The 144179-nt window shown below is 35.8% G+C and overlaps 7 protein-coding genes and 1 long non-coding RNA gene across 11 annotated transcripts; 1 reads left to right on the top strand and 7 right to left on the bottom strand.

Annotated features, from left to right (window-relative positions):
- Nucleotides 1–1848: 1848 nt before the first annotated feature.
- LOC146742759 (uncharacterized) lies at nucleotides 1849–3009 on the bottom strand. Its single transcript, XM_085500695.1, has one exon. It carries the CDS (start codon nucleotides 3007–3009, stop codon nucleotides 1849–1851), a length of 1161 nt encoding a protein of 386 aa, XP_085356821.1.
- A 49794-nt stretch (nucleotides 3010–52803) lies between these two features.
- On the top strand, nucleotides 52804–83027 carry LOC100313662 (naked cuticle-like protein). 4 transcript variants are annotated; one of them, XM_085499883.1, is made up of 9 exons: nucleotides 52804–53415; nucleotides 53622–55520; nucleotides 55747–55779; nucleotides 55939–56060; nucleotides 75389–75461; nucleotides 76582–76697; nucleotides 78586–78681; nucleotides 78852–79252; nucleotides 79633–83027. In XM_085499883.1, the coding sequence occupies exons 2-9, from the start codon at nucleotides 55496–55498 to the stop codon at nucleotides 80342–80344; spliced, it is 1578 nt and encodes a 525-aa protein (XP_085356009.1). In that variant the 5' UTR covers nucleotides 52804–53415; nucleotides 53622–55495; the 3' UTR covers nucleotides 80345–83027.
- A 10500-nt stretch (nucleotides 83028–93527) lies between these two features.
- LOC146742758 (uncharacterized) lies at nucleotides 93528–94753 on the bottom strand. The gene is made up of 2 exons (XM_085500694.1): nucleotides 94121–94753; nucleotides 93528–93989 (listed from the first exon to the last, which is right to left on the bottom strand). Exons 1-2 carry the CDS (start codon nucleotides 94751–94753, stop codon nucleotides 93528–93530), a joined length of 1095 nt encoding a protein of 364 aa, XP_085356820.1.
- A 3398-nt stretch (nucleotides 94754–98151) lies between these two features.
- On the bottom strand, nucleotides 98152–98413 carry LOC146742757 (uncharacterized). Its single transcript, XR_014929732.1, has 2 exons — nucleotides 98361–98413; nucleotides 98152–98231 (listed from the first exon to the last, which is right to left on the bottom strand). It is a non-coding gene; the product is annotated as an uncharacterized LOC146742757 (long non-coding RNA).
- A 194-nt stretch (nucleotides 98414–98607) lies between these two features.
- Nucleotides 98608–112692, bottom strand: LOC102801913 (dehydrogenase/reductase SDR family member 4-like). Its single transcript, XM_085500693.1, has 5 exons — nucleotides 112440–112692; nucleotides 110759–110939; nucleotides 109692–109769; nucleotides 108913–108936; nucleotides 98608–98682 (listed from the first exon to the last, which is right to left on the bottom strand). Exons 1-5 carry the CDS (start codon nucleotides 112499–112501, stop codon nucleotides 98608–98610), a joined length of 420 nt encoding a protein of 139 aa, XP_085356819.1. The 5' UTR covers nucleotides 112502–112692.
- A 2752-nt stretch (nucleotides 112693–115444) lies between these two features.
- LOC102802030 (dehydrogenase/reductase SDR family member 4-like) lies at nucleotides 115445–128354 on the bottom strand. Its single transcript, XM_006821786.3, has 9 exons — nucleotides 128209–128354; nucleotides 126313–126493; nucleotides 126117–126194; nucleotides 125730–125753; nucleotides 125031–125101; nucleotides 123867–123918; nucleotides 121311–121457; nucleotides 116730–116785; nucleotides 115445–116149 (listed from the first exon to the last, which is right to left on the bottom strand). The coding sequence occupies exons 1-9, from the start codon at nucleotides 128271–128273 to the stop codon at nucleotides 116035–116037; spliced, it is 789 nt and encodes a 262-aa protein (XP_006821849.2). The 5' UTR covers nucleotides 128274–128354; the 3' UTR covers nucleotides 115445–116034.
- A 3972-nt stretch (nucleotides 128355–132326) lies between these two features.
- LOC146742756 (dehydrogenase/reductase SDR family member 4-like) lies at nucleotides 132327–136142 on the bottom strand. The gene is made up of 9 exons (XM_085500489.1): nucleotides 136040–136142; nucleotides 135140–135320; nucleotides 134973–135050; nucleotides 134476–134499; nucleotides 134228–134298; nucleotides 134026–134077; nucleotides 133548–133682; nucleotides 132848–132903; nucleotides 132327–132727 (listed from the first exon to the last, which is right to left on the bottom strand). Exons 1-9 carry the CDS (start codon nucleotides 136105–136107, stop codon nucleotides 132613–132615), a joined length of 780 nt encoding a protein of 259 aa, XP_085356615.1. The 5' UTR covers nucleotides 136108–136142; the 3' UTR covers nucleotides 132327–132612.
- An 874-nt stretch (nucleotides 136143–137016) lies between these two features.
- Nucleotides 137017–140951, bottom strand: LOC102802162 (dehydrogenase/reductase SDR family member 4-like). Its single transcript, XM_085500875.1, has 9 exons — nucleotides 140827–140951; nucleotides 139834–140014; nucleotides 139670–139747; nucleotides 139177–139200; nucleotides 138929–138999; nucleotides 138727–138778; nucleotides 138249–138383; nucleotides 137539–137594; nucleotides 137017–137418 (listed from the first exon to the last, which is right to left on the bottom strand). The coding sequence occupies exons 1-9, from the start codon at nucleotides 140892–140894 to the stop codon at nucleotides 137304–137306; spliced, it is 780 nt and encodes a 259-aa protein (XP_085357001.1). The 5' UTR covers nucleotides 140895–140951; the 3' UTR covers nucleotides 137017–137303.
- Between the last annotated feature and the right edge of the window lie 3228 nt (nucleotides 140952–144179).

Below are 144179 nucleotides of genomic sequence, written 5' to 3'. Positions count from 1 at the left end.
AGAATACTATTCTACTGATTCAAGCATCATAAGAATACTATTCTACTGATTCAAGCATCATAAGAATACTATTCTGCTGATTCAAGCATCATAAGAATACTATTCTGCTGATTCAAGCATCATAAGAATACTATTCTACTGATTCAAGCATCATAAGAATACTATTCTACTGATTCAAGCATCATAAGAATACTATTCTACTGATTCAAGCATCATAAGAATACTATTCTACTGATTCAAGCATCATAAGAATACTATTCTACTGATTCAAGCATCATAAGAATACTATTCTGCTGATTCAAGCATCATAAGAATACTATTCTGCTGATTCAAGCATCATAAGAATACTATTCTACTGATTTTCAAGCATCATAAGAATAATATTCTACTGATTCAAGCATCATAAGAATACTATTCTACTGATTCAAGCATCATAAGAATACTATTCTGCTGATTCAAGCATCATAAGAATACTATTCTGCTGATTCAAGCATCATAAGAATACTATTCTACTGATTCAAGCATCATAAGAATACTATTCTACTAATTCAAGCATCATAAGAATACTATTCTACTGATTCAAGCATCATAAGAATACTATTCTGCTGATTCAAGCATCATAAGAATAATATTCTACTGATTCAAGCATCATAAGAATAATATTCTACTGATTCAAGCATCATAAGAATACTATTCTGCTGATTCAAGCATCATAAGAATACTATTCTACTGATTCAAGCATCATAAGAATAATATTCTACTGATTCAAGCATCATAAGAATACTATTCTGCTGATTCAAGCATCATAAGAATACTATTCTACTGATTCAAGCATCATAAGAATAATATTCTACTGATTCAAGCATCATAAGAATACTATTCTACTGATTCAAGCATCATAAGAATACTATTCTACTGATTCAAGCATCATAAGAATACTATTCTGCTGATTCAAGCATCATAAGAATACTATTCTACTGATTCAAGCATCATAAGAATACTATTCTACTGATTCAAGAATCATAAGAATACTATTCTACTGATTCAAGCATCATAAGAATACTATTCTACTGATTCAAGCATCATAAGAATACTATTCTGCTGATTCAAGCATCATATGAATACTATTCTGCTGATTCAAGCATCATAAGAATACTATTCTGCCGATTCAAGCATCATAAGAATACTATTCTGCTGATTCAAGCATCATAAGAATACTATTCTGCTGATTCAAGCATCATAAGAATACTATTCTGCTGATTCAAGCATCATAAGAATACTATTCTGCTGATTCAAGCATCATAAGAATACTATATGTGGGCGAGTATAGGGATAGTTGGTACAAGATGATGCTTACAGTATGATGGTTAACACACAACTGGTTTATTCAGAAAGACACTAAGCTATTAAATATACAATACACAGGATGTAGTAATTAAAGTCAAACATGATCCAGATGTCAGGCGACAGTTTAGCTTTGTATTTGATCTAGCTATTAAACTTGGTATATGGGTTGTTACGTAATCGTAACGTAGACATCATGTCTGTTCCCGACATTCTCCGGGCGGCCGAAAGTAAACAAATTAATTTCGACAGTAAGGGTTGATATTGCGTTGTGTAAATTATTAAAATGATGACGAATAACAATCGGTAAATTATAACGATAGATAACGATAAAATAATATACTTAGTCTAGTAAACAATACTAAGTCGGGTAATAAGTCGGGTATGTTAACATACTAAAAGTTCACGAAATAACGAAATTATTTCTAACGAATAACGATAACAAAAATCTAAGCTAATTGTTCACGGCATTCTACGTTATATATAGAGTAAAAATTAAAAGTCTTAATTGTCACATAAATCACTATGAAAGGTGTCCTGAATCTTCAACTTCGCAATAGCGGCAGCGTTGCGTTGAGGACGTTGTAAAACGGGTGGTATTTGTTTTCCCCTAGTTTCGTTGTCGGCATTCCCGTCATCAGATGTATTTTCAACAGCACTAAGTTCAAGCGGATAAAGTTTACATATTGGACGGCTGGTTTTTCCCGTTTTCGTTCGAATGTCTGCCGCTCTCACAAGTCCATCATTTTCAACATGTAGTTTTTCAACTTTAGCGAGCGGCCAGAGTAACCGTTTTTGAGTGTCACTGTGGACTAACACGATATCTCCGATTTTATGTGTACGGAATCGAAGCAGCATTTTGACTAGGTCATTATTGATTGACGGTCCGGTTTCCAGGCATTCATTTAAACTCGGTTGGTCTCGGTATTTCGCACTGCAGTTATATACTACTCTAATCGGTGTAGTAGACGATTGCTTTTCTACGGGATGATGTGGGATATAATGTCCACGTTTTGGGTCATCATCGACGATTTTTTCAATGAAGTCTCGATTTAATTGTTCTTGGATAATAGAGTTGTAAACTTCACGCATTTCTGGAGTTAAACGTTGAGCCATTGATCTGGTTCTGGATTTGGCAAGCGTGTAGTTTGTTGGAAGGGGTGCATGACTTTCTTTCCATGGTAATTCAGCGATGTACTTGTTGCCTTCTCGCTTGATTTTCGTGTCACGGTATTGTTCAAATGTTTGTTTAACATTTGTTTCCTCGTCGCCTTTGTTCGATATGCCGATGGACTCTAAGTCCCAATACTTGGTCACTAACTGTTCTTCCGATTCGGTATTGGTTAGAATTTTCATCACTGTTGTATTCATCACAGAAATAGTATCTAATTTAGATGGTCCGGACAACAAGTAACCCAGTTTAGAAGCGACGGCGGTAGGTCCATTTCCCCTGACGACGCGATCTTCTACTATGGACCAATAGTAATCGGCCCCTATTAACAGATCGATTTCCATCTCTTCCGATTTTACTTGTGGAGCAAGTCTTAGTCCGTGTAAGTAAACATGCTTCTGTACGGTTGCTTCGATGTAGTTATGTACCGGAGAACTAATCTTCGGTACAATAAGTGAACGTAAAGTAATGTTGCCAGAATTGGTCTTCAGCATTAGATCTACACATTTGATCGCACGCACTCCGGTGTTATCTTTGCCAAAAGTACCTAAGCTTAGGTGTTCGATTTCACAGTCCGCGTTTTCAATCCCTAAACGTCTAGCTGTCGACTCAGTAATGAATGTTCGCTGAGCGCCTTCAGTCAAACATAATATTACATTCTGTAGTCACGCGTTTACGGGAGATATTTCCAATCGCTGTTTTCAATAATGTTGGTCCAGACGTTGGAGTTAATTTCACATGTGTAGTATTTGGTGTTTCCGTGGTAGTGCGGGTATTCTCTCCGTGTTTTTGACTGGCATCGCAGATCGATGTGTGATGTCTTTTTCCACACTTACGGCACGAGAATTTACTCCAACATTCAGTCGATCTGTGTTTTCCACCAAAGCAATTAAAACATATCTTGTTTTTCACCAGTATTTCCATACGGGTCTTACCGTCTGACACGACTTGACATCTTCCCGATAGGTGAGATCCCCGGCAGAACACACACGGTTTCGGTTTGGCTCTGGTCCCCACATGTAGAGTAGCGGCAGTAGGAATTGGATTATCGTATTGTTCATTTCCGATGTTGATTGCGGCCTGGTTTGCTTGTATCTCTTTATAAAGAGCATCCTTCAGTTCTGTTATGGTCCACGCCTTATCGCCATGTTCACGTGAAATCTGTATTTTCACACTTTGGGGCAGTTTATCGAGAACAATAGGAACTAGTAGTTCGCCGTAACTTTCTTCAGTTTTCCCCAGAGATTTAAGGCCTCTTATATGTGTTTCTAACGAATCATAAAAGGAGCGAATACTCACAATAGTAGTGTTCGGTTTTGGTAGTTGCCACAACGCTGTCATGTGACATGAAATCAGTTTGTGTGGCTGCCCATAGCGGTCTTTCAATAGTTGTAACGCTTCCTTGTAGTTTGCGCTGCTCAGTTGTAGTCCCTCTATTGTTTTTGCGGCTTCACCTTCTACTTGTGCCATTAGGTATTGATATTTCTGTATATCTTCTAAGGAACTATCTTGATCTACTGCTGCATTGAAAGTGTCAATGAATGCGTTCCATTTCATGAAATCACCATCGAATTTCGGCAATTCCAGTTTTGGTAGGTTGACTTTCCGACTTGACTGGTATAGTGACGATGACGAGCCGTTGGTTAAGGTGTCCGGTAAAGTAGGTATAGGTGTTACAGGAGACTTAGTTCTAAGATAGTGCTTGATAGTTGCAACACTCTCATTGTTGGAAATATGGTAGTCATCGATCTCTTCGAATAGCTTGCTGTACGCACCTTCATCAGTTGTATTTGCAAGGATTATATCATCCAGGCTTTCTATGGTCTGCATTCGTTGTTCGATGTTGACCACCGTTGTATCTAGAAGAACTAGGTCGGACTGACTTGGGTTTTCTTTGGCGAGGATCTGCTCAGCTTTCTTGAGTTGTTTAGTCATCTGACATCGATGACCGCGTCTTTTCATGGTGGTTTCTTGTACTACATCCCTTCTCACGGTCTGTTCGGGTTCTTCGTCGGACATGGTTTTCTGTTTTCGACGACAATCCTGGTCTCGGCACCAAATGTGGGCGAGTATAGGGATAGTTGGTACAAGATGATGCTTACAGTATGATGGTTAACACACAACTGGTTTATTCAGAAAGACACTAAGCTATTAAATATACAATACACAGGATGTAGTAATTAAAGTCAAACATGATCCAGATGTCAGGCGACAGTTTAGCTTTGTATTTGATCTAGCTATTAAACTTGGTATATGGGTTGTTACGTAATCGTAACGTAGACATCATGTCTGTTCCCGACACTATTCTACTGATTCAAGCATCATAAGAATACTATTCTGCTGATTCAAGCATCATAAGAATACTATTCTACTGATTCAAGCATCATAAGAATACTATTCTACTGATTCAAGCATCATAAGAATACTATTCTGCTGATTCATGCATCATAAGAATACTATTCTGCTGATTCAAGCATCATATGAATACTATTCTGCTGATTCAGGCATCATAAGAATACTATTCTGCTGATTCAAGCATCATAAGAATACTATTCTGCTGATTCAAGCATCATAAGAATACTATTCTACTGATTCAAGCATCATAAGAATACTATTCTACTGATTCAAGCATCATAAGAATATTATTCTACTGATTCAAGCATCATAAGAATACTATTCTGCTGATTCAAGCATCATAAGAATACTATTCTACTGATTCAAGCATCATAAGAATACTATTCTGCTGATTCAAGCATCATAAGAATACTATTCTGCTGATTCAAGCATCATAAGAATACTATTCTACTGATTCAAGCATCATAAGAATACTATTCTACTGATTCAAGCATCATAAGAATACTATTCTGCTGATTCAAGCATCATAAGAATACTATTCTGCTGATTCAAGCATCATATGAATACTATTCTGCTGATTCAAGCATCATAAGAATACTATTCTGCTGATTCAAGCATCATAAGAATACTATTCTACTGATTCAAGCATCATAAGAATACTATTCTGCTGATTCAAGCATCATAAGAATACTATTCTACTGATTCAAGCATCATAAGAATACTATTCTACTGATTCAAGCATCATAAGAATACTACTCTGCTGATTCAAGCATCATAAGAATACTATTCTACTGATTCAAGCATCATAAGAATACTATTCTGCTGATTCAAGCATCATAAGAATACTATTCTACTGATTCAAGCATCATATGAATACTATTCTGCTGATTCAAGCATCATAAGAATACTATTCTGCTGATTCAAGCATCATAAGAATACTATTCTGCTGATTCAAGCATCATAAGAATACTATTCTGCTGATTCAAGCATCATAAGAATACTATTCTACTGATTCAAGCATCATAAGAATACTATTCTGCTGATTCAAGCATCATAAGAATACTATTCTGCTGATTCAAGCATCATAAGAATACTATTCTACTGATTCAAGCATCATAAGAATACTATTCTGCTGATTCAAGCATCATAAGAATACTATTCTGCTGATTCAAGCATCATAAGAATACTATTCTGCTGATTCAAGCATCATAAGAATACTATTCTACTGATTCAAGCATCATAAGAATACTATTCTACTGATTCAAGCATCATAAGAATATTATTCTACTGATTCAAGCATCATAAGAATACTATTCTGCTGATTCATGCATCATAAGAATACTATTCTGCTGATTCAAGCATCATATGAATACTATTCTGCTGATTCAAGCATCATAAGAATACTATTCTGCTGATTCAAGCATCATAAGAATACTATTCTGCTGATTCAAGCATCATAAGAATACTATTCTGCTGATTCAAGCATCATAAGAATACTATTCTGCTGATTCAAGCATCATAAGAATACTATTCTGCTGATTCAAGCATCATATGAATACTATTCTGCTGATTCAAGCATCATAAGAATACTATTCTGCTGATTCAAGCATCATAAGAATACTATTCTGCTGATTCAAGCATCATAAGAATACTATTGTACTGATTCAAGCATCATAAGAATACTATTCTGCTGATTCAAGCATCATAAGAATACTATTCTACTGATTCAAGCATCATAAGAATACTATTCTGCTGATTCAAGCTTCATAAGAATACTATTCTACTGATTCAAACATCATAAGAATACTATTCTGCTGATTCAAGCATCATAAGAATACTATTCTACTGATTCAAGCATCATAAGAATACTATTCTGCTGATTCAAGCATCATAAGAATACTATTCTGCTGATTCAAGCATCATAAGAATACTATTCTGCTGATTCAAGCATCATAAGAATACTATTCTGCTGATTCAAGCATCATTAGAATACTATTCTGCTGATTCAAGCATCATAAGAATACTATTCTGCTGATTCAAGCATCATAAGAATACTATTCTACTGATTCAAGCATCATAAGAATACTATTCTACTGATTCAAGCATCATAAGAATACTATTCTGCTGATTCAAGCATCATAAGAATACTATTCTGCTGATTCAAGCATCATAAGAATACTATTCTACTGATTCAAGCATCATAAGAATACTATTCTACTGATTCAAGCATCATAAGAATACTATTCTACTGATTCAAGCATCATAAGAATACTATTCTGCTGATTCAAGCAACATAAGAATACTATTCTGCTGATTCAAGCATCATAAGAATACTATTCTACTGATTCAAGCATCATAAGAATACTACTCTGCTGATTCAAGCATCATAAGAATACTATTCTACTGATTCAAGCATCATAAGAATACTATTCTGCTGATTCAAGCATCATAAGAATACTATTCTACTGATTCAAGCATCATATGAATACTATTCTGCTGATTCAAGCATCATAAGAATACTATTCTGCTGATTCAAGCATCATAAGAATACTATTCTGCTGATTCAAGCATCATAAGAATACTATTCTGCTGATTCAAGCATCATAAGAATACTATTCTACTGATTCAAGCATCATAAGAATACTATTCTGTTGATTCAAGCATCATAAGAATACTATTCTGCTGATTCAAGCATCATATGAATACTATTCTGCTGATTCAAGCATCATAAGAATACTATTCTACTGATTCAAGCAACATAAGAATACTATTCTGTTGATTCAAGCATCATAAGAATACTATTCTGCTGATTCAAGCATCATACGAATACTACTCTGCTGATTAATGCACCAAATAAATATTACTCTATTGATTCAAGAACCATGAGATTACTAATCTATAAAAATACTACTCCACTTCCAGCAGCAAAGCTATTACTACTCTACTACCCTGCATCAAGGATTACCTGGTAGATAAAAACGTGACACGCCAAGGTCACCCTGTCAGGCTTTTTGCATATCTAACTAAACATATACAGCCTAGGTTTTAGCAATAAACAAGCCATACATGGCACATTTACCGTTAGTTAACAAATTTGAAATATATAATTTTGTTTATAGTAATATAGTTGGAACATAAACATGTCAGAAGTATGGATCCAGAAGATGATGCTTGATTATGATGATTTTTTAACATTAAAATGATTGACATTTTGTATCTGATCGTCAAATGAGTATTAGTCCACATTGAAAAATATTGGTTTGGAACAGCATTAATTAAGTCGACCATTTTGAATACATCTATATATCTATAACATGTTGTAAAACGAATATATAAAATTTGAACATAATCAATCAAAGCATATCATAGATATGGCTGTACAAGCACATTTATTTAAAGAAAATGGCCGCCAGTCAGCCATTTTGAATCCGATCTGAAAAATACAATGGCGTGCACCAGGAACCCATAATCTCTAATGTATGTACCAAGTTTGAACAAAATCTATCCATAAACGCCAAGACTCAGTTCTAGAATGTCAAAAATGCTTGATTTTTAATGTTTTTCGCACAAAAATGGCTGCCATTTGTCCTTTTTGAATCATACAGTAAAACCAATATATCTATGTATAATGAATATATAAAATTTGAACATAATCAGTCAAAGCATGGGAGAGATATGTCACTAGGACTGCTGCTGCTGTAAACTGTGCAGACAACTCTATGTAAATCGTTGGCTCATTTTCCGTAAATTGAACCAGTTGTGACCAGATATATTGTGTTGCATGCAAACATTAACTTGATTGGTGGTCGTCGTGCCGCGTCCTGTTCGATGTGGGACTCATAGCGACGTACACAACGCGTGTAAAATACATTGTTTTCTTACATGAAATTCGAACCTTTAAAGAAGCGTAAGTTTGTGGGTAAACGGTATGGAACCCCTAGATTATTATTATTGCTTCATTCAAACAAGACCATCAGGAAGACTTGGCACTTGAAACGTTCTGCTGTGATAAAAACGGCGTTCATCGTATACTCAGCCATGCTCAGCGCCCATGAATACGGGTATTAAATGTAACTCAGTAAATGGAACTGTTAAAGGTTGGCACATATTGCACCAAATGTTAATTCAATAATTCAATTTAATCTCCTCTTCACGTTTGCGTGAGTGATTTTATTTTAAAGGTAGTCGACGTATTTTTTTTATAGTTTCAACAAGTGCTAACTAGGTATGATTACACCAACACTATCTGTAGACAATTCAGGATAATGATAGTCTCGAAATCCTATTAGCAATTATCATATTTTCGACTAGGTCAGAGCTGAGAGGCAATTTACCACTATTTCTATTAAATTAGCGATTCTTTTGATGCGCGCGACCCGCCTCCAAATACATGACGCGGTTTAGTCCGATATCCCACGGGGTCGGCGCTGAAGAAAGCAAACGCCTAAACATAGATAGATGTGAAATCCTACAAGGGGCATCGGCTTGACTTTGATGGCTACGTTGAAATGGAACTAAATGATCTACTTCGAGTTGCTTTTAAGCAAGCTAAGCAATTTAAATGTTGATTTCAACGGCTTCACGAAAATTGCAACCGGCGATACGTGTTTTCTCTAAACGCCATCCAGTGCCCATGGCTCTCTTATATGATAAAGGACAGCAGTCAGAAAATTTTTTAACTTTTTTGTGGCGCACCCGAAAATGATGGCGGCGATCAATGAAAGTAGAGTTTAACAAGACTTACAAAAAATTCCGACGCTCGAGGGTGCTCAATATTGAGTAAATTTCATGACGAAATGAACAGTTCTTCCGAGTAATGGGGCGCAGTAGAATAGAGGTGGATTTTAATATCGCTCTGGATATATAATTTAAAATGCCCAGCGCTAGTGATTATCCTGTTAATGGCTTCTTTTCATGCTTCTCTGAACTCCAATCCCCTGTTACGCGCGCTTTCCCCGTGAGCGGCAGAAATCAGAGGGAAAGCGGGCACGCCACTGGCGTCCGCACCCCGAGAAATACAAGGATGAAATTTATCACGTTTCATTAGACAATATTATCTTGTTTCTTATCATATTGTCGATTCCAAGTGATCAATTTTATCCGTATGTCGAATTGCTACCTGAAGGTACGTGGGAAATGTGGCAAATCAGGAGAGGTGGTTTCTCTGATTAGTTACGGTCAGCTGACTTAATGAGGGTTGAGATGAGATGAGCCCTCTTCAAGCAGACCGCTCACGACGACATCGTATCACTAGATCGCTAAGCCGCTTTGGTGGGTGGGCATTAGAGAGCGAAATACGGTGATCGTAGCAGGGATCCAAGTTGTAATCACATTCGGTGAGTCGTCGAATCAATAGGATTTTGTGTTATTGGGAGTCCGTTCATGTAAAAACTGAAACCCCGTTGCACGTGTTCTTCCTCCCAGCAAGCTTAAAAAGCGATTTGTTTTTGAAAACAAAACAAAAACAATACAAGATAATCGCTAAATAACCTACACACACATAGAAAAGAAATAAACAACTTGTAAATGTAAATAAACACGGCAATGTCCAATTGAAATTAATGACAATTGATCTTTACACTAAAATTGCATCCCGACTGTTTTTTGATTTGTGATTAAACAAAACTTCAGCGCACATGATCTTCAAGTTAAGTGTTAAGTTCAAGCTTTCACGACGAAGACTTTTGACATTTGTAAAGGTTAAAAAATGCAAGGATCCTTAAATTTAAATGTATTTAAAATATACAATAACGCAAATAACAAACAAGATACTGAAAATATGCACACGCTGCAGAAATGTACACAACACCTAACAGTCAAACCAATATTTTTTTTCGCATGGAACGTAAAGACATAAATTTGCCCAGACCTTCTTGGATTGTGACTGTAAACAGATCAAATAACTACAAGGAGACACTCGTTGCATTACTTGTCATACCTAGCTATTTGCCAACACGATGTAAATCGTATAAAATACGACTAGTTCATGTAGTTATTCATAAAACAGAATCTGGTGAATATGCCACTGCAAATAACTCTGTTCTACATCTTTGCAGACCTTAGCGTTTTCTCGTTGGCATATAGGACTTGACTCGTGTTGCGTTTTGCAGGTTAACATTTGAATCGATGTGTTGGTTTTGTTCCGACGTTTGCTTCTTTACAAAGTCGCGCATGGAAAAGATTTCCCCACTTCTGATTTTGTGTATATGCCTATGTCTATGTAAGTTATATTTTCTTAAGATTTGTGCTATAAGCCTCTGATTTATTTAACGAAATCATAATGTTGTTGTCTTTAGCGGAACCAAATAAGGTTGCGAATGTTTAGTTAAATGTATGATAAAAGTCAGCTTTCCGTGGAAGAGATGCCTTGAAAGAAGACAAATGCTCTTATATCGATATACAACTTTGTATGAAAGATACACCCAAAGCAAAGTTGGTGACCTTTCTTTTAATTTGCTATTAGATGTTGCTATGGATATCATGGCCTAATATCGCGGTATTACGCGAGTAGCCATGGTTACACACATAATTAAATGTATATAGAGGTTTGAGATGAGATTATAGAGATGATAGCATTGGTCGTCAGCAGGGGGAAGTCAAACGCGACAGTGTGTTAGACACGTGTATGTTTCCGAGCGACATCTAATACTGTGTTGATTTCGATTGCATGTATCAGTTGTTGTGGATTACATTCTTTAGCGCAACTACACTTCGTTACCCAGTATTCGCCAATGAAAACACGCCGCCATCAGCTAATGAGCGATGGCCAGCCCAAATTAGAGGAAATGGAAAAACACACGAACATGCACTATGAAAAATCAGCCGACTGAGCGGCTTTTGACGAAGCCGTTTGAAGCCTAGAAATCGATTGCGTCGGGGCTCTCTGTCCGTGTTCATCGGAGAGCCTTAGTATTTATCCAAGCTCATAAATAAAAATTGACACGGATTCTCGTGTTGTAGGCCCACTAGGGACTCAATCCACAGTGGCCTTCGTCGTTTGTGGAGCGCCCAGGACGGTATCTTTTGAAATTGAAATGAAATCGTGTAAGCGTCCTGACAGCTATATCCAAAGCCTATTTCTAACCGTATTAGAAGCTAATAAACAAACCTCGGAGCGCAAGCCAAGCGGTGTCTTTTTTCCTTTGCTCAGTGCAATCATACAAAAAGGCCGTGTGTTTTTACTGTGTTTTATGTCACCCCATCTTCAGTCATTGACGATTCACCGCAATCGGCGGCACTTTTTTTTGAAATTCACACGTAAACAAATTGAGAGGAATTACCGGTAGCTAGCTAGGAAATTGGCAAGACTACCTTAATGTTTGATCAATTTCTGAGAACAATATTGTTGCGTGTCAGCCAACAATGCCGCCTCATAGGTGATCCCTTGTAACAAACGTAAGACGGAAATGGATCTGTCTTCGGCATTTTGAAATCCTTGGCGACTGGGTCAATATGTTTATTCTATGTTCCAAACGATCATATTGATGCAAATAAATGATCGCTACATGTTTGCTATTATTCTGGATGTATAGGAATAAAGCGTGCCGGAAGTGTGTTTTTGATCTCGGATCAGGTATCATGTAATATACCCAGCCTTGTCATGTATTTGTAATTTGTGAATTCTCAGAGGAGAACTGAATGAAGATATCTCCATCACATTCACAGCTCCATGCAAATGAGAACTTGATATGGAAATACACTGTATGCATGAAAACGAGTCCCATGCCACAAAAAACATGAGTATTCACTCTTATTTTCTTTCCACCTCGTTACTATGTACACTTAATCAAGAAAATAAGTTAATAAATGTCGGTTCCCCACCATGCATTACGATACAGATCACGCGAGACAAGCAGTTCGATAGAAAAATCACGTGATATGCACACATCTCGGTGTCGACCATGTAACTAAATGCGGGGCTAACTGTACTGTCGTAAATTGTATTACAATAGCTCAAGAGTTTTCAGTAAATTAAATTATCAATAAGATTAACTTTTGGAAACTCGAGATTGTTTTTCCCATTTGGGTACTGCCATGAAAACGTGATGGGTTGTGTATATTACCATGTGCGTAATTCTTATCTCTGGTAAAATTGTGTGAGTACTTTCATGTAGGGCACGTATTACACAATTTATATTACAGGTCGTTCCATTATTAGCACTTGGGGCATTTCCCACCTACCCGGGGGATCGACTCAAGTAATAATTGGTTTTTCATGAAGTTGTTGTAATTGCGTTTTTTTTTCAAGTTGAACAAAACACACATCATAGTGCATGGCGTCATTGGCTGGTTATAGATGACGTGTATTACATGTTTAAAGCAATTGAATTAATCAACGTGCCCCTTAATTTAATACTACTTATGTACATACACCCTGCGTTCATGTAAGTGTATATACTTCAGCTCAATTTTGGTGAAGTGCGATGCTGCCAATTACCGCAATGTGAAGTTTCAGCGGGAGTTACTCCACCCCTATTGTCAAGTCATCGCGCCTGCAAATATGAGCCAATGACGACAGCGTATTGTTCGGTAATTACACTTATGTATAAACAATGACAAAAGCGATTTTCCTGTCACAATATTTCAACTAGCTTTGATGTATGGCCTGATAAAGTTTGTAATTTAGGATTTATTTTACCCGGACAAATTTGCATGGATAGCAAAGTGTTGGTGATTAAAGACAATGTCCTGCATGATAATACCATGAACAAACAAACAAGTCATTTATTGCCAGGTCAGTGAGCTGCACACAAGGATCTCCATGCTAGGGGTGCCCAATAACTTACTTAACCAGCCAACACCGTTCTGCACACATGCAGTAGTGGGGGAATATGTTCGCACAGATATTATACATTAAATTAAAAAATAATCGCATTATAGCTTTAATGATAGAGACAATCTCAAAATATTAAATGAAACAGATCGTCATGCGTATTCTCTAATTAACTGTACGCAAATTTTAAAATGACATCATATATTATAATCCCATAATGCAAAGTACATACTTTCATTCACAATTCTCATTAAGTATTTCAATAAAAAATGTTATAGTTTGGATGTATTTGAAGACAGAATTTTAGTTTTCTGTCACTACACAAAAAAAACAAAAACAAAAAAAGACATGCAAAGTGACATGTCAAAGCGAATACACATATACAGAAAAAGCAACAATGAAAAATGAAAATGAAAATGTCAGCAAATCCAAGAATTTTGAAGGCCATTAGATAACGTCCATGTCTAGAATGTGTTGCTGTCTAGATTCAAAACAGATTCGCAAATATTAGCCTAAGGAAATTGACAGGGATTCATTGCTCAAGATAAATCTGAATTTGTCGTCGTAGTTGATTTTATTGAAATTTGGGGATATTTTCTTTGCTTCCGTAAATAAAGTGTTTCTGTATTGGGCATAGACAGGGCAATACATCACAAAATGTTTTTTATCTTCGATCTGATTTGTGTTACAGAGAAGACATGCCCTTTCATTTGCTATCAACTGGGTATGGCGCCATGTTTCAATTCTCAATGAATAATTACTTAGGCGAAACTTACTAATTAATTCCCGTTTAATATGTTTAATGTCAAATGATCCTCTAAACTTCGGTAGGTTCCGTTACCCTTTCTTCTATTGTCATCACATACTTCATTTTTCCAGTGTACTGAAAATATATATTTTAGTTGTATATCAAGGCTTATTAATTTTGTTATTTGATCATAAGAATATAATAGTTCATAGTAGTTTGCACTATTAAGAATAGATTTCATTTCAAGTATCGTTTGCTCTTCGTGTTTCCGTTAACCAAGAATGCCACATATAAGAGTGTGTTACTGGAGTTGGGTATTATGTTCATATATCTAATTGCCTGTTTTTGTATGAAGCAATGAATTGGATATCTTCCCAATTCTCCGTAGATAGCCATTTTAGGCGTACTTTTGGAGATATTCACAAAATGTGAGGTTTACATATTCGATTGAGGAATCAATTAAACTTTCATCACTCCATACGTCACAGTAATATTGTAGACAATGATTGGTTGATTGAGTTTCTCAAAGAGTGACAAGTGTAGCTGAATACTCAATTTTTTATTTGAGCATATTTTTTTCTTTTAACGAAAACATTGTCTTAAAGCCTTTTTTTTCAGTGATTTTAGACCTTCATTGAATTTTCCATTTGGAGGCCGAGATAGTTAAATTGTCTCACGGTACTAATTTCTTTGCCTTTGTAGAAAGAAAATGTTGTTAATTAGAATGTTATTTGATTTATTAAAAATTACAATTAGGTCTCTAGCCGATATACAAACATTAGATTATCTTAAAACAGAAATTGTGGCACTAAATAATACATTGCAATCTGTCATGGCACCCTCCTGGAGCTGAAATATACAAGATGGGGTGATCAATAGCAGTGATTGAAATCTATCGAGTTTATCCTGGACATCGTTTTTATCATAATGGTTCCATAACCCTAATTTCAGCAGCTTCGGCCAAAAGTAAAATTAAACAGCGCCGCCTTTGCGCCCGGGCGTTTGGGGGATTTATTGCAACGAATTGTATATTTTAATTTAACGTTCCATCATTTTAATCTATTTTTATTACTCAAGGAATGTATCAAAGCTAAGTTATGTGCTTGGTCACGAGAACCTACACGAGAGTGTGAAAATAAATTTTGGTATTTTTAATGTTTTTGTGCTAGGAAACAGTTCAGGAAATTGAATGTAACTGTTATCTCTTACGAGTTCTTTAATTAGAAAATTGCGAGTGCGAGTGCTGACACATTTTGACGTCTTAATATTTCGGAAATCCTTGTCACAGCAGCTGTGCAATCATCTCTATTGGAGTGGACATTGGTATAATGATATCTATTAAAGTCAATGTTCATTTTCCATTTACATGAAATAAATAATGATTAGATCAGAGAATGCATGCATAATGCGCGATTGTTGGAATTGCTGCATGAACAATCACTTCATCTTCACCGTTCCATCTATTATACAAATGTCATCTATTTAACAGATAATGATAGATGTACACGTCTTTCGTAGAATGTGCATGCAAAAACTCAGGGACACCTTGATCCATTACTCGATCATATACCTCCCATAGCAGCATATGAACGGTATCCCAGCAACAAGCTCATCCCACATTTCTCATCGTATTGTCTATCTAGTCTGAACAATAAAGCGCGCTTCACACTTCTCACATACTTACAAAGTGGTCACATTTCACTAACTTCAATATATCGACTACACAAGATACATATCCTCTGTCATAATCTCAACTCAGGATAAATCTAAGGTAGTATCACGACTAACGACACTGTGCTAGCATGTCTGTTGGTTGTTTGATAATTATACATGCATAAATCAATGAATGCCAGCATATCATCGCAGGATTACCGAGTTTTGTGATTGAGAAATTAATGCGCATCTCCTAAATGAAAACATATTTTATACATTGCTGATAAAAAAACATTGTTCAAAATCTCAAGCCATTTGAATAGTTACTTATGAAAATGATTACTATTTATCACATACTATAAAACATACCAAACAGCTGTCATATGTTCACAATAAGAGTGGCGTGAGAGAAGGTGACTGGCATCATGAAGCCATGTCGAAAATAATGAGATTTTTCTGTCTGAGCAAGGTTCCTAAAATATGCAATGCTACCCTAAGAAATGTATCATTTAACCCACTAAAGGGAACTAGAGGAAGACATATATATGACACTGTGGAAGATTTGTAAATTGCATCATGATGTTAGACAGGTTAGACACTGAGATAAAAAAAAATATGTTCACCTGGCACATTCAAGACAAATAAGAATGTTCAGACAAGAAGACACCATGGGAAATGTGCACTGTTCACATTCTTCATGCCACCCCATTGGTTGCTAATGTTTGAACCCTAGGGGACAATGGAATATATGCTCTTCGAGTCATAGTTAACTCGTGACAGGTCAGGTGAACCAATGATGTGGATAACGTAGAAGAAGAGACCATGATTGCTGTTGGAAGGGGAGATATCATAAGGTATAATGTCTAAACCACATTATGTTCAATGTTGTAAAAGTTTGAAAACAATTTACATGATACAATCAGGTCTTAGCTATAATGTCTGAAAGACCCAGACAGAACCACAGCTACAAAAATCGAATGATTGGATTTCGATCTTGAATTCCCTTGATGTCGAAATGTTTTTTTCAGATGATAATGTAACCTTGAGATATCCTTACGTCATCATAATTGACCAGCATTAAATGTTTTCCATTCGATTTCATGCATAACGCTGGATCCCACAGTCAACGACAATGTAATCACACATACAATTTTGACTTTCAGGAACAATGCTTATTCAGAGGCGGCGACAGCTTTTTTGACTGTGGGGGCGAAGATTTTGCATTTCTACCGACATTTGCAGTGAACAAATATAGATGAGTGTTTCACCTTATTTTATCGTGGGGGCGATCGCCCCCACTGCTCCACAGTATTAAGTGCAGAACAAACAGCCCACACAGAACAGTTTATTGATAACATGTTCCACAGTAAAAACGTATGAATGCCGTCATGAGGGCAAAATCCCCTTTTTGTGTACCATAGTTGTGTTGTTAAACTGTGGGGTTTACTAGTTATTAGGTTAGTTTATATTCATGTTTGAAGATTCTGTATAACTCAACACACACTAACCATAACCTTATTAGTTATTGTAAATTTCAATATTGTATACAATTTAATACAACAAGCAGTCTCTCGGCTAAGATGACAAAAATATTCATCAAAATTAGATAATTGAAGGTATCATCACGAAATACACGAGAGGTCCACATGTAATACATATATATATATATATACATAATTGAAGATATCAGCCAGATTCAAACACTCTTACACCATTTACTTCTATTATGAACAGGCTCAAACCCTCTAACATCATCTGCTCGCATTCCAGACATGGATTCAACCCTTTTACACAATTTACCCCATTACAGGCAAACTCAACCCTTCATACACCATTTACTCTCTTTACAGACAGACTCACCCTCTTACACCATCTACTCGCATTACAGACATGGACTCAACCTCTCTTACAACTTCTACTCTCATTACAGAGAGACTCAAATCTTCTTACACCATCTAATCTCATTACGGACAGACTCACCCTCTCACACCGTCTGTCTGCATTGCAGACATGGACTCAAACCCTATCACACCTTCTACTCTCTTTACAGACAGATTCAAACTCTCTCACACCATCTTTTCCCAATACGGACAGACTTAAACCCTCTCATATTATTTAATCTCATTACTGAAAGACTCAATCCCTCTTACACCATCTATCCCATTACAGACCGACTCAAACTCTCTCGCACCATCTACTCCCAATAAAGAGAGACTCGAACCCTCTTACACCATCTACTCTCTTAACGGACAGACTCACCTTCTTACACCATCTACTCCCAATACGGACAGACTCACCCTCTTATACCATCTACTCTCATTACGGACAGACTAAAACTCTCTCACACCATCTTTTCCCAATACGGATAATACAGACTTAAATCCTCTCATATTATCTACTCTCATTACTGAAAGACTCAATCCCTCTTACACCATCTAGCCCATTACAGACCGACTCAAACTCTCTTACACCATCTACTCCCAATAAAGAGAGACTCGAACCCTCTTACACCATCTACTCCCAATATAGACAGACTTAAACCCTCTAATATTATCTACTTTCATTACGGAAAGACTCGAACCCAATTACACTTTTTACTCTAATTATTGACGGACTCAGTCATTTAGATTTACAGTGTGGGCTAAGTACTGTTATACAATGGAACGCATAGATGACCAGTCGTGTAGAATTACAGCGTGAATCAAGTACTGTTATACAATGGAACGCATAGATGACCAGTCGTGTAGATTTACTGCGTGAATCAAGTACTGTTATACAATGGAACGCATAGATGACCAGTCGTGTATATTTACAGAGTGAATCAAGTACTGTTATACAATTGAACGCATAGATGACCAGTCGTGTATATTTACAGCGTGAATCAAGTACTGTTATACAATGTAACGCATAGATGACCAGTCGTGTAGACTTACAGCGTGAATCAAGTACTGTTATACAATGGAACGCATAGATGACCAGTCGTGTATATTTACAGAGTGAATCAAGTACTGTTATACAATGGAACGCATAGATGACCAGTCGTGTATATTTACAGCGTGAGTCAAGTACTGTTATACAATGGAACGCATAGATGACCAGTCGTGTATATTTACAGCGTGAGTCAAGTACTGTTATACAATGTAACGCATAGATGACCAGTCGTGTACATTTACAGCGTGAGTCAAGTACTGTTATACAATGGAACGCATAGATGACCAGTCGTGTATATTTACAGCGTGAATCAAGTACTGTTATACAATGGAACGCATAGATGACCAGTCGTGTAGACTTACAGCGTGAGTCAAGTACTGTTATACAATGGAACGCATAGATGACCAGTCGTGTAGATTTACAGCGTGAGTCAAGTACTGTTATACAATGGAACGCATAGATGACCAGTCGTGTAGATTTACAGCGTGAGTCAAGTACTGTTATACAATGGAACGCATAGATGACCAGTCGTGTAGACTTACAGCGTGAGTCAAGTACTGTTATACAATGGAACGCATAGATGACCAGTCGTGTAGATTTACAGCGTGAGTCAAGTACTGTTATACAATGGAATGCATATGCACACATGAAAAGTGTATATGTAAGAACAATTACACATTTTTCAATTATTGTCGCGCCACATTCTGCCACAAATCAAAAACACATAAAACAAAACTCTGCTGAATAACCAAAAAAAAAAAAACAATAAATAAAGTGGCAAACACATAATTAACTGTTATAAATATAAAAGGAGGCGAGATAATTACACAGAAATCAGCTGATACAAAATACGATAATCATAGACGTATTTAATCGTATTTATTTATTTTTCTTAGTACAGTGTAGCCTGAGTAATTTAATTCAGAACCACGGATACAATATTTACAGTCAGTCATGTGTGTATTCAATGAATGACATTGGTGTATCTTAGAATTTGATCCAATATGGTTGGCCAACATTATTCAGAATTGTTATAATATTAATCAATGATATCATCAAAGGGTAACCAACCTAATATATGACAGTGGCTATGTGGACATTTGTATCAGTGTGGAACGAATAACTCTTCCATTCAATTCTGAGCAAAGTGTGATGACATTTGAATAGGGATATAATTGCTCCGTATTGTCAAGGGGAACTGAGCAATAGCTCTGATTTGCCATTGAGAGGAAACATACGTGCATTTTGTTTTCATTGATAGATATTGTATTTTCATTAATATTTAGGAATGCGTACTGTATCTTCATTTAATTTGTTATTTAGCGTCAACCCATTTCCCGCTGAAATAAACCGTGTTTGATCGTCTGCAAACATATGCAAATTAGGGTTGCTCATAGTCATTGGGAGATCATTTATGAAAATCAAAAACAACCAAAATAAAACCATGGGACACGCTGTACTTGATCGATATCTTATCCGAGTCTGTGTCCATATAACGAAAAAAAAATCATTACGAATGCCTAGGTGAGAGTGAAATCATAATAAATTATACTCCGTCAACAATATTGTCAATGTTCGGAACCTGTTTCGCCGTAAACACTTTTGTTTACGTTCGAGTAGATTCTGGAACCGAAGTTCCTGGCCACACATTTAGAACTATATAATAAGTGTATCTGGACCTGTACTTTATTGTCATCTTTCGTGTACGAATGCCTACCACGCAGGCAGCCTAACATCATTGTGTTTATTGTACACGCACTGCGTTCACTAGTACCGAGAGATCGTGCAAAGCGGCGAGATCGTCGTTCGAACTGATAGCCAAAACGAAACTATCCCATCTTCATTTGTATTACTAGCATATTGTACGTGTATAAAGTATTGTATGTTTCAAACATCGGAAGTAATTAGCGAACGAACATACTAATCTGAAAAAAAAAATATCGCAGCGTTTAAAAAAAGTGGCTTGTTCTGAGCGTTTCCGCACATTTTATCGAAATCATAAGTTCCCGTTTTTTATTACAAACATCTTTAATTATATTTGCTCATTGTTTCCAAGAGAGTGTGATTTGCCGAAACACGTGTGATTTGCCGAAACACGTGTGATTTGCCGAAATACGTGTGATTTGCCGAAACACGTGTGATTTGCCGAAACACGTACACTACTGGTTTGTTTTCCCGCTATGAATGTTGATGATTATTTTCCTCCCGTTATTTTGTCAATTGCCAATTGTTTACGTCTTAGGTGAAAACAAGGCCGTTAAATAGCTAAACCGTAATTATGAGTAGCACTCGTAGAAATCATGACGTCGCAAGTATTAAATTATTTTGCAGCATTGCCATCAAGAGTTCGTTCATCTTTACACATGAGTTACTGGTCTTTATATTCTTGCATGTACTTGATTTGCTGTAATGATTGCATATTTATGAACATATGGTTTAGACAGTATGCTTCCATTTAAGCTCGACTGAATGATAATTGTTAAACTCTATGCGCAAAAAGAAAACGATGTTTTACGTTTTCAAATGGACAAAATGACACTGTTGTTGTTATCATTTTCTCTTGGTGACATATGACGCGTAACACCCGGGGAAAATCGATGCGACAAGATTTTAGCGGAATACTCCCCACTGTGGTTGCCATGGAAACACTAGCGTCAGGGATGAGATTAGCTAAATCGTAGACAGACTCAGTATCGTCAATTGATCTCCCAAGAGGGCGTAATAGCCGAGGGCAATACGTAAAGCTCCACGGCGCTGACAGACCTTTCGTAAAGCCTTCTCCGACCATAGGCAGCGATAAACACAGAATGACATTCAATTAATTTAATATATTCCATACATCCGTTTCGTTGGCTGATCAGTTTTCTTGTTGTCAGGCGGGATGAAACCTCTCCCACGCGTTTGGTCCTGTGAGACCCGTGTTTTAGGAGAATAATAGTATTGGATTCGAAATGATGAAGGGAGTGATCAAATAAAAAGTAACATCATACATCGCTCAAGAGTCACCAGATCGTAGTATTCTTCATATATTTAACCACAAATCATAATTCCTTCTCGAATAGATGTTTTAAATATTCGTGAATGCGTTTAACAACGTGAACATATATGTTCCTTTTCCGTAAATGTTAACCTTTGAACTTAAAAAAAAATGGTTCCGGGATTTTGATTTGAGGCGCAGTGATATAATATGCTATAATAATGTAGTATATTTTAATGCAAGGGCTGGAAAATTACAATCAATTTATTAACCATTGTTCAGATATGTTTTATTTGACGAAAACAGAATGAAGACAGAAGCAAATCTTAATCGCAGATTGATATATAACAGTACAATATTTGATGGTTCAACCTGCACTTAAAGGCAACTTCGCAGTTACATGTGATGAGGTGGAGTAGACGTATTGCAAACGGGAATTTCAACATGATATCTTGAAAGAAAAACAAGTCGCACAAAATGTATATATATTTTGCGAATAATGTCTCTGGCACGACATTTATTCCTGTTCACATCATTTTGTTTTATCTTCATGGTTACCCATGTTCTTGGCCACCTCCCCGGCACACTGAGTCGATGTCCCGCCACTTAAGACATAGCGCCGGTTCTTGTGGCGCCCACCTTCGCTCTTTCCTAGAAGAGCCTTTTACCTATAGGTTATTAGTCGCAAGCCGCTTTGGTCGGCGACATAAGAGAGAGCCTACTTATCAATTTTTTACCAGATGCTATCGGCAAGTTTGTATTTGTAAATTCACTATCTTGTCCGTGATTTGGTAAGGCTAGGCAGATTTGATCGGGGTCGAACGCTAACAATCGCACTCACTCAAACAAACATTGCCAACCATTTACAAGAGATTCGACTCCCAAGCACCAGTTCGCTGCCCCACCACTAATGGATTTAATGTAATTGCTTTGTTTTCAATACGTGTGTGAAAGATAACATGTAAGGTTTAATTATTAACATACTATATATTCGCGGGAATTATTAGTACCCAGAATATGCACATATCATTTCTACTCTCATATTCAAGTATCATCTTTTAACATTACATCTCGGTGAGATTATCATTTCTTTATCAGCCGCGGCGTTTTTCAATATTTGATACGGCGGGGGAATGAGCATTCGCGGATGCCATCCAGTTGAAGTGCCAAACGTAATCCTCGTCGATACTCTATCATTAGGCAATTCAGATACCACCAATTTATAATTAATTACCCCTGTTTTTGTCATCCTATGTTTGTAGATGGTCAGACGTTAATATGAGCTATTGCGCATTTTACTTGTTTTTAATATGCCAAATATAAAAGGCCCTGAAAGATTGCACATTACGCGGTCGCGCATGCGCATAACAATATTCATCGGCGCGTTTCTCAAAGCGATGCAGCTAGTCAGCCGAAACGATATGTGCATCCATACATGGTTGAGAGAACTTGATGTTCATTTCGGCAATATGAAGTTCATGAGTGATTCGCGGGGGGTTAGTCGGCGACTTCAAAGGACCAATCTCATTTTAACCAGTAAGAAATTCCCTTGATAATTTGACGTTCAGACTCAACAATTGGGCAAATTTGGGACGACATGCAATAACTCCGGAATTTATCGTTCATTTGTTGCCGATGTTTAAGTTGAAATTACATGCGCGTATCCCCAATCCAATTACGGAGACATAGTGTTCTGTCCTTTCCGTGAACCTGTGTAGAATAAAAGAACCCGTAAACCCTTTTCCCCTCTACCGAATCGATTCACTTGTAACTGTGTATTAGAAATTCAACACTCATTTAATACTATCTACCTCGGGGTATTGCATTTATTTTTTTTTAATTGAAAATATATTCAGTCTCTACTGATATTTTTAAACAACATGCGTTATGCAGACCATTTGCAATTCAATCTGTAAAAATTACCAGTGGACTAAATATATTGCCGGATGTGACGACATACACGGATCATAAATAATTTCTTTTTCGGTGTGACCATGATCACCGCTTTTTCGTGCCAAGGGTTAATGGATGGGATGTCGCATACGGTGCATGTTATTTTCACATAGTGTCATTGATTGACGATCAAATAAATATTCGAGTCGTTATTTTATTCACCCAACAGGGAAAAGTTATTAGTCGTGTATGTCACATGACTATGACGTAAATTTCGCTTTATGTTCGAGTAAACCCGTCGGCAAAACTATGATAACTAAGATATATAACACAGAGAGATAACATGATTACTAATCGTGTTGGAAGATTTCCTTCCGAGAAGCTGTAATGGCGCCGTCACGGGGGTGGAAAACATGCGACTAGCTTCTGCGCGTGCGCGGAAGTTTTGGTTACAAGGATTAGCTTATTTGTTTGGCTTCACATTTTAATTAAAATATCATTTAAGATGGTATCAGTTTCTGGCGATCATAATCGTCTCCCTTAACAAGATTTAGAATGAAATAATGGAAAGCTAGTCTTGGATAAATGGGAAGCTTTAAAAAGTCGCATGTGCAATTGTCAGCGAACGACTTGGAGTGTGAGGTGAATTTTAAAAACAACGTAATTTCCGCCAATGCGCAATAACGTTTTCTCTCCCACCGCGGTTAATACGTACATGTTCAGCACGTGTTTGGTATTATCATGTTTTGAACATTTTTTTCATTCATTATTCTGAGTAGCATGGGAAGGTCAGATGATGATGGATGACTTTGATCTATGCCGCTATAATCCGACGATCAATTTTCGTTGACCAGGCTCCCAGGGAAGCCGCGTTACAATTTCCCAGAAATCACGGGAACCTCGTGCGTGGAATGAACATAGACATTTTCGTTAAACGTTGCGGGTTTCATTGCGCGTAACACCCGAAAAATGTCACGTGAAAACGAAATTTGAATATCCGCGCGTGCGTGTGTGTAGCCATACGCAGGTATTCCAAAGCATTCCGCCAAAGGAGCTTTAGAGTCCCCGACTTTCAGTGATGTGCACGCTCTAAAACAGCAAAATCTCGGCAAATCAAACGTTAGTTCCGTACTTTTAATGAAAGATAACTTTTTTTAACAGTGGCACTAAAATCTGCAGGTGTCATTGTGGCAATCGATAAATATTCACTCGTCGCTGAGATCAATGGTTTTATTTTATACATACTAGTACACGACACGAAGCAAAACCCCACTCTCCGGGTTGTCTGGTGATACACGATAGACAGCTGATCCTTCTGCCAAATAAAAGACATATACCCATTTTGCTGATTGAGCATTTTCACGAAGTAAGAACAGTGTTATTATTGTTTTAATAGTTACTCGTTTCTTCTAAAAAATCCAATTGCTACTAATTGGAAAAGATACCACATCCGTCCTACCCAGCGCAAACGTATTTAAAGGGCTGTGGTCGTCTCACCGCGTCCTGTTCGATATGGGACTCATAGCGACGTATACAACGCGCTTAAAATACATTGTTTATTCACATGAAATTCGAACACGCGCTGCGCGACGACCACCGCCCTTCAACGACCAAACAATTGTTTTAAAAAATATAAACACATGGAATTTAAAACCTCACTCTAGTTACTTTAACCTATACTCATATTTGTAACAAATAAGAGAGACGCCGCTTCCGTTTTCCTTACGCTCTATCCTTCTGAATACATTGTGCGTAAATGGACTTCAAACAGTCGATTCATTTGATCCGTGTAAAGTGGTACTGCGTATGTATACAAGCAATGATGCCGTGGGGTTTGGCGACGCCAGCCTGTCTGGTACCGGTATACCGCAACCGAGAGCTGGAAACGGTGGGCGGCCGCTGCGATGATGATAATGATGATGATGATGTTGATGGTGTCGCACTACCGTGTTTCGCGAAGGTTAGAGGTTACACAGACTGATGGCACAAAACGATAAACTGATAAGCATCGCTATTATTAACGACCAAATTTATTACCGGAAACGAGTTCATTTATTGAAAGATGTTTACGTTAGCGTTTTCTTCCGTCACGAAATGTACATTCTATAAAATTGAATGACAATAATTGGCAAATGACGCATAATAACTCGTGTATTCGAAGCCGTTAATGTTGGAAGAATTTTGTTATTGTTCGCTGTGAACAGTTACGTCGTCATATGAGAGGGGAAGATTTACATCATTTGACGTAAGATGCGTATCTTTTCTAAATTTATACTGCGAACTATAATGCATGATTCTACACAATGTCATTTAAATTATAGACTTCTTTGATTGTGGAACTGGTTGTCATAGCGACAGTGTCGAGAAATGACAGAGAAACATGTTTTTCGTATAAAATGTTAAATACTGTATTGATTATGTAAGCACTGAAACATAAACCGACATGTATGTTTTCAATTGAACCAATACATTCACTTTCATTGGAAATAAAAATGCTTCCTCTGAGAAGCACTTGTACAAATATACAGAACATGCAATCATAGTTGTGATAAAATAGTTCTAATATTCCGGTGACCATTTATTACGAAAATAATATAAGCGAGTTCGGTCGACAGGTGGATTTGGCGAGCGTTAGATTATGGATTAACGTAGTTACCCCGCTGTTAATAATCGTATCAAAAACTTGTACTGGAAAATAAAAAAACACAGGTTAGACTCGTGATTAAGAGGGTATTGCGGAGTTAATTAAATATCGAAGCTAGGTCGCTGACTGTTCTGAAATGCCGATAGATTATAACATCAATACGGGTTTGCTACTCCAGAATAGTGTTGATATCATTATGGTATTGTAACTATGCTTGTTTTCCAGTTATAACTGGAAATTGGATTGAAATGAACAGGGCGAGGTCAAGTTGGAAAGCTTAGGGGAAATATATCACACCGTAAAGTTTCATTTCGGCGTGTCAAAACGTAGTGTGATTCCAATCAAAATGTGAGTAATAAGTGTAATAACCATGGGAACCTCAAAGCAGTGACATCATATTTGCAGTTTTCGCGCGCTTTTCTTTCGTTGCACTGGGCTGCCTTTCAAGAGAAAGTGGCAATGACGCAAGGAAATGACGTTGACAACCGAGAGTATTTTTCATTCCGAGGTTGATATATGTTGCAGGGAAGAACCGAGGACTATCATGCCTCACATTAACAGACCTTCTATCACAAATATATACATCATACCAAGTTTATGTGATTTCGAGTCAGCTACCCATTGCAACAATTCTCGCGTGGCTTCATCTACGGTTTTCGTAAGAGCATGATATTTAACTCGCTATTTTCTTCACTAGATAACGAAAAAGTAGTATTTGTATCCGTCTAATTGTCTGTGAGTCTCTCAACTCTTTAACAGATCCGACCCCGGAGAATTCTTTCTTCCCCGGGTAATGCTTACGGGATTATGAGGAAGTCGGCAAAGTCGCCCGACAAAGAAGACTTCTAATGCGACCGGTTTACTGCGATGACGCCCTGAGCTCACTCGATTGCACTATAGTGTCTAGGTACTTCTGGTGTGACGACAAATGCACACAGATACGAGATGAACAACACCAAACCACAGAAAAATTACCACGACAAATTAATGTATAGGACTGTGTGAACTCCAAGCCCAGTTTGGGCAGGACCACAGCGACCCAAGAAGTGTTTGTATTTTATTATATCTCAAACCGTATCCACTTGGTTTTGACGGGATATGATGGATATTTCAACAAGCCACATCAACAAACCATGTGGCAATAACGATTACTTAACATAAATGAATGCATACTATAAATAAACGGGAGCATAATAACCATATTTTTTTACCGCACACCCTGCGAATATTGTATTAAACCGCGTAATGCCTAGAATGTCTATAACATGTTGCATATAAGGGTTTTGTGTACACATTACAATTATTATAATTATGTATTATGACACTCGATGTATTGTGATAGCTCTGGTGCATTGTGCGGCAATGTGGACATTGTATTTGAATGACTCTAGTGCCTGTCTTACCGGTAAGAACATTACAATGGAATGGCCCAGGTGCATCATGGTACTGCTGTGACATTGTATTGTGGTAGCTCTGGTGCATTGTGCGGCAATGTGGACATTGTATTTGAATGACTCTTGTGCCTGTCTTACCGGTAAGAACATTACAATGGGATGGCCCAGGTGCATCATGGTACTGCTGTGACATTGTATTGTGATAGCTCTGGTGCATTGTGCGGCAATGTGAATATTGTATTTGAATGACTCTAGTGCCTGTCTTACCGGTAAGAACATTACAATGGAATGGCCCAGGTGCATCATGGTACTGCTGTGACATTTTATTGTGATAGCTCTGGTGCATTGTGCGGCAATGTGGACATTGTATTTGAATGACTCTAGTGCCTGTCTTACCGGTAAGAACATTACAATGGAATGGCCCAGGTGCATCATGGTACTGCTGTGACATTGTATTGTGATAGCTCTGGTGCATTGTGCGGCAATGTGGACATTGTATTTGAATGACTCTAGTGCCTGTCTTACCGGTAAGAACATTACAATGGGATGGCCCAGGTGCATCATGGTACTGCTGTGGCATTGTATTGTGATAGCTCTGGTGCTTTGTGCGGCAATGTGAATATTGTATTCGAACGACTCTAGTGCCTGTCTTACCGGTAAGAACATTACAATGGGATGGCCCAGTGCATCATGGTACTGCTGTGACATTGTATTGTGATAGCTCTGGTGCATTGTGCGGCAATGTGAATATTGTATTTGAATGACTCTAGTGCCTGTCTTACCGGTAAGAACATTACAATGGAATGGCCCAGGTGCATCATGGTACTGCTGTGACATTTTATTGTGATAGCTCTGGTGCTATGTGCGGCAATGTGGACATTGTATTTGAATGACTCTAGTGCCTGTCTTACCGGTAAGAACATTACAATGGAATGGCCCAGGTGCATCATGGTACTGCTGTGACATTGTATTGTGATAGCTCTGGTGCATTGTGCGGCAATGTGGACATTGTATTTGAATGACTCTAGTGCCTGTCTTACCGGTAAGAACATTACAATGGGATGGCCCAGGTGCATCATGGTACTGCTGTGACATTGTATTGTGATAGCTCTGGTGCTTTGTGCGGCAATGTGAATATTGTATTTGAACGACTCTAGTGCCTGTCTTACCGGTAAGAACATTACAATGGAATGGCCCAGGTGCATCATGGTACTGCTGTGACATTGTATTGTGATAGCTCTGGTGCATTGTGCGGCAATGTGGACATTGTATTTGAATGACTCTAGTGCCTGTCTTACCGGTAAGAACATTACAATGGAATGGCCCAGGTGCATCATGGTACTGCTGTGACATTGTATTGTGGTAGCTCTGGTGCATTGTGCGGCAATGTGGACATTGTATTTGAATGACTCTTGTGCCTGTCTTACCGGTAAGAACATTACAATGGGATGGCCCAGGTGCATCTTGGTACTGCTGTGACATTGTATTGTGATAGCTCTGGTGCATTGTGCGGCAATGTGAATATTGTATTTGAATGACTCTAGTGCCTGTCTTACCGGTAAGAACATGTCACACGCAACGTAATATTACCGTAATTGGTATAGTACAGGTGTGATGGTTCAAATACCAAAATGGCAACAGTAACAGAAAGACTTCCCTGGCGGCGATGATAACATACGAACACGGAGCCAACAGATGAGGTTTCAACTGGTACTGGTATTATTATACTCTGCAAACATCAAGTACAATAATGCGGTAAAACTCCACTACTCCAATAACTAGATACTTAAACTCCAATACAATTCAACGAGATCTCCGGTCTGATCTCAGTTCTGAACAACTCCCCTATATATACCCACACTGTCTATAAATAGACCATTACATCAGCATACATAATGAGTCTGGAACTTACTACAAATTTCTAGAATGTTCCATTACCTTCTATTGCCTCCTACAGTGTTCTATTACCTATTCAACCAGTTTATAAAAATTCCACCCAGACACAGTACGGTTCTAGAACATTCTCAGTCACACGGAAGTGGTAAACAAGTCGTATGCGACAGAACATTACAATGGGATGGCCCAGGTGCATCATGGTACTGCTGTGACATTGTATTGTGATAGCTCTGGTGCATTGTGCGGCAATTTGAATATTGTATTTGAATGACTCTAGTGCCTGTCTTACCGGTAAGAACATTACAATGGGATGGCCCAGGTGCATCATGGTACTACTGTGACATTAGATTGTGATAGCTCTGGTGCATTGTGTGGCAATGTGAATATTGTATTTGAATGACTCTAGTGCCTGTCTTACCGGTAAGAACATTACAATGGGATGGCCCAGGTGCATCATGGTACTGCTGTGACATTGTATTGTGATAGCTCTGGTGCATTGTGCGGCAATTTGAATATTGTATTTGAATGACTCTAGTGCCTGTCTTACCGGTAAGAACATTACAATGGGATGGCCCAGGTGCATCATGGTACTGCTGTGACATTGTATTGCGATAGCTCTGGTGCATTGTGTGGCAATGTAGACATATGTATTTGAATGACTCTTGTGCCTGTCTTACCGGTAAGAACATTACAATGGGATAGCACAGGTACATCATGGTACTGCTGTGACATTGTATTGTGATAGCTCTGGTGCATTGTGTGGCAATGTGGACATATGTATTTGAATGACTCTTGTGCCTGTCTTACCGGTAAGAACATTACAATGGGATAGCACAGGTGCATCATGGTACTGCTGTGACATTGTATTGTGATAGCTCTGGTGCATTGTGCGGCAATGTGGACATTGTATTTGAATGAGTCTAGTACCTGTGTTACCGGTAAGAACATTACAACGGGATGGCCCAGGTGCATCATGGTACTGCTGTGACATAGTATTGTGATAGCTCTGTTGCATTGTGCGACAATGTGGACATTGTATTGAATGACTCTAGTGTCTGTGTTACCGGTAAGAACATTACAATGGGATGGCCCAGGTGCATCATGGTACTGCTGTGACATTGTATTGTGATAGCTCTGGTGCATTGTGTGGCAATGTGAATATTGTATTTGAATGACTCTAGTGCCTGTGTTACCGGTAAGAACATTACAATGGGATGGCCCAGGTGCATCATGGTACTGCTGTGACATTGTATTGTGATAGCTCTGGTGCATTGTGCGGCAATGTGAATATTGTATTTGAATGACTCTAGTGCCTGTCTTACCGGTAAGAACATTACAATGGGATGGCCCAGGTGCATCATGGTACTGCTGTGACATTGTATTGTGATAGCTCTGGTGCATTGTGTGGCAATGTGGACATATGTATTTGAATGACTCTAGTGCCTGTCTTACCGGTAAGAACGTTACAATGGGATGGCCCAGGTGCATCATGGTACTGCTATGACATTGTATTGTGATAGCTCTGGTACATTGTGGCAGCGATGTAGGCATTTCATTGGCACTGAGGTTGACATTTAGGTGGGATTTGGGATGGATTGCATTATATAATGCAAATATCATTACTTATAGTATTGAAATGTTGTAACATATAAAGTAATGTATTGGACGTATCACATTATATAACATAGTGATCACATTATATAACAGAGTGTTCACATTATATAACAAAGTGATCACATTATATAACGAAGTGATCACATTATATAACGGAATGATCCCATTATATAACGAAGTGATCACATTATATAACGGAGTGATCACATTATAAAACGAAGTGTTCACATTACACAACGAAGTGATCACATTATATAACGGAGTGATCACATTATATAACGAAGTGATCACATTGTATAACGAAGTGGTCACATTATATAACGAAGTGGTCACATTATATAACGGAGTGATCACATTATATAACAGAGTGATCACATTATATAACGAAGTGATCACATTGTATAACGGAGTGGTCACATTATATAACGGAGTGATCACATTATATAACGGAATGATCACATTATATAACGGAGTGATCACATTATATAACGAAGTGGTCACATTATATAACGAAGTGATCACATTATATAACGGAGTGATAACATTATATAACGAAGTGATCACATTATATAACGAAATGATCACATTATATAATGGAGTGAACACATTATATAACAAAATGATCACATCATATAACGAAGTGATTACATCGTATAACGGAGTGATCTCATTATATAACGTAGTGATCACATTATATAGCGAAGTGATTACATTATATTACGGAGTGATCATTATGTACTAACTTCATTATTGTACATGCGTAATACGACATTGCATTGTTTCGTCAAATGAAAAATTAATTCTGTGCTGCAGTAACGGCGTTTTTAGATTAGAATAAATCATAATTCATCAACAAAAAATGCATCTTCTCGTTCTTACTTGTGTGTATGTAGGTGCTAGCCCGTGATCTAGAACCCCAAATGTGCCAAATTTTACAAATCAAATTCTCATATATACAAAGCATGCAATGACATGACTTTGATTTGTTTTGCTTTTTATTTTTTATAAGAACAACTTTACGCAGCGATCTTTATCAATAGGATTAAACACGCATACAGATAGTAAAAGCGCGTGACTTTTGAATTAATAGTGCATACCAGTGATTTTAAAAGCTAATTGAATTTCAAGGTATTCTAATTCAATTTGTTATTTTCTAAAAACTAGGAAAAACAGTAAATATACCTGGCGTTTTCAAGCACGATTATTGAATGAGCTGATAGACGATAAATTTTTAAGACATATATATAACAGCTTATTGAAAATGTGGTTAATATTTGTTATTCGTGGAATAAGCTTGATTTGTAAGAACAGCTTTTTGGGTAAAAAATGAAAGAATTAGCCTAGACATTTTTTATCCGAATTTGTTCTAATTGATATCATTTAATGAAATACTTTCACGAATATAACAACAGGGTTGGGAATCGTTTGTGCATTGACTGTGGTTGATAAAACAATCAATCAAAGTTGAATATTCTGATGTTTTGTATTTATTATACACTGATTAAGATTTCAAATACAAATATAAATATAAGGTGATGGTTATTTGAGCATTTCAAAACAATTTGACAAAGGTGAATATTGAATATCTTGTTGAGTGTCCAGAGATATTTGCTAATTTTCATAATCATATTTTCGAATGGTTAAATTTCATTTGTGAATTTTTAGTCAAAAGTTATAAATCGTAAACAGTATGGAGTCATTGTAGATGGACACTTGTTTGCTGCCTCTGTTAATTATGTTACAACCGGTGCTATGACCTGTAGTGAATACGAAAACCTTTAGTGTTTCCTTTACAGTGTTGCAATATTCTTTGAAATATCATTTGCGTTGTCTTTGTTACTTTGTCTTTAACCGTTGTAAAGTAAAAAACACTCATTTGCATACCAAATGTTCCCATATATTTGATGTGAATGCTCGAATTTGAAACTGATATTGTCTTCTTCGGATCAAATGATAATCACCCGGTTTGTTGTGTTGAAACTGCCTGAGTCAAAACAAACACCGCTAGAATTTTAAGTAGTATTGCTATATTACAGTAATTCATAAGAAGATATCGGTTTTCATGATTAGTTTTTTTCGGACCCGGCTGCGAATACTTATAAAAGTCAATGAATCCTAAGTATCAGTGAATCTAATCCCTAAAACTTCACCGATGTGACGATAGTTTTTCATTAACTCTTTGCTTATAATAGGTTCATGTGGAAAGCTAGGTTTTATGTGATCACTCCGTTATATAATGTGATCACTCCGTTTTATAATGTGATCACTTCGTTATATAATGTGATCACTCCGTTATATAATGTGATCACTTCGTTATATAATGTGATCACTCCGTTATATAATGTGATCACTTCGTTATATAATGTGACCACTTCGTTATATAATGTGATCACTCCGTTATATAATGTGATCACTCCATTATATAATATGATCATTCCGTTATATAATGTGATCACTTCGTTATATAATATTATCATTCTGTTATATAATGTGATCACTTCGTTATATAATGTGATCACTTCGTTATATAATATGATCATTCCGTTATATAATGTGATCACTTCGTTATATAATATTATCATTCCGTTATATAATGTGATCACTTCGTTATATAATGTGATCACTTCGTTATATAATATGATCATTCCGTTATATAATGTGATCACTTCGTTATATAATGTGATCACTTCGTTATATAATGTGATCACTTCGTTATATAATGTGATCACTCCGTTATATAATGTGATCACTTCGTTGTATAATATTATCATTCCGTTATATAATGTGATCACTTCGTTATATAATATTATCATTCCGTTATATAATGTGATCACTTCGTTATATAATATTATCATTCCGTTATATAATGTGATCACTTCGTTATATAATGTGATCACTTCGTTATATAATATTATCATTCCGTTATATAATGTAATCACTTCGTTGTATAATATTATCATTCCGTTATATAATGTGATCACTTCGTTATATAATATTATCATTCCGTTATATAATGTGATCACTTCGTTATATAATATGATCATTCCGTTATATAATGTGATCACTTCGTTATATAATGTGATCACTTCGTTATATAATGTGATCACTTCGTTATATAATGTGATCACTCCGTTATATAATGTGATCGCTTTGTTGTATAATATTATCATTCCGTTATATAATGTGATCACTTCGTTGTATAATATTATCATTCCGTTATATAATGTGATCACTTCGTTATATAATATTATCATTCCGTTATATAATGTGATCACTTCGTTATATAACATGATCATTCCGTTATATAATGTGATCACTTCGTTATATAATGTGATCACTGCGTTATATAATGTGATCACTTCGTTATATAATGTGATCACTCCGTTATATAATTTGATCACTTCGTTATATAATGTGATCACTTCGTTATATAATGTGATCACTCCGTTATATAATGTGATCACTTTGTTGTATAATATTATCATTCCGTTATATAATGTGATCACTTCGTTGTATAATATTATCATTCTGTTATATAATGTGATCACTTCGTTATATAATATGATCATTCCGTTATATAATGTGATCACTTCGTTATATAATATTATCATTCCGTTATATAATGTGATCACTTCGTTATATAATGTGACCACTTCGTTATATAATATGATCATTCCGTTATATAATGTGATCACTTCGTTGTATAATATTATTATTCCGTTATATAATGTGATCACTTCGTTATATAATATTATCATTCCGTTATATAATGTGATCATTCCGTTATATAATGTGATCACTCCGTTATATAATGTGATCACTCCGTTATATAATGTGATCACTTCGTTATATAATATTATCATTCTGTTATATAATGTGATCACTTCGTTATATAATGTGATCACTCCATTATATAATGTGATCACTTCGTTGTATAATATTATCATTCCGTTATATAATGTGATCACTTCGTTGTATAATATTATCATTCCGTTATATAATGTGATCACTTCGTTATATAATATTATCATTCCGTTATATAATGTGATCACTTCGTTATATAATATGATCATTCCGTTATATAATGTGATCACTTCGTTATATAATGTGATCACTTCGTTATATAATGTGATCACTTCGTTATATAATGTGATCACTCCGTTATATAATGTGATCACTTTGTTGTATAATATTATCATTCCGTTATATAATGTGATCACTTCGTTGTATAATATTATCATTCCGTTATATAATGTGATCACTTCGTTATATAATATTATCATTCCGTTATATAATGTGATCACTTCGTTATATAATGTGACCACTTCGTTATATAATATGATCATTCCGTTATATAATGTGATCACTTCGTTGTATAATATTATTATTCCGTTATATAATGTGATCACTTCGTTATATAATATTATCATTCCGTTATATAATGTGATCATTCCGTTATATAATGTGATCACTCCGTTATATAATGTGATCACTCCGTTATATAATGTGATCACTTCGTTATATAATATTATCATTCTGTTATATAATGTGATCACTTCGTTATATAATGTGATCACTCCGTTATATAATGTGATCACTTCGTTATATAATGTGATCACTCCGTTATATAATGTGATCACTTCGTTGTATAATATTATCATTCCGTTATATAATGTGATCACTTCGTTATATAATATTATCATTCCGTTATATAATGTGATCACTTCGTTATATAATATGATCATTCCGTTATATAATGTGATAACTTCGTTATATAATGTGATCACTTCGTTATATAATGTGATCACTTCGTTATATAATGTGATCACTCCGTTATATAATGTGATCACTTTGTTGTATAATATTATCATTCCGTTATATAATGTGATCACTTCGTTGTATAATATTATCATTCCGTTATATAATGTGATCACTTCGTTATATAATATTATCATTCCGTTATATAATGTGATCACTTCGTTATATAACATGATCATTCCGTTATATAATGTGATCACTTCGTTATATAATGTGATCACTGCGTTATATAATGTGATCACTTCGTTATATAATGTGATCACTCCGTTATATAATTTGATCACTTCGTTATATAATGTGATCACTTCGTTATATAATGTGATCACTCCGTTATATAATGTGATCACTTCGTTGTATAATATTATCATTCCGTTATATAATGTGATCACTTCGTTGTATAATATTATCATTCCGTTATATAATGTGATCACTTCGTTATATAATATGATCATTCCGTTATATAATGTGATCACTTCGTTATATAATATTATCATTCCGTTATATAATGTGATCACTTTGTTATATAATGTGATCACTTCGTTATATAATGTGATCACTCCGTTATATAATGTGATCACTTCGTTATATAATGTGATCACTTCGTTACATAATGTGATCACTCCGTTATGTAATGTGATCACTTCGTTGTATAATATTATCATTCCGTTATATAATGTGATCACTTCGTTGTATAATATTATCATTCCGTTATATAATGTGTTCACTTCGTTATATAATATGATCATTCCGTTATATAATGTGATCACTTCGTTATATAATGTGATCACTTCGTTATATAATGTGATCACTTCGTTATATAATGTGATCACTTCGTTGTATAATATTATCATTCCGTTATATAATGTGATCACTTCGTTATATAATATTATCATTCCGTTATATAATGTGATCACTTCGTTATATAATATTATCATTCCGTTATATAATGTGATCACTCCGTTATATAATGTGATCACTTCGTTATATAATGTGATCACTTCGTTATATAATGTGATCACTTCGTTGTATAATATTATCATTCCGTTATATAATGTGATCACTTCGTTATATAATATTATCATTCCGTTATATAATGTGATCACTTCGTTATATAATATTATCATTCCGTTATATAATGTGATCACTCCGTTATATAATGTGATCACTCCGTTATATAATGTGATCACTTCGTTATATAATATTATCATTCTGTTATATAATGTGATCACTTCGTTATATAATGTGATCACTCCGTTATATAATGTGATCACTTCGTTATATAATGTGATCACTCCGTTATATAATGTGATCACTCCGTTATATAATGTGATCACTTCGTTATATAATGTGATCACTCCGTTATATAATGTGATCACTTCGTTATATAATGTGATCACTCCGTTATATAATGTGATCACTTCGTTATATAATATTATCACTCCGTTATATAATGTGATCACTCCGTTATATAATATTATCACTCCGTTATATAATGTGACCATTTACTTATTTATTATGATTCATATATGAACAAATATTGCATCTTGAATATATATCAGTCTTTACCAGTATTATTGGTATATGCAACATTATTCGACTACACGTTGTACTGTTTATATCACACATACATAACCATGCCATGTCATTCGTGTCTACAGTGGACAGTAACGTATAGATGAAATGAAAATAACGATATAGTTCTAATACGCAACGTCACAGATCAAAGTCGTCATCTATTATAAGCGGTAGCAGAGTAAGATTCAAATCGCAATACGGCGGTCGATACGACTGATCTGATTAGATTCCAATTCAACGAGTGAAACTACGGTTAATTAATTATTCAATTAGGGCAATGGGAATTGTGCATTCATCCAAAATATCAATCAAGTCATACACTAGTTATTTATATGCAAAGCTATATATTTGGTCCCTTTTTTGTTCTAGTCACGTGACTTAGAGAAGCTTACTATTAGTCTCACCATGTTGCTATTTCTGTCCACTGAAGCAAACTCATCGTTGGTTTAGTTGTGTATTGTGTGCTTTTAAATAAATGTTTGATCCAGGAAAACGCGTTAAAGCGCCATCCCACTGATGATTCTTTGCTATTTGCATGAAGATGAGTATTAGATTCTTCGAATATAAACAGCGAGAAGCTAATTATCTGGGTCTTGTCTTCTCTGATATTAAATAGAATTTTCCTGAGAGAAATGAACGTTCACGAGTGGACAGTACTATAACGTATATTACTGTAACAGTACTATAACGTATATTACTGTAATAGTACTATAACGTATATTACTGTAACAGTACTATAACCTATATTACTTTAACAGTACTATAACCTATATTACTGTAACAGTACTATAACGTATATTACTGTAACAGTACTATAACGTATATTACTGTAACAGTACTATAACGTATATTACTGTAACAGTACTATAACGTATATTGCTGTAACAATACTATAACGTATATTGCTGTAACAGTACTATAACGTATATTACTGTAACAGTACTATAACGTATATTGCTGTAACAGTACTATAACCTAGAGGAATAGATACCAATAATAGACAACCAGTCTGTGACAAGCTGAATGTCTGGCAATACATCTTCGTCGTTGTATATAAACAGTGTATGATAAACCCAGTCAATATAGTAGAAACAAATAACGCAGTGAAAGTATTATAAACTTTCCCTGGCATTGTTTTAAATCACCTGTTAAGCAGCGAAAGATGATGTAATTGATTAATAAATCCTATTATTAAACGTACATATTAATGTTTCTAATCGATTAGATTATCATCACTAAAAGAAAAACTAATGACATCGCAGCTGATTGTTAATTGTGAACAGTGTGTAACCTAAATAATGCAAGGTCAACTGTTATCACAGTACAAGTAATATCTACGTATTGCCAAATGACAAATGAATGATAATGCGTAAAGTACAATGTGTATAGTAACAGGCTAAGAAAGATTTGAGAAGATCTGGCGCAGCGCACGTTTATAGTTATGTAACAATTGTTCAATAAAAAGTGCCCAATAAAAATGTTTCAAAACTTACTACAATTAAAGGGTAAAGCGCTTTACATATACCTTAAATAATACTTCTTATAGATATATTTCGAAAGTAGGAGTGATTATATTGCAAATCGAAATTAGATTGGAATATGCATGCTCGATTTGAGTATTGTATTTGGGTCACGTGATAGTATAATTATTGATTACAAGATGTACATCGTGTTTGTATTAATGTATATTAACGTCGTTCACAACTGAGGGATGTTTCCTTGCATTTCTAGATTATTACATATTACGTGAGTGTATATTCTATATATGTGTAAATTTGTAATCATTTTCAACCGAATTCTACCCATGAGGCATTAATCCTCAAAATTAGCCATGACACTGGTCAGGCCGTTCACAAATGTACATTCACTAATCTGTGAAGTTTCTAATATAAAAACAAAGTACACTACACTACACTACACTACACTACACTACACTACACTACACTACACTACACTACACTACACTACACTACACTACACTACACTATATAGTTAAATCAGTAAGAGAAATGAATATTGACCCTATGGTATACGTGATGTGATGTCACGTATTTCGTAAATAGTGAGACATCATGTGACATCCGTTATTATAGATCATTCATACTCAAATTGTCATGTAAGACTCATCACATCAGATAATCTTATATTGGTGACGTCTGAGATAATCTTATATTGGTGACATCTGAGATAATCTTATATTGGTGACGTCTGAGATAATCTTATATTGGTGACATCTGAGATAATCTTATATTGGTGACGTCTGAGATAATCTTATATTGGTGCCATCTGAGATAATCTTATATTGGTGACATCTGAAATAATCTTATATTGGTGACGTCTGAGATAATCTTATATTGGTGACGTCTGAGATAATCTTATATTGGTGATACCTGAGATAATCTTAAATTGGTGACATCTGAGATAATCTTATATTGGTGACGTCTGAGATAATCTTATATTGGTGACGTCTGAGATAATCTTATATTGGTGACGTCTGAGATAATCTTATATTGGTGACGTCTGAGATAATCTTATATTGGTGACATCTGAGATAATCTTATATTGGTGACATCTGAGATAATCTTATATTTGTGACATCTGAGATAATCTTATATTGGTGACATCTGAGATAATCTTATATTGGTGACGTCTGAGATAATCTTATATTGGTGACATCTGAGATAATCTTATATTGATGACATCTGAGATAATCTTATATTGGTGACGTCTGAGATAATCTTATATTGGTGACGTCTGAGATAATCTTATATTGGTGACGTCTGAGATAATCTTATATTGGTGACGTCTGAGATCATTTAAATAATAATATTAGACTAACCACAATCTAATTATATCTGATAAAATATTATGTCTTGTCGTTCTCTACATAACCCATAATTTAGTCATAGAAGAGAGTGAAATATTGCTGTTAAGAATGATAATAGTAAAATTTAAAATAATTTCATTTGTCATATAGTCTGGTAGAAAGCTGATTCTTAGAGTTAAATTCAAAATATAGAAGTATAACGGTGAGGCAGATGATTCTGTATTTTCCTTAATATCATGTTCAGCTAGATATTTCTTTGGAATGTAATTACACAATTTAGAATTCCTGAGTACAACATCAATATGTCTGACTGTGAAATTAAAGGATTTTTTGTATCTACTGTTTTAACTAGTTTCTGTAACAATTCAGCTTCATAAGAAGCCAGCAAGGGGGCACAATTGGCTTCCATTGGGATGCTGATACTATTCATATATCATCAAATATGTTCACAATTATAGGATATTTATAATGCCATCTTGTCCTTAACATTAGGACTAGAACATATTTGTGTGTAAAAAGTACATTGCATAGTCGAATCAATAAGAGAGAGTTATACGTTAATTGAAATTACAATTAAAAGTGATCTCAATTTCATTTTATTTTGAATTGTTCAGTGCCAAAATTTTATTTATTTCACTTTTAAATAGATGACCTCATTGTAGACACTATTCTTTGATACTTAAAAAGGTGTTAATATTTTTAGACTAATATTTGGTTGATAATGTAGATGCTCCAGCAATAAAGCGGGGTGTGTATGGTGTTTTATTTAGTGTTGGTATACAATGCAAGCTTGGCAAGTCATCACTATTTGTATGTCACCAATTACTTTCATTTTTGATAAAAGTTTAGCTCACTGTCTGACATAAATGGTCTCGACAGATGATTGTAGATTTTCTGAACTTGGGTCGAAGAGTATTAATGTGAAATAACGTGACCAACAGATGCACAATTGAACAAAAGGGTACGGCAGTCACAGTCGCTTAGATTATGTAGACAACTGTCTATATCACAGTTCTGTGATGCTCATTTATAGTTTAGAAGAGATTGTTTTTGTGAGATGGAATATGAGTCACAATAGTAAAATCAATATACCTGATAATAAGGAGGTATAACTGGACAGATAGTGGATGAAGACAATAAGAGTTGGCATCTATATGGGTTGAGACAGATGAGTAAATCATGTATTTAAAAATTCTGATTCACTCGATTTGATATCTATAATAGATATGTTGTTGACCCCTTCTATTCCTCCAACAAAGCTTCTTTGTTGGTAAGGCTATGGTGGAAATAACAATAATTCTACTCACAAACAACCAATCTGTAGCAAGAATACTGATCATAAGTCATTTGTGTCAAATATAAACGAAGAAATGAATGACTTGCTTAGTTTATGTTGGTTACCCGAACTCTATAAAACATCCTACAAAACTAGATTTATAGATGGTTCAAAGAGGGACCTTCAAATAACGACATCCACAATAGCTGTGACATTTGAAATATAGCGATGCCATCTTGTTCTAATAGTAGTATAAATCAAATGTGCATATTGAAAAATTCCAAAGAACAATTTTGATTTTCCATCCTGTATAGCACATATTGAAACACATTTAAACCATTGTCCATCAAGCAGAATATTCCACTGACATATCTTGCTGAACTTGCCTTCGTAGATCTATAAATCTATTTCTTGTATGGCACAAATTATGGTTTTAATTTGACCCATCATTAATTCACGGGAATATTCTATTTTCGCCTAACTATACGTCGCACTGTGACGTCATATGTTCACCAGCATGCGCGCGAGACTTAAATGAATGCATTGCCCAATGCATGGTACATATATTCTTTTCCAATTTCATTCGCTAATACCTGTCATGATTGTCATTTTTCGACCAAACTGTTAAACCCAGAATTTGGGAAAAAAACAAACTAACCTTAACATTCAAAAGGTTGTGATCTTATGGTTGAAAATGATCTCAGACGGCAATAAATGTCACGTGTCTGGTGCTTTTTACAGAAATAATTGTATTATGACTCAGAATGACGTATGGCAGATGCCGCACAAGAACCAGTATGAGCTCACTCGTTTCGAATCACCTGACATAATCCCTTGGTTATACACCTTAGGGTTCATTTATCATTTTGTTTACTAATTTGACAATGTTTTGTCTATACAGTAGTTGGGTGTGTTATTTCCACAAAGTATATATAACAATATCAATGGAATCAGTGAGCCCAAGTGACACTTATATCATATGGTTGTTAAACCGAGCAGGGTATAAAAAGATATTTTAAAGCAATCCAGCATAAGGTTATTTATCATGATTTCGTTTCAGAAATCGCAGATTTAATACTCATCTATGCCTGGGGTAAATTACAGATAACTCAGCATATGTATTCGATGAAAATTGTGTGACCCGGATGACGAACGCCATTCCATCATAACAATTCCAGTATTACAAGTAGCTGTTTGTTTGCAAGTATTATTTATAGATCAGTCAGAGGCGAATACCAGGAAAAAAAATAAACAACCATGTCTGGTTTAATTATCCATGACAAGTGTATATACGATCACTTATTTTGTCATGCTTCTCAGATTTACAAGTCAAAAAGATGACAGTTATACTAACCACACAACACATATATTTGGTATTATTACCTGATGCTTTGCTTGTTGATTCACAATGTTTTTGTGAAAGTGTATCGATCAGTGTATTTGACCCCAAAAAAATGGACTTTTCGAGTATAGTGGATCTTGAAATGTGACATTTTATTCAGCTAAAGACTCTAACATGTTTTGGTACCAAATTTAGCTGCGTATCGCCATTTGTCAATAATTCATCTGAAAATGTGTATGTGGAATAGAGACACGGCACTCAATTCTATTAGCAGAAACACTTTATTTTATCTTTATACTAACTCAAAACCACACAGAAAAGTTATATATTTAGTTTTTAAATCGAGAAAAGAAGAGAATACTAACAGTATTAAAAGCACACCACAAAATTGGCAACTGCACAATACGACAAAAGTAATGTGGGTTTTTCCATTGCGGAGCCCGGGGCGAACAACGTCACTGTACTCAGTACAGTATCGCATTAGATTGCCGTGTCACGATGAGATGGCTACCCGCAGCACTATTCTGTCCACCTGCATTGACATATGGTGCCGACCCACGATATCGGTTTTCGCATTACACAAGCCTCTAGCTATATTCGCCCCCTTTTCGCTTGATCTTCGCCGAAATGGGAAAACAAATACGGGTGTGTTTTTCGCGGTATGTTAGCAGAGAATCGGATGACAATGTACAATTCTGTACGTTAAATTTAGGAAGCCAGTCGCTTTTTTCGGGCTGTCAATAAATGAAATGGTAGGAGTAGAAACAGGGTCATTTTGCGTTAGATTTTCGATTTAACATGCCTCAATCGAAGACCAGTACAAATACTGAACGCAGGAAAGCAAGACTTTCATGAAAATGTTAAAGCCAGGAATACATATCGTATATTCATGACGCCATTAGGATGATATTTCGTTTTGACTGCTTATAAATCCTCGATATGACCCATCATTCAATTGGCTGGGATATGTGATAAGCATGCGCCGACGAATCCCTTATTTTGGGAGTAGCGATAATAACTACGGGAGTTTTAAATGACGTATAACTGCACACGTCATAAGCCGAACTATAAATTAAGATATTTTAACTAATTTAAAAAAACTATTTTTCCATGCATTTCCTTATTGTCATTGTTGAAATATAATGTAATAGTAACAACAGTTATATTGTTATAACACTTATAGTCACGTGCACATTGTTCTAATCGTTTATTACCGTATTGCCTAATGTTCGTGTACAATTTATAAACCTTTATGGCTATATCCAGTTTTTATGAGTAGACTTAGTCAACTCAAGAATAAAATGTAATATTTACTAATTTGAATATCAATTTAACCGTGACGGTTTACTAATTGTTTTAATATGTACAATTACAATTATGCATGTTTAGGTTGATATCGGCTTCGCCGCCGCTTTGCACGGCTCAAAATAGTGAACGTTTGTATAAAATAACGACACACAAACGTGTGCGAATCATGGACATTTTCTACGATGGGAATGGTAGGCAGCACGTGGTAACGTGTATTCAATACAACAGATTTGCGGTGTTAAACATTAATGGGAAAGAATTTCACCCTTTATACTTAAATTCCAATCATTTTGTCCCCATATATATATGGTCCTCAAGACAACTATAGGTGTCCTCAGGAGGAGTATACACAACATTTACACAGCCAGAATGATAATTCATGCTCGCTTCTGTGCACAATATCTGCTTCAGTATACTCGTCTTTTCTCGTGAGCGTGTTTGTATGAGAGATGCTTCTATCTCAGTAAATTTGCATCTCCATTTTCTTGGTAGATTGAAATTCTCAGTTTCTTCTAAAAGTTGTGATATATTTAACTGCACAAAATGCGTTCACTCTCATGTACATACTCACTTTCAGATTTGAATAAAGGTCCATGTTCACAGACTTACGAAACCGAAATGACTTGTACATGCATCTTACTAGCACGTGGAAAGTTGACGCTCTGGCAGGAGTCACCATTAGCCAATAGAATCTCTGCAAGAAGTGCAGACCAACTAATCAAACACAGACGATTCATTTGCAAATTAGTAGATTTCAAAAGAAGCAATGTTGATTTAAAATTGTCATTTTTATTGCTTTTTCGTAGAATAAATCGGTAATTATACGGGCTCGGATTCAATTGAAACGATAACAAACAATATTATTATAAAGAAAATTGAAATTTTGGCCAAGTCATTGTTTCAAACTTAGTACACATTCGGTGTATAAAAAGAATGCTCGTGCCTAGATGTTAGTATGCAAATCGAACTCGACGGCAAAATCGCCCTTTTCACTCAAAATACATACAATACTGTGTCATTTTGTTGATTGCAATCATATACTAGTATATTTGTAGAATACGATTTCTACGTTAGTTTTCTAGCCAGATAAGAATTAATCGTAATTATAGTCTAAAAGTTGACGAGAAGGCATGTTTTAAACTGACATAAGAATTTTCAAAATGGAAGTCTATCAATGTTTTTTTCTCAAATCAAGGTTTTATTCCAAACTGTTAGTGACAATGCACCCTTCAAGGCAAACAATGGTGTACGTAAGATATAGCAAATGACGAGAGGGTAATTCCGAAATTATATTTAACATTACGCATCAATGCAATCCAAGGGATTGCGGAGAAGTGCTTTGAATTGTTCCTCAAATAGCATTAACGGGCGAGCTGATGATATATGTTTAAAAAAACGCCAATAAATTGAATTAAAGCTGCAGAGCAGTTCTGTCGGTTCCAAATTTGAAGGTTAAATATGCCTGTCGGGTCCAACCAAATTTGAAGGTTAAATATGCCTTAATATGTACCCACTGATATTTGTCTCAGAAAATGCGTTGGTCATACATGCATTGATCAGACGCAAATGTCACAAATTGTGGACAGTTTTGCCGAAAATCCAAGATGGCAGCCAAACCATGTGACCGATCAAAATCATAGAAATAAATGCCCCAACTCGTGGCCATTTTGGGTGAAAATCTAAGAGGCCAAGCTATGTGACTGATCACAAATATTGTATATTTCGCATAATAAAATTTAGCCATACATGCTACATGCAAACTGTCAAGTTGATCGGTTAAATCACTCATGAGAAATAAATGTCCAATATCATGGCCATTTTTGGCGAAAATTCCTAGATGCCGGCCAAACTATGTGACGGATTGAAATTGTTGTATTTGTCTCTTAAGAAGCTATGGCCATATATGATTCCTGGCAAATATATAGTTGATCAGTTAAAGGACTGCTGGGAAACAATTGCCCATTTGTTGCTGTTTTTGGCAAAAGTCAAGATGATGTTCAAACCATGTGACTGAGCAAATTTATTTTATTTTTCTTCTAAGAAGCTATGCCTATATATGATGTATGCCAAATATGATGTATGCCTATATATGATGTATGCCTATATATGATGTATGCCAAATATGATGTATGCCTATATATGATGTATGCCAAATATGATGTATGCCAAATATGATGTATGCCTATATATGATGTATGCCAAATATGATGTATGCCTATATATGATGTATGCCTATATATGATGTATGCCAAATATGATGTATGCCTATATATGATGTATGCCAAATATGATGTATGCCAAATATGATGTATGCCAAATATGATGTATGCCTATATATGATGTATGCCAAATATGATGTATGCCAAATATGATGTATGCCAAATATGATGTATGCCAAATATGATGTATGCCAAATATGATGTATGCCTATATATGATGTATGCCAAATATGATGTATGCCAAATATGATGTATGCCAAATATGATGTATGCCTATATATGATGTATGCCAAATATGATGTATGCCAAATATGATGTATGCCAAATATGATGTATGCCAAATATGATGTATGCCTATATGATGTATGCCAAATATGATGTATGCCAAATATGATGTATGCCAAATATGATGTATGCCTATATGATGTATGCCAAATATGATGTATGCCAAATATGATGTATGCCAAATATGATGTATGCCAAATATGATGTATGCCAAATATGATGTATGCCAAATATGATGTATGCCTATATGATGTATGCCAAATATGATGTATGCCTATATGATGTATGCCAAATATGATGTATGCCAAATATGATGTATGCCTATATGATCTATGCCAAATATGATGTATGCCAAATATGATGTATGCCAAATATGATGTATGCCAAATATGATGTATGCCAAATATGATGTATGCCAAATATGATGTATGCCTATATGATGTATGCCAAATATGATGTATGCCAAATATGATGTATGCCAAATATGATGTATGCCAAATATGATGTATGCCAAATATGATGTATGCCAAATATGATGTATGCCAAATATGATGTATGCCAAATATGATGTATGCCAAATATGATGTATGCCAAATATGATGTATGCCAAATATGATGTATGCCAAATATGATGTATGCCTATATGATGTATGCCAAATATGATGTATGCCTATATGATGTATGCCAAATATGATGTATGCCAAATATGATGTATGCCTATATGATGTATGCCAAATATGATGTATGCCAAATATGATGTATGCCAAATATGATGTATGCCTATATGATGTATGCCAAATATGATGTATGCCAAATATGATGTATGCCAAATATGATGTATGCCAAATATGATGTATGCCAAATATGATGTATGCCAAATATGATGTATGCCTATATGATGTATGCCAAATATGATGTATGCCTATATGATGTATGCCAAATATGATGTATGCCAAATATGATGTATGCCTATATGATGTATGCCAAATATGATGTATGCCAAATATGATGTATGCCAAATATGATGTATGCCAAATATGATGTATGCCAAATATGATGTATGCCAAATATGATGTATGCCAAATATGATGTATGCCAAATATGATGTATGCCTATATATGATGTATGCCTATATGATGTATGCCAAATATGATGTATGCCAAATATGATGTATGCCAAATATGATGTATGCCAAATATGATGTATGCCTATATATGATGTATGCCAAATATGATGTATGCCAAATATGATGTATGCCAAATATGATGTATGCCAAATATGATGTATGCCTATATGATGTATGCCAAATATGATGTATGCCAAATATGATGTATGCCAAATATGATGTATGCCAAATATGATGTATGCCAAATATGCAGTTGACCGATTAAAGCACTCCTGAGAACCAAATGTTCAAAATTTTAAAAATTTTCAAACAGTCAAACCGAAAGAAGAAAGAAAAAAACAAGCAATAGTCAAAGTACAGCGTGAAGGATTTGAACTGTTGAAGTTGTAACAGACATTTCAAACAAACTCGTTGTATGCCAACAAACAATCGTAAACTAATGTTTAACAAAGTGGTCCTTTAATTTGTAATAGTATTAATATTAATACTACTTTTATGTTCAATAAAAACACACATGAAAATAGTTGCACGTCGAGGTGTCAACTATTCTGAACAGGGATGTGTCAGATATAAATTTGTTTATTTCAAGGCTAATAATGGCCACTGGTACAAGTGCAATGATTCTGACATTACACTCGATTCCTTGCGTACGATCACTACAACAAATAAATATGCGGAATACCTGCTAACCATTACTGGTCTGTGTTCTGCCTTCTCTGTCAAAGGCTTGATTGCCGTTGGTGATTACAGTATACATAAGTAGCGTACGTAATTGCACACCAATACTTTTCATAAATGCATAAAACACATATGAACTGCAGTTTATTGTTAGTTTAGGTAACGTTTTTGGATGTGTTTGCAAGAAAGGGCAAGTTGGCAAGTCGCGTTTTGGGGGTAAACACAAGCACATATACATTAATGGAACTTATCTTGACACGTAGTGGACCTAATTATTATTAAGGACCCGAAACCCAGATTACAGGGTTCCATATTAACATGTTTCCACCAAACCTCATTTGCATATTTATCACCCTGTTCAAGGTAGACAGCGTCTTTATAAGCACGTGCCGGAGAAATAATTCAGCTGTGCAAATATTGACATTCAACTGAAAGGTCAATGACCGCTCTAACATAATAATGACCTCAAAAAAAAAAAGAACTTTATAAAACGGTACAACGCTCGATCGGGCCTGAAAAGCTGCTCTATTGTGTAAATTGTTTTGCATTTCTTAGGACCTGTAAATCTTTAAATTATTGACAAAATTATAAGGGATTATTCTGTGAAAGGTGACATCAGTTGACTTGTTTTCAATGTTTTTTTTAAGATGATCATTTATTTTATTTAGTAAGTACGTGAAGATTCGGGGCAGCTCGCGAACGCTGTAACTCTATGAGTTAGCCCTGTCTGTACCATAGTTATTCGGGTATCTGAATTATTGAAAATAATGAGATGTGCTGAGACTTGATGCCTGCGACAATCATTAACTTACTATGTCCCACGAGACGTGGAATATTATCCAATGACGTAGCAGGGTATACAGACGTACGATTGGTGTATAGCTTCAAGGAGAACTTTGGCACATGAACAATAACAAGTAATACAGTGATCTACGTCAAGGACTTTGGAACAATCTATGGTTTCTTATCTTAGTGATAATACTTGACTTATTATTATAGGCAAAATAGTCAGATTTATCATCTATAGAAATATGTCAATAATTTTGATTACACGGCGGCCATCCCATACCCAGGAAACATTGCTGAACTATAACTGCATTTATTGTTTTTGTGTAACTAATAATTTGTTGATTATTTTATTTTGCTTTTTAGCTAGTTTGTATAAAAATGTGAGGCCAGATTTAGCAGTGTGTAGCGCAAGGTATCTATGCTTTTCTCTGTGTCAAATGATGTTGTATTCGGACCTTGCAGACATCAACGAACTAATAGTGTCATTTATCTCAAATGTGCTGACGTCATACGTGTTATTTCTGTGTCCACTTTTCGTGCGTGCCAACCAGCATTCGGTCAAACGTTGCCATAAATTACGCGCGTAACAAAACAACGACGGTAACACCGTGACGACACGTGTTAACGTCATACGAAATGTAGATGATATTTGGTAATCGCTATCCTTAGGAACCATTCAAAATAGTCGTTTCGAGCAATTTCCTTTTATCGATAACATAGAAGAAAATGTTTATATACGTAATACGAATGTTGGAAGTCATTTGTTCTTGATTGGTCAATAGTTGATCCACGTCATAGCATTATCGAAGACGCTATCGGGACGTTGAACATACACCTCGAATATACTAACGATGTTACAACAATCTTGACGTGTGTGGCAGCCTTGACCCGTCGTTAAATGACCACAACAGTCATAGTCTGAGCCGGGCTATGCTTGATGGGAAACTAGTATTGTGGGAGACACGCCTCCTTGCGTGTGTGGCGCCCACGAGGGGTGCATTCTTCCAATGACGCTATGCTTTCTTTACTTGTACAATATTAAAGGTGGGCTAGAAAAACGTTTTTAGTCTATTGTTTGTGATGTGTGCGTGTAAACTTCAGCCTAAATTAACTGAGTATCTTCTTTGAAGCTCTCGTCTATACACGATTTTCAACACGACGAACAGTGCATCGAAAATTGCCACGTGACAGCGCTCAAAAATATTGCGAAAGACAACGTCCGCAATAACGGTGTACATTTTTATGGTTTCATCTCTCCCAGGATCTGTTGAAGAAGTTGCGTTATATTTTTTTCTTTCGTCAAATTATTTGCAATTATTTTCGTTCGTAAGTATCGGACGACGTGGAATTTGTTTTGTACATCTAACCAGCAATACAGTGTCGTTGCAAACAATAATAACTTTATTACACAATGTTGCTTCAAGAAACCAGTAGATCAATATCAGATTTTAGGGCAACTTTGTTTGCAGCACAGCTATAGTGCCATCCAATTAACTGATGATATTCAAGTTGTTTGTTCTAGCAGGTGTACGAAACAATTCGAGGTGACAGTAACACCTGTGATTTTAGCGTGTAATACGGAAATGAAATAAAAACTACTTTTGTTATTTATAACTTCACGAAAATAGAACATTTCTCACTGACACACTGTCTCGCTGAAAAAAAAAAACTATTTGCATCCACGAAAGATAAATGTCATCTGAGTTTAACATTCATATCTATCATGTATGCTAAAATGTTATTTAGTTAGAAATAGTTATTAACGTTACGGGCGAATTACTGATTAGATATTAACTGAATATTGCGCCTATAATCAGGAAAATATTCCACAATAAATATGCATAATATAAAACGATCCCGCAAAAGATATCAAACACGTACTGAAACAAATTCAAGGATATTGGGTTTCCAAAATGGGAATTAAATAACACGTATCCAGAACGCTGTCTGTGTTTTTGCACGGCTATTAAAAACGTGGCTGTGGCGCCGGATGTGGTCGGAGGAAATGTGTACCAAAGGTATTCGGGTCGTAACAAAGGGGTCGCAGGTCGCGACGCTGAAGGTCACTTCAGTAACACTTCTTTGCCTCGATGCTGCGTTATCGTAAGTCGAAAGAAATGCCACAACGGGAGGTGTTGTAACGTTTATATCGACAACGGGGCGAAAGGCTTCTCACGATTGTCATAGTGGGACAACAGAATGTGCCGATTGTAAAAGAGGTTGTAAACACGGCACGGCACAACGATTCAAAAGACGCCGACTTCACTCGAGGGTGGCGTCAGCGTAAATCGACTAAATAGTGTTTACTGTCGAGGGTGTACAATACTGAGGAATTCTTTGCGGTAACAAATAAAAGGGAACAATGACTAAAACTGTCTCTGTTGACAACCACCGTTATTGCGTAACTTATTATAGCCTCAGACATTCTTTTAGTGGTCTGAGTTATTAGCACAGCCATAATTCATGCTCCGTGAACAAGCTACATTGCTAATTGCGGATCTATGAATACTGTAAAATACTTTATTTTAGCTGGAATTAATTTGCGCTGAAAAGACTTTTTTTTGGGTGTTTTGTATGGAATTTATTTTCACTGATTTTTCACGAGTTGAATGTGAAATATAGGAAAAATAGTATATTCGCTGGATTTCATTTTCACTGAATCATTCCTTCAGCGAAAATTAATTCCAAGCGAAAATAAAGTATTTTACAGTATACGTTTTCACGATCAGGACTCTTGTCTCATAAAATGTAGGCATGCGGCAACGCAGATTAATTGACGTTTTTTTCCCGATTCCCTATAGTTGTCTTTCAGTAAAAACAAGTACATGTATTGTCAATTAGTAAGCTGTTAATTAATAACTGAAATTATGTATAGAGTGGCATTCATCATTTCAGTGCATCCGGGCTCAAAACACGACCAGAAGCTGAGGATTTTGGCTTCGCATATATATGTTACAACGTGGTGCATACTGCTAACACCTCAGACCACTAAAAAAAGTGTGTTCTGAGGCTAAAATAATATCACAGACCACAGCACAATCCGAATAAACGATCCATAGAAGGCTACACAGGTATGTGTAACTTGTAAATTTAAGTGGCTGCTAGCGTAAAGTAAAGCAAGTACAAAAGAAGACCGAACACACAACAGGATAAATTTGCACCGTCTACTATAAATGCATTAATTATTCACGCGGTTTAATTTCGTTATTTTCACTAATAAGTAAAATCCGCTAAATTAAATCCACATTGACATGTAAAATAACAATAAACTCATTGTTTCTCTGGCAAATTGGTGAACTTAAAATTAGTTACATTAAATGTCAGTGAAAATAAGTGTTTTGCAGTACTAGTTCGTATTACAGATTAGGAGAGTCAACATGTTTGTGGCAGTACGCATATGAGTAACATGGCGGGCTCATAAGAGGGGTGTTGCCACAGCAATAATGTAAACAATCGTGTCCCATGATTTCATGGTATCGAGAACGTGATTGGAAGCTGGAAACAACCAAGTATTCTCAGAAAGCAGTAAAAACAAATTGAGCAAGGTCGCGCAACCAAAGTACTTATTTCGCTTGTAAACAGTAAACTGGTTGTCAGTCTCGGTTTTACGAGATCATAACAGAAAACATTTATAGCGATATGTTTGTGATGGACATACTCTCTAACAGACTAGACACTTGGAAGATAGTCAGTCGGCGCGTGTTCCTTCTTGCTGCGTTCGTAATATTCGAGTCCACATGCCGACTGACACAGGCTGCAGTAGTGGTATGAAACCAAGTGTAAGTAGGAGAAGAATATTTACTGTCTTTCTGGAAATAATAAACCGCTGGTAGAGGTATTCAGATACCATAATCCCATATCAAATATATTATATCACATCATCTTTACGACGGTCAGGGACAGTGGAGTAGAAACGGATAATACCGGGGCTTGTTTAATGAAACAAACATCGTTCACTATAAATGTATATCGCTTCTCTTTCAAGTTGAGGATCAATTACTCTGGCGTTTCAAGTCCCTTGGTACACGAACAACAACGAGAAGATCGACCCCGCCAAGGAATTGCAGCGACTTCAGCTCAACGTTTTCTATAATTAAAGACGTAGTTTGTATCGAAAGAAGCGACAATGGTTGCGCTGCTAGGTCTCTCTGGCCGAAAATAATCACTTTTCTCCCGCAGCACTGGATGCTCACAACGCCTTCATCCATGATCCGTTCCCGAATCAATACTCACCGTCGTTCTTCGTGAAAACCGCCCTTTGAACTGAACTCTGGAATTCAATTGACTTTAACTATTTTTCTTCTTCTCCACTTTATTCGATCCGCGCGGTTCTCACTTAGATTTAAAGTTTCCGCAACATGCCGCCTCCCCGGGGTCATTGCTAAGGGTCAGCAAAGGAAATTAATTTTCATCTCGAACCTTTACGTTGAAACTTGAGCATATTCTTGTTGCGCGTAAAGCACTAGTAAAATAGGCTAATAAGCCACTGGCAGTTGAAAGAAACAATATAGTTTTCCATTAGTCGATGTGAAATGCTGATTGTAGCTATTTTCGTATACTAGTATTCTATTCAGTTGTCTGTGCGGTCGCGTTTCACTCTGTAAGACGCCCTCTGGAGCCCAGTACCGAGAACCATACCATTGCGAAAACGAGCAATTAACGCCCATATGGTACGGCAATGTTTGAAGTCGGTTTAACAAGTGAGCGTAAAAGGCTCGTAAAATGAATGAAATAACTTGTAGGCCGTGTTTTTATGTACGAAAACCAAACTGGAACGGCAAAACGCGAGATTAATATTATGTATTTGTTAAATGTAAAAATAAATAAATAAATAAAATTTCCGTCATAATAATATTGTAGACTGTGCGACTAGTTGAGAGTATAAATACAAAATATGGTGGGTGTGATAAAGTGTTCGGTATACGTAATAAAAGCTTTACATCATAGCTGCCCTACAGTCCTTTTCTACTGAAAAAGGATGCCGACATGCCGCCTCACCACTCGTGAACTGACTACCGGTGATTCAACGCAACGAGCTAATATTACTTCGTTTATTTCAAACATAATATTAGCACCGGCTATCTCGTTGTTTCGTTAAAACAACCCGGTAATTGCGACAGTAAATTCACTAACGCCAGCGACGGAGTCGGGGAGCGTGATGTGTGTTCCCAAGATTGAAAATGGTTCTGCGCAAATACAGGAAAAATGATAAAAAATAATAACGGCTTATTATAGATGTGAACGGCCGTTGTATTTTAACCGGTTGCATTCCGCATGATAATTTTATAGAATTTGTTCCTGTTATTTTACAATCGAAAAGTATGTTATTCCTTTTATGACATTCACGGTGGCGTGCGAATACTCCGTTGTATCGAAAGGTAAAAGCAACAACGTATTGTCGGCTCCCTTGTACGATGTTGAAGTTGCATCTATCCGGCTCTGATCATGAATAGTACCCCCCAAAAATGTCAACCCCATAACTGTAGACCAATGAACAGATTTATAACAAAAGCACTATAATTAAGTTCGGGGAAAGCCAATAGGAGGTGTGTTTAGAGCGCGGGTGCTTTTATTGTAGTACGCCATCAATCAGTTGGTGACAGGCGAGGTGTTGGCCCCGCCCACCAGTCACTGGCTCTAGTATCCCAAAGAGAGCCGACATAAACGCCAAAACCCTGTGAAGAATACCGCTTCTTGTTACACAGTCATTGGCGCGGGCCGAAGAACACGCAGCTAGCATCGCGTCGCTGTGGATTTTCTACCCCGTTGAGGAATATACTTGCTGTTTTCGTCATTTCTGGATTTTAGATGGTGTGAGCGCAGCCTTTGGCTTGTGCTGGCGAGCCAGGAGAACTGAGCATGGGCAAACTTCAGAGTAAACACGGTACGTTTTCATACGTCGTTCTCGGTCAACTTGAATAGCGTGTCGTGAGGGAGTGTGTGTGCTACTGACTCCGAACGTACACAGTTTACACACTGCGTACAATGTCATATTTTGGCTTTTGTTATGGAGCTTGCGTGTTTTCTCGAGCTTTAATTTCTAATTGGTATTAATTTTTCTTTTCTTTCCTTACTTGTCATTTTTATATTATTGGTCGTAACTCAAGCAGCTGTGCCGTTCAAGAAACGTGAGAGTCCCGAAGGTGAGCACATTTCAGTCGTAGTTCGGCGCAATCGCCCGTTCAGGATCGGAGCTACAGTTAGCCTCAGTATGGACCTAAGAAGGTCTCGTCGCATCAGATACAATTTTTTTTAAATTTTATTTTACAATTAAATACAATGAATGTTTGTATCTAATCTAGGTGGAACCTACGTTCTCAATAGCAACTTCAATACCAAATATCGGAACATAGAGGAGTACAATCGTCAGAAATCGACCACAGGTTGGAATTTGGCCACTTACAAAGAGTGCCGATTGAATCCGGTAAGTGTGCGTTGAACAGCATATTCATTTCGTGTTCTGCTACTATTTGTTTCGGCGGTCTTTGGTCTGAATCTGCGTTGATTGTTCCGCGAAGACAGTTTGCCGTTAGGTACGTGTCGGGCTGGCCACACATGGCGAGAAATCGGGACGAGGATATCCCTTGTGTTGTTTGTTGTTCGCTGGGCCTTGCATGATGTATGGGGTAAAATCGACGTGCGTGTGTGTGTGGCCGATCTTGAGCTGGCAATGTTTTGCAGAAAACACGCTCTCCAGTTTGCTGTGTATTTGTATCCACTGATCAAAGGAATCGTATTTCATTGCCATCCGCCTTGAACTTCAGGAAAGCCATGTCGTTCTCTCATTAGCGCAGAATTCATGCGGCGTTTACAGAAAGAGGACATCATTTTCCGTGCTATATCGTGAGTGCTTACGGTAACATTACATTGCGGCTGTATTTGAAATTACGCAGCAAGGCAAGGTCGTAGGCAGCCTCATGCTCGTTTAATTTCTAGCCTGTTTTACGATTTACTATTTACTGTCGTGGCTGCGATAAACATGAGCCAGCGAGAAGTTGCTCGAATAATTTTAAATATACATGTCAGTTGACGTGCGGTCTTTTCTCTTTCATGGTCTTGATTGGTTTTGTTGAAAATCAAATTGTTGTTGTCAAGTCATTTGGTTCATAATTAATACATTGTGCTGGGTTTCATTTCCAGTTTTGTATCGTCTGTAATTAAATGGTAACCTTCATTTGCGCCGAATTTTAAGCTTCCCTTCTCTGCGATATGTATGTTACCCCCATATATATCGATATACATATTAAAAAAAGAGAACCATCCGTAGATCCGAGATGGACATGTTAAAACACTCGGAGATGCCTGCACAACCGGAAGTTGAACAATTGAGTATGAAAACAAAAGGGGGAATAAATTTAGTTCTGGTTGCCTATTGAGGAAAGAGTGTAGCGAGGCAACGTGAATTCATGCACGGACCTGTAATAGATGTAGGTAACCATAGTAACTACAGAACCAGAACGGACAAAAGCAAATGTCTTAAAGACAGGCATGGATATCTTAATACAATCCCCATGACGAGATCACTATGCTAGTATCAAAGGACTGCTAGTAGAAAGAAATGTCCAACTTCATTATGAAGGCAAAGGGTGTTAGCACAGTGTATGCTGAGTTTGCTGGAATAAACCAGTTTAGGGCTTGTAGATGTCATTCCCATAAAACAGTATAAATATATTGATGACATAGCCTTCAGTCCTGAATAGTCTTTTTTTAATGTTCAATGAGTATTTTTTATTAGCCAAAAAAGTATGCACAACTTTAACCAATGGCACTGCTCATATTTGTTCAAAAAAGAAAAAAAAATAGCTCTTGGTGGGTGGGAGAACTGGTACTAACTCTGGTATTTGAGTTATTTCTATTGATCATTTCTGGCCTAAGTGAGCATCTAGAAAGCTTTCAGCTGTGTTTCTATGAACTGACCAAGTCATATTAACTGTGAATTAAAAACAAAAAATTCAAAAACTCACCATATAGCTTAATTAGTTTAGTCTTACCATGCATGCTGCATGTGTTTAAGAGAAATTTGATTGGTTACACTAACAATACCATGACTATATTATGCCAAAAAAGTTCATTTGTTAAAGCTTTGATGAAAGCATGACTGAATTTAGTATAATAAACCATGGATGTTATGTATGTTTTTTTCTTGTAGTTTGCTATAATATGGGATCCCCTTTGGTTCATTAAATGGTTCTGTGTTGTTAATTCTTCAATACTATATTTCCATTTCATTAAATAGTAACAATTCATTGATGACAATGTGTAGTTAATAAGGTTTTTTGTGAAAATAGAATAAACAACTGAAATAATAATTAAGAAAAACAGGATGGTTTAAGATGATTGAATTGTAGAGTATATATACAGACATCTTGTTTACTCTGGCTGTAAAGTCCCCTTGTGAGAGATTATTGATTTGATAGTTCTGATTGTACTAACAAGTACGTTGTTTTGTTGTAAATACTGGGTTAGTCATTTAATGCCTGTATTTTTTTTTATGTTCACCGTGCAGTAATGGATGATAAAATGAATGAATATAAGTGGCGCTTCCATTTGCTATTGTTCTAGTACAAAGAATTCATGACTTTTTAATACCATAGTTGTCAATGCTTCATGCAGTATTGAACATTTTCATGTCAGGTTTTCTATGTTTTTATCCAAAATTCGAAAATGTCAGTGATCTTGTTCACTCTGATTAAAAGAGTGAGAATGCAGGTGTGTGTGTGGGGGGGGGGGGGGATGTTGGGGGGATGTTTGTGGTTGTAGATTTTATTTTTTTATTTATGTAGCTATGCTGTAAAGTGCTTTAATTTTGTAGGTCTCTGTAAATCAATGGTATTCAAAGGAGTCACACCCCATTTTGCCGAATATGAACTGCAAGACGGCAGTGACACTTTAAATAATCAAAAAAACCCTAGAAGTAAAAATTAAATGGTTTTTAGTAATTCACACATTACTCGAAGTAAGTTAAAAATATCATAGCTTTTTTTTCTTTCGTTTTAAAAATTTTAATAATAGTGCATATCAGTTTAAATCCTATTTGAGTTGTGTTTTCCCACCCACTCCCTAAGCAGAATATAAAAACTTTCAGAAATGGACCTTTCTCATAAGTTGTGCCCTCTAGTGGCAGAGCGCTTTGATGACGTAAACCGATGGCACAAAAGCTGTTCAAATTGTCCATCAAAATCTTATTGTTTTCTTGTTATCTATCAATGAAATTGATGTCTTTGAGAGATTTACTTTAAACTAGATGATGAACGACTAAACAACCAAACATTGTTGTCGCTTTGAATGACATTGCTTTCACTCACATTCATCATTTTGACGCTACACAAGTGCACTTAATTCACTGGAAGATGGCAACTTATAGGATTGCTGTATTAGAATGATGTAGCTTTCTGGTATAAATGTTTTTTTTTCTGTCATTTTCCCTGTGCAATTTAAAAAAAATATTTTTTGTAAATTCTCAGAATTCATCAACTTTATGTTGTTCAACCCCTAATGTTGTATTATTCAGACTCGAATCGATGTCTCAAAAATACTGGTAAATGTTATTAAAACTGATTTGAAAATTGACTTAAAAATGTATAAAGTTGGTTTGGAGGAGAGAAAGATGGATGTAAAAGAGACAAGACAGGATGTTTGTGAGGAGAATCATAGTTGATAAGTGATTTCTTAACAGAGTACAGTCTACTGTTGTTTTGACCAGTCATCCATAGCAATATCTACACTGTGCAGGCAGTGACCTGCTGATATAGTGGGATGGGTCCCAGTTCTGTTAGAAGGTCCAGTGTCAATGACCCTTGCGGTCAGCATCAAAGGCTCATCCTGTTTTCTAATCTCTTTGAAGTGTAAGATATGTGTATGTATTTATTTAAATGCCTACATTTGTTAAGGAGTCAGCACTGTCGTCTTTTGTAGATATGCTGACATCGTTGACACTAAGGCAATTCTTTGTGGCTTATTTGGTTGATCCGATTTTCCTCTCTTTTAATTGTTTTGAGTTGAAGGCCTGAGGCATTTTAGTAAGTGGAGTTTTTATGCCCAACATTTTATTGATACAAAATTTTAATAGATAGAATATAATTTTTATGAAGTACTACTTGCATTCCTTCTCCACTGTTCCTAATTATTTGAGTAATCTGACTTTCTATCACAAGAACGATCTGTCAATTAAAACCAATTGAAAGTAGAAGAAGTTTACTTACTTACATGTGTAAGCTCTTTGTTTGGATTCTTAAAAGGAACTAGACAGTTAGACAGTTATCAATAGAAACTTCTTTTCCTCCTGGTTTGCTCAGTAGGAAGTGTTTAATTGTGCCACTGAAAATATCTTGAATATTTCATTCAAATGAATTGTGGATGCTTATATACATTAAGTAACTCAGACCAGTGAGTCATTTCATTGCTACCATACACTGGTGAAAAGTAAGATGGTTTTACTGTTGCAGAATTATTTATAATTGCAAATTTGCTGCCCACTAATAAGAAATACTCAAATACTGTTGAAATCGTAAAATTAAAGTCCCTGTTCCTGAATGAAAATACTATTTTTTTTCATCAAATTTATACAACAGTATATAACAATATTGTGATTGATTGAAAAGAAAATTCATAAATCCTGTCTACGTTGTCGCCGTTGAAAAAAATACCAAAAAGGAAGACCACCAAATGAATTCTGAATTTTGATTGAAATTACATTTTATACGAACCCAGAAGAATGGATGAAATGAAGAAAAAGGTAATAAAGCCGCTGCAGACTTGCAGACTGGTGATAAAATTTTATATCTTTTCCGTAGTTGCATTGCACAGGCTCTTTTAATATGGGTCAGGTGATTTGAAAAGAACATTGTAATGTTGTCGACTGCTGTGCAGGAAAGAAAATAAAAATTCTAATTCGATTTTGAAACTCCCTGAGATATAAACCAATGGATGCTAGTGTCAGAATAATTTGAAATATTGTCGAAATCACTACAGTTATTCTGAAGTTGACGTCAATGTCGCTCTGATAAAAATATCAAAATGTGATTGTATATGCAGTTAAAACTAAAATTCAAAATCATCTTTGTCGGCCATTTTGAATGGTTTCGATGACACATTGCGCCTTTTATTCTCTCTATTTTGATAGCACTCGTTGTACTTGCACATATGTATCAGTGGTATTGATTGTTGCAAATTCAGCTGTGACCATAACATGTCTTTGTTGTTTTTAATTAAATGGATTTCGTTTTTTGAATTATCAGTTGATAACCAGAAGAGAATAAATTAACCATTGTCACATTCAAAATATACTACATAGACCGATTTTTTTTCCAATGGATAGTGCATTCACCTTTTTTAGTGATGGTACTTTCTGCAACAATATGGAAAGGGACATTATTTCACTTTTCAAATCATTTCACTTGCATTCAAAATTTAATTTTTGACATTAAAAATATGTTCATATTATTGATTGTGCAAACCAGTTGTAATTGCCCAATAATTAAATAAAACAGACAAATACAAACTGCATCTGTAAATGAATGTGTATTTCAAATTCCAATATTAACTTTGAAAAGCAAATTCTTTTGGAATATGACCTGTATGGTTATAGACATCTGTGTATATGTCTTTTTATTTCAGATCCAAAATATTTTACTCCGGGTAAGAGGATCATTAGTTTATTTTTTTAGAAGTATTATTACTGCTAATTGTCGGTGGCTTATTTCTAGGCCATATGGAGTTATTATGATGTAGTTTGGGGTCATAACAAGTCTGTTCGATTTTCTTGTTTGCAAATAGCAGGTAACCTTCTGTAAAACATATGCCTTGTATTAATTAGGTTTCTAACTGAATTAAATTCATGGATTCCAAATTCTTCTTGAGTTCTCAAAACAAGAAACTATCAATTTCCAGAGATTGCACTGCTGCATTCTGGGATGCCATTATCGAGTAGTGTGCATTTGATTTATATCTGTTGCTAATTCTCTTAATTGTGAATGCTTGAACTATACAGATAATCTTAGTGAGTTATTATTTAATATGTTCCTGTATTTTTTTAATTCACGTGAGTTCTACTACCACATAAAATATGTTAAAATATATGTATATATTAAGTTTCTTTAAGAAAGTGTGGAAGAGTGTATCGTGTGTAACTTTATTACAAATAATACCGATTTTGTCCCAAAATGACAAGCTCTCTCTAAATTTGTCTTATACCCTTACTGACCTTAGTTTTAACTATACTTTTGCATTAAGTTACACATCGTGACAACGTACGACTATTATCACTTGTTATTCATGTCATTTGATTCATCAAGAGTCGTTGAGTTAGGTTTAATGTAGCGCTGAAAAGAAAATCATGAAAGAGTTAACGCTTAGCCTTTGAAGTTGAGAACAACAATATGTTGTTGTATCTTGGTCTCTTGTCCCGACGACTTGGTCATTTGTTGTCTTTGCCTTGCATTCCACACTGTATTGTGGTAGTTATGAATGAAAATCAGCGCTCTGCTATCTATCTGCCTTAGGGGTTATGAGAAAGCGAGTGGAACTTGAAAAGCAGGTTTTGACAGTTCAGTATAAAATGATGACTTGTTTACAAGTGCAACATTCTTAACATTGGCCTAGCATAAAGGCTGAACATCTTCAGGATTCAGACCCCCTGTTAATGTGGATTCAAAATAAACCTGCTGCTTATTGGTAATGTTTATTCTGATTATTTTGGCTGGAGTTACTTGTACTTGTTACCACATACTGTAAATTACTTTATGTTCACCTGAAATTTACTTTTGCTATTTTCACTGGAGGGATACTTTTAAATACTTTATTTTAGCTGGAATTAATTTTCACTAAAAGGATATTTTGGGTGTTTTGTATTGAATTTATTTTCACTGATTTTTGACTAGTTGAATGTAAAATATAGAAAAAAAAGGTATATTCGCTGGATTTTATTTACACTGTAACTTTCCTTCAGCGAAAATTAATTCCAAGCGAAAATAAAGTATTTCACGGTATACTGTTTTTCCTATATTTTACATTCAACTCATCAAAAACCAGTGAAAATACACTTTATACAAAACAGTCAAAATTTCATACTAATGATGCACTGTCAAAGTTGTTTAAAGTAGTCTGACTCTTATGAGAGCAAACTTGAAACATACTGGACTGACCATCAAAATAGTTTCATCTAATCCCTAACCTTAACTTAAAACACTTGACGATTTCTGAGCGATTTTATTAAATTTGTATCTCGTTGTAATTTACATATACAGGCTGGCTGAATGGTTTGAAACTTTAATAAATCTGATATCACACATCCATTATTGTATTTCCTTTATCTCTCATTAATTTTTTTATTGTCCTAACTGATATAAAAACAAAAAAAAAAAAATTGTCGGTCTGATGCATTTATTGATACTTTGTCACAATTAGTGTTTATAAATTGTATATGAGATAATATAAATGCACCAGATGTTCACCCTTCCCTCCCTCTTCATAAATAACCTCTTGGATGTATTCATTCACTACTGTATTTATATAAAACTTGACTGCTGGATATCACATGAGTATATTAAATGTGGACATTGTAACTTTGTGTAGTAATGCTTATGAAGGCCTTGCAGGTATCACTGCCATTACTCACATTCAATGTGGGTCCCATACTACACATAGTAACTTCTACATATGCAAGGCAAATGTGTTATTTACACAAAACTTTTCTTTTGAACAACAATATTTTCAAATATATCTGAGAAATTCTCTCATTTAAGCTTTTTTTGATACCATACATATTTCTAAGGTTAAGGTGATTAAATATGATATTTCATTATTTGTTGAGATGAACTAGAAGATATGGAGACCATATTGGGTGAGAAGGCTGTTTTGAAAACATCTCTGGATATCATTGCATTAATAGGATCTTTTAAGTTAAGATGTTGAGTCCTATTGGATTACGTGTGAAATGAACAACATTGTGAAATGTCAACACCACATGTGTGTATGTTACATGTAACTACGTCACACGCGCCCTGAAAATGGGATGTTTAAACGCTAAGAGCATTTATGAATGGAAAAGAATTTGACCATTGTTTATTAAAGCTGTGCCGGTATGAGTTCATAAAGCATGAGTTCTTGGTGAGTTAGTAGCTTAATTGTAAAGATAAAAAGTATTATTTTCCCCTCCCTATTTAGGTGAAGTGAGCGCAACAAATGGGTGCGGTTATTCAGCATCAGTGAACCAGGTCTGAGCTAGCTATTACAACACTCAGCTTAGTTTACATTGAACTAAATTACGTGGAAACTATGATTCTGAATGAAAAAAAGAATTTATCCCAACATTCCATTAATGCGTCTCAAAAATTCCGGAAGTTATACATAAAAGTTTAATGCCACTGGAATTAAAAACAATCACATGATTTGTGACGTATGGATCGTTTGAAATCACTTTTGAATCCCATTTAATTTTATTCATTGTATTAAGATCAAATTTCTGTGTTTCTAAACTTTTATCTGATAGGACACTGTTCATTATTTTGTTGTGTCTCAGTTATTGGTAAGATATTTTTAACAGATGGTTATAATAGCATAAAGATTGTGGCTGTAGGATATACTAGCTGAGGAACCAAATCCGTATGCAGGTGATCTAGGTGAAATAATATGTGTCTGGTACTCAGTGGGTGGTCCGTTCAGTCTTCTGAAATACATGTAGTAAATCAGAAATTTAAAAGTTAAAATAATGATTTTGTATTTTTCTACTCTTTTCTGTTTTGTGTGTACTGTGGACATTTATGATATCAAACACAAAATAGCACAATTGTAGGGATTGAACTGATTGAAGCCAAATTACCCATGATTCTCTTTGTTATTATAGTTTGGGAGGGGCACTAAAAATGATTGTGCTCAGATTTTGTGAACTGTATTTGAGTGCAGTATTATTGTCCATTATTGAGCCTGAGTGAATTTTCTGAGGTTGCTGCTTGGCTAGTTTGAGCTGTGAAGTACTCCCCCCCCCCCCCCAATCTAACGGAGAATGCGTTAAATATACTCCTGGGGAATGGCTGAATTGGAAATTTAGTAAAGTTAAAAGCTTTATCATACTGAGGCTTGGCATGCTGTTAAGTCACCACAGTGTTATCTGTTAGAAAAAAAGGGCAATGCTTTTAAAAGGCGCAGATTTTGCTGCCTTCATAAGTATGATTATCAGGCACTGTTTGAACTCTCCGAGATGTATGCAGAGCCAAAACAAGCTTTATGTCCAACTCTTCCTCAAGTAATGCTACCCCCACCTTTATCTACAATGGTTTAATCACCTTTTGTGTTTGTTTCCTCCAGTGTAGTTGTAAATACCTGTTTTGTAAACACAATCTTGTTGACTGTTTCCACTTCATCAGGGTAGACATTACACTGTTAAATGTTCTTGAATTACACCTGCGTTGCATCTATGGCAGTAAACTCATCTTGGTAATAAAAATAAGTTCAAATAAGATTGGCTTACAATTTGACATCAGCAACATCTGAGATTGAATTGTTTATTCATTTACTATATTGTTGCCAATTATTTCTGCGTAGGGTAAACTATTATTACTCGGATACAAGCATTGAAATACCAACCTCAATACCAGTGGTTCATTTTGCACTGCTGTATATTATAATCTCAACCTAATTATGGTTCTGATAAACCGTTTTAATGTTGCGAGACAAATTTTGAAAGGCAGTGTAAAATCATTTGTAGCAGTGAAAATATCACTGGGTTCCTAGACATGAAGTCAACTTCTATAAATATTTTTCTCAAAAATGTCATCATCTAATCATGGGAATTAAATGCTTTATATCACTGTTTTGGCAAGTATAGTTACACTGATGGGAAACATGCTATTAATAAGAAGAACTCGGTAGTATGTGAAACTATTGGTAAAAATATCATTGGTGAGGATAAATCTAAGCTTATAATGTTCAACTGTTGAATTCAAATAAAAAGGTTGGTTTGAGCAAGTCAAAGTTTAAAGGTCATTCAAACTAAGCCCCACTATAAAGTGATCATATGTTTGTGTCGATTGTCTTTACAAATATCATTCTTTGATTATGATTTTTTTCAATGAAATGGAAATGCTTCAGATCCCACTATTCTAATAGTGCAGCATTGATGGGAATCAAGTTCTTGTGTGAGGGGTGTTTTTTCATGTCTTGGGTGTTGGTGTTGGTGGGTGTTTCTAAATTTATGAGCGAATAATGTGATATCAATAAGCTAGAAGAATGAACCATTTTTTTTATTGATATGTATTCTTTTTTATTGGGAATTTAATTCTTCCAATCTATGGCCAACAATTGTCTTCATTATGGGACATTTGCTTGATGTGGGTTGATTGATTGATTGATTGATGGTGGGATATGTACTCCTCTGTTCCAGCTGGATAATTGTCCTGCAATCCAATTTAAAACCAAAAATAACACCCTGTAGGAAATTAGTCTTATAAATAAAATTAGTGTTATTATTATTATAAGAACAAAACCTGAACCCAAATGTTGCCACGATTTTTTTTTTAATTATTCGACTATAGAAAATATTTTTTTTTTTTAATTTTCTATTATACACCGATAGACAATCAAGTTTGTTGCCCCTATACATGACAATAATGACTTCAAAAAACAGGTCAAAGATTGATGTAGTTTGGAAATAATCCTATATTTTGCACAATAAATAGCTTTATGTGTCTAAAAAGACATTGTGTATTTTGAAAAAACTTCTGAAAAATTAATGAAAGAGAGACCTTTTTCTCACACTATATCTCTAAGAATTATTTTTTGGTGATATTAGTGATAAATCATCAAAATTACATTTTGTGTATATGAAATAGATAAATGCATAAACAACATAGCACACCAGCTAAACCATTCTGTGGTATTTGAGGCTACATCAGGTGACCTGTACATAGTAGAGCATTAATTTCACATCACAGCGTGAACGTTCCTTTTTAATTGAGTAGTTTCTGGAAAGCATTTCTTGTTGATACTTTGGAATGACCTGACAAGAATCAAGTTTGAGTTACACCATGAACTTCTCAGACTGAGCATGATCACAATTGCTTACAAATACAATTTTTATTTTATGAAAAACATTTTGTGAGTTGATGATTTTTCTCCTTCAATTTAAGAAGAACAGCCTAAATTATATACGTATTCTACTATCCCCTATGATTGTCACACAGTGAACATAAGATGCATAGTGAATACAGTCATGGTCAGATATTCATGATCAAAAATTAGATTAAAAATCCCTTCGTTGCAAACAGTGGCAATCAGAATTGTGATTATTGATTATGATGAATTCACTGCATCTAAGTTGAACAATAATTTGGGTTGCCTATAATTTGTGAGATTTACTTTCCTATTAAACTGACTGGTCATACATTAGCAGTATTAAGACTACCATATTATGGAAAAAACAGTTCAATTTATGTAGATTAATGAAAATGTTGATTGTCAGGGTGATTCTGTATCTGTAAAGAAGTGATTGATTCATATGTATGCATTGATTTGCTTCTTCTTTACTCTGAGGCACGTACAAATTTATGTTATCTCTGTAGCAGTGCAAATTTCCGAGGATTTTGTATCAAAATGTAATGGCTTTTTGGTGCTTTTTACAAAACAGTACACATAATAATGTTTGCCAGTATTGAAAGTACTGAAGTATCTAATATATGAATAACTGATTCAAATGTTTGTTTTTAAAGAAGTCTAAATAGTGTACATATTTACCTCCTCATATTTGTAAAATCAATGAAGGGCTCTTCAAACAGCTGACCCACCCTTCCTAGAGAATGAAATCTTTAAAATTATTTGTTAATGTGCATTTTATTTTTGTAGCAAAAATTATATTGCAATTCCAGATTTGTTAATGCTACATGTACATGGACTGCCATGTTTTGAAAAATTATAAAACAGCTGCCAGGTTTCTTTGGTTTCTGGTGTATGTATCATTGATACATCTCTAAGTAATAGAAGAGGATACTCTATCCTAGCTCTGTCAGTACATGATTATCAGGAGACTCGGCAAGATTAGTTTGGCGTGTACCAAGTCTGCATATAATTCTACTGGCACCACGAACACCACTACAAATACCATTTGGATGCCTAATCAATTCCACACGGTCCCTCTGACAGAGACTCATGGAGAGCCGATAGAATGAGCAATTTCCAGTGTCTTCATGGAATAACTAGCATCCTTTATTTTCATCCCTAATTAGAAATAGCCCGAGGAAATTTCAATTGTCAGGGAAATTGCGATTGTCTTGAGACTCGTTAGTGGAGTTCAGGAAAAACAAAAAAATTAATGCAAAAAAATGTTAGTGTGATATTTAAGTTCAAATCATGTTTCTTTCATAACGTAATAAAAATAATCTATTAAGTTTGTCTGTTTACTGAAATCACTAGTTTACTCTAAGAACTAGTAAAACAATTGATATATGTATAAATATAATGGTTTAGCCCATACTGAATACATGTATAAATATAATGGTTTAGCCCATACTGAATACATGTATAAATATAATGGTTTAGCCCATACTGAATACATGTATAAATATAATGGTTTAGCCCATACTGAATACATGTATAAATATAATGGTTTAGCCCATACTGAATACATGTATGGGTATAATGGTTTAGCCCATACTGAATACATGTATGAATGTAATGGTTTAGCCCATACTGAATACATGTATGAATGTAATGGTTTAGCCCATACTGAATACATGTATAAATATAATGGTTTAGCCCATACTGAATACATGTATAAATATAATGGTTTATTCCATACTGGATACATGTATAAATATAATGGTTTAGCCCATACTGGATACATGTAAAATATAATGGTTTAGCCCATACTGAATACATGTATGATTATAATGTTTTAGTCCATACTGAATACATGTATGGGTATAATGGTTTAGCCCATACTGAATACATGTATGAATATAATGGTTTAACCCATACTGAATACATGTATGAATATAATGGTTTAACCCACACTGGATACATGTATAAATATAATGGTTTAGCCCATACTGAATACATGTATGAATATAATGGTTTAACCCATACTGAATACATGTATAAATATAATGGTTTAGTCCATACTGGATACATGTATAAATATAATGGTTTAGCCCATACTGGATACATGTATGAATATAATGTTTTAGCCCATACTGAATACATGTATGAATATAATGTTTTAGCCCATACTGAATACATGTATGAATATAATGGTTTAGTCCATAGTGAATACATGTATGAATATAATGGTTTAGCCCATACTGAATACATGTATGGGTATAATAGTTTAGCCCATACTGAATACATGTATGGGTATAATGGTTTAGCACATACTGAATACATGTATGAATATGTTTTAGCCCATACTGAATACATGTATGAATATGTTTTAGCCCATACTGAATACATGTATAAATATAATGGTTTAACCCATACTGAATACATGTATGAATATAATGGTTTAACCCATACTGAATACATGTATGAATATAATGGTTTAGTCCATAGTGATTACATGTATGAATATAATGGTTTAGTCCAAACCGGATACATGTATGAATATAATGGTTTAGTTCACACTGAATACATATATGAATATATTGGTTTAGTCCATACTGAATACATGTATGAATGTTCAAGCGAGTATGAAGTGTTGTCTTGGCAACACTTTAATAACGTACTTGGATATCTTGGGAAACCACCCCCCATTTTTCACATGCTACTAAATGTTCTATTGTTATTTCATCTCTGTTCTCTGGGATTTCATCTCTGTTCTCCGGGATTTCATCTCTGTTCTCATCTTAAATGATGTATATATCCTTATTAGAAGCATAAATGTAAGCATAGATGGCTGGTTAATTAATGTGATTTGTTACGATGGGTCAGTAAAAGGTCAGCTTGACATGATGTCATCAGTTGGCATAAACCAAATTCAGTTTTAGCTGATGGTCATTACGTGAATTAGTAAAAAATGTTCTCAGAAAAAAAAATATTTTTGATGTTCCCAGAATATAGTGAACATCGTCTCACCTTTACAACTGCTTATTTTCTGCAGATAAATCTGCTTCTGTGGAAGCTTTAATATTGAAATGTGTGGTGTGATATGCTATTACTGCCTGATACTTCAGGTGTTTCCTAATACAATTCTTTTAATAATAAACTAAAAAACATTATTTTTTATATATACCGTATAAACAATTCACATTCAACCACCCATAAAATGCATAAAAGTTGTGTGCAGTGGGGTGATAGTAATTAGTATATATGTAGATTTCTTGTCAACATTGACCTTTGACCAAATTTGCGCATCACTTCCTGTCCTTTCTCTGATTGAGTCACTGTATATGCTTCACATTATGACAAATACCTGAATTCTCGTCGACGCATGCAACAAAAAGCAATCATTGACTCGCACATATCAATGGAGAAGACAGTGAAAAAGGTAACTGGTCAATATCTTGTCTCATTCCACAATCCTGATAGAGCGGCTTCTGCATGCCTTCACAATGCTGTACATTTCTACCGTTCTTTATTGACTCTCTTTAAAAATGCTCCAACCTCGTTTTTTTTTTAATTGACCGTCATTTATATGCTTTTGGGGGTGTACCTGTAAGGTTAATTTTTGTGTACCAGCTTTTGAGGGGCACTAAATAGGGTAAGCATACACTGGAATTGAATCTATTTGAGTTAAATATTGGCCCCTTTATTCAAGTTGCTGGTAAGATAAAAATCAGAGTGTTGACCTTGAAATTTAAATATTCATATAGTGTAGGATATTGCAGGATGAATATAAAACTTCACGAGTTTTTGTATTTTAATATTCACCTTATTCACATTCATTCTTTTGACATTCAAACCAGAGTATTTGACCACTTCAATTTTGTTTATGCACATGTGTACGTTTAAAGCTTTTTGTTTTTTAGAACTGTCCAATAATATTACTACATTACATACGATTTTAATAAAAATGAAAAATAAAATGAAAATTAATTTAAAAAAAAGACTAAATTCATCTAAAATAAAATGTTCATTTAGTTTCATTGTCAAGTTTAAAAAAGACGTGAGAACATTGCTCGTGATAGCGAAAACAATCCAAGATGACACATGGAATGCATAAAAGGTAATTATTTAAAAGCATAGTTGCCATAAAAGGGCTTGTAAATGTTGCCATGGCAACTAAGCAGTTTTGAGAGCTTGTGTCAAACTCTGTGATTTATGTGTGTAAAATCTCCTCCAATTGGGTGGGGTTTCTAGAAAAATGTCACCTGGTTTAACTTTTGTTGTTTTATTGTCTTTATAAAAATTGAGGGGTTGTCACCTGCACGTGAATCGAGTCCTCAGCGACGATAGCAACGTACACTAACAACGCATAGGCTCTTGGGTGGACACTTGTTTATAAATAACGACACACTATGACGACATATCCGCCTTATGCGCAGGTGATCACCTCCACACACACACACACACACACGCACGTAAAAATATTTTTGGTGGGTTGTGAGAGTAGAGACATAACCTTTTGAGGATAGCAACATGACCCTGTGAGGATGGTGAGGATATGATCCTAGACGGCGGTGGAGACATGACCCTGTGAAAAACGTGTCAAATCAAGTTAGAAACGTTCCTCTCTGTAAACAGCGCTTTTCTTTTTAGGAAATTATCAATTGAACTACGGTATTTATGCTTATAAATAGGTCATGACCGAGTTGCTGGCCTGTCTTAGGAAGGTGACCTTTGATCATGATTTGGGTCACAAACCTCTAGGTCAAAGGTCATCTGATATGTCCACGCCCCTCTAAAACAATTTTTATTTGATATCGTCAATGTGGTGACATTGCTGTGAGAAAAGAAATTAAAATTCGAGAAGAAATGTTGTTATCATTGTCCTCATAAAATGTTGATCTTGTTATTGACCTTTTGGTCTCAGTAAATCAATTGCCACCATAATGGGTGTTCATGATTCTAAACATGTCAATGTCAATTTTTAATGAACCAAGTAAAAACTCCAGATATGGCCTGCTTTGATGTAACTGAATTTATCACAGTTAATGCATTTGTACTGTATTGACAGAAGATATATATTTCAATTGGATTAAGTATTTGCTTAAATGGAAGTTTAAAAGGATTTTGTTAAATGAATGGATATGGTATGTCAAGATATAGAATACAGTTCCCATTTTTTTCCCATTTCTTTCCCATTTTTTTGGCCATAAGGGTAGTTTTAAATAAATGAATAAATAAATAAATGAAATGAGATCAGTTGGAGAACGTATTTTAGGCCGAATGAAAATGAAAATAAAATAATCATTGTTTATAAAATATAAAAATTATATATTTTAGAAAAAAATGACTTCCTTTTTACAGGTAGCCATACAAATTCATAAGTATTTGCCTTGTTGCTTTTTTATGGCTTCTTAATCCCCTACTGGGAGAACAAACCAGCTGCTTTGCATCATGGTTGCATTCACAGACCCAGATTCTGGAGTCACACAGCCGTGAATTTAGTCTTTCTTCCTTTCTGAAAGCGCCATTGTTGTCCTGTGCAAATTTACCTTCAGTGGGTAAACCTGAGCAGTGAATGTCGTCAACAAATCTCCTTTCACATCTATGTCTTGTTTAGTTAAACTGAAAAAAAGCAAAACATTTTGTAGGTCTATATAAACACAGGAAAAAGGGACAGAAATATAGAGAGGAAATTGTGTAATAGACGAATGTTTTCCTCAAATTGTGAATAAAAATTGTACACATTATTTCAACTTATTTATTTATGAAAAAATATAATATCCTTTTCTTACAGGATATGTACACACCCATGATTGTACATTCGTTCTCGTATATACAGCTATAAAACAAAATATAGGTCAGTTTTCACTCGCATACGCTTTATGATGGGTGATTTCAATTGCCAATAAACACACTGATTTTTGACAGTAACATTCGTACAGAATTCTTACGAAACTATGATTTTTTTCTTCATTTAAAAAAAAAATCACCCTTTCGTGCCTTCAAGAAGAAGAATGTCTGTAATAATGTGTTCTTTGATGTCATTTTATAGTCTCCATTAGGGGATAACCTGTAAAATATTATATGGACTTATGTCTGTGGAAAGATTGAATATTTAATTTTTTTTTGAAAAAAACAATTAAATAACAAATATAGATTCTTTAAATAAAAAAAAAATGTTTATTGTGATATTATTTTTTACAGAGCTCACATTGCCAATGTTATTGAATGTGTCGTGTCGCTGGGTAGAACTATTTAATGAACACCATAATGAACTTTAATTTTAAGTATTCTTATTAATTTGTGTAAACTACCTACTGCCATGGTGTTAATGGCTTTGGGAATAGGATGACTCAGACCAAAAATGACAGAATAGTGGCTTCCTGTTTACTAACTATGGTTGAAGGATGTGATCTTTTAATATAGGGGTCAACATGAAGTGGTTTCTACTAAGGTAAACAGCTGTATAGCTCAGCTCTACTGAGTCAGAGGTTTATGTCTTTATGATCGGTCAGTAGTAGCAGTTACGATACAACTGTGTGTGGACTCAGGGTTAATATGCATTATGGCCACTGGGGCCAAAAACCTTATTAATGGGCCCATTCATGTAGCTATGAAAGAAGAAAAAAGAGTTGTTTGTTGACTTGTACTCATTTTCGATGTTAAATTACAATACTAGTCCATATGAAAGTGATCAAGTATGGAACCCCTGTGATCAACATTTATTAAAAAAGTTTCTTTTTCTGGTTAATGTTAGATAATGCAACTACTGAGAGCTGCATTGAAAATGACCCCAATCTTACACTAATACATTGGTACTGGTGTAAGCAGTTCCCATGCAGACGGATCTCAACAGAGCAAAGAAAAACAAAAAACCCATAAAGCTGTTTACCAAACGGTTTACTGGTCATTGAATGTCCTTGGATTTTAAGTGTGTTCATTGAGGTTGCATGCCTGGGACAACTGATGAAAAATAATCGGCACTGCATGCATATGTGTTCAGTTTGACTGTTGAGCCGCTATACATGTATGATGTGGATTCGATTTGCCACTAGCCATCTAAAACACTGTCTGACTACTAACTGTGGTCCATCTATAGAATAAAACGTCAACTATTTGTTTATGAGTTCTAGCCTTTAAGCAAGTACTGTATAATGTTGTCTATTTCAATGAAGGTGGTTTCTTTTGCCTTGACATTGATAGCCGCTAACAATACTATCTGCGTCTTAATTAGTTGTTTTGATCAATAGTGTGTATACAGTTGAATGAAGTGCTGGTTCTGGACACTGCGTAGCAACTGCTTATTTGCTTTAGTTCTCTACCTGGTGTAATAGGCCGACACCAGCCTGTCGCGATGACATCGGCTTTGTGGATCTTTCTCAGTAAAAACTGCCCTGCAGCGGGTGGCTGTTTTAAAACTAAAATCCGCCTGAGTGGGGAAAGCAAAATGAATCCTGCGCTCCAGTGAATTTTTTGTTGTTTCTTTTGTGCGGTTGAATAAGAACTCTCTCTCTCCTCCAAGAAATGGGAATCGGCATGTACGAACAGTATTGTTGTCATTAAAGCAAAATTCACTTTTATCAATAGGACCCCTTTGCTAAAACCCGGCTAAACAATTCACCTATTCTTTGTGCGTTAACAAACAGTACCATATTAAAGAAACAAAAGCTAAGGGGATACAGCAAGATTTAATGAGTTTAACTGCCTTATCATAATACTGTTTCACAATCCTTGGTCTTTTCTACTGCTACATGTACCACCACTGCTTCAGTATAAATCATTTGCAATTAGTTCACCCTGATTCCATGAGGAGCCATGCATTCTACATGAACTACAGTATTCAGTTCTATTCTTACCCAGTACAGATGAATGCTATTGAATATATATAACCTTTGTCACAAGAAATTTTCATTTCAAATCAAAAGCATTGTTACAGTTATTTTGTAAACATGACATTTTTTTTTTTTTATATATCTATATTTCTGTTTCATCATGGTAGTTTGAGGGAGTGTAATTTTTTTTTTTTTGTAAATTATATGCGGCCGTGGGAACCTTGTAGGTGTTCACATATTTGCTAAACGCAGCAGAGTATGGTATGAAACAATTAAAACTTTGGAAAGTTTTTATGAGAAAGGTCGGGTTTGTCACAGATATGTTAATTAGATGCCTTGGAACACTTGGACTCAATTGTGCTAGTTCAGTCACCGTTTTTATTGACTTGCAAGGACTGATGCAACTACAAGTTGAACAGTTTTTATGAGAAACAACACATTGTTCTTTCTCTCACACAACTGGGCCGTTTGTATCTAATCTAACAGGCACAATAGGGAGTAGGTCAGAAGACAAAATTTTCAAGAGGAACCATCCTTGAAACAGATCCAGTCAGCAATTACCTTATTCATGTCTATGTTAAACACAAAATGGAGCTCTTGATTTTCAGAGTGTTGAATTTATTCATCAATTTCAAGATAATTTTTTGATGAAATTGTTTTCCCCCTTTTGAATGTACCTACATCAATTTTCTATTTACAACTGTAGGTGGCGCTTTCCAATATTATGAAGAATGTATCACTTGGTTGCTTTATTTGTATTTTCTAAAACAAACTGTATAATTTTATTGAAAAATAACAGAAGAAGAAGAAGAAGAAGCAGTCAGATAATTTTTTTCCCCAAATTTTAAGATACAAATAATCTCATTTTCTGTTTTTTGTTTATCAACAGGCTGGTGGGCAGGAAGAACGATACGAAGATTGCAAGCCGGTTGGGTTTGCAGAAGATCAGTGTCGATTTGAAGGCAAGTATCGATTGACTTTGTTTGGCTTAAATTGTTTTTTTCTCAGGGGGCGTTTTCCTTGGTAATGTTGTAAGCCGCAGATGGGTTTAAAAAATATGTCACTGGTGAATGTATATCATATACATAATAGTTTCATGCATTTCTCGTTTCCTCCTTTTGATAAACAGTTCGGAATTCCTTATTTACGTAAATTTCTTTAATTCTATAATTTTAATTATGGACAAAATGGATGTAATTATCATCTAGCTATACAGATTGTGGTCAGTTTGTTTATGTGTTGTGAAATGTGACAAAAATCGAAGCTTAATTTGGGTATCACTGCAGCTCCAAAGATGAATCATATCGACCAATGTAAAATTTTGACCTCACGATCAATTAATCATAATGAATAGTTTACTGTATTTATAATTACATTTCATTGAAATCAAAATGAAATGTTTCAGTTGCTATGGTAGCAGTTTCCCAGCGTTCTAAACCATATATATTGCTTTTATATTAATTTGACCGAGAAAAAAAACTACTCACTTCTTTAATAAAAAGATTCAGTTTTCAAAATATCAATATTCTTATTATGTTTTTTATTTCTTAACTGTTTATATGTCACCACTCACAGAATAAACTAGCACATTTTAATCAAAATTTGTAGCAAATGAATAATTGTATCTTTATTTGGTCCAAAATTAAGTTGTTGACATGATTTAAAAAAAAAAGTGTTCAAAGAATCAAATAAATTCATTGACTAAGACATTGACTTTAGTTTTCAGGTAAAATATCGGCCAAGCTGTTTTGTAACTGGTCGCATTACAATGTGTACGTGCATTTCTGCAGCCTTTCAAAATCTGTTTCACAAAGAACTGCATACAAATTCTCTCAAGTGGAAGAATAAAAATGCCTTTGTAACAAATTGCATTTGAGTATTGTTGTTTACGCAAAAACAACCCACATAGATTGGGTTTGAGATTGTTATTCAAAACAGTGAATTGAAAATCCCTTGTATTTTTCAGTTTATATGTTTATATCAAGTTGCATGAAGGAATGCAATCCACTTCTCTGACAATAATTTAATCTACGTTGTTTTTGTTTAGTTGAAATTAATTATTTTTTCTTTTTCTGAATTCAGTTGCACTGCCGCCAGAAACCATGTCAGGAAAAGCGAATGTGACGGTGTTGACATTTGACCAGAGTTTTGATAGTGATACAAAACCGCCTATTGGTAACTCCAAGTCAGGAATCAGTGTGAGTGTTTATCGAATAGTAAAAGCACTCAGTTGTGTTTACTACCGTATTTGTGTGTTTATGTAAATATTCTGTTCACAACATTAGTCATCTTTCATTATATTAACTTACAAAAAAAATCAATTCCTTGCTTTGTTATGAAATTCAAGTAAACAAATGTTTTCGGCCGCACGAAACACCAAAAGGAAACAATATCTACTAAGTTTGTTTCATGCACCAGTTGGCCTGAAACTGCATCTTTCGACCGATAGGTTAAGCCCGTTATTAACCAATCAGAATGCTGGGTGGTGCAGCCAAAAGTATCAGTAAATTTCCGGATATAGGCATCCTTTGGCATTGATTTTGGTTTTTGAATCAGGAAATTATTAATTTTTTGAAGATAAAATGAGCATTGAAGAAGTATTTCAGATTTCACAGTTTACACTAGTCACAATAAATGTTCATATTCTTGAATAGGCTTCAGCGACTATGAAATACATAAATTTGACTAATTGAGAAAATACGTCTAAATTAGAATAACCATGGTATGCACATTACAAACATTGCAGTTCGAGCATTGCAGTTCCTAGTGTGCACTTGTTGAAAATCAAATTTGGCATTTTTATCAGAATAACAACAACCTTAAATTTAAAATCAAAATAGCCACCGAAACCAGGGCTTCACACTATGGGGGAAATAACAAAGTTATTGTTTTCATGGAAACAAGTTTGCTTACCCCTCTTTTTTTTTTTATGTATTATTTTTTTATTTATTTGATAGAACCTTTTCACAAATATGAAGAATGTATAGTGGTCTCAGTTGGGTACAAATTCAGATTGACACATGTAAATTCCTGCAAACGATAACACAGATTATAATAATCTTGTGCATTAAAATGGTTTACATCAATCTATTGAAAATTATCCATTGTCTAAACACGTACCGGAAAGAGACTAAAACTGAAATCCCGAGTTTTGCCAACACACAAGACCACCAATCATGTTGTAAATAACACAGCTCAAACCGATAGAAACCAAATGAGACTCGAGATAAAACAGACAATTTTTTTCTTTTTCTTTGCTTGACTTAAAAAACTGTTCACTGAGGGATTTCAGATTTAGCTGAAAGTGGAAACACTTATCGTATAAAAGGAAACAAGTTAGTCCTGTTTTAACAAGACGTGAAGTGTTTACACAAAGGTCCTCTAATTTTCTAAAGTACTGAAGTCTTTTGAGGACCCTTGTTTCCTTTGGGGAAAAAGAATTTAACTGAGTGGCGTCGTTTTGCTATAACATTCCGAAGATCAGCTGCCAAAATCTAGTTGTAAAAAAAGTATGTTATTTTTTCCTTTCCCAAACTCTAAAATAATAATAATAAAAAAAATAAACTGGTAAACAGTGCAGACTAAGATGTAAAAACAAAGATGTAGTTGAAATTATTTTTTAGGTAAAGTTTCAGTTTTTCTACAAAGTTTTGCTCAAGTTTTTGATGAAATTGTCATAAATTTCTTAGATGAGACATATTAGTTGTGGTCAGATACATCTCTAATCACTGAAATTGACCACAGGCGATGGAAATAATATCTTTGCTTCACTGGTTTTTACTTATTTATCTTACGTACAGAGGATTTCGTTTCACGTCTATTGAGCCATAAACTTTGGATCATCTGTTATAAATGTCTTCCAAATTACAAGGGTGTCTCCGAAATAATCTTGACTAATAAAACAAATTGGGATTATGTTATTAGGAGGAATGATACAATTAACTAGTTACCTGAAGATAAACATTCTTGCAGTGTGTGTTAATGCAAACTCAAGAGGGCGCTGTTCTAACAAGGCTTACAATAATAGCTATCGGCGTTGCTTTTTGAGAGCCCTTAAACCAATATTGTTGTTTTCGTTCCTTGCAGGAGGTCTCCTGTGATGTCTCCGTTGATGATTTGGATAAACAAGAATGGTGTTTCACACTATATGACTTTGATGGGCATGGAAAAATCACTCGAGAGGTAAACATGATTTGAAATTTTTAATCAGGAGCCAGAATGGAATGGAAATAACGCTTTCACTTTATGTTAATGAAGTCATGATTATAAAGGCAGGTACAGTAGTTGTCATAGTATGTCTGTCATCATTGTTGTCATCATTAACAATATATATTTGTTCTCTATTGAACCAGGACCTTGCTAGTTTGATGCATTCGATCTACGAAATGGTTGGATCGACAGTTAAACTACCACCCTCAGGCAGCAAAACAATGAAACTTAGATTGTCAGTAGTGCCAGAGAGCAAAACCGGTCAGGTGCTGATGGAGAAAACAGTGGAAAATAAAGAAAACACTAAAGCTGTGCACCAGAAGCCAATAAATGGTAAAATAGTGAGAACACCAGCAGAGAGGTTAATTGGAAAAATGGAGACCGGTGTCCACAGGGGTCGAAAACAGAGGCATCGGCACCATGAGGAAGAAGAATCACCGATACAGAAAAGGCGTTCAAGATCAGACATGGGTCAGAGAACTGATTTAACAGAATTATTACACAGAAATGCAGATAGACATCCTTATAGAAATAGTCGTCTCAGGTCAGTTGTCATGGCAACTTTTACATTCGCTACGTACCATATTTTCTCTATTAAAAGCGCAACTCCAATAGAAGTACATGCATCTATAAACCAAAATTTGTGTTTGTTGTATACTGGATCATTAAAATATTTTGAATATAGAAACACATGCTCTTCTTATATAGCAAATATGGTACGTGTCCTTTGCTCATTAATATAGAATTGCAGTCCTTTTTTTTCTAGAAAGTCTTTTGGTGTTTAGAAATGTTCAAATGTCGGTAGTTTATTTATTATATCAAGTGTTTTACATAATATCTAAAACTACAAAACTGTATTATTGTCTCTGGTAATATGCAAATTGTCTCCAAGATTGACTCATTGTGATTAACTTTACTTCATAGGAGGCACCATAGCGATCAGAGGGGAACGACAGCTATGGAATCAGAAAGACGACAAAAGTATGCAAACAACAGGGACCATATTATGGACAGAGAGAGCCGAGATCGACGGAATCATTATTTGGACTTAGCTGGAGTGGAAAACTACACCAGCAAGCTGCAGGAATCACCTATTGTACCGCAATCACGCAACCATGGTAACATTGCCCCGCTCAGGTCAAAATCGCAACATTGCTCACGGGGTCATGGTCATTATCGCAACCGGGGACACCACAGGTCGCGGTCGTACGACCCTGCTAATATGCGCATTTGTGAAAATCTTGCACAAGCACGGACTCAGGATTTCAAAACGAGCGAGTTGTATCAGAGACTCCTGGAAACGCAAAGAGTACAAAACATATACAGTTTACATAAAGTGAAATCGCCAAAAGCTTGTGGTGAACTTAGTGCACAGGTGTGTAATGAGCTGGCTGCGCAATCAAGAACAACTAACTACCCAATCAATGAACGTTTAAGTCCTAGTACTGGGAAACACAAGCGAACGCGCCACAGGGAACAACTGAAGCAACAGATTTCAATCTTAGAACAGGAGTTTGTCAAAGGAACTGAGAATGTTACACCAGAAATGACACCTACAATAATCCAGAGACACGAACATCATCACCATCATCAGCACCATCATCATTATCACTATCATCATTACCACGAGACATAGCATATGGTGAAATGACAAAGAACATTATTAAATTATTTGAAAACAAATATTCTAGAAATATTAAAAATACAGAAATAATTCTTTAATATATAATTTTATTATCTGATATTTTATGGTGCCGTTTTAACCCCCCCCCCCCCCAGTTGACAATTGTTTTAAATTGGTAAACTGTTTTTCTAACACAACTGTTCTCACCTCTAGAGGGCACTCTTTAATACATGTATAACTTTCAAAACATTAGTAATTTTATGTTGGTGCTTTTTTGGCTAGTCTTGATATTTAGATTCTAACCGATAGATCGCCATCTATTGTTGAAAAGGTGATTTTTTGGTCTTGTAATTTCAGTTTAACATTATCACCAGCAAGCATACTACTGCTTTATAGCACAAAATGGTGGATTGCATAAATAACATCTCTTTATTTAATATTGTAAGCATTTGTTTTTCTATAAGTTTACACCAAATAGATGTTGCTATAGGTCTTGATTCAAAAGATTTCAATTTCAGTACTTTAATGAAACTTCTTGCTTTTAATTTTGTGAACAGAGAAATAAAAACCCAGTGTATTTGCTCTAGTACTTGCATTGCCTACCATATTTGTATCTGATCATGGCACCATACTCTTCTTTTAAAACAAATGCTGCATGTGTGTGTGTTAGGAAAGGTTGAATAGCAGATTTTGGTGTATTATATATACTCAAAATTTTGCCGTCGCACAAGGATGATGTTTTAGAGTGAAAGCTTCTTGTCAAAGTAAACTTTCAGAAGTGTTGTCATTTTGTACCAAGCAACAGTAGAATCACCCAGGGTCATGTGACTTAAACTTTTGATTTGCCAATCATTTGGGTACAGTCTCAGGTTGGTTCTACATAAAAAAGCTCCAAACTCTTATTTGCCAGAAAATGAAAAAAACTGAGATGTCACTTTGGTTCCTTCAGTTTACTGAGGCATTGCTTGGCGCAGTCTATTAGCAATGGTTTTTTAAACAACCTAGGTGGTTGCTTCATGGTTGTGCCACAAAGCAACCACCAAGGTTGGTTTGATTTGAGAATCATTGATAACACTACTGACTGTCGATTTAAAAAAAAAAAAAAAAAAAAAAACGTTTTACTATTTATTGAGTTTAAACAAAAACGACTAGTTTAGAGTGATATAAATATACTGTGGAATACTTTATTTTAGCTGGAATTAATTTTTGCTGAAAAGGCTTTTTGGGCTTTCTTTATGGAATTAATTTTCACTGATTTTTAATGAGTTGAATGTGAAATATAGGAAAAAAAGTATATTCGCTGGATTTTATTTTCACGGAATCATTCCTTCAGCGAAAATAGCGAAAATAAATTCCAAGCGGAAATAAGGTATTCTACAGTATATGGTGAATGGGAACTTGCTGAAGTTTTGGCTGAAATTGACCAGTACTGGTCAAATAACATGACTACCTCGTAGATTGTCAAGTTTAAATCGTGTCTGTGCTTTATCAACAGCAATACTGTTTTAATTGTCACTTTCTGTACTTCATAAAAGTATGCACTAAATAATCTATTACTGTGTAATCTATTTATATCTGTGTCCTTTGACGTGTCTTGCAAAAAATTGCAGTTGTTTTTTTGGTATTGTACAAGTAATTGGTCAAAATTCAAACGCAAAACTTGACTGCTTATGATAGTTGGTTCTGCAGACTTCTTTGAGTAGCTACACAATGTTTGTATTGAAGTGTAAATGATTGGATCTTACAAGTCACACAAAGTACTTTCAAGTGCTTATATTATGATAAGTTTGCCAATTTCTAGTCAGGAGATCCTTAAAGTGTGGTGGTCATTGTGCAGGGAGTGTTCAAATTTTATGTGAACAAAGAATGTATTGTATACGTTGTGTGGGACCCATTTCATGATGACCACAGCTCTATAAGATGAGAAATCTCAGCGAATTTGCCCTTAAATTATGAATATTTAATGGTTCATCGTAATTTCATGTTTAGTTTTGAACACCAAGGACAATACTATCTATTTTATAACTCTAAGTAAGTAGCAGAGTTATGTGAAATCTGAAATGCATACTTAAGATTTCATTCCATAACCAACAAAATTTACCAAAAAAAATTTCACAATTTTATTTAAAAAAAAGCAAACATTTAAAAAATATAATTGTTTTAAAAAGTATTATTGAAATATACATTGCCATGTATACAGTTAATATATATATATATATATATTAATGTTTTTTTTTTCTCTCAAAAATGTTGAATCAGTTTTTCATAGTATTGCCTTTTGAATGGCCAATTCTTGTGGATTGTCTGTTTCAGTTTATTTTTCTCTTCAGCTGAAATGTACAAATTTCATCCATCCATTCAAGGACAACATTTTTTTTCTAAAAGTGCAAATACTTTAAATTTAATTAATATTAAAAAACAATATCCAAAGTCGTATAGTGAATGCACCATGTTCTAAATACAAGTTATGGGTTTTTAATGTCAATATAGATTGAAATATTTAAAAAAAAGTGGATTTTTGTTTGCTAGTGGATCATTGAAAATTAGTGTATATTCAGTATTTTCCCAGAGGGAGTTAATATATTTTCTATGTAACATCATTGACTTTTATTAAGTAAATTTTTGATTTTATTGAGTGTTTGATGTTGAGCACTCCGGCAGGTGTTAACTGCATTAAAGAATTCTGGAATGGAAACTGTGTTATTGTAATATGTCATTTCAAAATTTACTTGTGCACTGTACTGCATAGCAGAAGTTGAATTCTATCGGCTTGCAATTCACATCAGATTCACTGGATTAACAAATCGGTCAGAATGCAGTTGGTACATTTCCCAGCATTCATTGCACGCATATATGTATTTGGAGTTGGCTTTATAAGATGGACTGCTACTTGCAATTTTTTGATGTGCCCACATTTTTGTGCATATGGCATTACAATAGTTGTGTCAAAATTAGTCTACCATTACTATTCTAACTGCATATCGTGCACCATTTTTTTTGGCCCCACTGTCATCCTAAGATAACAGAGTGGAGCGATTCATATAGGCGAAGTCTAGTCAACCATTGCATTTTCAACATTTTGAAAACTACCAGCTTTGATATGCAGTTTCCTTAGGTCAGATTTGTTCATTTCCGGATAGGGTGAACAATTTTGTTTTAAAGAATGTAGTTTCGGATTCTTATCTCAGACATGCCTGGATAGATCAATTTTCAAACTTGCACATACATGTACATCACCTCTTGCATGCATTTTTGTAACTATCAAAGTTAAGATGGCTGACTGATGGCCATTTTGTTTAAATGAATGCAGTTCAGACATTGCATACTTGTCTGGACCAATTGAGTTTAAACATCACACACAAGGTCATATATTCTGGATTGAAGTTTTTTTTTTCCAATATAAAACGTACAGATAATAAACAAATGAGTTATAAATAGCTTACAGTGAGGATGGAGGAAATAGTTCCCTAGAACTAGTTTAGTATATGACCCTTTAAAAGAAACAAATAGTAAATATTAATAATTTATGAATAAGAACATAGTTTTATAAATTATCAAATAAACTGATGAATGTCTTAAATTAACAAAGGAGGGAAAAAAACCCAGGATTTTTTGCTATTGCTTGGAGGGAAAAAAACTTGCATGGAAAATAAATACATAAAAAAATATGAACTGAAACTAGTAGATATTTCGTCATTTCACTGACTTGGGGCATATTTTTAATTTGGATTTCAGTTACTCATTGATTTAATTCAAACTTTGTCCTTACAATGAGCATTATTCTTGAGGCATCCAATTTTGATTTCCTGACTTACCATCATACTGACTGTCGGCATATAATTGTGAATAACATTTCTGTATATATCAATTTACATGGAAATAATGTTGTATTGTTAAAAGACAATTTTCTGTTAAACATTTTATTTGTATAACACTAAAAAATGAGCATTTCTGGTAATGTAACTTCATAAAATATAATAAAATAAAATAGACTAAAGAAAGATATAGACAAATGACTGCAATAGAAGTGTCACAAGACAGCAGAATATTAAAGACATGAAAATCACGTTAAAGGAATGAATCAAACAAGTGATAATTGTGAAAATAAAAAATTAATGTCACAAAAAATAAAGAAATCTGATGGAAGTCCATACCTATCGTTTAACACCATATTTTAACAAAAATGACATATATTCATTAAAAATGAAGAATTAAAGATATTGCCTTGATATGAACAAATCTGATGGAGGTCTACCAGACGTACCTACATATAATACATATCAAAGCAATTAGGCTGCAGTTGAAAGAAGAAGTTGAAAATAATTTTTTTTTAACAAAAAATTGACAAAAGTATTTACTAACAATAAAAAATTCAAAATATCGTCTTAATATAAACAACTCTGACTACACATAACATTTCAAAGCAATCAGGCTAGTAGTTTTCAAGAAGAAGTTGAAAAAGTAAGAGTTGCACAAACAGACAGACGACAATGAACAATCACCTAAATGAACAACTCTGCCTTATCTAAGATGACAGTGGAGCTAATAAAACCACTTTGTTCATCTCTGTTTTGGACACTTTCAGGATTTGTTGGCAAATTTGATTGAATCACAAAATAACGCAGCCTAAAGTGTTACCTAAGAGTATAGTACTTGTATGCAAACTTTCAACTAAATCAGGCAATATATCAAGATGGACATGAATAAAAACATAATGGACACCAGTCAGCCATTTTTAAAAGTATGATGTGCACCTGCAACTTAATATGCATGATTATGATGCAAAGTTGGAGTGAAATAATCTTGTTCATCTCCAAGAAATAGTTCTGGACTTGTTTATAAACTGCGATTTCAGGTTTTTAGAAAAAAAAAATGCAAATCAAATGCAAAAGTGGTGTTCATCATATACCCATTGATGGCCATTTTGTTTTTATTCATTTCTTTACAGATTCCTCACTTATATGTGATTGATTCAGTTGAAAGTTTTTACACAAGTACTATACTCCCAGGTTATACTGTTGGACGTGTTATTTGGTGATTCGATTAAATTTGTCAAATTGACAGCTATTTTGTCTAAAATCCTAAAAATCGCAATCTGTAAACATTTTCAGAACCATTTTCCATGCATAATTGGTTACAGGTAGATGTTATTTTTCCAGAATCAAACAAAAATGGCAGATTTGTGGCCTTTTTTCCCATTAATTTCTATGCTGATTTCTTACTAATATTTTGGGCAATTCAGTTGAAAGTACCAGTATGTACACAAGTACTAATACTGTAGGATATGTTATTAGTTTTGAACAGAAATGTGGACTAATGGCTCAAACTTCATACATGCATCTTATTGGACACATTCATTTGCTTCATGACCCGATTCCAGATGGCAAAATGGCAGCCAATTTATGATTAATATGCATCAAAATTACACATATTCATTCCAGAACCGGATCTCAGATTTTGTTCAAACTAGGTACATACATTGAAAATAACCCTGATACACTTCATTTTATTTTTCAAATTGACCTCTAAATTTTACACATTCATCTCATCAGACAAATGCATGTGCATTTTTGTCACTATAAAATCCAAAATGGCGCTCATTTTGCTCAAACCAATGCAGTTCCATGAAGCCATATCTCGTACAGGTCTACCCCAAATCAAGTTTAAACTTCACACATACCCTGTACATCACACATCAGGTCATTATTTAATTGAATTAAAACTTGGCCTATACAATAATCATCATGGAACTTGAGGCATTTAATTATGTTTCCTGATTAGATTTATAATCCCCTGACTGGCCGCCATATTGTTTTATAGTATGCTGTACATTGTAGCTGTAATTCTGATAGGTCTTCCTATGCACTTTATATCAATTCACACTAATTTTTATGGGGCACTATTGCTGTTACAAGATAACTTTTGTTTGGCCATTTTATTTCACTGATTTTTTTATTAAAGTAGGTACAAAAACAAAACATAATAGTATACCTAGTCACATCAATTTTTGTATTTTGATGACATATTTCGCCCAACTGATGGACATTTTTGTCCCTCATGTTTCTCAGGGATGCCTGTTTGAAGAAAATCAGCCCAGTGGAGTTCGAGATACAACTCCATACACCCACAAACAAAGACTAAACCATACAAGTCTTGTGAAGAAAATGACATTTACAATTTTGAGTCGCATTTTACCCAAGTTAATGCTGCAATCTGGACATTCCTGGAAAGCCATCCTACAATCAGTATGCAGATCTAGAAATGTATGACATTCACATCAAGGTTGTCATATTTTGTTTCATGCAGAACATTTATGCCAGATTTGGAAGTGCATCTTGACATTTTAAAGTAACTCCACAAACTAATTACTTAGTACTAAGTATCTTGAAGAAATTTGATATTTGCTAGTGAAGCTGCCTGCCACAAATGAAATAGAGATTAGGGATTAGTGAAATTATATTTTTGGGACATCTTGGAATATATGAAATAGTGATCACTTGTAATCATTGCAATCTATACTCAAGAAGAATAGCACATTTGAAATTTAGAACAATGATCCATAAATATATATACATATCAGGCAGTTCATCATTACCTACAAACACTGATATACTCTTAAGCAACAGTACAAGTGTGGATGAGTGGATAAAACACTAATTTAAATTGGATACAGAAATCAGGGACATGGCAAATAGAGAGTAATGTGAAGGTAAGTGAAAAAAGTACATCGATAAAAACGATAACAAAATTGAAAAAGAAAAAATCATTAATCACAAAACTAATTAAACCATTAATAAAGTTAAAAACTATTTTTATTTTAAAACAAACCCCAGATAGTCGGCGAACGAATTAAAACCAATTTTCAAGTCAGGTGACAATGATGTCCTAAGTAATTGCACAGGGTTTTCCCCTACGAGTTGCCTAGGTAAACTTTCCATGTCAATCATCAATAGTTGACTTCACAATTATGTTGGAGACAATAATATTCTAACACAATGTCAAGCAGGTTTCAGGCCAGGATACACTTCTACAGATAATATGTTTATTTTTAAACCAATAATAGAAATATATCAATAATAAAAAAACCAAAAACAATCAATTAATAATTTGTTACATGCAGATGATTTAGGCCAGACTTTTATTATCCCTTGTTTCGCGAACCCGGCGAATGAACAGGAGCCGAAAATGAAATAAAAATAAAATTTTATTTCAGCGTAATTTCTCGCGCCCGCTGACTTGTAAGTGCAAAAAATTGTTAAAAAAAATTATTTTTATCTTCGTTTTTTTTTCGCCCGCCGCTTAACAAATCCAAGTTGCATTTTCGTGGGAGTATCGATCAAAGTACCAAAGACTCGCGCAGATGAGAAACAAGGTTATACATGGAATAAAATTTAATTTAATTTCTTCTCTCCGATCAATGATCTCACCCACAATTCTTAGAGAATCACACAAATCTAATGGAAAAAAAGAATTAATTTTATTTTGTTTTCGCTCTCCTTAAAAAAAAATTGCCTTATACTATGACTAGTGGAACATGGAGGTGAACACATCAAAAACAAAAGCAATAATATTCCATAAAAATGGTAGATTATTAAATAAATAAATACAGCTTTAATTACAAAAAAGAAGAAACAGATATTTGAAATTTACAAATACTTTTTAAGCCTAGTGGAAAGTTCGACTTAGCACAAGGACATTTATACAAACATGTACTCCTTGATGTGTGATGCATGTGCTAAATACGAATGAAAATGTCCAATTTATATTTACTATTATTTTTTGCACGACCTATATAATTTATTTATTTATTTTTATTAGTCCCCATTCGAACGAAATTCAAAACAGGGACTTATAATTTGGTCTCTGTTCGTCTGTCAGGAATCATACTTCAGAACCCTGTGGACTAAATCATTTTTTGTATGTGCCTAGTTCTTTATATGGGACATGTGCACATGCAGTGATTTACTGATTTCATTCAATATGGCTGACTGGCAGCCATTTTGTTTTTTTGAAAAAATGGTATCTTATGCATGCTTTGTCAGTTTTTGTTCAAATTTTGTACATACATTATGCATGTTAGGATACACGTCTATGATGATTCGTTTGGCAATCAGATCAAAGATGGCCAACTGGCAGCCATCTTGTTTTTTTGGAAATGTTGTATCATGGACATTGATTTGTCAGTTTCATTCAAATTTGTTACATACATTGTGTATGTTAGATTACATGTCCTTGACAATTTGTTTTTATTCAGATGAAAGATGGCTGACTGGCGACCATTTTGCTTTTTGACCATACTACTATATCTTGAAGACTTGGGGACCATATTTCATTCATATTTGGCACATACATCATGCATATTGGAATACATATCCATGTCAGTTTGTTCCATAATCTGATCAAAGATGGTCGACTGGCATCCTTCTTGTTTTTTGGAAAATGTAGCATCTTGGACAGGATTTGTTGGTTTTTTGTTTATTTTGGATACAAACATTATACTCGTTGAAATACATGTCCATGATGATTCATTCTATGTTGGATTAAAAAAAAATGACAAACTGGCAGCCATCTTGTTTTTTCAAAATGTTTCAAATACAGGATACATGTCCATGACAATTAGTTCCACAATTGGCTCAAAGATGGTTGACTGCATAAACTTTTGTTTTTTGACCGTACTACTATATCTCTGTACATGAAGCTGGACAAATGAAATTCAGTTTGGATACAAAAAATGCATGAATAGCATATCCTGTTTAATTTCTGATTATATATTTTGATTTTTGAAGGATCTTTAATACATATATCTGTTGATACTGGACCAGCCAATTATTCACTCTCAATTACTAATTATGCTTTTGGTCTATATTACTTTATTTTTGGTATTTCCCCTAATTCTAACAGGGGTTATAACAGAGGTTATAGCATTAATAATGACTTGGTACATTTTTTCATTTTTTGGCATTCATTTTTTTAAAAATGTTAATAAATTATTATTCCCGTTACCGGTATTATACATCTGTCACTCCAATGCCATAAGTTACAGCGTATACAATCAGGTATTACCTTGACATAAACATGGTAACTATGCAGTAATGGATTCAGGTTTTGACACTGAATTATTTGTCATGCCATTCAAAGTCTGGAAAAACTTTCACATGTTTGGTACATTATACTTTCTGTTGAATCTGAGCATATTCCTGGACTAGACACTGTCTGCACACATAAGACTATTTACAGCAATACTAAGTATAGTATTAAATTGAAACGGGTAGTCACACCGTATTTTCCTTCCTACTGTGCATGTGAAACAGGGATGTAACCTCAGCCCTAGACTATTTAACACTAATTATATAATTGGCATTTGTGAAGAAGTGAATGGATTTGATCCAGTTGTATTTAGTTGAAAAAAAATGTGATTATTATAAATATTATGCAAATTAGGTTTCTAAGATATAAGTGGATAGATATATATTATGTAAATTAGGTAATTATTATGCATGGATTTCAACCCCAAAAGCAGTCATTGTTCCCGGGGCACATATGTACCAAGTTTCATTAGATAATATTTTCTTAAAATATCAGTGGAAATTAGCTAATTATTATGAATGCATTCAAATCCAAAACTATTCAGGTTGTCACATTGTGTTGTGTACTACGATTCATTGAAATAAGTTGATTAATACTTTAGATATTGATGGAGAAGCTGAAAACTGACTAATTATTATGCAAATTAGGTAATTAATATGTGCAGATTTCAATGTAAAACTAAGAAGGTCTGTGCAATGTCACAGAGCATGTATGTACCAAATTTTTTGAAATGTGATTAGAACTTGAGATATCAATGTAAAAGCATATACCGGTAATGACTAACTGCAAATCAGGTCATTAATAAGCATAAATTTTAATCCAAAATCAATCAGGCTTGTGTATTGTCTTAGAACATTTGGAAATGTGATCATTAGTACTTCAGATATCAATGTAAAAAGCAAAAAACAGACTAATTATTATGCAAATTAGGTAATTTTTTTTTTTTTTTTTTAATACAAACAGGGTCTGGGTCCTTTAACAAAATTATCACCCAATTATTATCTCTTATCTTGATAACGCATCGGCTATAACGTTCTCCGTGCCTTTGATATGTATGATTTTAACATTATAACGTTGGATGACAATACTCCACCTCAACAACCTCTGGTTCTTGTTTTTCATCTTACTAAAAAACACCAACGGATTATGATCAGAGTAAACATTCACAATATTCTGTGGCGAACACAAATACACATCAAAATGTTGTAAGGCCATCAACAAGGCTAAAGCTTCCTTTTTAATAGTAGAATAACTACGCTGATGTTTATCAAGCTTCCTGGAAAAATAACATACTGGGTGTCTAATTTCATTAACCTCCTGCATCAAAACGGCACCAATGGCAAAGTCACTGGCATCAACCATCAAGCAGAAAGATTTGTCAAAATTTGGGGCCACCAACACCGGAGAGCTCATAAGAAGTAGCTTAATTTTATCGAATGCTGCCTGACAGTCAGAAGTCCAGACAAACTTAACATTCTTCTTGAGCAACTCAGTCAACGGAGCGGAAACCGCCGAAAAATTGGGACAAAACTTTCGATAAAATCCAGCCATCCCCAAATATCTCTTAATCCCTTTTTGATTCTCTGGGACTGCATAATCTGCAATAGCCTTCACTTTAGCCAGAACAGGGCTAACTTGTCCACACCCAATCTCATGACCAAGATATACAACTTTGGCACTACAAAAATCGCTCTTATGCAAATTAACCGTCAATCGAGCACTAGAGCAACTTTGAAAGAAAGCGCGTATTCTAGCCAAATGTTCAGCCCACTCAACACTCACAACCAGAACATTGTCAATATAAGCATAAACCCCCTTCAAACCCGCAATAACACGGTTTATTAACCACTGAAAGGACGCTGGGGAGTTCTTCATTCTGAAAGGAGCGACTTTATATTGATACAAGTTGTCTGGAGTAACAAACGCGGAGATTTCTTTAGCTCTGGTTGTCAAGGGAATTTGCCAAAAACCCTTGAGCAAATCGAATTTCGTAAGATATTTAGAATTGCCCACCCGATCAATACAATCATCAATACGCAGGATGGGGAAAGAATCTGTTTTAGTAACCTCATTCACCTTTCTATAATCAGTACAAAACCTAACTGAACCGTCTGGCTTTGGCACCAATAAACATGGCGAACTCCAACCACTATTAGACAACTCAATAATATCATTATCTAACATATAAGCTACTTCCTGTCTCATTAACTCCAACTTAGCTGGGCTCACTCTATAATGGTGCTGTCAGATAGGTCTCACCCCCTCCTCTAACACTACATCATGTTCAACCAGATTGGTTCGCCCTGGAGCATCTGGGAATAAAATCCTAAATTCAAGAATTAAACTCCTAAGCTCTATCATGTTAGATAAAGGAAGATTTATTTAAGTTTTAAGTTAGCCAGCACCAGTGAACTTTTTAATCTAACATGCAAATCAAGAACTTCCACACCTGGTTTCAAAACAACTGCAGCTGCACAAACAACCGCTTGCTGTTTATCCACATCTCTCTGTGAATATAATTTCAACATGTTAACATGACACACTGTTTAGATTTACGCCGCTCAGGGGTAGCGACCACATAATTCAAATCGTTGATCCTCTCAACAACCCGAAAAGGACCATAATATCTGGCATGGAGGGACAAACATACAGCAGGAAACAAGGCCAGAACTTGATCTCCCACCTCAAAAGATCTCTTCTTAACCTTCTTATCATACCAAGACTTCATACCGCACTGTGCAACCTTCAAATTATCTCTAGCCATATCAAAAGCTTGATGTAACCTAGTCTTAAACTCAGACACATAACTTAAAAGGTTAGTGGGAGTTTTATCCTCGAGCAACCTTTCTTTAAGTAACTTTAAAGGTCCTCGAACAACATGACCAAACACTAAGTCAAAGGGGCTAAAGCCCAGCGATTCTTGCACAACCTCACGTACTGCGAACAACAGAAAAGGAACCCCCTCATCCCAATCATGTGAATGTTCCAAACAGTACGCTCGCAACATTGACTTCAACGTCTGATGAAAACGTTCAAGCACCCCCTGGGTGATACGCACTAGAAATACAGTGTGTAATACCCAAACGTTGGAACACCTGTCTAAACACAGCAGACATGAAATTAGTTCCCTGGTCCGACTGTACACACCTAGGTAGACCGAAAGTTGTAAAGAACTTAACCAGCGCTTGAACAATATTGTGAGTAATAATTTTTCTCAGAGGAATAGCCTCCAGAAAACGAGTAGAAGCACACATAATGGTAAGCAAATACTGGTTACCCGACCTAGTTTTAGGCAGTGGACCCACCACCATCAATAACTACCCGAGAAAATGGTTCCTCAAAAGCAGGTATAGGGTATAAGGGAGCCTTGGATATAACCTGATTTGGCTTCCCAACCACCTGACACAGGTGACAAGTTTTACAATGTTTTACCACATCTCGTCTCATTTTGGGCCAAAAAAAATTTCGTTTTATTCGATCAAGGGTTTTTGTGACCTCTAAATGACCCGACAACTTATGGTCATGTGCGAGTGCAAGGATTTCAGCACGATACGATTTGGGCACAACAATTTGATTTATCACTAACCAACTATCACCAACCCGAGCATCGGGCGGCCTCCATTTTCTCATAAGGATACCCGACCTCTTATAATAACCACTAGGCTCAGCCTCTATCTCAGTTTCATTCAGAACTTGTGTCATCAAATGAAGGATCTCCGGATTTTTACTCTGTTCTTCCACCAACCTACTTCGACTTAGCGGAAAGAAAAACGGCTGTGACTTCTCAGTGCCTGTTACTATTTTATCATTAAACGAATCATCCTTGACTTTACAACTCTGAGACCGTGTGACCACACCAGCAGGGGAAGACTCTTCCATTCAATCAATGCCCTTCGCCAAAAAGGTGTCCAACAAATCGACACCCTCAAACCCACTACACTTCCTGTCACCAACCTCGCCACGCCCGCCAGCACAAACCCCAGAGGGCCCCACAGCACAGGCAGAAAAAACTCCTGGGAACTCACCAACCAACCGCTCGGTACTAGACTCAAAACTCGGCATCTTGACAACACACAGCTCCGGCACCACTTTACTACCAGCCAAGTCGTTACCAAGCAACATGGCAACGCCCTTTAACCGGTAAAACACTTCTCACACCCACAACAACCAAGCCTGTAACCAACTCAGACTGTAAATGCACTCGGTGCAATGGAGTAGAGGTTACGCCACACTCCACCCCACTAATAAGCACGTTTGCACCAACATAAGAATCTCCAGAAAATGGCAGTACAGCCTCAGAAATTAAACTCTGAGACGCACCCGTGTCACGTAAAATCTTAATAGGCTGCTTCACAGTAGTACCATCCAAAGACACAAACCCACCAGTAACAAACGGACCATACTGACCGGGAACCTCTTCCTCAAACCCAAATCCATCATCAACACCACTCCTGCCACCAACTATCAGGGGAAAAGGCCCCTCAACCCCAACATCCACCACACTTTCAGGCGACGATGCCACACAAGCGTTAAAAGACACTGGGAAATTTTTACGTTTCAATTTATAGCACTTAGAAATATGATGACCAGGCGTTTTACAATTAGCACAAGACATACCAGGAGCTTGACTACCCGAATCGGCCGGAAAAGATGACACTTTCTTTTTATTAACCTCGGCGCCAAAACTGTCGGCAGGCTTACCCCCTTTTTAGGAGTCAATTTGGGTTGTACTTTAACCCCAAAGTCTTTGTGAGTAAGCGAATACTCATCAGCCAAAACCGATGCCTGACGTAATTTAGTCACCTTTTGTTCGTTCAAATACGTCTTCAAGCTTCCCGGTATACATTGTTTGAACGCCTCCATCAACACAAGCTCTCTAAGCGCATCATAATTGTCCTGAACCTTGGTGGACAAACACCACCTGTTGAACAGAGCATATTCAACATAAGTTTGATTTTCACGTTTCTGACAATTACGAAACTTCAAACGATATGCCTCTGGCACCAATTCATAGGCGTCCAGGACGCGTTGTTTAACATACTCGTACTCAACGCTCTGATCGACAGTGAGTCGGGAGTATACCTCTTGTGCTTTACCAAAGAACACACTTTGTAATAACACTGTCCAGTATTCAAAAGGCCACTTCAAGGTACGAGCCAACTTTTCAAACTGAGAGAAATATTGATCTACATCTTTCTCCTGAAAAGGAGGCACCAAACAAATAACCCTACCAGGATCAAATTTATACTGGTCAGTTCTTTCCTTCATTTCCAACTCTTTTAGACGTATTTCTTGATCTAATTCCTTTTCCCTCAAACGAAACTGCAACTCCATTTCATATTTTTTGTAATCAAATTCCGAAACAGGCAAAGCAGGTAACTACTCCAACGCCCCCTCAGGCACAACACCATCATCCACCAAATGTTGCACAACAATTTTCATAATCTCGGCTTTACGCATTGCCGGTTTCGCCTCCAACTTAAGGTGGTCCGCTAATGTAAGTAAAGCAGTTTTTTTCAAACCCTCAACTAACTCAAAAGGAGCGACTGACTCCACCAATGTTTCCAAAAACTCAACGGGTTGAAACGCCATATTGCCAAAAGAAAGAAAAATAAGGTCACTCACCACTACCTTACACACGTATCAGAGCGAGCAAGCAAACTCGAAATGCGCGCCAATAATGCGTTTCTCATGAACCAAAAAAGAGACAACGCATACGAAATTTCAAATGACAAAGCGCAAAATGTCAACCACAAAATTCTAAAACAAACCAAACATGTGGTCAACAAGAAAACGGATAACAAAATTGTTACGCCGGCAACACACGCTATGTGACGCCACGATCTGACACCGTACTTTAACCACATATGCACCTGCACGTGGCCAAAATAAGAACGGTTGGTACAGTCTTCACGTTTTGTCACACAACAATATATTGCCTTATGTTACAATCCCGGACGAGCCCCCATGTTACGTTCAGGCGCTGGTACTCGACTCGTATAACAAATAAAACGCCCGAACGCAAGCAGTGTGCAAGATAGTACGGTAGTATATTTTCAATGGCCTATTGAAATGTCACATAACTTTGTGTGCTACACCACACCTCAAACAAAAATGCTAGCAGTAACATACATCCAATATAGACTTCCGTTTAAAAACGGCAAAAAGAACAAACAAAATTAACAATACTTATCAAACCAAATCAAAGAGTTCGTTCTGTGCTGGCCTGTCACTCCGTCGTCTTCGAACTTTTGTCACGACTCCCAGGTGGTGTCAATCTTCATTCATTCATCTCCGTCCAAGCGTACCAAGTTTCAGCTCACACGTGGACTTCTTCCAGCTTCTTCCAACACGTCACCGGAACGAAAACACAAGCCAGACCGGACAGCTAACAATGTTCAATAACAATCCCCATTTCCTAATAAACTGATAAACCAGTCAGTGATACTGGTAAAAATTATAGTGCTATCAGTTCACCGTCTATTTGGAGTCTTCTTGCTATCAGTTTACCGTCTAATTGCCATCTACCTCGTCAACGTAAAACAAAAGGCTTTTATAGCCAAAGCAGACTCCCTAACTCAGTACAAATAAATATGCAAAATAGGGATAAATTGACAAAAGAACACAACATAAAGCGACCGAGGACAATATGACGTTTCAATAAAACCCCAACTACAAATTACACAAATAATAAATACATAAAAATAAACTCAAACGTAACAAATGTGCACAATTAATTATCCCAAACTGATCATGTATGTGAATTGTACCTATGTACTTTGCACATAGAAAAAATAAACCAGAAAAAAAGCTCAATTTGTAGAAATCTTCTGATTTTGCAGTCAAACCACTAATGTTGTTAAAGTCTAGGTGCAATCCCACCACTCATGATGATAGTTTCTCCGCTAATGAAGGAAGCGTCATCAGAACATAGAAAAGAAACAACCCCGGCACACTCAGATGGCTGTCCAATTCTGAAAGTAAGAACCATGAAAAAAAGATTGAATAAAATAGACACAGACTTTATCTTATTACTGTCACAAAAAATATGATATGCATTTCCAAAGATGACTGCTTGTTGACTCCTGTGTGCGAAGTACACAATAACCTGTGTGTGTGTATATATGTCGGTTCCACGGATATCTCAAGAACGGCTAGTCAGACTTCAATGAAACTTGGTACATAGATGTCCTTAACAATGTACAGAATTGAGTTTTAGGATAAAATCTGTGCATACTAATTACATAATTTGCATAATAATGTGACAACCTAATTAGCCTGAAGACAATGCTAATGACCTGATTAGTTTTAGAACAAAATCAAGCATACCAATTGCCTAATTTGCATAATATGCTATCATCACATTTCATTCAAATTTGGTATATATATGCTCACGGATAATAATCCACAGATATGATTAGTTAAAGTTGAAAACCATGCATATTGATTATCTAATTATTATTAGCCAATCTCTGATATCTCAAAAATCAGATTTAAATTGAACTTGTGATGAAGGTTCTCTGGAATAAATTAGACTGCAAACCACAGATGTACAATCAAATTTATTTTCTATGAGTATTATAAACTTCAATTATGTGGATCACATTTCCAGGTTCAACTAGTTGCCATGCTTCTTGTTTGAAAGGTGAATCTTAAATTTTGAATTCATTTTTAATACGCCTCCAATACTCTCAGGACACAGGAGTTCTTTCTAGGCTTTTTTTTTTTTATTTTTCTATACAGTACCTTTGCTTCATAACACATTTATAATAAATTGCAAATACTGATCATCATCTCTCATTCAAATTCAAATATTTAATAGTGATTGGCTCAAAAGCTAAACTGTGTTCATACCCATAATGCACACATACCTTTACAAAAGTAACCCACCACTTATTTAAAATGAGGTACTGTAAAACATGTTGAAAAAGCGGCATGCAATTTTAGCGAATTGTAGTAAAATGACATAATAGCGAAATGTTGATTTCGCGAATCTCTCTTGTAATTTCTTGTTTTCACAATACTTGTCTGTCACATGCCAAAAAAAATGCGCAGTTATCACCTCCATAAAAACAAAGAAAAACTGTAAGTGTAATTAGGAACCGCCCCAGATTTTTATGTTCCGGATTACACTATACAAATCCCCAAGCCTTGGCCATTTTGAATTTATAATAAAGTCATTAGCGACATCTTGCATTAGCGAATCAGTTCTCTCGCTAAATTCGCTAAAAAGACATGCTTGCAAAAAGAACATGTTTTACAGTACTTCCTGATTGGATAATGTTGAACTAACTTGTTAATATTAATAAGGACTAATGTAATGATGTCCCAATACCAATTCTGGATTGGGTAATTTGAATTCTAATATTTTGATTTAAACATACTTATATCACTATTGAGTCAATTTGTGCACATGTGTTATCAAAGTTTCTTTATTGGTATGTTTTTTTAAAACCCTATTGAAATATACCTTATAAGAATGCATTTGTAAATTTGTAACAAGAACTCCAGTAACAACTGTTTTTACTTACCTACTCATAGGAATAAGAGCCTCAACATTTTTTCTGATGGATGGGTTCTTCCATGTCTACAAGGGAAAAACCACAAATGCTGAATTCAGCAGTAATTACAGGATTATTGGCCAATGTTGTACACACTCTTTGATTTTGTTATTTACCATTTCACTAAATCGGGTCTGAATAAGTCCTGGTGCTATACAATTTACTCGGATGTTTTTCTCACTGCATTCTGGGACAAGTGCTTTAGTTAAACCTAGCAGTGCTGTCTTGCTGACTCCATAGGCCCCTATCATCTGAAATGAATGTCATGATATTATTATATTCTTAGATGAAAGTTACAATATATACTAATGAGAATGGAATGTGAGAGTTATTTTTCATCTTCATATCTGAAGAATTTAATTCATTTATAGAATTCTTACCTTTTCTAGTGTATAACCAGAGAGAGAAGATATCATTACAATATTACCACCACTAGAGAAATGAAAAAAAAATATGTTAAATGTACGGAGGTGATATTTTGAAAATATTATATACACTGCGTGTGTACAGATGACATTTAATAGTGTACATTACAATATAGAAAAATATACTATAGAGTAAATTACACAATATAATGGATTGCACAACACAAAGGATTACATTAAGAAAAAGTACCTTAAGATTAACTCACCCACGCTTCTCGATATGTGGAACAATTTCTTTGATCAATAGAAATGTTGCTTTCACATTAATATCAAATATCTGTCAGACAGAAAAAATAAAATAAAATTAGCCAATATGTGATTAGCTGATATAAGGTTAAATTAGCCAATATAAGGTGGGTGGTCACAATGGTAACTGGTTAGGGGTGTATATAAGATATAAGGTGGGTGGTCACAATGGTAACTGGTTAGGGGTGTATATAGGATATAAAGTGGGTGGTCACAATGGTAACTGGTTAGGGGTGTATATAGGATATAAGGTGGGTGATCACAATGGTAACTGGTTAGGGGTGTATATAGGATATAAGGTGGGTGATCACAATGGTAACTGGTTAGGGGTGTATATAGGATATAAGGTGGGTGGTCACAATGGTAACTGGTTAGGGGTGTATATAGGATATAAGGTTGGTGATCACAATGGTAACTGGTTAGGGGTGTATATAGAATAGAAGGTGGGTGACCACAATGATAACAATGATAATTGGTTAGGGGTGTATATAGGATATAAGGTGGGTGGTCACAATGGTAACTGGTTAGGGATATATATAGGATATAAGGTGGGTGGTCACAATGGTACATGTAACTGGTTAGGGGTGTATATAGGATATAAGGTGGGTGATCACAATGGTAACTGGTTAGGGGTGTATATAGGATATAAGGTGGGTGGTCACAATGGTAACTGGTTAGGGGTGTATATAGGATATAAGGTGGGTGATCACAATGGTAACTGGTTAGGGGTGTATATAGGATATAAGGTGGGTGATCACAATGGTAACTGGTTAGGGGTGTATATAGGATATAAGGTGGGTGGTCACAATGGTAACTGGTTGAGGGTGTATAAAGGATATAAGGTGGGTGATCACAATGGTAATTGGTTAGGGGTGTATATAGAATAGAAGGAGGGTGATCACAATGGTAACTGGTTAGGGGTGTATATATGATATAAGGTGGGTGGTCACAATGGTAACTGGTTAGGGGTGTATATAGGATATAAGGTTGGTGATCACAATAGTAACTGGTTAGGGGTGTATATAGAATAGAAGGATGGGTGATCACAATGGTAACTGGTTAGGGGTGTATATAGGATATAAGGTGGGTGATCACAATGGTAACTGGTTAGGGGTGTATATAGAATAGAAGGATGGGTGACCACAATGATAACAATAATAATTGGTTAGGGGTGTATATAGGATATAAGGTGGGTGATCACAATGGTAACTGGTTAGGGGTGTATATAGGATATAAGGTGGGTGGTCACAATGGTAATTGGTTAGGGGTGTATATAGAATAGAAGGAGGGTGATCACAATGGTAACTGGTTAGGGGTGTATATAGGATATAAGGTGGGTGATCACAATGGTAACTGGTTAGGGGTGTATATAGAATAGAAGGAGGGTGATCACAATGGTAACTGGTTAGGGGTGTATATAGGATATAAGGTGGGTGATCACAATGGTAACTGGTTAGGGGTGTATATAGGATATAAGGTGGGTGGTCACAATGGTAATTGGTTAGGGGTGTATATAGAATAGAAGGAGAGTGATCACAATGGTAACTGGTTAGGGGTGTATATAGGATATAAGGTGGGTGACCACAATGATAACAATGATAATTGGTTAGGGGTGTATATAGGATATAAGGTGGGTGGTCACAATGGTAACTGGTTAGGGGTGTATATAGGATATAAGGAGGGTGGTCACATTGGTAACTGGTTAGGGGTGTATATAGGATATAAGGTGGGTGGTCACAATGGTAACTGGTTAGGGGTGTATATAGGATATAAGGTGGGTGGTCACAATGGTAACTGGTTAGGGGTGTATATAGGATATAAGGAGGGTGGTCACATTGGTAACTGGTTAGGGGTGTATATAGGATATAAGGTGGGTGGTCACAATGGTAACTGGTTAGGGGTGTATATAGGATATAAGGAGGGTGGTCACATTGGTAACTGGTTAGGGGTGTATATAGGATATAAGGTGGGTGGTCACAATGGTAACTGGTTAGGGGTGTATATAGAATATAAGGTGGGTGGTCACAATGGTAACTGGTTAGGGGTGTATATAGAATAGAAGGATGGGTGATCACAATGGTAACTGGTTATGGGTGTATATAGGATATAAGGTTGGTGATCACAATGGTAACTGGTTAGGGGTGTATATAGAATAGAAGATGGTTGACCACAATGATAACAATGATAATTGGTTAGGAGTGTATATAGGATATAAGGTGGGTGGTCACAATGGTAACTGGTTAGGGGTGTATAAAGGATATAAGGTGGGTGATCACAATGGTAATTGGTTAGGGGTGTATATAGAATAGAAGGAGGGTGATCACAATGGTAACTGGTTAGGGGTGTATATATGATATAAGGTGGGTGGTCACAATGGTAACTGGTTAGGGGTGTATATAAGATATAAGGTGGGTGGTCACAATGGTAACTGGTTAGGGGTGTATATAGGATATAAAGTGGGTGGTCACAATGGTAACTGGTTAGGGGTGTATATAGGATATAAGGTGGGTGATCACAATGGTAACTGGTTAGGGGTGTATATAGGATATAAGGTGGGTGATCACAATGGTAACTGGTTAGGGGTGTATATAGGATATAAGGTGGGTGGTCACAATGGTAACTGGTTAGGGGTGTATATAGGATATAAGGTTGGTGATCACAATGGTAACTGGTTAGGGGTGTATATAGAATAGAAGGTGGGTGACCACAATGATAACAATGATAATTGGTTAGGGGTGTATATAGGATATAAGGTGGGTGGTCACAATGGTAACTGGTTAGGGATATATATAGGATATAAGGTGGGTGGTCACAATGGTACATGTAACTGGTTAGGGGTGTATATAGGATATAAGGTGGGTGATCACAATGGTAACTGGTTAGGGGTGTATATAGGATATAAGGTGGGTGGTCACAATGGTAACTGGTTAGGGGTGTATATAGGATATAAGGTGGGTGATCACAATGGTAACTGGTTAGGGGTGTATATAGGATATAAGGTGGGTGATCACAATGGTAACTGGTTAGGGGTGTATATAGGATATAAGGTGGGTGGTCACAATGGTAACTGGTTGAGGGTGTATAAAGGATATAAGGTGGGTGATCACAATGGTAATTGGTTAGGGGTGTATATTGAATAGAAGGAGGGTGATCACAATGGTAACTGGTTAGGGGTGTATATATGATATAAGGTGGGTGGTCACAATGGTAACTGGTTAGGGGTGTATATAGGATATAAGGTTGGTGATCACAATGGTAACTGGTTAGGGGTGTATATAGAATAGAAGGATGGGTGATCACAATGGTAACTGGTTAGGGGTGTATATAGGATATAAGGTGGGTGATCACAATGGTAACTGGTTAGGGGTGTATATAGAATAGAAGGATGGGTGATCACAATGGTAACTGGTTAGGGGTGTATATAGGATATAAGGTTGGTGATCACAATGGTAACTGGTTAGGGGTGTATATAGAATAGAAGGTGGGTGACCACAATGATAACAATAATAATTGGTTAGGGGTGTATATAGGATATAAGGTGGGTGATCACAATGGTAACTGGTTAGGGGTGTATATAGGATATAAGGTGGGTGGTCACAATGGTAATTGGTTAGGGGTGTATATAGAATAGAAGGAGGGTGATCACAATGGTAACTGGTTAGGGGTGTATATAGGATATAAGGTGGGTGATCACAATGGTAACTGGTTAGGGGTGTATATAGAATAGAAGGAGGGTGATCACAATGGTAACTGGTTAGGGGTGTATATAGGATATAAGGTGGGTGATCACAATGGTAACTGGTTAGGGGTGTATATAGGATATAAGGTGGGTGGTCACAATGGTAATTGGTTAGGGGTGTATATAGAATAGAAGGAGAGTGATCACAATGGTAACTGGTTAGGGGTGTATATAGGATATAAGGTGGGTGACCACAATGATAACAATGATAATTGGTTAGGGGTGTATATAGGATATAAGGTGGGTGGTCACAATGGTAACTGGTTAGGGGTGTATATAGGATATAAGGAGGGTGGTCACATTGGTAACTGGTTAGGGGTGTATATAGGATATAAGGTGGGTGGTCACAATGGTAACTGGTTAGGGGTGTATATAGGATATAAGGTGGGTGGTCACAATGGTAACTGGTTAGGGGTGTATATAGGATATAAGGAGGGTGGTCACATTGGTAACTGGTTAGGGGTGTATATAGGATATAAGGTGGGTGGTCACAATGGTAACTGGTTAGGGGTGTATATAGGATATAAGGAGGGTGGTCACATTGGTAACTGGTTAGGGGTGTATATAGGATATAAGGTGGGTGGTCACAATGGTAACTGGTTAGGGGTGTATATAGAATATAAGGTGGGTGGTCACAATGGTAACTGGTTAGGGGTGTATATAGAATAGAAGGATGGGTGATCACAATGGTAACTGGTTATGGGTGTATATAGGATATAAGGTTGGTGATCACAATGGTAACTGGTTAGGGGTGTATATAGAATAGAAGATGGTTGACCACAATGATAACAATGATAATTGGTTAGGAGTGTATATAGGATATAAGGTGGGTGGTCACAATGGTAACTGGTTAGGGGTGTATAAAGGATATAAGGTGGGTGATCACAATGGTAATTGGTTAGGGGTGTATATAGAATAGAAGGAGGGTGATCACAATGGTAACTGGTTAGGGGTGTATATATGATATAAGGTGGGTGGTCACAATGGTAACTGGTTAGGGGTGTATATAGGATATAAGGAGGGTGGTCACATTGGTAACTGGTTAGGGGTGTATATAGGATATAAGGTGGGTGGTCACAATGGTAACTGGTTGAGGGTGTATATAGGATATAAGGTGGGTGATCACAATGGTAACTGGTTAGGGGTGTATATAGGATATAAGGTGGGTGGTCACAATGGTAACTGGTTGAGGGTGTATATAGGATATAAGGTGGGTGATCACAATGGTAACTGGTTAGGGGTGTATATAGAATAGAAGGATGGGTGATCACAATGGTAACTGGTTAGGGGTGTATATAGGATATAAGGTTGGTGATCACAATGGTAACTGGTTAGGGGTGTATATAGAATAGAAGGTGGGTGACCACAATGATAACAATAATAATTGGTTAGGGGTGTATATAGGATATAAGGTGGGTGATCACAATGGTAACTGGTTAGGGGTGTATATAGGATATAAGGTGGGTGGTGACAATGGTAATTGGTTAGGGGTGTATATAGAATAGAAGGAGGGTGATCACAATGGTAACTGGTTAGGGGTGTATATAGGATATAAGGTGGGTGATCACAATGGTAACTGGTTAGGGGTGTATATAGAATAGAAGGAGGGTGATCACAATGGTAACTGGTTAGGGGTGTAAATAGGATCTAAGGTGGGTGATCACAATGGTAACTGGTTAGGGGTGTATATAGGATATAAGGTGGGTGGTCACAATGGTAATTGGTTAGGGGTGTATATAGAATAGGAGGAGAGTGATCACAATGGTAACTGGTTAGGGGTGTATATAGGATATAAGGTGGGTGACCACAATGATAACAATGATAATTGGTTAGGGGTGTATATAGGATATAAGGTGGGTGGTCACAATGGTAACTGGTTAGGGGTGTATATAGGATATAAGGAGGGTGGTCACATTGGTAACTGGTTAGGGGTGTATATAGGATATAAGGTGGGTGATCACAATGGTAACTGGTTAGGGGTGTATATAGGATATAAGGTGGGTGGTCACAATGGTAACTGGTTAGGGGTGTATATAGGATATAAGGTGGGTGGTCACAATGGTAACTGGTTAGGGGTGTATATAGAATATAAGGTGGGTGGTCACAATGGTAACTGGTTAGGGGTGTATATAGAATAGAAGGATGGGTGATCACAATGGTAACTGGTTATGGGTGTATATAGAATAGAAGATGGTTGACCACAATGATAACAATGATAATTGGTTAGGAGTGTATATAGGATATAAGGTGGGTGGTCACAATGGTAACTGGTTAGGGGTGTATATAGGATATAAGGTGGGTGGTCACAATGATAACAATGATAATTGGTTAGGGGTGTATATAGGATATAAGGTTGGTGATCACAATGGTAACTGGTTAGGGGTGTATATAGAATAGAAGATGGTTGACCACAATGATAACAATGATAATTGGTTAGGGGTGTATATAGGATATAAGGTGGGTGGTCACAATGGTAACTGGTTAGGGGTGTATATAGGATATAAGGTGGGTGGTCACAATGGTAACTGGTTAGGGGTGTATATAGGATATAAGGAGGGTGGTCACATTGGTAACTGGTTAGGGGTGTATATAGGATATAAGGTGGGTGGTCACAATGGTAACTGGTTAGGGGTGTATATAGGATAGAAGGATGGGTGATCACAATGGTAACTGGTTATGGGTGTATATAGGATATAAGGTTGGTGATCACAATGGTAACTGGTTAGGGGTGTATATAGAATAGAAGATGGTTGACCACAATGATAACAATGATAATTGGTTAGGAGTGTATATAGGATATAAGGTGGGTGGTCACAATGGTAACTGGTTAGGGGTGTATATAGGATATAAGGTGGGTGGTCACAATGGTAACTGGTTAGGGGTGTATATAGGATATAAGGTGGGTGGTCACAATGATAATTGGTTAGGGGTGTATATAGGATATAAGGTGGGTGGTCACAATGGTAACTGGTTAGGGGTGTATATAGGATATAAGGAGGGTGGTCACATTGGTAACTGGTTAGGGGTGTATATAGGATATAAGGTGGGTGGTCACAATGGTAACTGGTTAGGGGTGTATATAGAATAGAAGGATGGGTGATCACAATGGTAACTGGTTAGGGGTGTATATAGGATATAAGGTTGGTGATCACAATGGTAACTGGTTAGGGGTGTATATAGAATAGAAGGTGGGTGACCACAATGATAACAATGATAATTGGTTAGGGGTGTATATAGGATATAAGGTTGGTGATCACAATGGTAACTGGTTGAGGGTGTATAAAAGATATAAGGAGGGTGGTCACAATGGTAACTGGTTAGGGGTGTATATAGGATATAAGGTGGGTGGTCACAATGGTAATTGGTTAGGGGTGTATATAAAATAGAAGGAGGGTGATCACAATGGTAACTGGTTAGGGGTGTATATAGGATATAAGGTGGGTGACCACAATGATAACAATGATAATTGGTTAGGGGTGTATATAGGATATAAGGTGGGTGGTCACAATGGTAACTGGTTAGGGGTGTATATAGGATATAAGGAGGGTGGTCACATTGGTAACTGGTTAGGGGTGTATATAGGATATAAGGTGGGTGGTCACAATGGTAACTGGTTAGGGGTGTATATAGAATAGAAGGATGGGTGATCACAATGGTAACTGGTTATGGGTGTATATAGGATATAAGGTTGGTGATCACAATGGTAACTGGTTAGGGGTGTATATAGAATAGAAGATGGTTGACCACAATGATAACAATGATAATTGGTTAGGGGTGTATATAGGATATAAGGTGGGTGGTCACAATGGTAACTGGTTAGGGGTGTATATAGGATATAAGGAGGGTGGTCACATTGGTAACTGGTTAGGGGTGTATATAGGATATAAGGTGGGTGGTCACAATGGTAACTGGTTAGGGGTGTATATAGGATATAAGGTGGGTGGTCACAATGATAACAATGATAATTGGTTAGGGGTGTATATAGGATATAAGGTGGGTGGTCACAATGGTAACTGGTTAGGGGTGTATATAGGATATAAGGAGGGTGGTCACATTGGTAACTGGTTAGGGGTGTATATAGGATATAAGGTGGGTGGTCACAATGGTAACTGGTTAGGGGTGTATATAGAATAGAAGGATGGGTGATCACAATGGTAACTGGTTAGGGGTGTATATAGGATATAAGGTTGGTGATCACAATGGTAACTGGTTAGGGGTGTATATAGAATAGAAGGTGGGTGACCACAATGATAACAATGATAATTGGTTAGGGGTGTATATAGGATATAAGGTTGGTGATCACAATGGTAACTGGTTGAGGGTGTATAAAGGATATAAGGAGGGTGGTCACAATGGTAACTGGTTAGGGGTGTATATAGGATATAAGGTGGGTGGTCACAATGGTAATTGGTTAGGGGTATATATAAAATAGAAGGAGGGTGATCACAATGGTAACTGGTTAGGGGTGTATATAGGATATAAGGTGGGTGACCACAATGATAACAATGATAATTGGTTAGGGGTGTATATAGGATATAAGGTGGGTGGTCACAATGGTAACTGGTTAGGGGTGTATATAGGATATAAGGAGGGTGGTCACATTGGTAACTGGTTAGGGGTGTATATAGGATATAAGGTGGGTGGTCACAATGGTAACTGGTTAGGGGTGTATATAGAATAGAAGGATGGGTGATCACAATGGTAACTGGTTATGGGTGTATATAGGATATAAGGTTGGTGATCACAATGGTAACTGGTTAGGGGTGTATATAGAATAGAAGATGGTTGACCACAATGATAACAATGATAATTGGTTAGGGGTGTATATAGGATATAAGGTGGGTGGTCACAATGGTAACTGGTTAGGGGTGTATATAGGATATAAGGAGGGTGGTCACATTGGTAACTGGTTAGGGGTGTATATAGGATATAAGGTGGGTGGTCACAATGGTAACTGGTTAGGGGTGTATATAGGATATAAGGTGGGTGGTCACAATGATAACAATGATAATTGGTTAGGGGTGTATATAGGATATAAGGTGGGTGGTCACAATGGTAACTGGTTAGGGGTGTATATAGGATATAAGGAGGGTGGTCACATTGGTAACTGGTTAGGGGTGTATATAGGATATAAGGTGGGTGGTCACAATGGTAACTGGTTAGGGGTGTATATAGAATAGAAGGATGGGTGATCACAATGGTAACTGGTTAGGGGTGTATATAGAATAGAAGGTGGGTGACCACAATGATAACAATGATAATTGGTTAGGGGTGTATATAGGATATAAGGTTGGTGATCACAATGGTAACTGGTTAGGGGTGTATATAGAATAGAAGGTGGGTGACCACAATGATAACAATGATAATTGGTTAGGGGTGTATATAGGATATAAGGTTGGTGATCACAATGGTAACTGGTTGAGGGTGTATAAAGGATATAAGGAGGGTGGTCACAATGGTAACTGGTTAGGGGTGTATATAGGATATAAGGTGGGTGGTCACAATGGTAATTGGTTAGGGGTGTATATAAAATAGAAGGAGGGTGATCACAATGGTAACTGGTTAGGGGTGTATATAGGATATAAGGTGGGTGACCACAATGATAACAATGATAATTGGTTAGGGATGTATATAGGATATAAGGTGGGTGGTCACAATGGTAACTGGTTAGGGGTGTATATAGGATATAAGGTGGGTGGTCACAATGGTAACTGGTTAGGGGTGTTACCGTGTATATAGGATATAAGGTGGGTGGTCACAATGGTAACTGGTTAGGGGTGTATATAGGATATAAGGTGGGTGGTCACAATGGTAACTGGTTAGGGGTGTATATAGGATATAAGGTGGGTGATCACAATGGTAACTGGTTAGGGGTGTATATAGGATATAAGGTGGGTGATCACAATGGTAACTGGTTAGGGATATATATAGGATATAAGGAGGGTGATCACAATGGTAACTGGTTAGGGATATATATAGGATATAAGGAGGGTGATCACAATGGTAACTGGTTAGGGGTGTATATAGGATATAAGGTGGGTGATCACAATGGTAACTGGTTAGGGGTGTATATAGGATATAAGGTGGGTGATCACAATGGTAACTGGTTAGGGGTGTATATAGGATATAAGGTGGGTGATCACAATGGTAACTGGTTAGGGGTGTATATAGGATATAAGGTGGGTGATCACAATGGTAACTGGTTAGGGGTGTATATAGGATACAAGGTTGGTGATCACAATGGTAACTGGTTAGGGGTGTATATAGGATATAAGGTGGGTGGTCACAATGGTAACTGGTTAGGGGTGTATATAGGATATAAGGTGGGTGGTCACATTGGTAACTGGTTAGGGGTGTATATAGAATAGAAGGTGGGTGGTCACAATGGTAACTGGTTAGGGGTGTATATAGGATATAAGGTGGGTGGTCACAGTGGTAACTGTTTACGGGTGTATATACCGGTAGGATATAAGGTGGTTGGTCACCAGTGGGTAAGGGTGTGTGAATTCATTATTTTCTTACCTTATCCCAGGCAGATTCAGTTATCTGTTAACAGAGAAATCATTGTTACATCAATTTGATAAACAATTGATGTGACAGAAAACATACAAAATGTCCATGTAACAAAACAGTCTAAAATTATAACTTTACAATGTAGGGTTGTAACCCCCCTCCTTTCTCTTCCTCTCAGAACAGAATGTAATTGATGTTATTAAAATAAGTGTGAGTCATTATAAACATTCATGTGTTTGTACGTGATTTATAAGAAAAAGTTACATATTACATTTCCTGTATGTAGGCATATTACATCTTGAATTGTGATTATTACAAAAATTACAGTTTGGGAATTGTTGGTATACTTTACACGATTTCATAATTCATGATTTTAGGAAATTTTGATCTCAGTTTTCATGAATGCTATACTGTTTGTAAATCATGTGTAATCACACATATTCAAAATGACCATTGTTGAGCAGTGATAAGGTGGGTGGTCACAGAAATGCTTGAGTGACGCTAAAAAATATTAAAACAATTAGAGCAAGTAAGTCTTGTTCATTCTGTCCCTTACGATGGTGAAATTACATATAAATACTGAATAACTTTTGATTATTCTATTGCTTCAATTGTGTTAGATAGTTGGCTGTGGATCCAATCAGGTTTCAGGAGCTAGGTGGTGCTACGTTCAACCAACCAATCATTGTATTTGAAAATCTGGTGTTTTGATAACTGTTTCTAACAAAGTTATTTGTAGAGGGTTATGAGAAAGTAATTACTGTGGTAATTGTTCTTGAAATACTCACTTCTAAAACTGGTCCAAACATGGGACTGCATGCAGCATTTGACACCAGAATATCAATCCCTCCAAACCTTCTCAGTGTCTAACAAGTTGTATAGAGCATTTTTAGTTAATTGATATTCACACAAAGACAAAAACATTAACTGTATTTGTTCTATTATCATCACATGCACTACTACAGAATGAAGCCCTCGTATGAAAACTCTTCATGGATTAAGTCAGACTCAAGATAAAATGTTGAGGCCAGTACAAAATCAAGCACAAGGGTTTTATCTGACTTAAAACCCACCAACTCTAAACCATTGATGTCGTATATTTAGGGAGGAATTCTCATAATTTTGGCATTTAGTGACTCCCTCGAACTATTCTGCACAAAATATATAATGGAAACAGAATAGAATATACTAAGTCCTAAGAATGTCTATTATGTAAGGTGTTGACCTTTGAATTTGTAGTAATACTGTTGTTACAAGTGAGCTATAATGATTGACTTATGAATGTTCATTATCTAATTGGAAACATCTTATATAAACGTCTCAGACAATTTATAAAAACAAAAGTCCTAAAATTTTAATTGAAAGTCAAGATTCAGAAACAGGAAACATTCTAATTGGTCGAGAAGTACTAGGTGAGTTTTAAACATAAATGTCTATAATATCATAGTTTAATGACCCAGTAGACAATGACTGACATTTTTTCAGGATTATGTGGGCTGCTATAACAAATGCGTTTCCATATAGTAGCTCATATACGATAATTGGTTTGGCCTAGAGTTAATTTAATCCATAAGAAACCCAGCATATGTGGTCTTTATAAAAAGTCATTGTATGAGAAAATAGTTGAATTTAGAACAAAATGCATTGAAAAATGCACACCACCATTATTTTTAACATCAGATATCAAATGAAAAAAACAAAATGGCCACCAGTCGGCCATTTTGAACTATTATAAATAGTTCATATTGACCACTGAATGTGATGTTTGACTTAATTTACATAGCTACTAAGTTACTAAACCAACTATCAACTACCAACCAACTTCCAATTTTGGAATAAAACAAATTCAACCCACCTCCTGTATCATTTTGTTTCTATGATCTTCTTTACCGACATGACAAACAACTCCAGCAACTTTTGTCAGATTTTCAGATTTCAACTTAGCCAATGCTGTGTCAACATTTTCCTGCTTACGACTACTTATCATAACACTGGCACCATCTTCTGCCAATCGCTTGGCAATGGCAAAACCAATCCTGAGCAAATAAAATGTGATCCTGTGGTGAAATATCTAGTATTTTTTACATGGTACAGTATATACTATACATGGAAATGAAAAAAAACATGTATTTCTTTGTGAAATTAAAATGGTTGAAAAGAAACAGCATTCACAAAGCATTTATGGGGCTGTCAAAAAATTAAACTTATTGAGAAAATCAGTCATTCATAAACAAAAAATTCCTTGCGAAATTCCTCTATGCTAGTTCAGTTGTCATTTGTACGTACCTTTAACGTACATTTCTACTTTGTATGTATTGGTATGTATGTTGCTCGTTTTTTTATCGAGTTTGCAGTGTTTTACTTTTACTTATATTCATTTCTATAGTTCATGTTCTGTTTACTTTGCAATTTTGACACACACACTACAAAAGTACCTTTTATCCCTGCCTCAAAATTGAATGGCTTATACCCCTGTCCACAGATGTTAATTGGCCAATGAATGGAGGAAATTTACCAAATGGTTTCCATAACCCAAAAAAGTGTATTTTTTGGATACATTTCATTCAAACTTGATGCACATCATTTTTCAGATCAGATTCAAAATGGCAGACTGCTGGCTATTTTTTTTTTAAGAATGTGGTACCAGAGCTGTATCTTTGACATGAATTCAGTGATCGGATTCAAACTTACATCATACATTTTCCCCCACACATGCATGCATATTTGTTCGAACATAAGATTCAAGATAGAAAAAATAAAAATTTTAAAATAAATTTATCAAAATCAAGCATTTCTTGGGTGTGTGTGGATGGAATTCATGCTTGGTACATACATTGGAAATTATGGTACCTTGATGTTCAATGTTGATTTCTTTTTCACCTCATATGTAATAATGGTTTGGTGGTCATTTTTTTATGCTGTTCCAAGCCTTATCTCTGACATGCGTTGACCAATCATGTTCAGAACAGATTCAAAATGGCTGAATGCAAATGCTGTATTAGAATTATGCATGTCTCTGACATACATTGACTGACTCAATCAAACTTTACAACTACATTTTATATCATATCATTTGCTTCATGTTTTGACTGACACAAACTCTACTGAAGAAAATACACTAGGCCATTGAAAACTAATTAAATGTTTCATAAATGTGTTATAAATTTCTCTAAATTTTCAAATTACTACAATGTGTTTTACAAAGGCATAACGGCATATATAAAAATATATAAAATATATATGAAACCCATCTATATGACTAAGATCTGGTTTCGGATTAGCAGAAATGGTATATTTTGATGCATTTTAGCATAAAAAATGGCCACCATTCGGTGATCATTGAATCGGACCAGAGAAGAATGGACGTGTATATCATGTATACCAAAATACATTATGTGTGTGTGAAGTTTAAATGCAATTGCCCGAGACGTGTCTGAGATACAGGTCCAGACGGACATAAGTTGTTAACAATTACTACTGTAACTACAACCCAGTGTCAGCTCACGTACTCATCAGCGCCACCACCGGCAGCTTACCCTTCTGTAGATGCAGTAACAACAGCTACCTTCCCGTGGAATTTGTTCGAAAAAGAAGACATGGTTAAGAGACTTAGTTGATCGTTCCGGCTAAAAGAGATAAAACAGAAGTTAATGTCTAAGGTCAGGTTTGACGTTCCGCGGAAATTGCAATCCAAATGTTGCTTTCACCACAATCTCCAGACGCCATTCACAAGCACAACCATGTTTGCTGACCTATGTCAGGTCTCATGCCACTAATTAACCAATGGCTGCATTATTTTTCTCAGGTGCTCCCTGTTTGAGGGCGTAATCACCTGGGTCAGAGGTGAGACCAACATGTGGTCTTTTGCTTACTACTTAGCGGCTGTGTACCTGTGGGTTTATTCTGTGTGTTAATGGATGTTCTAATCTTGGTGTTTTTCCAGTGATTTCTCTTGGTGCAATCCAAATACAGTAGGTGTGTCTTGTTTACCTGAGATTTGCAAGAGTTTGAGCTGGCCAACATGTTAGTTTTTTTCATATGGTTGATTACTGGCATGTTGATTTCCCATTTTTGAGCCATATTTTCAACTTTCTTCGTCATTTTCATATAGCAATCTCGTCATATGTTAACATTGTCGTCTATGGAAATTCAATTAGTGGTATGAGCCCTGTCAGGCCACAGGTTGTTTTATAGCGCCCTTTACGACAACAGAAGGAAATCACTTTGTTTCCGAGAGTGAAATTCAACGGAGATTCAAAATCACTGTAAGTAAATAAGTTTCTCGAACATTAGTAACAACGCCATTTTTTTATTAGAACTACATGGATGTATTATATTCTTCTGAGAAATCATTTTTTTAGAAGGTATAAACGGCAAGCGAGGGTATTTGGTAGCGGAAGATAAAAAAGAAGAGTAAGTTGATCTTACACTCACAAGTCACAACCACCATGAACAGTTTTCACAGATGTGCGATCTTGATTCAGTTGGATATTTGAGCCAGTTAATTCAGTTTCGGGCAGGTCACGGATCTTCTAGTGTCAGATATAAAACAGCCAATCAGATGTCCAGATTCAGCCTAACCGTGTTATAATTCTCCTTCAAGTTTGTATTGGATTTTTTTACATAAATATATTTTTTTCTATCGACTATTTTTTCAATCGACTAATCTCCGTGGAGAGATTGTTTCTCTCTCGAATTACAATTACATCTATCCTTCATGGGAGGTTTGGGATGAAGTTCACCTTCGCTTGTACATGCGGTATAAAAAGTAGGCAATAAAAATGATACATTTGGTGGAGGACCTAAAATAAAGTGAAGATTATTTGACTACATAATGTATTCTTGCCATAATGCTTTAGAAAGTTGTTCTCTTAGGTATCTATGTTTCACATTCAAAGTGAGCTCATTTTCAACTTTATTTCAACTTTACTTGGACAAAAAGTTCATGAATGAGAAGACACTGGCGGATATTGAAGGGCGGTGGTCGTCGCGCCTCGCATGTGCGACATTTGTGTTGATAGGCAATGATTTTCCCACAATCCAATGCGCTCTACTAATGGAAATCACGAGTACGTGTTTTGACCAGGGCGTAGCGTGCAATTACCGCCGACGACTCCTTCGATATCTTCCAATCACCAAAGAAATTACATAGTTAAATCTTAGTAACGTCTCAGTTGGTAGTCGTTGGTCTGCGCAAAAGTCAAAGTCGCCATCTTTGTTCATATGAGACCCATATCTCGCGCATGAGTGGCGCGATGACCACCGCCCTTTAACCGTAATTTAGTCAAAACATTTCTGTATTTGGGGAAGCTGACCAATTTTTGTTGTTATTTTATTGGGTGGTACCCACGATTGGGTGAACGATTGGATGGTACGAGCAAACGCAAATAGATGCATCTGATTGAACTGCAACTCTGTACTAAAGGCTACTGATATGCAGATTAGGATAGATTGGTGCAACACCTGGTTGCATAATATGATGCACGGGCTGGTGTATATATAAACTGTTTGTGATGTTACATGTGGCTGATTTTCCATTTGACATTCATTTTGCACGCTGTGTTTAATCAAGCCCCGGCCGGGTAATATGTGTGTTTGAGCTCGGTGAACTGACCGTCCTCTTCTGTTTGGTGAGACTGTAAAGGCGTTGAGGGACGACCAAGCTAACTGCGTTGCTTTCTACATAATACATGTTTATGCAATTTAATTCAACATGTCTCCTGCATTTTTTACCATTTATTAGTATATTGTGTTTTACCCCATAAACTGTGTACACCAACCATAAACTGTGTACACCAACCATAAACTGTGTACACCAACCATAAACTGTGTACACCAACCATAAACTGTGTACACCAACCATAAACTGTGTATACCAACCATAAACTGTGTACACCAACCATAAACTGTGTACACCAACCATAAACTGTGTATACCAACCATAAACTGTGTACACCAACCATAAACTGTGTACACCAACCATAAACTGTGTACACCAACCATAAACTGTGTATACCAACCATAAACTGTGTACACCAACCATAAACTGTGTACACCAACCATAAACTGTGTACATCAACCATAAACTGTGTACACCAACCATAAACTGTGTACACCAACCATAAACTGTGTATACCAACCATAAACTGTGTACACCAACCATAAACTGTGTACACCAACCATAAACCTTTGTAGGTGTACACAGTTTATGGTTTGTGCACACCTACAATAAACTGTGTACATCTTCTATAAACGGTGTGAAGCTACAGTCCCGTTCCAATATAGTTCATCACAGGCAGCGCTAATTGGCCGATCAATTTTATGGTAGAACTTTCAATTTCAGATCTGTCTCTCAAATTACTTTTCGGCCTCTGCATTCTGATTGGTTATCACGTCAATAGGGAATTCATGTTACCCGTCCTTACTTTATTCACAAAGAATTCACATAATCTTGTTCTCATTTGACGTCATGCTGGCCCTCTATACTGGCATTAAAATATTTCCGACAATGAAAAAAAACCACAGATAATCACAGTTGTAATTTTGTTTTCCACCATGAATAATATTACACCTCAACTTATATGTAAATTTATTACGTATGTGCGTGAAGAACTCTGATAAAGCTTCCACAATACAGTAACTGTGAAATAGAATACAGGCAATGCGAATACGCATTTAAAAACACTTCAAACTGTCTCACCAATTCAAGAGAAACCACGGGCAATTGGTTGTATGTATTTTACTGATGTACCAATATTGCATGTCATTAGTTTAACAACCTGCATAGTTCACTCCCTTAGGAGTCTACCACTTAAAATCACAGGGGGTGGCGGCTGGAAGTTTTGTTGCCAAAATGCAAGCAAGACAATGAGTAAACAAAAAATGCATACAAGGTGTGGCAGGGACAAAATGATGCGCTAAAAAATGAAATGTACAAGGCACCGCGAAAAAATGCTCACTCTTCCAGGGACCCTTATGATTCCAAATGGCTGACCGTGGGAATTCATAACTCAGCCAATCAGAAATCTCATAAATATATTTACTTAATAATACAAATAATCAATTTTAAACATGGTGCACGGGACCCATATCGAATGTCCCAAATTTAACACCACAGGTTCACGTATCTTCCTAAAGCCTGCAAGACATGCCGCCACCAACTATGATAGTTTCTCCACTGATGTAGGAAGAATCATCGGAACACAGAAATGAAACGACGCCGGCACATTCAGATGACTGTCCCAATCTGGAAGTAAAGTATATAGACTTCAGTCAGCAAAACTCGATACCATAACGTATAATTTAGTTGGATTTTTAGCTACCAGTGGTTCTGTTAAACTAATCGTCAATCAATACAAGTTTTCTATAAATGAGAAAGCGTTTCTGTGTTGTGGAAATGGCGTCAACCAATGTCGTTCACTTGCACACTGATTCTGCGCAAACGTTCATTGCACGCACATTAAACGTCACTTTCATTATATACATGGATGACCAATATAGCGATATCAATATACTTGTTGAAGCTTATGTGTTACGTCCCAACCCAATTTCCATAATACTGAATAATTTCCATTTTAACATTGTTTCGTATGGACTGGAGAATTTGCTCAGTAAGATAGTGACGTAAGATGGTATTTGTTGTGACACAAAGTGTTCGCATTATAGTTTGCTGTTGAAAGTTATTTTACAGTTTTTCAAAAAACAAACAAACAGAATCTTACAAGGAACACAACAAATCTACATTTATTTTTCATTTTTTTATCAGCCAGACTATCCCGAGCATGCCAATTGAGTTTTTGTGTATAATGACAATGGAAACCACCTACCTTTTCATTGGAATTAACGCCATGGCATTTTTATTTGCAAAGGAGTTTTTCCAAATCTGAATTATCAAGAAAATTAAAGAAAGCTTAGAAAGAACTATTGGAGTATTGAGAGTATTCGAGGCATATTAAAAATGAATTCTAAATTTAAGATTCATCTTGCAAACAAGAAGCTTGGCAATTAATATGCCCAACATGAACATGTGAACATTGTTGAATGTTATAATACTCATAGAAATGGATATCATTGTACATCTGTGGTTCGCATTTAAATTTTTACTTGAGATCAGAAATTGGCTAATACAAATCAGGTAGTCATTATGTATGGTAAGGGTTAAACTGAAATGCAGTAATTGTTTTTTTGAGATATAGGTAGAAATTACTATGCAAATTAGGTGATTGTTATGCAAGGAGTTCAACCCAAAACTACTAGTAATAAGGTATATGCATTGTCCCAAAGCACACGGGTTCCAAATTTCATTAGAATGTAATGATTAATTCTTAAAAATCGACGGAAAGCTAAAACGTAAAGTATTATGCAAATTAAATAATTATTATAAATGTATTTAAACCCAAAACTTGTTATCTCACAGTATTTATGTACCAAAGTTCATTGAAATAAAATGATTAATGCTTGAGATAATTGTCATGAATTTGTTTTTGTGTATCTGTTAATCGACTTAATTAGTTGATTATTAGCGAATTGCTGTGTTATGTCTGTCATCGTTTAGGCCTATTTGAAGTTTTGGACGAAACTTGGCTCAGTGATTTGGAACTAATTACCAAATAACCGCCGCTTTTCAGACTACTCATTCTGACAGTTTATATCCGTAGTTATTAATGTAGTGAACGATTAATCAAAAGATATGGCGTATTCAGTACTTAGTGTGATTGGCTTTATGATTGAAGGTTACGCCCTAGAGTCTTTTTACTGTTTTGTAATTGGTTAGAGTTTTGAAAATGAATAAAGAGAGTTTGAGTTGGTCTTGACGAGTACACCACGATAGACGCAGTCGAGGGCAGTCCTGGAGAGACTTGGGGCGAGCCTTGACGCAGTCTAAAAGAGTCTTGGGTCAGCCTTGCGATAGTCTTGGGGATTTTTCCCCAGGGCGCCGTGTCTTATAGAGTGCTTGATTGACCGACTAAGACGAGAGCTAAAACGTATTTCGTTGTGTGTGCCTTATTTGACTGTAAAGTTAAAGTGACTTTCCCGATCCTGTACCTCAAGGGGACGCGATAGAGAGACAAGACGAGATTCCCCCCTGACAAGTGTGGAGAACCCCGAGGAGAAGAATTTCCCCCTTGATACGTGGTGGAGAATCCGGGCAGGTGTTTAACACACATTGACATCCTGTGAAGAAAAGTGAAATGGCGAAGATGTGTCTTTCTTGTGAACCGAACTAACAGCTCCATGGCAGAGACGAAACCGCGCTTGACGACTAACACCGTTAGCAGTATGGCACCGATGTACAACGTTGAAGAGATGAAGATTTCAGAACCCCTTCGGAAGGATGAGTATCGTTTAGGACTGTATAATTAAGAATTGAGCGACATTAAAGACAAGAAGATAAAGAACGACCCGGACTAATGTGACGAAAGAAGAAGACGCTATATAGACTTTGAATTAGAACTTTAGCTATCTGTGTATTGCTTAGAGAACCGCTCATTGGACACTGTAACTGACACTGTGTAACTCAGGACGTTGAACTCTTTTTCACAATCCCAACACTATTGCTCAGTAATGTAATGTATTGCTTGCTTTTTCTATCGTTTTTTCTTACCGTTTTTTTGTGATGTTGAATTGTATGTACGTGAGTGCCCAGATTTGTGTTTTGAACTGATATTTAGTGACGTTCGAGGTCCTTTATAACGATTTAAGCGCGCCTCAGTGGACAAGTATTTGCAACACAGTGTTATGAGTTTTGTGAAGTTTTATGGAGTTTTAATACGGATTATGATGGGGAAAGTAATGCCCCAATGAGTTTTTAAGAGTTTTGAGATTTGTCGATGTACAGAGATATCGACGTTTTAAGAGTTGTTTTTGTTTATGTGTTGTTTCCGGAATACTTCTGATGCTTTTTTGAGTTGATAGCACCTTTGTAACGTTTTTAATGTCTTTTTGAGATGAGAGTTTGGTGCGCCTATATACGTATTGTTTGATATCGCAAGCTTTTGTTCATGATTGACAGGATTATATGTAACTCAGTAGTGTATATCGTTTTAGCCTTTTTCCGTCTTTTTGCCAGGGGAGTAATGTATTATGAAAGCGAATTTGTCTTTGCATTCTGTTTCCACGCCGTATGACTTTTGTTTAGATTAACGACTTGTGAGTTCAGTTGAAGTTTATAAGCGTATATGACAGGAGTTTGATTAATAGCTTTTTATTCATTGTTTATTAGTTACCGCTTTGCAATGCTTTAACCGAGAGACGCATCCCTGGTAATCACGTGATCATGCTGTCGACTGCAGCGATTGGCTGATCGCTTGGTTACACCGCCACGCCTTAGTTTTTTTTGACCTTTTGATATAGAGTTTGTAACCTTAGTAACGGAGACAGTGCAGCGAAGGGTTACCTCAGCGGAACTGTTTGAGAAAAGTGAGTCGATTGGTAGCCTTTCCCTTGTTTTTGATTTATAACCGTTGATATTTGAGACTTTATAACCATTGATTTAGACTTTATAATCAGTTTATTAATTAGTGTGTTTTACTCTTTTTGATTTATACCTTTTATTAGTATTGTATTTAATCCTATGACGATGAGTGGCTGGCGGTATCTTTGATTTGTGAACGTGTTATGCCAGGAGGCACAATCTCAGTTTGGGTGAAGGGATGTGTCATGAATTTGTTTTTGCGTATCTGTTAACTGACTTAATTAGCTGATTATTAGCTGAATTGCTGTGTTATGTCTGTCATCGTTTAGACCTATTTGAAGTTTTGGACGGAACTTGGCTCAGTGATTTGGAACTAATTACCAAATAACCGCCGCTTTTCAGACTACTCATTCTGACAGTTTATATCCGTAGTTATTAATGTAGTGAACGATTAATCAAAAGATATGACGTATTCAGTACTTAGTGTGATTGGCTTTATGATTGAAGGTTACGCCCTAGAGTCTTTTTACTGTTTTGTAATTGGTTAGAGTTTTGATAATGAATAAAGAGAGTTTGAGTTGGTCTTGACGAGTACACCACGATAGACACAGTCGAGGGCAGTCCTGGAGAGACTTGGGGCGAGCCTTGACGCAGTCTAAAAGAGTCTTGGGTCAGCCTTGCGATAGTCTTGGGGATTTTTCCCCAGGGCACCGTGTCTTATAGAGTGCTCGATTGACCGACTAAGACGAGAGCTGAAACGTATTTCGTTGTGTGTGCCTTATTTGACTGTAAAGTTAAAGTGACTTTCCCGGACCCGTACCTCAAGGGGACGCGATAGAGAGACGAGATGAGATTCCCCCCTGACAAGTGTGGAGAACCCTGAGGAGAAGAATTTCCCCCTTGATATAATGATGGAAATTAACTAATTATTATATGAATCAGGTCATTAAGGTAGAAATGCAGTTTACCTGACAGGTATTTTAATTAGTTAATTAGGAATCCAAGATGACCTCCCTTGTCCACAAAACTATATATTTTCGGAAAGCTATTTGTATGAATTTTAATAATTTGGTTAGTATTTTTTTATGGACACTGTAGTTTGAAATATGCACAAACATGTGATTTTTTGGTCCAAAGTGATTTAAAAAAAATTAGCTTCTAAACTATGCTTCTGTTTCCTGTCAAAATTGGTTTATGGGTACATCTGTTTATTATGAAGAAAGTGCAGTCTTGAAAACTGTCTACCAGTTGTCAATTTTGTAGGGCAGCAGCTCAAATTTCACTACTTCAAGTTTATGCATAAATTAACATCCATGCTAGTTGTCTGTACGATTGTTGTAACACTGTTCAACCAAAAACAATACCCCGACGGCGTTTTGAAGATAAACACATTGTCAATCATTTGTGAAAATTTCAAAACAAAATGTCAAAGCGTCTAGAGCTATTTTTTTTAAAGTTTTGGGATGTGCACTAAAAAGAAGCTGAGATAATTACTAATTTGCATAATAATTCACGCAGTAAGAAGTTTGCTAATACTCATAATTAAAATGGCTGTAACAGTTCCAAATTTAAATGTATTATCGTTTTGTAAAAAGTTAAATATAGTGCATAATATAGAGATCCCGTCATTTCTTTTTTCACTAGTTTTCTTTTTTATTATTTATGCACAGCCTTGCTAAATCTTGCTAAGCATTCAAAAGAGAGAATGTTTGCACCTGTTATCTATATTTTAAAATCGTTTTTTGAGTATGTTCCACTATTCACAATTCTACAAAATTTTAACAGTCTATAGCCAAGACTGTTTGGATACTAAAAAGCAAAAAAAAAAAATTATGAAAAATACGCAATGTCGGTCGATAAAATGACTGAATGTATTGATTATTGGAAAAATGGTTACTAGTGCAATGACTGTGGATGAGCATTGAACATCTAAAAAATGAACTGGAACATAAATCACAAACATAAACACATCTTTGAACTTGGAAGTACTTACCACTTCACTGAAACGAGTCTCTATAACCCCTGGTGACATGCAATTGATCCTGATGTTTTTCGCAGCACATTCTGGTACAAGTGCTTTAGTTAGCCCTATCAAGGATATTTTACTGATCCCGTATGCCGATGCGTGTACTCCCGGTACCTGAAATTGACATACATTAATATTATATAATACCATTGGGGATGCTTTTCATTAAGACGTTATAACATTTTTTATGAACATCAGGTATTCGAAATGTAAAATTAGATTCGTATTCGATGATCAAATACACTAGTTAACATGTATAGGTAATTCCTGTACGCCGCCCTCTAGCGACAACAAGCTCTTGTGACGTTAAAATGACGTACATGGGTGAGAGAAATGCGGTTCAAATATACTAATGGTGTTTAGCTGAAGGTGAAAGATAAAAATATACCTTACATTCTACGTTAATCCTTCAGGACATATGGAACAGTGAGACAGCACCAGATGACTGAAAAAAGGGTATCATCATCAAACTACCCAAGAAAGGAAGAGGCATCACCCTACTCTCGCTCACAAGCAAAAATTTCTGCCACGTCATTCTCCAATGTATTAAAGCAGCAGTAGACAGCATACTACGAGAAGAGCAAGCAGGTTTCAGGAAAGGAAGGTCCTTCATAGATCACATCTTTGTTCTGCGCCAAATACTGGAGCAATCAAGTGAATGGAACAGCTCACTCTACATTACATTTATAGATTTCAAGCAGGCGTTTGACAGACTTCATCGCAACTCACTCTGGATGATCCTGAGACACTGCGGTATTCCAAAGAAGCTGGTCAACATGATCCAGTCTCTTTACAAGAACTTTGAATGCTGTGTCATCCACAACAATGAGCTGACCAAACCTTTCAGGGTAGAAACCGGAGTTAAACAAGGATGCAGTCTATCGCCTCTACTGTTCTCCCTGGCAATTGACTGGGTGATGCAATGTAGCACTAAAGGAAAGCGCAGATAAATCCAATGGACCCTCACCTCAGTCTTGGAAGACTTGGATTATGCGGGTGATATAGCATTACTTTCATACCGGTGCCAAGATGCACAGCAAAAGAATGACAGCCTCAGCCAGACAGCCAGTACTGTCGGCCTAACAGTCAACAAAAAGAAGACGAAGGTCCTGAGGAACAACACTGCAACAACTAACCCAATCACTGCGAATAGAAACCCAATAGAGGACGTACAGGACTTTGTCTATCTGGGCAGCAAGATGACAGCAAATGGTGACTGTGATGTTGAGGTTAATACAAGAACCAGCAAAGCAAACCAAACCTTTGCTATGCTCAAATCTATCTGGAGGTCCACTGAACTTAGCATCCACACAAAGATCACGATTTTCAATAGCAATGTCCTGAGCGTCCTTCTATATGGCTCGGAGTGTTGGAAAACCACTTCCTCCATTGAAAGAAAATTAGAAGTGTTCCAAAATAAGTGCCTACGTAGGATATTCTGGCCAAACGCCATCTCAAATGAAAACCTCCGGGAAAAAACATCAACAACATCAATTAAAGAGAATATCCGAATCCGACGATGGAGATGGCTGGGACATGTGTGCCGCATGCCATCATCTTCTCTCCAAACCGGTCACTGGTAGCATAGTGGTTGTCGCATCGGTAGACCCAAGTTCAAATCCTACCTGAGGCTGAACATCAAAAGGGTCGACCCCTACCCTGGGTGAGTGTGCCACAGACTCAATGGGAAGGCCAATTCCACTTGCCGAGATTCATTCACTAACGAATGCGACTTTGGGGGAACCTTGGTTAAGGTTCGCAGGTGCTTGTGTTCAACCGAGCCTGGTTGACGCCAGGATAGTGCATTAAAATTGCCATTTGATAGGGAGATGGCCAAACAGCCCTGTCATGTAGTCCCAAACATGAATATGACTTCTGTGGCAAAATGCACTATGTGTCAGCACTAGCACTTGCAATTTGCACTTACAAAAAAAAGTCAGGAGTGACAACAGTGACATTCAATGTCCAGAACTGTCGCCTGGCACAAAAACATTTTTAAAAAAAATCTTCTCTCCAAAGAAGATCATTATATTGAACGCCTCAAGAGAGGAGAAACCGAGGTCGGCCAAGAGAAACCTGGAGAACAACAATAGAAAAAGAACTCAGAGTAAGAGACTGTCCCATTGTGACTGCCACTAAGATAGCAGCTGACAGAGTCAGATGGAAATTCTTTGTTTCGCCTCAAGCGCCAGACAGCCCAGATGAGAACTGGCGTGACGTTTAGCTATTCGCTGTTTATATTACAGCAAATCTGCAATAAACATTTGTCATTGTCACCTAAATAATCAACGCCGTAAATGATGTAATTACGTCACAGAAGGGCTTCATCGCTGAGGGCGCAACCTAAAGGAATGGTGTTGTCGCAACAATCACGTACTATTTACAGAAAGATTTACAAACGTGTGAGAGTATGATAACAGGATTCAGGCGAAAATTCTGGGGCAAATTGACAAATGTAATTGTCACTGTTGTAGCAATCTTTTCATGTGCTTATATATACGAGATATAGAAATAAATTCTTACTGCATCTGTTCTGTGGGCAACTACAGACGATACCGTTACAATACTACCACCCCTAAAAAAAGGAAATAATGGTAAATATATATATATAGTCTTAGCTCTATACGAATATGCTATGTTAGACACAAGTAATTACACATTACAGGTCTAAGACTACTAGTAAACGTCGGTGACAACCATGTTAAATCTCTATATTCACTGTATCATACTAAACAATGGTTTCTGACATGTTTTAAAATGAATTGGCAAACCCGATTGCTAAAATGATGAACATGAAGCCGATTCAACTACACTCAGAACAACATGCCCAATTATGCCATGTACTGTACGTATCAAACTGAGTATCATTTCATAAGTGATTGATTTTTAACTAAAACCCTGCTCAGAAATAAACCCGAATGCCCCCTTTTCATATTTCAACAAATTTGACTAAGTAGCTAGGCAGTAAACAATTAAAAATGGTCCAAAATTAAAAAAAGAAAATGTTAAAATTTATGCCTGAAAATGTTTAATATAAAACAGGGATAAAGTTTGAAATATAAAAATGAAATTCGCCTGGAAAATGTAGTATGAAACCAGAAGTGGCATTTGATATTCTCTGGGCGGACATCCGGGCATTTTCACCACCTGGCAACCATCATGGTGAAAACAAAGGCCGAAAACTGTAGTAGCATGCTTAACGACTATAATGGCCTATTAGCCACAGATAATGCCTTATTAGCCACTGATAATGGCTTATCAGCCACATATAATGGCTTATTAGCCACTGATAATGCCTTATTAGCCACTGATAATGGCCTATTAGCCACTGATAATGGCCTATTAGCCACTGATTATGCCTTATTACCCACTGATTGTGCCTTGTTAGCCACTCACTGATAATGCCTTATTACCCACTGATAATGCCTTATTACCCACTGATAATGGCTTATTACCCACTGATAATGGCTTATTAGTCACAGATAATGCCTTATTAGCCACTGATAATTCCTTATTACCCACTGATAATGGCTTATTAGTCACTGATAATGCCTTATTACCCACTGATAATGCCTTATTAGCCACTGGTAATGCCTTATTACCCACTGATAATGCCTTATTAGCCACTGATGACATTTCCAGAAAGGCAGTGCTAGTACAGTTGAATTATACATGTAAACGACTTACCCACGTTTCTCCATGTATGGAATGACGGCTTTGATCAGCAAAAATGCCGATTTTAAATTAACATGAAATACCTGTTGGTGATAAAAATAACAACGCGGTTACACGGCCATATAGTGTAGTCCCTAAGCCAGTGTTTTTTATTGTATTTCTACTGAAATAATATACGTCTAAACCCAATTAGGTACAATTTTCAAATCTCACAAATGGATATGGAATATGGCAGTTGATTGCAATCTTATTTTATGTGGTGATTTTGCAAAAAAAAAAATGGTTTCATTGATAATAACATTTTCATTGGTATTGCAATGTCTGTGGTGATATTGCAATATCATAGGCTGTAGCAGGAGGGATCGGCACGAGGGGGCGCCGTCCGAGCTGGATGGAACGTTTCGAAGTCAGTCGTCCGTAGGCCACCGTTGAAGAGATTTAATCATTTCAGTGATTTCTGTACAAGATAACTCTCAACGTAACTCAGAAACACTACATAGGAATGGTAAATCGGTCAATTTAGAACTACCATGTATGCTGTCGGAAAGCATTTTGGTACAATTTTACTGAAAAGAGAAGTTTTTCATTGCTCGTGAATATTAATTTACGCAAATTGGACGATTATTTCAACCAGTCGTGTCATACAACTCCCCCTCTGGACTGTCTGTAGTAACGTGACAATAGGTGCATGACATTATCGCGTAATATTACCTTATCCCAGGCTTCTTCAGTCGTCTGTAATAAAAAAAATGTTTAAATTAAATTTAAAATATGTCACGTTAATACAATTGTTTCAGTAAATGTGTGTCTATGCAGGTGGAATGCTAGTTCCAGGGCCGCACATTTTCATTAGACTATGGATAAGTTCAGAATGTTTGCTTATTGAGTTTGTTTCTCCAAATTAATAATACACAAAAATAATATCCATATTATGATAGCAATCGCCCTGACAGTGACACAATTGAATTTTGCACGAGTACACCTACCATTGGTTTCGTTTTGTGCGCAAATCTCGTATTATTTACCATGTCAGGCGATGGCTTAATGCTTAATAATATCTTAGTATATAAAGAAATAATAGCAGAAATAAGTACTCACATCAAAAAACGGTCCAGGGGATGGATTGCTTGCTGCATTGCACACTAGCATATCAATTCCTCCAAAACTTCGCAGCGTCTATAAAATTCATATCATAGAATAAAATGGAAAATAGCATATAATATTGTTGACATGGATAAGTAATAATAATAGTTTTTTTTTTTTTACAAACTACTGTACTATTTATGCAACCTACTTCCTCGATCAAGTAATTCCTGTGATCTTCTTTACCAGCATGACAAACAACTCCTTTTACGTTTGTCAGATTTTCAGATTTCAACTTAGCCACAGCTTCGTCAACTTTTTTCTGCCTACGACTACTTATCATAACACTGGCGCCATCTTCCGCGAGTCGTTTTGCAACAGCGTAACCAATTCTGGAAAAAATTGAAACAGAATATTTTTATAGTTATAACAAGCTCTCACTAAATTTATAGTGCAGTTGAGGAATACCCAAATATGAATTTTGAATTTGCATCACAAACGTTGTCAAGTAATATTTTGACCAATTTCAATCATTGATTGGAATAAATTGTAAGCATTCAATAACGAAAATACTTAAAAGTTAAAAGCAATTTCCTTTAGTGAATAAAAGTTTCATTTACTTGAGATATCTGTGAAATAGCTAAAAATTCGCTAATCATTATGCTAATTAGGTAATATTATACATTTATTTAAAATAAATGTATAGAATAGTTGCTTAGTAGCTTAATATTCACTAATTATTAAAGCGGGAGGGGTCGTCGCCTCAATTGCGTCATGCTCAAAAAACAAGTTAAAAAATTAATCTGTGATCTAGACATCCTGTAAAACTGTGAAAACTATTAATGGTTGGTTAGATTTAACTGCTATTGAAATTTATAAAAAAAATATGCAAATGAAGAAAATGTCTTTGTGGCGCTGATTGTGGCAACTTTTGTTATTTAATTGGTATTTTAATCTCTTGTATCTATTGTAATAATATCCTGCCGATTTCTATCTCTCTATATAGGCAGTGCTGATCACATTTAATAACATAGTCACTATGACGTCATCATTTCAGCTAACTAACAGACACGTCTTTGAATGGCAAATGTCGTGCATGGATCATCTCTCGATCTGTTAATACTTTTACGTTATTTTACTAACCATGACACAGCAGCAGCGAATGTAGTCAATGTAGTCGAACAACGATTTTTGGCAGTCAGTCATTGTGCACGCGCACAAAATATAAGCAAAAATGCGTCAACGATGCTACTCTCTACAAAGAGTGGCGACGATGGTACATTTCAAGGTGAATAAATGTTACAATTGGTTTCCGATACCATGTGAGCGGACTGTACTGCAATGATTGTTGATTTGGCGCAATATTGCCATAAGTCCGTGACTTTTGTTCTCATGACATATATATTCCAATCGTTGTCTAGACAAGTCAAGGCCCGACCAAGGTTAAGTTGTCCCGATTCTGTAAATGAACTACGTATACGCATAACAATACATATTTGACCATGCTTATTATCTGCAGTGGTTTATTAGGTTTTATTTCGATCACTTATTCTGGTGGTGGTGGTGGTGGTGGTGGTGGGGGGGGGGGTTATTTTCAAATTTACCCTAGATATTATAATGGATAAAACCGGAACGGAGCGTATACACCTGTGTTGCATGAACTTTACTGTCCGGTATCACAATACATTTCTATATCAGGCAGATCGTTATCTATATATCACTGTCTACGTTATTTTAAACCCAGTTGTCTAACAAAATATTGTGACACGGTCAGGTAGCCGACTGGTGCTATTAAACATGATTTATGTACATTTCCAGACAGATTCACAGTATCCGTGTATACCGGTCGTCCATGTGTATTAAGTGTGATTGTTGCAGTCACAGGCGACAGCGCGGAATTGTGAAATTCTGATCGCCCATTGCGTAATTCTTGACCAATCAATTTACCCCCCCCCCCCTTCGGAACTATACACTATCTTCTACACGTAGGAACATAAACTGTAAAATTCACCGAGCATTCTTACATAAATACATAAATTTGTTCAATAAGATGAATTCATTATAATATGTAGGTCATAAGTCAATCACAATGTATTATATATCTTACCCTTCCGTGGATGCAGTCACGATGGCAACTTTCCCCTCTAGTTTCTTTGGCAATGAAGTCATCATTTTGATTCGCACTGTTTGTAGCTGGTTGTATAAGAGTTTTAGCAACAGAAACCTAGACACACGCTCTTATCAATGACCACACAGACTTATACGATGTTGAACATGATGACGGGTGGCGCAAATGCAATTTGGTGATTGGCTGATATACTCTAAACAGTGATTGGCTCACATTTATGGCGAGACTACGCAACATAAAAATACAACTAAAATAGTTTTAGTTGGCTGGGATCATAGCTTATCCAATAAATGTACGATAAAATACGGTTTCCAGCCAAAGTGTAGAACACTTGTTGATCTTGTATATTGTGTGTTTTTTTAATATTGGACTTGTAGTTTATTTTGTAAGGATTATCATTAGCATATATGTTTACACAGTACATAGCTTAATAACCATATGTCCACTTTGATTTCCATTGGGGGGCATGTTATGCAGCCTAAAATTCACACCTCTCCATTCAACAAAAGAAACGCAAGAAGAAACAGTAAAAATATATTTTACATGCGTTCAACACGTCGTATGAGATAATTCCGTCGCTAGTATGCACGACAGGGCAATAACGGGGGGGGGGGGGGATCGCAACTTAACTTTATCCTGTTTTCAAGCGCCAAGAAGCTTTTTCGGAGATTTAAGTATTGTTAATATGGATTTGTTCTTTTAAAATAGATCTGAAAATAGTTTTCTTACTTTTCAACTCGCAGAAGATGTTGCTAAGTTGTGTGCAATGTACCTAGTGGTGACAGGACACATGCTCTAGAATGACCTTTAAATATCGCGATTAGATGGTCTGTCTAAAAATAACCCAAAGATTCTGTAATCTACGAGGGTCACGCGCCCCATCTCACGCGTACACAATCGATGATAATAGCGTGTGCGAACTTTAAAACACAAACTTGGCTGATACTAGTTATAGGTTACACCAAGTTACTAGTGAATTTAAACATATATATTTTGTAACCCTGCTCACCCACAACTAGTGTGATTGAAGTAAGTTTTAGCTTGTTTTATTTTATCATTTAAAACATATGTATTATTTATTATTAGCATTAATTATTTTTCTATTGCACATTATTATTTATTAACTGGTAGTCGTGAATGACATTTATAAACACGTCCTCGAACTAGCCTTTCTATACACGACTGAAAAATATAATTCCTTCTTTGAAAACAATAAGCCAGATTGATGTTGTAAACATATCTCTGATTGGTTTATTTTAACATGGTATTCACAGCCCTTCTCAAATTGTGGAGGATGATATGGCTTTTGCGTCTGAAATCAAACAATGATTGTGTTAAACATATTGTCGATGTCATGCACGCTTGATTTTACTACTTAAATAAAATTTTAATTTTAACATTCTCATTGTTTGTATTCATACCACAATTTAATGTTCTAAATGCTGGCAGTTATTATTGCAATATCAGTATCAGATACGTACCGGACCCAATACGCAGCCAAAACCAACATCATGTAACTATTGGAAACAAGGACAATATGATATGAGCGAACTTTATTTATACAATGCGATAACGGTGTACAGTGTGGTACAATGGAGATGTTGCATTTTGATCGATGAACTTTATCGTGATTTTTTTACTGAACATTTTTCAGTGATAACGTCATCGTTATTTCAACATGTAATGCGGTCTCACATAATGCTTGTTCAATGCCGATGTATTATATTTATAAAATTACATATTTCGGATAATACTCCATAACTCAAATTGTTTTGATTGTCATTGTTTCCTATCAATATCTATATTTTGGATTATTTTGTTTACTTCTTAAGTCGGCAATAACATTTTTATTGTGTAGCTAATTTCGCTCAAAGACGACGCAGCGCGCCAATGAATATTATTTTTGCACGTAGAATTTATATTATTTATAATAGTCGTCTCGTTCACACATTTGATGAGGATTGGCGTCTGATGACCAGTCTTGCGAACGGATACAAAGACCGATCTATTTAAATTTATTTATAACTGTGCGACATCACTGAGGCAACGGGAAATGGGTCTCACGTGCCACGATTGGTGATTGTACAATATGTATGCAGGTGCTCGAACTTTGAACCTCAGACCTTATCTCCCGCTGAGAGTTAGGATGTGCCTGTCTCTATCAACAATATTCCGATAAACGACACAGATACATATATACTGAACCTTCACCTCCTCCTTCCTCATCTCACATTCTCTCCTCTCTTCTCTGCTCTTCTCTCCCCTCTTCCCGTCTCCTAAATAATAAGTGTACCTTTGAAATGAAGCATGTGTCTGTGCAATCGTTTATTGTATGGTCCTTGTTTTGTTTTTTTGTACAGGAAAATAATATTATTCCCTGCTAGTATTTATATGCCCCCAGTTAGCTCACGTTTTGCGGATATTAACGTTGATCTTCACCATGCTATGTCCTATGATATGAAACAATAATTATCGGTGATTTAAATCGACGAGTGATAATGAGACATTGAAAATATGAAAATATTCGTAGAGACTATGGACGTTAGTATTTATACGTATGATGTTGAGCTCTTGAAATTTTGTCAACATTCAGATTACACAATTGTCAATGGTAGATTATTCAAAAAGGAGGTTTGTAGAAATGTTTTCTGAATTTCTAGCACAGGAACCCGCTTTATTTGACTATGTGTTAACTACAGAAAATAAGTTTTACTGCAAGTGATAAATCATAATCGGATCATATGCAAATTGATTTTAATTGGTGTTTTATACCAAATGTACATTTTTATGGGAAACCTACCTCATCATGTATGTAACGTTAAAAGCTTAGGTGAGAAATTACTAAGAATAATAACTAGAGATATATAATAGTAAATAGCAATAGCAATAGCAAAATTAAAATTTAAGTTAGTTCATGAAAACTATATCTCAGTTGTTATTTCTTTACGTCAGTGTATCACCTTTCTTTATCCGGACTGGGACTCTCTGCCTATCAGTTCATGATTAAAAAGGGTAGAGTGAATGCTATCTCACGAAACGAATGAGTATGCCCGTTTGGATGTAATTGTGGGCGAGTATCATTTTGTTTTGAACTGTTCAAAGTCTCGGGTATTTTGAAATCAAACTTAATTGTTGAACACTACTATACCCCGTGTACCAGGTGGAAGATTGTTAATTACGGAGTATAATTATGAATACTTTGAAACACTTAAGGAGATACATTTAAAACAGATTTAACGAATACGAAAATCTGTAAATGAAAAGACCTAAAATTCTTTTGTTTGTCTTATCTTATATGATAATCGAACCTAAGTTAACCGCATAATGTGGTTCGTCTAAATTGATTCTAGGTGTGAATGTGGGTACTCACGATGAAGTGAAATAACAGTAGTGACATTGTAATTAACTTAGAAAAGAATATCCTATAAAATCGAATGTAATACGATTTATAAAATAACATATTTTTGCATCCTATCTTTGAAATTAATAAATGCGCAGAATATTTTTACATTTTCGTTTTTTTGTACTGTTATTTAAAAAAAAAACTATATTAGAAGTATACATTTTCCCCATTACTTTTAAAAAAAAAAGTGATCCATTCCAGCTGACGTAAGAAATGGTGTGGAATACTAATACATTTAAGTGATGCATGTTTATACAAATTCTGGTGGTTTACGCAATTAATACTAAATATGGTACATATTTAGGCTGGTATTTGCATGTATATTTCATAATGACTACTAAAATACGCCCTACCCTGTCCTAATGTGCAAAGTCGTCAACTTCCTCAAGGAATTCTGAGTCAAAACATTGAGCAAAATAGTTATACCAAGAAGATACCAGGAGTTGAATTGTTAAATAGTTATACCAAGAAGATACCAGGAGTTGAATTGTTAAATAGTTTTAAAATCTCCTCGGTGATCATAATCAACATTTGATTTTATTCTATCGCACATTTGTTATCCTACGTTTCTTGCATTTATAAATTGGCCAATCAAAAGCATGCGCACACCATTCGTGACTGAAAAAATGTGAGAATCCATATTATCTTTAACGTTGATACATTGAATCAGACGCACCATGCAATCATACAATAATTTAAAGGTAGTTGACATCATCAAATGTCCTTTATTTTATTTTATGCCGTTTGTCACAAAACGCTCGTTTTCTTATAAAACTGGTCAAACATTCATTAAAATGTAAAATACAGATCAAATTATACGCCTGGTTACATACAGGAACAAATCATGCGAAGTCATAAGATGGAGGCAAAAAATGTTGATAACTTGTGTCCAAATAAATAATTATGTAACAATTGTCAAACAAAAAGTTGTGATAAATTTTCCGCTCCGTATTTAATAGATGGAATGTCTGCTATCGACCTCAAAGTCTAGGTGCAATCCCACCACTCATAATTATAGTTTCTCCGGTAATGAAAGAAGCGTCATCAGAACATAGAAAAGAAACGGCCCCGGCACACTCAGACGGCTTTCCAATTCTGTATAGAATAAACAAAAACATGCTTTTGTGACACCATTGCATCTATATGTAGATTATACAAAATGATCGGGGTCGATGGAATCTGTAACCCATTATAATTTCATTTACATTGGCTTACCTCTTCATTGGAACATTTTCATTGGTCATTTCTAGCAATGCGGGGTTCTTCCACAACTAAGTAAAACAGAAATACAAGTTTAATAATAAATGCTATCCACACATTTTCCAAAATACTCTGACCACTGAACTGTACCACCTCGAATGTACCATAATGTAACCTCAACTAAGGCTATTTAAACAATATGGCCCATTTAGAAACAAATACACACGCACTTGCATATATAGTAGTTGTAATGACGTCATAAATTCGTGACAGTATTGCATAAAACACGTTTTGAATTTTTTCTCCAATTTTGTATCAAGAACCATCGAATAATCTTTGATTCTTTTAAATAATAATTTAATATTTAATAATTAATTAAATAGATTAAGCAAAATAAATTAAGCAAATAAATCGATGTATACTCAGATAATACGCATAGCAAAGCTTATTTTACCTGTATCATTTTAATGTATGTTGTAGTTTTGAAAACAGAAACAGAAAACCGAACAAGTGTGTGTGTGTGTGTTTGCTGAGATATCTACAGATAACTGGTGTCGTTACAGATTCACCTAGTCTTAACTCTAAAATTCTCATATATTTCCCTCCAAAAAACTAGTATTAATATTCATATTTCAGGTCTGAATATACGAATATATGTACGAATATATGTACACCACGTAAAGACAGCGATATACTGGTATAAATACTTTCTTACCGCTTCACTGAAACGTGTCTGAATGACTCCGGGTGCTATCGCATTTACACGGATGTTTTTCGCGCTGCATTCTGGGACAAGTGCTTTAGTTAAACCTAGAAGGCCTGTCTTGCTTACAGAGTAGGCACCTAGAGGCTGAAAGTAAACGAAACGTAAGGTCAAGTCTTCCTCACATTAAATACATGATAATCTAACAAAAAAGGTCATACTAAAAATTCATTCAACGAACACTGATGTCATACTAAACATTGTTTCAATGAAAATAGATGTTATAATAAACCGATTCAATGGACATCGGTGTCCAAATAAACAGTAATTAAATGAACAGTGACGTCATACAAACATTGATTGAATGCACATTAATTTGGAAATAAAACACCGATGAAATGATCACCAATAAACACTCTTCCCATATAAAACACTGATTTAATGAACATAGGTGCCATACCAAGCAAATTAATATGTAACTAATACTCACTCCTTCTGGACGATAACCACCAACAGAAGATACCAATATAATATTACCGCCACTGGAAGAAGGCACATTCTTAATTTTAGAAGTTAATATGACAAAACATTTCGAAGACAATATAATCAGTATTTATTAAAGTACATTATAATAAGTGTCACGATTCTGTTTGCAGCATATTGTTCATCTGAACAAATTTATTACAACCTACCCACGTTTTTCCATATGTGGCACAATTTCTTTGACCAAGAAAAACGCTGATTTCACATTAACATCAAATATCTATTGAAATAAAACACAACGATACAACATTAGTATATGTGACAGAACACAAACATTTAGTTAAACCAACGAGGGCAAGAAACATAACATGGATTTGATAATCGTTTTTCCATTTGTATTACATCATTTCAAAACTTCACACAATGATACTATTATGTTTATTTTTCACTGTCTTACCTTATCCCAAGCAGATTCAGGCGTCTGTTAAATGAAAAGATAAGAACATTTTATTCGGTGTGATATAAATACCTCGCAAAGGTAAACAGGTATCGGCTTTGCCTCAGTTGGCAATGAACATCTTTATCTCGTCATATTTGCACTTCCCCATTTGCACGAACGCATATACTACACAAGCAAGTTGTCGGAAACTCAACATTGCATAACTTGTAACCATGGTTATATCGCACGTCGAGCCACCATGTAAAAAATTAGTATTGTTTATCAATATCGTTGTTGAAGTAGTCATTGAATTGATGTGACTATTTGTATACGAATGACCACGCTATTATTGGTATGTAAATGTAATTAGTTGAAAGTTAAATATATAATGGAATGCCTTTACTTTGAATCTTGAACATTTTAAACATTCTGCTATAATAAATCGACTTACAATCTCAAATTTGCTACATAATTCAAATGTAATAGTGTACTGTCGAAAAAATAGAAACACTCACTTCTAAAAGTGATCCAAAATATGGATTGGCTGCCGCATTTGACACCAATATATCAATTCCTCCAAACTGCTTCAAGGTCTGGAAAAAAAAAGAGTTTCTCAATTTGGGAAGTGAATGTAATTACGGTAATTGACAGAGTCTGATAAGCTAGGTCCCATTCAACCTACCTCATGTATCATATTGTTCCTATGATCTTCTTTACCGACATGACAAACAACTCCAGCAACTTTTGTCAGATTTTCAGATTTCAACTTAGCCAATGCTGTGTCAACATTTTTCTGCTTACGACTACTTATCATAACACTGGCACCATCTTCTGCCAATCGCTTGACAATGGCAAAACCAATCCTGTAGAAAAGAGTGTATATTATATTATCTGTTGTTACTGAGTCCTAACATAAAAACACAAGGCGCTTGAAAAAAAACACGTTGATGATGATTATGGAAGAATGCACGGGACAATTTCTGCATGTTAGGTATCTTAAGCAATGGCGGTAATAGTATCCAGGAGTAATGCATAATGTGATACACGAGTGGCATAAAAGGGCAAAAGACCATAGGTCAATGAACTGTTCTATATCTCGATGGTGTTTTCTCTCAAATTTGTTCTATTTATCGATGTATTGACCCCATTTTACTAATTCATTTTGCATTCAAGCTGTATCACTAATGGTGGTTTTCTTTAGACACCCAGACAACACTCTCGTCTGCTGTGCCAATACACAGATAGAAAATACATTCTTTTCACACACGTTTGTGCAGCTATCATTGTTGTTTCTACTGGGGGTGGGAGAGGCTGATACGAGAAAATTTGATTTATACCATAATACCCGCCATCCTTATTGTTGGGGATCAGAGGATGTAATGTAGTGCTATATCTAGGGCGAATTGAGGACCCCCCCCCCTGTTGTTCCTCATCTCAGTGCAAACTTTAGTAAACACGTGCACCTGATCGACCGGGGTTCATGGGCTATGATCAATGAACAACCACTACGTGACAGTACAAAATACTGAACATGTAGGTGTAGATACTGCTATGTTGTCGAGAAATAAAACTCGTAACTTACCCGTCTGTAGATGCAGTAACGACGGCCACCTTGCCCCGCAGTTTCATTCCAGCAGAAGTCATTTCCATTCACACAATTCAACGTCAGGATTTGGAATAGTGGACCGCAGCTTTCCAGACGCGTTATTAAACAATAAAACCAGGGCAAGGTGCAGGGGGCAAAGGGTCGTTCACAAGTTGCGCGACTAGCGCGAGTACGTTTGATTGCATTAAATATATTTAAATAAATCTCCGATAACATCGGTAGCCACTTAAAATATACCATAATTATTAATCGAATAATAATAAGTAATTAAGTGTCTAAACTAAGCCGATGTGCGATGTCATGTATAAGTAACATCACGCGATATCGTATGAGATAAGTGGACCAAGCACGGAGATGATAGACTATGGTCCCCATATGTCACGGTCACCATCTAGAAACATTATTTATATTACCACGTCTGGAAATGACAATCACAGCAATGAGATTAGATAGTTATTTAAAAAACAAAAACAATATTAGAAGTATACATTTTTCCAATTACTTTTAAAAATAAGAGTGACCCATTCCATCTGACAGAAGAAATCGTATGGAATACTAATAAATTTAAGTGATGCATGTTTATACAAATTCTGGTGGTTTACGTAATTAATACTAAATATGGTACATCAATATTTAGGCTGGTATTTGTATGTATATTTCATAATGTGCAAAGTCATCATCTTCCTCATAGAATTCTGAGTCAAAACATTAAGCAAACTAGTTATACCAGGAGATACCAGGAGTTGAATTGTTAAAATAGTTATAAAATCTCCTCGATGATCATAATCATCATTTGATCTTATTCTATCGCACATTTTTTGTCCGACGTTTCTTGCATTCATAAATTGGCCAATCAAAAGCATACGCACATCATTCGTGACTGGAAAAAAATGAGAATTCATATAACCATTTATGATACATTGAATCAGACGCACCATGCAATCATACGATAATTTAAAGGTAGTTGACATCATCAAATGTCCTTTATTTTATTTCATGCCGTTTGTCACAAAAACGCTGGTTTTCTTATAAAAGTGGTCAAACATTCATTAAAATGTAAAATACAGATCAAATCTTACGCATGGTTACATACAGGAACAAATCATGTGAAGTCATAAGATGGAGGCAAAAAATGTTGATAACTTGTGTCCAAATAAATAATTATGTAACAATTGTCAAACAAAAAGTTGTGATAAATTTTCCGCTCCGTATTTAATATATGGAATGTCTGCTATCGACCTCAAAGTCTAGGTGCAATCCCACCACTCATAATTATAGTTTCTCCGGTAATGAAAGAAGCGTCATCAGAACATAGAAAAGAAACGGCCCCGGCACACTCAGACGGCTTTCCAATTCTGTATAGAATAAACAAAAACATGCTTTTGTGACACCTTTGCATTTATATGTAGATTATACAAAATGATCGGGGTCGATGGAATCTGTGACCCATTATAATTTCATTTACATTGGCTTACCTCTTCATTGGAACATTTTCATTGGTCATTTCTAGCAATGCGGGGTTCTTCCACAACTAAGTAAAACAGAAATACAAGTTTAATAATAAATGCTATCCACACATTTTCCAAAATACTCTGACCACTGAACTGTACCACCTCGAATGCACCATAATGTAACCTCAACTAAGGCTATTTAAACAATATGGCCCATTTAGAAACAAATACACACACACTTGCATATATAGTAGTTGTAATGACGTCATAAATTCGTGACAGTATTGCATAAAACACGTTTTGATTTTTTTCTCCAATTTTGTATCAAGAACCATCGAATAATCTTTGATTCTTTTAAATAATAATTTAATATTTATAAGATTAATCAAATTAATTAAATAGATTAAGCAAAATAAATTAAGCAAATAAATCGATGTATACTCAGATAATACGCATAGCAAAGCTTATTTTACCTGTATCATTTTAATGTATGTTGTAGTTTTGAAAACAGAAACAGAAAACCGAACAAGTGTGTGTGTGTGTGTTTGCTGAGATATCTACAGATAACTGGTGTCGTTACAGATTCACCTAGTCTTAACTCTAAAATTCTCATATATTTCCCTCAAAAAAACTAGTATTAATATTCATATTTCAGGTCTGAATATACGAATATATGTACGAATATATGTACACCACGTAACGACAGCGATATATTGGTATAAATACTTTCTTACCGCTTCACTGAAACGTGTCTGAATGACTCCGGGTGCTATCGCATTTACACGGATGTTTTTCGCGCTGCATTCTGGGACAAGTGCTTTAGTTAAACCTAGAAGGCCTGTCTTGCTTACAGAGTAGGCACCTAGAGGCTGAAAGTAAACGAAACGTAAGGTCAAGTCTTCCTCACATTAAATACATGATAATCTAACAAAAAAGGTCATACTAAAAATTCATTCAACGAACACTGATGTCATACTAAACATTGTTTCAATGAAAATAGATGTTATAATAAACCGATTCAATGGACATCGGTGTCCAAATAAACAGTAATTAAATGAACAGTGACGTCATACAAACATTGATTGAATGCACATTAATTTGGAAATAAAACACCGATGAAATGATCACCAATAAACACTCTTCCCATATAAAACACTGATTTAATGAACATAGGTGCCATACCAAGCAAATTAATATGTAACTAATACTCACTCCTTCTGGACGATAACCACCAACAGAAGATACCAATATAATATTACCGCCACTGGAAGAAGGCACATTCTTAATTTTAGAAGTTAATATGACAAAACATTTCGAAGACAATATAATCAGTATTTATTAAAGTACATTATAATAAGTGTCACGATTCTGTTTGCAGCATATTGTTCATCTGAACAAATTTATTACAACCTACCCACGTTTTTCCATATGTGGCACAATTTCTTTGACCAAGAAAAACGCTGATTTCACATTAACATCAAATATCTATTGAAATAAAACACAACGATACAACATTAGTATATGTGACAGAACACAAACATTTAGTTAAACCAACGAGGGCAAGAAACATAACATGGATTTGATAATCGTTTTTCCATTTGTATTACATCATTTCAAAACTTCACACAATGATACTATTATGTTTATTTTTCACTGTCTTACCTTATCCCAAGCAGATTCAGGCGTCTGTTAAATGAAAAGATAAGAACATTTTATTCGGTGTGATATAAATACCTCGCAAAGGTAAACAGGTATCGGCTTTGCCTCAGTTGGCAATGAACATCTTTGTCTCGTCATATTTGCACTTCCCCATTTGCACGAACGCATATACTACACGAGCAAGTTGTCGGAAACTCAACATTGCATAACTTGTAACCATGGTTATATCGCACGTCGAGCCACCATGTAACAAATTAGTATTGTTTATCAATATCGTTGTTGAAGTGTTATTAAATTGATGTGTCTATCTGTATACGAATGACCACACTGTTATTGGTATGTAAATGTAATTAGTTGAATGTTACATATATATAATGGAATGACTTTGAATCTTGAACATTTTAAACTTTCAGCTATAATAAATCGACTTACAATCTCAAATTTGCTACATAATTCAAATGTAATAGTTTACTGTCGAAAAAATAGAAACACTCACTTCTAAAAGTGATCCAAAATATGGATTAGCTGCCGCATTTGACACCAATATATCAATTCCTCCAAACTGCTTCAAGGTCTGGAAAAAAAAGTTACACAATTTGGGAAGTGAATGTAATTACGGTAATTGACAAAGTCTGATAAGCTAGGTCCCATTCAACCTACCTCCTGTATCATTTTGTTTCTATGGTCTTCTTTACCGACATGACAAACAACTCCAGCAACTTTTGTCAGATTTTCAGATTTCAACTTAGCCAATGCTGTGTCAACATTTTCCTGCTTACGACTACTTATCATAACACTGGCACCATCTTCTGCCAATCGCTTGGCAATGGCAAAACCAATCCTGTAGAAAAGAGTGTATAATATATTATATGTTGTTACTGAGTCCTACATAAAAACACATGTGTTATACCAAGGCGCTTGAAAAACAACAACAACAACAACAACAACACGTGCTCTGTAAATGGCAAGGATGTTGGCATGGTAATCCATTTCAACCATTTATCGTACAATATGGAGACAATTGCTGCATGTTGGGTATCTAAGGTAATGGTGGTAATAGTATCCAGGAGTAATGTATAATGTGATACATGAGTTGCATAAAAGAGGCAAAAGACCATAGGTCAATGAACTGTTCTTTATCTCGATGGTGTTTTCTCTCAAATGTGTTCCATTTAACAATGTATTGACCCCATTTTACTAATTCATTTGGCATTCAAGATGCCGTGAGCTTTATAAAATTTATAATTGTGAAATCTGCCGAACTTGAGTTCTGAATTGACCCGAAGCGCTACATTGCATTATAACAGTCACTAGTTTAGTACGTAAACATGTTTCCAACACTCTCGTCTGGTGTGCCAATACACAGATACAAAATACATTTTTTTCACACACGTTTGTGCAGATATCATTGTTGTTTCTACTGGGGGTGGGAGAGGCTGATACGAGAAAATTTGATTTATACCAGAATACCCGCCATCTTTATTGTTGGGGATCAGAGGATGTAATGTAGTGTTATATCTACGGCGAATAGTAAACACGTGCACCTGATCGAGCGGGATTCATGGGCTATGATCAATGAACAACGACTACTATACAAAATACCCAACATAATAAATACTGCTATGTTGCCTACAAATAAAACTAGTAACTTACCCGTCTGTAGATGCTGTAACAACGGCAACCTTGCCCCGCAGTTTCATTCCAGCAGAAGTCATTTTCATTCACACAATTCAACGTCAGGATTTGGAATAGTGGACCGCAGCTTTCCAGACGCGTTGTTAAACAATAAAACCAGGGCAAGGTGCAGGGGGCAAAGGGTCGTTCACAAGTTGCGCGACTAGCGCGAGTACGTTTGATTGCATTAAATATATTTAAATAAACCTCCGATAACATCGGTAACCACTTAAAATATACCATAATTATTAATCGAATAATAATAATAATAATAAATAATTTAGTGTCTAAACTAAGCCGATGTGCGATGTCATGTATAAGTAACATCACGCGATATCGTATGAGATAAGTGGACCAAGCACGGAGATGATAGACTATGGTCCCTATATGTCACGGTCACCATCTAGAAATATTACCACGTCTGGAAATGACAAGCACAGCAATGAGATTAGATAGTAATTATAGATACCTTGATCATTTTACCAGTGGATGGTATCCATAGGCTACACACGTGTTTAAAGTCATCTAAATGATGAGGTTTCATTCATTTTCAACATGTTTCCTAAATTTAAACAAATTGTTTGAATATAGAAATAAAACGACCACTCTTCAGAGAAAATGTTAGTGATCTATTTAACCAGGGAATAATTGTAATTAACCTATTTTAATTAGTGGTGATAATATTTCGCAGCAACTACTAGTAAGTCATCGTTTTAAGTGAAATGAAATAGTATCAAGATCTTATGACGTCATATCTTCAAGAATACCTAAATCACTAGCCTAGTTTTCATTACGCTCTATTATAAGCTTTCATTAGATCTATACCTCCAACATAATACGGCGTTTTAGCACATGCACGGGAGCACATGCAGAGGCATTCTTTCCTTGATGACCGTCATGTAAGTGGGTCATGGTCCAGAGTCTCGGGCAATACTGTATGCAGGCTGACCAAGAAAGCTTTATAGCTGGTCGCTGATGGAAGCCAAACTCAAATAATTGTAGGGAATTTCAGAGGATGTGGTAGTATTTATTATTATTGATTGTATTGTTTGGAAGTGAATTATTTATTGTACGTGGTATTTTGCTTATAAGTATATTAAATCTATTATTTTCTCAATATAGTGTTTTTAGATTGTATGCGAGTGACGTCACATCCCGTGTCCACTATACTATGACTGTTATCCACAGTAAGATTAATCCGGTTATTTATTGAGAGGTCCAATGTGACCTTGACGGGTAGCAAGAACCCACTATCACGAGTATTGAGTGGTGTCTGGACAGGACTGTTCGTGCAAAATAACATTCAACCTCGTGACAATGTCAAAATTCTTGTTGTTCAGGTCAAGTAATATTTAAATTATATAAAGCGATAATGGTTTTTGTCATACAAGATTATTTCCGCATCACAAAATACAAGTTTTATTATAATAGCATTATTGGTCACGTGATAAATTTCAGAAGTTTAAGCTGCAATAGTTAGATCAGTAGATTTGATAGCATACACTACAATATCAATATTAACGGGTAAAAAGAACCCACAATCACGGGTATCGAGTGATGTCTTTCACTATCGCAAGTAAAATCATTTGTCGCATTTATGCGGAATATTACGCATATATTTTTATGATATCGCATTTTGCCAAATGTTTTGTTCATATAAGCAAATAAAAACAACATTATTCTGAATTCCCATTAGCGAATAATTTTATGAGCACTGATCCACATATGTACTAAATGCATCTCACATCGCAATGGTGTGTTATCTGTGTGCTATTTGTGTGCTATTTGTGTGCTATCTGTGTGCTATTTGTGTGCTATTTGTGTGTTATTTGTGTGTTATCTGTGTGCTATTTGTGTGTTATCTGTGTGCTATTTGTGTGCTATTTGTGTGCTATCTGTGTGTTATTTGTGTGTTATCTGTGTGCTATTTGTGTGCTATTTGTGTGTTATTTGTGTGCTATTTGTGTGTTATCTGTGTGCTATCTGTGTGCTATCTGTGTGTTATCTGTGTGCTATTTGTGTGTTATCTGTGTGCTATCTGTGTGCTATCTGTGTGCTATCTGTGTGCTATCTGTGTGCTATTTGTGTGTTATCTGTGTGCTATCTGTGTGCTATCTGTGTGCTATCTGTGTGCTATTTGTGTGCTATTTGTGTACTATTTGTGTGTTATCTGTGTGCTATTTGTGTGCTATCTGTGTGTTATCTGTGTGTGCTAGAAGAGTCGACTTGTAAAAACTGTTGTCCGACTTCATTGACAAAGTGTCTGTAATCACGTTAGTTGTTGGGCGATTGGATCATCAATATTTATTTTGCGCTGAAAACTCGTCAAAATCAAGCATTTCTGTCATTCTGGAACCGGATCTCTGCTGTGTATGGAAAGATTTCGTTTAATCTAGGACACACAACTACCAGACACTATAAGACTTTGGTGGCTATCTGTTTTTCAGATCATATTAAAATGGCTCACTGGTGGCCATGTTGTTTCAATGAATGCAGTTCTGAAGCCGTATGCTCAAATTTATTTTCTAAACATGATAACTCAAGGCAACTATGTAATGTAACTACTTTTTATAATAATATAACAATGTCTGAATACAAATTCAGCAATGTGTTGGAATTTTTTTAAATAACGGCAGATGATGTGCGTGGTTTTGTGTAGTTTGGTAGATCGTTGTGAATAGAACTCTACAGGTTTAAGATTGGTTGCTTGATTTTGAAGAGGTAGTTATATAAGGGCCGGTCTAGTTGTTTGTCAGTAAATCACACACACCCCACCCACACACACCACCACCCCCACCCCCCACCCCCACCCACACCCAACCCCCCTCCCCCCAACACCCCTCCCCCACACACACAGCATGTATTACGCCCCTTACGGGTTGGGGCTATGTCTCCCTGCCAGGTGTCAAATTGTAACTAACCGTTTCTGTTTTTTGTGGTATTTGATTCCTTCATTGGAAAATTGAAATACGACAAAGTGTAGTAATGTTCTAAGTGTGTAAAAGGACTCTGTAATATGCCATATTAACGATAATGATAATGAATCAAATAATCATATAAAATCAGAGAAAAAGATTTTCATTAATTATAAAATTAATGTTATGGGCAATAAATCTTGAATCAAGGAATAGAATCATTCACCTGAAATCGTACATAACATTAATAAAATCAAGTACATCTCAAATAATCAATCTACGTGGTTTTAGAAAACCTGAGATATCATATTTGCACAAATATGATATCGAAATAGTAATTTTCACAACACTAAAATATGCCAAATGGAGCATACACATCCAATGTAATAACATTCAATTCAAGGTAGTATTTAGTCG

Source organism: Saccoglossus kowalevskii, chromosome 6 (assembly GCF_978046115.1).
Source record: "Saccoglossus kowalevskii chromosome 6, keSacKowa6.1, whole genome shotgun sequence".
In the NCBI taxonomy this organism is placed as follows: Eukaryota; Metazoa; Hemichordata; class Enteropneusta; family Harrimaniidae; genus Saccoglossus; species Saccoglossus kowalevskii.
The sequence above is the reverse complement of the archived record's forward strand: the minus strand, read 5'-3'. Positions and strand labels throughout refer to the sequence as shown.

Bases quoted from the DNA above. Each gene is read 5' to 3' on its own strand.
- LOC146742759 (XM_085500695.1), bottom strand. From the start codon at position 3,009: ATGCTGAAGACCAATTCTGGCAACATTACTTTACGTTCACTTATTGTA.
- LOC100313662 (XM_085499883.1), top strand. From the start codon at position 55,496: ATGGGCAAACTTCAGAGTAAACACG. The intron at 55,780-55,938 runs GTGAGCACATTT...TATCTAATCTAG, and splicing joins GAAACGTGAGAGTCCCGAAG to GTGGAACCTACGTTCTCAAT. The intron at 79,253-79,632 runs GTCAGTTGTCAT...TTTACTTCATAG, and splicing joins TATAGAAATAGTCGTCTCAG to GAGGCACCATAGCGATCAGA.
- LOC146742758 (XM_085500694.1), bottom strand. From the start codon at position 94,753: ATGGAGTTGCAGTTTCGTTTGAGGGAAAAGGAATTAGATCAAGAAATA. The intron at 93,990-94,120 runs GTAAGCCTGCCG...CATATTTCTAAG, and splicing joins AATTGACTCCTAAAAAGGGG to TGCTATAAATTGAAACGTAA.
- LOC102801913 (XM_085500693.1), bottom strand. From the start codon at position 112,501: ATGTCTTCTTTTTCGAACAAATTCCACGGGAAGGTAGCTGTTGTTACT. The intron at 110,940-112,439 runs GTAAGCTGCCGG...TTATTTGCTCAG, and splicing joins GTTACTGCATCTACAGAAGG to GATTGGTTTTGCCATTGCCA. The intron at 109,770-110,758 runs GTGGGTTGAATT...ACAACTTGTTAG, and splicing joins GAAACAAAATGATACAGGAG to ACACTGAGAAGGTTTGGAGG.
- LOC102802030 (XM_006821786.3), bottom strand. From the start codon at position 128,273: ATGATGACTTCATTGCCAAAGAAACTAGAGGGGAAAGTTGCCATCGTG. The intron at 125,102-125,729 runs GTAATATTACGC...TATCACCAACAG, and splicing joins CTGAAGAAGCCTGGGATAAG to GTATTTCATGTTAATTTAAA. The intron at 121,458-123,866 runs GTAAGAATTTAT...TGTCAATTTCAG, and splicing joins TTGCCCACAGAACAGATGCA to GTACCGGGAGTACACGCATC.
- LOC146742756 (XM_085500489.1), bottom strand. From the start codon at position 136,107: ATGGAAATGACTTCTGCTGGAATGAAACTGCGGGGCAAGGTGGCCGTC. The intron at 135,051-135,139 runs GTAGGTTGAATG...TTTTTTTTCCAG, and splicing joins GGAACAATATGATACATGAG to ACCTTGAAGCAGTTTGGAGG. The intron at 132,904-133,547 runs GTAAGAAAGTAT...TGTTTTACTTAG, and splicing joins AGACACGTTTCAGTGAAGCG to TTGTGGAAGAACCCCGCATT.
- LOC102802162 (XM_085500875.1), bottom strand. From the start codon at position 140,894: ATGAAAATGACTTCTGCTGGAATGAAACTGCGGGGCAAGGTTGCCGTT. The intron at 138,779-138,928 runs GTAGGTTGTAAT...GCCTTCTTCCAG, and splicing joins CCACATATGGAAAAACGTGG to TGGCGGTAATATTATATTGG. The intron at 137,595-138,248 runs GTAAGAAAGTAT...TGTTTTACTTAG, and splicing joins AGACACGTTTCAGTGAAGCG to TTGTGGAAGAACCCCGCATT.